This window comes from Ovis aries, chromosome 4 (assembly GCF_016772045.2).
Source record: "Ovis aries strain OAR_USU_Benz2616 breed Rambouillet chromosome 4, ARS-UI_Ramb_v3.0, whole genome shotgun sequence".
In the NCBI taxonomy this organism is placed as follows: Eukaryota; Metazoa; Chordata; class Mammalia; order Artiodactyla; family Bovidae; genus Ovis; species Ovis aries.
The window spans coordinates 26,076,683-26,219,669 of NC_056057.1; the positions used below are offsets into that span (position 1 = coordinate 26,076,683).

Consider the following 142,987-nt stretch of genomic DNA (forward strand, 5'->3'; position numbering starts at 1 on the left):
TAACCTTTCCTGCTATCCAAAAACAGGGACCATGATGATACCACATACTCGAAAAATAATTAAAATCAGGGAACTTGGGTTAAAAATTTACTTGTGGAAGAGGAAGGCCTAAGAAGACCATTTTTCTAGTCAAAGATAAACGTTTATCAGTGTGTGCAGACTGAGGGATTTCAATGAGAGAAGGGGGGCTTGTCATGATTCACAAGTGCAGGAAAAATCTGCCTGTTGAATTCCTACCCACTTAACCCTAAACAGTGATTTACTCACAAGAAGTCTTCCTACAGCAGCATAATACAGGGTGTACAGAAGATGTACGTGTTGGGGCTGGGAGAAAAGTAACTGAGCGTAAGGAAGAGAAAAAGCAGCAAGAAAGAAGAATCTGATCAGTGAAGTGAGGTGAGAATTCTTGTCATTCTGATTTACAATTGTAAATATTAAAATAATTATTACTGTGTTCTCCAGCATTTGCTGTTTCCTAAAATGTTTTAAGTTCTCTAATATTTCTTTACCATTTGCCACCCCCTAAGTAGCAATAAAGTATGAAAAAAGATTTAAATTGGCTCTGTTAGTAGACACAGTTTATTTTACAATCAACACACAGGAACTTTGAAACACGGCACTATCTTCAAATCTCACTCTAGGTCAATTTAAATACTCAGACACTAAAAACTGATGCCAGCACAGCCTATAAATGACAGTTATAAATCAGACAAGTTATATAATCAGACAAATCTTTCATGGACAAGAAGAACCCTGTGAAAAGCTTACAGGAAGGTCACAGCCTTTCAAGTGGAAAACGGCACATGAGTCAGTTTTATAGTAACTGTGGACACAGTATGTTTAGCCTTTGTTTAATCAACAATTTCATCAAACATATTTTTTTAATGCACATGCTGAGATAACTGTGGCTATACCTCAGTTCCTCCTGGGGGATTTGACATTTCTGAAGGTACAAATACTGTAGATAAAATGTCACTGCAGGAACTACATAAAGTTCAGTCTGCTCAGGATAAATTCTATAGAAAACTACGATTGGCTGAACTATGTCAGAGCTCCTTTAAGATGTAGCTTTTCTTCATTTCACTGCATCTTAATAAGTAGCACTTTACCATAAATGCTATTTATATAAAGCATTTTATTTACATATAAGTTATGATTCTAACTACCCATCTCTATGGCTATAAAATTTTTCTTTTCCTGAAAATCTCCTCTCTCCTACAACTGTTCTGCTTGCCTCTTTGTTCCCAAGAACATATATTTCTTTTTTAAAAGGAAATTTATTTTCCTTTGAGAACAACTGCTGGGAAGCAGGCCTCAGAAAGGGAATAAAAATTTCTCCTGCATTTTGAAAAAACGTCTTTCTCTCCAGGAATATCTGTCTTATTATACAACAGAATCAGTATGAAGTCAGGGCGTGGTGGACAGGGTCTTGCTGGAAAGCACATATTCTGTGAAATGTGGAATCCCGCCACAGTGCCAGGCAGGTGTGGAGCCAAGCAGGACGCAATCATGTGAGTTCCCAGCTACCTGCCGGGTGAGGACTGTCTGCACTTGCTCAGACACTCCCTGGCCCTTACTCCTCAGACACCTGCGGACCTACAGCAGCCTCCTGTAAGCCTTCCAGCCCAGCATCACTCTGCAGAGATTCTTTCTCAACTTTCTCAGAATCCTTAGGATTGTCATTCTCTTGGCAGATTCTTGTTTCAGCCTCCTCTGGCCGCTCTTCACCAACACAATTAGAATTGACGTCAAGTTTGCTATCTGATAAAAAAAAAAAAGAAGAAAAAAAAGTCATCTGGCTCTTACCATGTGCCAGACACTCTTCTAAGGGCTTCTGTGTATTAAATCATTTAATCCTCATAACAACCACAAGGGGGAGTTTTCTATTAGCATTGTTCTTTTACAAATGGGGAAACAGAGAAGAGAGGGGGTTTGTTAACCTGCTCATCGTGGCACAGCCAGTGAAAATAAGAGAACTGGCATTTGAACTCAGGCCTCGAAATCAGGATTGCAGACTGGCAAAATCCACATTTGAATACGGCTTTGCCATGAGTTAGCTTGACATGCTTGGTTAGGTAAATGCCTATCCAAGGCTGTCTCCTTATAAAGTGGGGGACAATAAAGCCTACTGCACATTTGTGGAGAATAAAGGAGTAGAATCGTGTGCGGGATGGACTGATGTCTACCAACCAGGAGTTCTCATCCACCGACAACCCTCCCATGTGGCTTCTTGAGTATGTGACCAGCCGTTATATACCACTTTCAACACTCAGGATATAAAGGTTTGGTCCAGCAAACAGAAGAAAGCAAGACAGTCAGAAAGCCTGACTGTTCTATTAATAATCTATTTATACCAGTTTATTTGGTATGAATGCAGGTTTGTACAAATCATCCATTTCCATTAATAGGTTTCTCCACCAGGTGGCAAAGGGACATGGTCCTTTGAGGAATAGAGATGAGCATGCTTAGTGTCAGAATCACCCAGGTAACCTTTTGGCAACCTATCACTTCCCAGAATGTGTGATACATATCCTATATCCTCTGGGGTGGGACGTAAGAGTGTGGGTGGTTCTCTTCTCCAACATGTGAATCATTGCCGAAGCAACTCACTGTTTCTGATGAAAATGAGTCATACACTTTATGAGGAAAGGAGAGGAAAAATAATATGGAACTCACTGCCCTCACACTTGTGGAAAGTTATGCTGTGCAAGTTAACTTGCAATTTATAAATTTATTCCATAATTTTACCTGCAGTTTCATAATTAAGAAATTTAAAGGTTTCCAATCTTAAAATCTTCAGGCAGCCATTAGGGGAAATTTAATTACTTCCTTATTCAAAGACCTTAAAATCCTTTGTGAGCAAAATATAAGTAAACTATTCATTAAGAGTCAGATGGCTCCAGAGCAGTCTCATGAATCACAAAGTAGAAAGGGGAATAAACACCATTCCTCAGAATTTTATGGTTTTCATTTTCTACTGCTATCTAGGCTGACTATAGTCTGTACATTATCCCAGAGACTCAAAAGAAGGATATATTTAAGTGTGACCCTGATGTTGGTTAACCCCAGTCCTCCTTGGTTTCCTGAGAAGACGCAGTTCCTGTGTGTCCTGTGTTAATATAATTGATCCTTCCTCTTCCTACTCACAAGTATTATGGTCCCAGTTTTCATACACTTACTGTTCTCCTCTTCACTCTTTGCCTTGGCAGCCTCCAACTGTTGCTTCTCATAAATGTCCTTAAGATTCTTACAGATTTTCTTATGTGCAAACCAGTGTGTCTTCTGGCAGGTCTGATCACAATATATTACCTGAAGGCAATTGTAGGTTTATTTTCAAGAGGTGTAGTCACATGATTTTTCAATTACAACACTAAATCAAGTACTGTGCTGTAAAAATATTAACTTTTCTAGGCGTCCCTGGTAGCTCAGATGGTAAAGAATCGCCTGCAATGTAGGAAACCCGGGACTGACATCCGGGTTGGGAAGATCCCCTGGAGAAGGAAATGGCAACCCACTCCAGTATTCTTGCCTGGAGAATGCCATGGACAGAGGAGCCTGGTGGGATGTAGTCCATGGGCTCACAAAGCATAGGACATGACTAAGTGACTAACTCCCAGTGTGCTTTATTTTAAAACTATGATGTATGAATGTGTATTGTTTATCTTTGCAATTTTTAGCTTACATTTTTTAACAACAATGAATATAAAACACATGGTCTACTAAAGACTCTAACATATGATTTATTTAAGAGACTTCTGTGTGCCTGAATTGATATGGTACAAGGACAAAGAAAATACAATTGTTGTCCCAGAGGAAGCTAGAGCAGGATGGGATAGCATAGATGGAGGCTAATAATTAACAACATGATTTATATCCTAGAACAGGACGTAACAGCAATGGGAACACAGAGGAAGCAGTGACTCACTCTAAATAGAGGGAGTCAGTAGACAGAGAAACAGGAAAGAAGCACTCAAAGTAGATGGAATATCTTGTACAAAAATGCAGGAATAGGAAAGTGAATGCTGTGTTTAGGAGAGCAATACATTTGTGTAAATAGAGCTTAGATTTTTGTAAAATTATATGCCACGTACTGGGCTAGGCTGTTATACATAGAAGGTATTACAGACTATATTACTGGCCCCAATTCTTCATTCTTTCCTGCACCCATACATTTTCCCATGTGACTTCAAAGTTCTTTTCTCTGAAGGGGAGGAGAATTAACTTTAAATATAGCCATGCAACTTGTTTTGGCCAGAGGAATGAGACAGCATGGCAATTTCAAGGCTGGACCTCAAAAGACCTTGTATGTTTCTACTTGCCTACCATTACCATGAGGACATGTTCACCCTGGCCTGCTGGTCCAAGGAGGATGAGAAATACATGGAACAGATGTGACCCAGCCAACCACAAACATGAGGGAAAAAAAAGACTTGCTTTAAGTAATGAATTTTGGAGTGATTTTATATGTGGCCATACTTAATCACTGTAGATGGTCTCATTTAGTTCTCACAACTCTAGCCCCATTTCACACATAAGGAAACTGAGGCTCAGAGAAGTAAGTAATTAAAGGTAACGAAACTGGAGAAGAAGTTTCTAGCGGAACATGACGGGTTACAGAAGAATGTGCTAAAGAATTTCAACCTTAAAAACAACAGGAAATTAACATGATCTGTAGGGTAAAGTGAACGTCCAGATGCATGCATGTGGGTAGTATCTGTATGTGAGAAGAACCCATTCAGATATGCTCTTTATAAAGATAATTCTGGCAGAAGTTGGTAGCAGTACAGAGCTTAAAGACTGGTGACAGTGAGAAGGGAGTGAGAGCTTTACGAGGAAGAGCTGATGAAGAGAGAGTAGTTGAAGCCAACACTGGAAGATTTAAGACTGCATATTTATGAATTGTTGTAGGTTCTCACATATGCCCCAGTCTCAGTCCCCTGTCAGTAAGTTTTCTCTTGTTTTCTCATAACCATTCATTCATTCACTCTTTTTTGGGTGTGGTCAGCATAGAAGCTGGGCAACATGTGAGCTGGACAGAAGAGGGAATAGAACTACATGTATCCTATAGCTCTTTTTCAAAATTATTTTAAAATATTAGATTCAATACTTCATATCTAATATATTAGAATTTATTAGAAAAAATGCCAACTATTACATTTACAGAATATGAAACCTCAGTTACCAACTTCGATGAAATCTAAACCAGATGTCAATGAACTTAACTTCATTCTTACCGTTTTGCACACTGAGCATCTTTTACTTGCTCCTTTTTCTCCACAGGTAGTGCAAAATTCAACATCCACAAAACCCACCTGACCAGTGATGGCTTGGGTAAGCACAGAGAATGCAGTGGGATCAGAACCCTAGAGGAAGTAAGAAGAGGAGAAAAAAAAAACACTCTGAAATCACCATGGACAGAAGAGACACCTCCAGAAAAAGAGACAAAATGATTAAGGCGAGAGAGAGCCTGCACAGACTTTAGGACACCTTTCTGAGCACCTTTTTCTGCACCAAGTACATGGCAGGTAAGCCATGGATCCAGATGCTCAGAAAGAAAAAATCTGGCTCTATTCTAGAATAAATGTATTTTTCAACTGGGATTATTCAGTAAGCATACAAAGATTTCAGATATAGGACAGTGAACTCAGAGTGGAGTTTCCTTCTGAGAATTAAGACAATATATAATACATATTCTGAGGGACAATTTATAGGATACATCACAAATGTTTATCATAATTCTTAAAAGTTTAATGCAACTTAAGTGTTTTAAAGAACTTGTCTATTTAAAACTATTTACTTGATGTAGATCCACAATTCTAATAGATAAAAATTATCACCATTATCACTGAAATGCTCTAAACTCTTAAGATTAAAGAGCTATACGTGTGGTTGCATTAGGTTATTAAGAAAAACCAAAAATATGAAAATTATACAGTTATTGAAAATCAGAATGGCTTGCTAAAGAGGATTTATGAAATTTCTTAACAGAGGAAATTATAACGGCAAATATTTATCTGCCTGGGGTAATGCTATTAAGACCTATTTAAATATTTATCTGCCTGGGATAATACTATTAAGATCTACTTAGAGCAATTACAGGGTATGGAGCTATCATACCTATTCACAACAGTTCTTATTTCTGAGTCTTTCAAATTTGCTTCTTTATTCTTAACTAAAAATGTGGAAATTTTCATAGTTTACATTTTTATTTTTATTTGCTTTTCCTTTCTAAGAATATTTACTTTACCAGTTATACATAACAAATAACCACCTTGGAACACTGTTTTACAGTGCACTCATTTCAAAACCACTTTACTCCTCCTGAAAACAAATAATTACTAAGTTTCTTTTTAGTTCAAGAGTTAAGAATTCTCTTTTGGAATGAAGATAATATAACAGTGAGAAAAAAGAGCTAAAATAAAACCTCAGATACTAGTTATAAGTTAATAATTTCATCAGGAATGAATGTCTATGGCAGTTGTGCTGAAGAGAGGGTGTGCATCAGAGAGCTTGTTGAAAATTGCCACAACTACACAGATGCCCTTGCAGCAACGAAAACCCAGTGCAGCCAAAAATTAAAAATAAATAAATAAAAATTAAGGGGGAAAAAAAATTATGACTGAGACATGTTCAAAATTTTCCCCAAGATGGGACTTTTGTAGGAGTCACAAAACAATGATATTCTCACAAATATACCAGAAGTAAAACTGAAATATTTTTTGCTAGAAATATGGCTATTAATGTGAACTATTGCCTCAGAAAAAAATTGATGGTACAGCCGAGTAACCATGTGAAATTTTTCTTGTCACAGTTGAGTGATAAGAATTCTTTCTTACTATACAAAACCTTGTCATCTACTTTGTTAAATATGTATCCTATAAAATCAGAGACCTTAGCTAGCCTTCCAGAAGTTAAAATATACACCTTCAAATGATAAAGCAAAGTATCTTTAACAGTGTCATGTTACAATTCTTGAGCAGCATCTCTTCAACAGAGCTATGCCTCACACTTCCTGCTGAACTCTGTGACAGGCAGAAGCCAGAGTTCCACGACAGGCAGAGGTTTGGGCTCAGGCACTAACACTGTCAGGAAATACCACAGGTGATCTTCATGGCAGGTGGCCGTGAGAACCACCATGTCATGGGACAAGGTTAATACTGCTTCAGAGGCTTCTGAACTTGCAGAATACTGGAATCTGTCAGGCAGTCAACAGTGGCTATCTGGGACAACACACAACCACAAGCACTGCAGATCAAGTCTTCAAGACAGCAGAAGTTTTTAAAGACAGAAATGTTTCTAAAATGCATTAAATAAATATCATCTTGATTACTGATGACTCAGATCACTAGGATAAACATCAGTCAAACATCATACTAACTACACTGTTCTATGATATAGGGCTAAGATAGACTGTTGAGTCCTACCCTGACCTGCTTTGACTTTTTAAAAAGTACTCCGACCTGCTATTTTTAGTTTTTCTGTTTTCTCCCTTAAAGGTACAATGTCGGCTACACTTATTAGTGCTGGATATCACTCAGCAGCCACTGTTAATTGCTTCTCTGATAAGATTATGCTTTCCAGCTCTAGACCAATTTTATTTTCTTGCCTGCCTAGGACAGGAACATGAGTTTGGAGGAAGAGCATTAGATGCCTTGCAACGGTGAGGTTATTAGCATATGCATGATAATCCATGGCTAAACAATTCTGGGTGGGAAAATGGGAAAGGATTTGGGTCCCTAGTTCACTGTACCAGACTGGGTCTGCCTACCCCTGGGCACATATTTAATATGTGGATTAAGTAAGCTCTGATCTATTTAATTCATAGTTGGCTGGAGTATGATATGCACAGCCAAAACACATTCATAATTGATAAGCCACCCTCATAATACCCTAACTTTAAACTTCCAAAAACTTAAACACCAAACAGCCAAGCGTACTAAAGAGCAAGCAGAAAGAATCTCTATGTGAAATCATGGCGAACTCTCAGTAATAAATCAATGCATGAACTTCATGAAATCACCTTGTCTTTTTAGGCCTTTCTTCTTTAATGGTTCTGATTGGATGAAACTTTAATATATAAAAGGAGCACCTGGAACTCATTTTTAGTCCTGATTTTTTCAGGCTGAGAATGATACAACAGCCTAGCGAAGGCAGAGAAGAACCGACATTGCCAGAGGGAGGGAGGAAGGCATGGATGGTAACAGTGTCAGGACCAGTTTCTTGCCTAATACACAAAGGCTGATAAGGGATTTCACTGAAATGTGTAAAAGCATAACTGGTATAGATAAGGTGATCTGAAAGCTATCCAAAATAGGGAAGGCAGGGAGTGTCTTTAAAACCACTTAAATAAATACATGACGAAAGTTAAGTAAAGAACAGATAATAAAGTTCAAATTTACTTCCCATAACTGTTAAGTATAAATAGACTTTTTTTAATGTGTGGAAAATTTATAAAATCAGAGGCATTAAGGGAGGATCTAAGAAGCGGGACATACTTTAACACTGTTTAGCAGGATGCACAATGCGCTTTCCCATAACTCATCCTCTCACATCCCCCGGACAGGAAACCATCAAAGTGGACATTCAATTCCTTCTTCCATCTAGTACGGGATTTTACGCTAGTTTTTCACAAGTTACATATGAAAACAAACATGGGTCTGTATTACGTACTGGATGTGACCCCACCACTGAGGTTTCACCGAGTCATTAAAAACGTAAATATCCACTGTAACTATAATGTCTATATTCCGATCTAAGGAAATACTGTGCATTAAACCACGAGCTATATAAATGAAAGAAGAGGTCTGACAGGGAAAATGCATAAACAGAAACAATGTTAGCAGGCAAATTTGTCTCCATGTTTGTTTCTGAAATTTTCCTTAAGATAATTATGCCTTCATTAGGTAACTAAATAATGCTAAGGAGAACATGCCTGTAATTGTATAAAATATGGTAATTAGGTTTTATTGACGGAGTTAACCTAGTTAGGAAGAGCCTTACGATTTCGACAGGAGCAATGCTTCGCACCAGCTGCTGGAGGAGAGTAGCTTCACAATAAGGAAATTTTCTGATACTTTCTCGAATGATCTTTTCTTGATATACTGGAAAGCCATCAGAAGCTCGGCCTTTTAACAAGCTGAAAGGTAGTTTGAAAAGAGTAACTGGAATTGAATTGCCAAGCATTTCCTCCCAGCTGAACACATGAACTTCAGGTAGTTCCTTCCTCGCTCTGTGGGCCTCCCTGGTAGCTCCAAGGGAAACAAATCTGCCTGCAGTACAGGAGACCGGGGTTTGATCCCTGGGTTGGGAAGATGCCCTGGAGGAGGGCAAGGCAGCCTACTCCAGTATTCTTGTCTGGAAAATTCCATGGACAGAGGAGCCTGGCGGGCTACAGCCCATGGGGTTGCAGAGTCAGACATGACTGAGTGATCAACACTTTCACTTTTCTTTGCTGCTTACGATTTTCACTATGTAGTCACCTCATGAGGATTGATTCAATTCAAATTGCTATTCCACCTGCCCATTAGGCCAGGTCTTATCAGGTTTAGGAGCCCAGGGATGTATTTTAAAAGGTGACCGCTGACGTAAAACACACTAGACATTTATCAGATTAGCTGGTTACTTATTACCATGGCAGTTATTTGAACAAAGAATGTAAACTCTGATTAAGTCACACCCTTCCAACTTAGTTCTGTTTTCTTAGTAAAATCATGAGAATCTGACCCCTGGACTTGGGCTACCTTCTAGCAGTAAGTATGATTTTACAAATGCTTTTTAACCTCTCCAAACTTCAGATTTCTCACCCATAATTTAGGATGGCAAAAATGCTGTAAATACTTCAGAATGGAATAGTCAATCCAGGGCCCCTGGTTTCTGGCAGATTAAATGTGATCTCAACAATAACAGCTGTTGCTAAAATGTTTAATTTTTAAAGCCATAATGAGATTTCATATAATAAAACATTATCCATTTGAGTATATTTTATACATGACATGGTAAAAACTGTACCTTTTGATCAGAGTGTCCAATTTGTTTTCTCTGTCCTTTAAGAAGTTAATACATTTCTGAAAGATACAGCTGATGTAATGCATTTTCATAGCCAGTACTTCATTCATGTCTCTTTGCTTCATACATTTCTCACAAATCAAATCCATCACCTTGTAGCATTTATTCAGAGCTGCTTCTTCCGCCAGTAGAGGATTCTCGTTTATAAGCATCACAATCTAGAAGAAACCCCAGTGAGCTTAGAAATTCCATAAGAGATTTTCCCATGCTCAATTTAGGCAGTCAGTTTTGATTACCAAATGAAGTCTTTCTCATGGTCACATATTTGCTATATTAATTCAAATAAAAATACAAATTGCCACTGATCAAGTTGTGAAACTAACAACAGAAAGACACCATGAAATCTCTCGAACTCTGTATTTCAAAGGTATTGTGTGATTTGCCATCCAGTTAAACTAAGTATTAGTTGGCCACTTGGAATCATGGTTTCTATATCTGTTAAAAGCTCTTTTACTCAAGATAAAAGTGTTAGTCACTCAGTTGTGTCCGACTCTTTGCAACCCCATGAACTGTAGCCCATCAGGCTCCTCTGCCCATGGGATTGTCCAGGCAAGTATTAGAGTGGGTAGCCATTCCCTTCTCCAGGGGATCTTCCTGACCAAGGGATTGAACCTGGATCTCCCATACTGCAGGCAGATTCTTTATCGCCTGAGCTAGGGAAGTTTTCTTACTAAAGATAAGCATGGCATATATGTACACCCTTTATATACAGAAACGAATCACAGAGCAATCACTACTTTTAGCTAATATTACTGAGCATTAGGATTTCATGGCTAGGAAAACCACAATTCTCATTCATTCTTGTCAATTATAAGGAAATGAGGCTTTTATAGGCAGAAGTCTAAAAATAAAAGGTGTATTGCTTGCTAACTACATTTCTCTGTGGAAATTTTCCTAATATGCTTCTAATCATTAATATGAATAGATGAAAGAGGAAAGCAAAACTAGATTTTTAAAAGGGGGTAAAGGAGAGTTATCCAATATGATGTATTATGGGTCCTACACTTCCCAAATACACACAGATTAAGCCCAAATTCAGTGTAAGAAGGAGTATTTTCTTCTTTATTGATTGCATAGGACACCTGTACAAATCCGTATAACATAACAGTAATGTAAATATATGGGAAACAGAGGCACAACTGTGTTCTCAGAGCAGAAAGTCATTCAGTATTTGTTAACCTATGTGTCACAGTAAAATACCTATCCCAGGTAACTGAAACGTTAGGAAACAACAGATGGTGGATTTCATGAATCAGATCCTTTTCTTTAGACAAGGAGCAAGGTAACTGTTAACTTAAGGAAAACCCATGCCCAAGCCTCCTACGTGAAAATTTAACATAAACTAAATGTTCTTGTTAAATTAAAATAAGACTTTTACTTATTTCTGACCCTACTGATAACACAGCCCAGTCTTTCACTTCAAATATAGCACTCAGTAATAAACTAGACTGCATGAAATAACTATAATCAGAATCCTTATTGATAAATTTGCTGACAACTTCCTCTACCATTATATAATTCAAAAGTTAATTTATGGCAGAGAAGAAAAGAATCATTAATTATTTATATTTTTCCTATCAACTACCATCACTTGATGCCATTTGCTCAATATTTTGTATACATTATGAATCAAAACATAGGATCTAAACTTGGATGTGAGAATTCCTTAAAAAAAAGCAAACACCCCAAATAGAACCCAGATTAATGATTTTTTTGTTTAAGACTTAGACTTTATTTACTTTATAATATATGTCAGTAAACCTCATGGACTGTGGCCTGCCAGGCTCCTCTGTCCATGGAATTCTCCAGGCAAAAATACTGCAGTGGGTTGCAATTCCCTTCTCCAGAGGATCTCTTGGACCCAGGGATTGAACCCAGCATATTCTTTACCAGCTGAGCCACCAGGGAAGTCCAAACACAATGAAAAATGATATATATCCATGGCTCAACGATGAGCTCATGGAAGCATTTATCATAGCTGCACACAAAAGAAAGAATACTTGAATTAGTTTCCTTCCTTCAGTCTCTGAAGCATTATAAAAGGATATTTATTATAAATGGAAACATTATTATTAATAATTACTGAGGATGAATAAATAAATTCTGGGCTTAAAAATCATGTTAATCATCGAAAAACAGGATCACTTGCACACATCTATCTTCTGATCACTTACAGACCCTGCTAAACTCTATTGTCATTCTTCCTTTTGCCTCTTTTTCTCCATTATAAACGTCTATATCTTGGCCATCAGCACAACTCCCTAAGTCCCTGTTGAAAACACACATCCTTATTGCTATAGCAGCCACTTAACCTCCTCACAAATGTATCTGTGTTAGGTACACTGTGGCAAAAGGTGCACTGTTGGATCAAGTGTTGGACTGTGCTTATTTTTAAAGGTCTTTGATTTGACTGGTGGCTATTAGTTACTTTTTTTTTATAATATGCCCTCTGAAGACCCATGTCAGCTTGAAAAGGGGTAAAGCAATGAAAATGGCCCATAACCAAAGCAACTGGGCAGCTTTTAACTAAAGTGTGGATAAAGAAAGGTTTTCAAGCAAATAGACTATATCTACCAAAGGCAAGGTCTGGTCTGAAAGAAGGTACTATAATCATAGTGTAGTCTCTCATAAAACCAAATGCTCTAAAAAATAAAATGTAGGCTATTTTAGTTTACAATTTGCCTGTATAAATATACCCTTAAACTAACTTATGCAAAATATGTGCCTTTAAAGATAATTGCAGGTACAATAATTCTTGGGATATTTAACCCTGAGAGACTAGGTTCTGTGTAAACAACAGAAATTACTCTACAGACCCAACTGTCACAATAACTGAAATTACTGTAATCTCAAAGGGTGAAAACAGACATAAGACACAGTGAATCAGAAACATACAGAAAACATCTTTAAATCAATCAAACCCAAAATATCCTGTACTGTGTTGGTCCCCAATCTTTTTTGGCACCAGGGACTGGTTTTGTGCAAGACAACTTTTCCACGGGGGAGAAGGAGATTGGGGAGGAGATAGTTTCAGGGTGATTCAAGTGCATTACCCTTATTGTGTACTTTATTTCCATTATTACTACATCAGCTCTACCTCAGATTACCAGGCATTAGATCCCAGATGCTGGGGACCCCTGAGTCATGCTCAGCCTGGAGGGGGAGTGATGAAAGCCTTATAAAACCACATACGTTCTCTGCATTGAGAAATGCTGTATGCCTAGGGAAACTCCTGTTTTCCCACCCCAGCCCACTCCACTCCTAATAGAAAGAGTACCACAGAGACAATGTCATCATTTCCAAGAGTTCTGTCTTTCCTGCGTGTGTTGGGAGGGAAAGAAAGACTAAAACAGAAGGGGCCAAGTATTTTTCTAACGGTTAAATTCTAAGTCCTATAAAATTTCCACTAGAAACACACACACCTATTCCGTGGCAGAATTTCTTTTTTGCCCAGCAAGGATCACAAGTGTTGCATCTAGTGGTTCTTTCAAAATGTCAAGTAAAACATCTGAGTTTTGAAAAATAAAAGCAGAATAGATTGCACTTGTCTGTTGTGTGGGAAAGGATCTGCTACTTTGCCATCTCTCTTGATGGCCCAGAACACTATTAATAACTTGGGGGAAGGGCCACATGAAAGGTATTTTTTTATTTGTGTGTCCCTCAAGCTTCAAAAGACCATATGCCATGGGATGCAGCAATAAAGTAGTAATATTACATATAATTTATATCTCTAAGGGTGTGTTAGTCTTCAAAATAGTTACTTCATGAGAGCTGTCCACTTACTCTAATGACGATCAGTATATTCCAGATTTTTCTTTTGTAACAGACTAAGGAAACCCATTTCAGTACATTATAATAACACCTTGTACTAAGGGGAAGCTTCAGTTTTTGACCCAACATACATGTTGCTCAACAAAGAGTTCTCAGGACTTCCCTGGTGGTCCAGCGGCTAAGGCTGCACTTCCAATGCAGAGGACTCGGGTTCAATCCCTAATCAGGGAACTAGATCCCACATGCTGCAACTAAGACCCAACACAGTCAAATAAATACATAAATATTAAAAAACAAACCAAAGAAACCCCCAAATCGCTCTGAGTTACTGTCAAATTTATACATTATGAATGAAGGCATATGGCAGTCAATGAAGTCTGAAAAAGGTCAGTGCTGTTTCCTGAGATGACTCATGGAAACAATTATATTCATTTGGATTAATTTTTCAAAACATAATCATTTTATAAGCAAAAAGGTCATAAATAAAGTATGAAGAAAATAGCAGTGGGAATAGTTCAGGATAATCCCTGAAGATTCCCAGGTATGCTATGCGAACTTCCAAGTTGGTTTACAAAGTTTGAAAATCTGTGTGATTTGACTATTTACTGGAAGAACTGCACTACTTAAATGCATCAGATACCTACTTGCATGAAAGAAATGTGTTCATGATTACATTTCCAAACACTGCCTGCAAGGATAATTATTGCACTGGATGCTGTTGCTCCCTCACCCAGATCCTCATTACCAGGCCCATACACCAGGTTCCTGCGACTGGGACTTTTGGCTGCTGTGGCTCAGAGCTGCCTCCTTCCTCGGGGAACTCCCTTCATCCAGAGAGAGCCACCTCACTTGGCACCATCTGGGCGGCTGTCCTTTCCCCCTGGGGACAGACTTCAACCATGACATACTGATACAGGAAACCCTGGCTTCCTTGCCTCTCTGGAGCCACTAATAAACAGAGCGCACTGTGAGACGAAGTGGAAGCTAGGTTTTGGCTGAACCCACCTCTCTGCCTTGCTCTTCCTCTTGCTCTGGTCTGTGTCCCTCACTCTCTTGTAGGTTTCAGACAAGAGCACTACTTCACTATATCAAGTGAATGGGAGAGCCTATCCCAAGTTTTACATCAACAAAAAGCAACCCAAGACAATTAGGAGCCATATACTAAGAGCAGTTTAAATTCTAAAGCAATATATAAATGGGCTTCCCTGGTGGCTCAGATGGTAAAGAATTTGCCTGTAATACAGGAGACTGGGGTTCCATCCCTGGTTTGGGAAGATCCCCTGGAGAAGGAAATGGCAACCCACTCCAGTATTCTTGCCTGGAAAGTTCCAATGGACAGAGGAGCCTGGTGGGCTGCAAGTCCACGTGGTCGCAAAGAGTTAGACACAACCAGGCGCGCGCACGCGCGCGTGCACACACACACACACACACACACACAATTTAAATAGAAAGCAAATACGATAAACTACAGTACCTTGACAGGATGAAGATTTGTTGTAGTGATAATTTTGTGCAGTGGGCCTGCCAACTTTGGGGGCAGTTTTGGTTCTTTATCCAGTCCCTGGGGCTTAGTGTAATAATCCAGTTTCTCTCGAGGAAAGAAATTGTTGATTATAGTCACACAATCATGTTGACCTTTTAATAGGAAAATAGAAAATGTATTGTTTTATCATTCAAAATTAGACATTTTCCATTTTTTCATTACATTGTTCTGTTTTCTGAAGTAAACACGCGTCAATGTCCTTAACTTTTCAGAGAGTAGAGGAGGCGGGGAGAGGTAAAATATTTTAGGAAACATCTATAAGCATGCTTTTCGAAGTCAAGAAATAATCCCCTTTTAAAGACACAGAATCTACAATACATAAGAAGATTATGCAGATAACAACAACAATAATAAAAAAGCAGTGTTCTACTTAAAATTGGCCCTAAATATTTAATAAAAGTTGCACATAATTTAAATGTTTCTTCTTCCACTCCTACACAAATGATGTTCGTTCTTCCCTAATCACATCTGGCTTTCTTTACACAAAATTTAAATTTATTCTGTATTAAGTATCTTATTGTCATTATAATTACTACCCATTTTGTTAAGCTAATCTCTCCTCCCCTAGGATTTGAGAAAAGCTTGGCCTTTTTGTGAAATGAATTAGAGAAAAAGCTTTTGCTTCCATAAGCTTGCAATCCACACACTTGGGATCCACACTGTAGCTCCTCATAGATCCCTGTGCCACTTTTGGAAGCCAATCCCCAGAGGTAAACACTGCTCTAGGAAAGCAGAACCTTCCCTGGAGAAGCTGGTGGCCTGCTGCTTCCTCCCCGCTGGCTCCCTCTCCACTACTTCTCTGGAGCAAGAAGTGGCCCCTCTGGACAAGCAGGGCACATCTGCAACTGCAGGCTTTTCCAGGAATCTCTGCAAAACAGACTTCTTCCTCCTTTCTGCCTGATGAGAGCTGAAAGAGTCCTGTGGAGCAGCCCCAGATGCCAGGGCTCTGGGAGAGGGGTCTGCTCTGGGTGGCCTGTGTGGCCCCTGCCCACTTGTGTATGGTCCAGGGAGCATCTGCTCAATCCTGATGACAGTAGGTGACTTGCAGGGGGACCGCACTGTGGGCCAGGTGGATCTTTGAGGCTGGTCAAGTTCTCGGCTTGCCCAAGAGTTCGAGGATAACCCAAGAGTCGTCTGTCAGCAGAGGCTGAAATATTTCCTGGTTTGTTGACCCTGGACCCAGAGGTATAGAGAGATGGCACAGCCCTTCACGGCTCCATGACCCTGTCAGCTTTACCTGACTGCCTAGGAGATGCAGACCCGAGTGGATCCAATCTCGAAAGACTACGCAATGTCTCAAACAGAGGGCCTGTTCCGTGGAACAGGTACTACAACATCCACTACAACCACTCAGAACCAAACCATAAAGACAACCACCGAAGAATACGTAAGCAGATCAATTGCTGTATGTAAACAGACTCTCATGGACCACAGAGAGATCCCATTTTTAGAAGTTAATAGACGAACTGAGAAGGGCAATCCTGGTTACAATGGAGAACTAAAATAGTCATGCAGAAGATGAGGTAGATGAAGTATCTCAAAATAGATTAAAAATTAGGATCTAGAAATCTACAGGATTTCTACACTACAGGAAAGATGAGAGAGCTGAAAAAAACAGAACCAGGGGAAAAAAAGGAAAAGAAAAGAAATGGATGGAGAATTAATAATTAAACAAATGATAAAAACAACACAGTCATGATTTGAAGGCAAATTTTAGTGCTGATCACGTATCATTTTTGGTGTTTGATGCTATTTGTAAATACTGAGACATCACTTTCTTTTTCTTTTTTTAAACCAAAATCTCCATTATATATATATCTTGAGAAGTCAAGCCGTAACAAGAAATACTAAAAATATAAAGTGTTCTGTTTGGAAAGATCATTTCTACCTACATACTTTTCAAGAAGGGAGGAAAACGACAATCAAGCAAATATATTGCAAGCAACATGTAAAGATGACAGGACCAAAACTAACACAGATAACAGTGTGCAGGGATTTACAGCTGCACAGGAAGCAACTACAGATGAAGACAAACTGCACTGCTGTTTTAAGACACCAGGGAAGCTCTAAAACACATCCAGCTTTAATAAAAAGAAAGATGTTCCTGTTAAAAAAAAAAAAAAAGATACTTTAAAAAAGCTTCTCAACATATAAAGAGACCTAGGAAAATTTGAAGTTAAAAGAATCAGCGGGAGAAAAACATAGACTTAGCTTGTAACGACATCTTCTCATCAGTCCCCTAATTAGGATACTCAGAAAAAGCCTTGTTAGCAGTTGGAAATATCTGTGCATAAAAATAATGGCTATATAATAATGACACTATCACAGGACTAAACGTTTCTTAAAATTACACCTTTGTGAAAAGGGAAAAAACATGTCATTTTTTTTCAAGATTTATCTTTCTCATTTTAGATATTACTTAGGTTATTCTGATATTTTAAATAATCCACCAATAATTTCTGTTAGAGTGATATACAGGAGAAGGAAATGGCACCCCACTCTAGTACTCTCGTCTGGAAAATCCCATGGGAGGAGGAGTCTGGTGGGCTGCAGTCCATGGAGTTGCAAAGAGTCAGACACAACTGAGCGACTTCATTTTCACTTTTCACTTTCACGCACTGGAGAAGGAAATAGCAACCCACTCCAGTGTTCTTGCCTGGAGAATCCCAAGGACGGGGGAGCCTGGTGGGCTGCCGTCTATGGGGTCGCACAGAGTCGGACACGACTGAAGCAACTTGGCAGCAGCAGCAGCAGAGTGATTTACATATATATTTAAAGTTTTTCTTTATAAGTTCTTAATGTATATTTAATTTTTTATAACTGAAATTATTAAATATTTAGCTTTATTAGTTTTTAATTTATGAATTGGGAATACATGCAAATAAAACAGTACTATTTATATAGAAAATAAATGCTAGGAGTGGGAGCTGGGTGGCGACCACTTTGGGTTCCATCATTACTGTCAGTGGACTTGAGTCTTCTAGACTAAATGGGCTCACTGAGTCAGTCCTAGGCAGGATTAATGAGAACATAAATACAATCAGACACATCCAGTACCATTTTTTACTTTCAAGGGTAAACTGAAATTGAAACACACTTCTAGCTTAAGAAACGAAAAGCTGACAAAGACAAATCACATTCGCAAAACCAGGATTTAGAAACCTGTGGAGTAATGTCTACATATAAGAGAACAGAGCAGTGATACAAGAATCATGGAACAAGCCAAGACATAACTTGCATTTCAGAGAAAAAGATAGCTTTGGTTATGATGTATTTCAAACCATGTGCAACCTATGTACCATCTGAGAAGGTCCTATAATGAGAACAATGATCAAGGTGGAGCAAGGAGAAAAGAGAGTGTGGAGAAAGAACAACAGCCCTTGGTAGCAGGGACAGTTAATCCCAATGGGCAGAGACAGCATGACAGAGAGATTATACTGTAGATGGTGGGGACTGCTAAAGGAGAAGGAACACACCGTGGATGACATTCTAATGATATATTGGTACTAAAAATTCTAGACTGTCTCAGCCAAGGCCACAGCTCATGGTAGTGGTAGAGGAGGAAAGGAAAGTCCTGATGCCTGACAAACACAGAGAATGTGGAGAAATAAACTGAGTTTTAATGATTTCATCTTGTTGGGGTTGTTGAGCCAGACATCCTGGAATGTGAAGTCAAGTGGGCCTTAGAAAGCATCACTACGAACAAAGCTAGCGGAGGTGATGGAATTCCAGTTGAGCTATTTCAAATCCTCAAAGATGATGCTGCGAAAGTGCTGCACTCAATATGCCAGCAAATTTGGAACACTCAGCAGTGGCCACAGGACTGGAAAAGGTCAGTAGTTTTCATTCCAATCCCAAAGAAAGGCAATGCCAACGAACGTTCAAACTACTGCTAGTAAAGTCATGCTCAAAATTCTCCAAGCCACGCTTCAGCAATACGTGAACCTTGAACTTCCTGATGTTGAAGCTGGTTTTAGAAAAGGCAGAGGAACCAGAGATCAAATTGCCAACATCTGCTGGATCATGGAAAAAGCAAGAGAGTTCCAGAAAAACATCTATTTCTGCTTTACTGACTATGCCAAAGCCTTTGACTATGTGGATCACAAGAAACTGTGGAAAATTCTGAAAGAGATGGGAATACCAGACCACCTGACCTGCCTCTTGAGAAATCTGTATGCAGGTCAGGAAGCAACAGTTAGAAGTGGACATGGAACAACAGACTGGTTCCAAATAGGAAAAGGAGTATGTCAAGGCTGTATATTGTCACCCTGCTTATTTAACTTCTATGCAGAGTACATCATGAGAAACGCTGGGCTGGAAGAAGCACAAGCTGAAATCAAGATTGCAGGGAGAAATATCAATAACCTCAGATATGCAGATGACACCACGCTGATGGCAGAAAGTGAAGAGGAACTAAAAAGCCTCTTGATGAAAGTGAAAGTGGAGAGTGAAAAAGTTGGCTTAAAGCTTAACATTCAGAAAATGAAGATCATGGCATCTGGTCTCATCACTTCATGGGAAATAGATGAGGAAACAGTGTCAGACTTTATTTTCGGGGGCTCCAAAATCACTGCAGATGGTGACTGCAGACATGAAATTAAAAGACGCTTATTCCTTAGAAGAAAAGTTATGACCAACCTAGATAGCATATTCAAAAGCAGAGACATTACTTTGCCGACCAAGGTCCCTCTAGTCAAGGCTATGGTTTTTCCCGTGGTCATGTATGGATGTGAGAGTTGGACTGTGAAGAAGGCCGAGCGCCGAAGAATTCGTGTGTTTGAACTGTGGTGTTGAAGAAGACTCTTGAGAGTCCCTTGGGCTGCAAGGAGATCCAAGCAGTCCATTCTGAAGGAGATCAACCCTGGGATTTCTTTGGAAGGAATGATGCTAAAGCTGAAACGCCAGTACTTTGGCCACCTCATGCGAAGAGTTGACTCATTGGAAAAGACTCTGATGCTGGGAGGGATTGGGGGCAGGAGGAGAAGGGGACGACAGAGGATGAGACAGCTAGATGGCATCACTGACTCGATGGAGGAGAGTCTAAGTGAACTCTGGGAGTTGGTGATGGACAGGCAGGCCTGGCGTGCTGGAATTCATGGGGTTGCAAAGAGTCGGAGACGACTGAGCGACTGAACTGAACTGAACTGAACCATTATCCTGAAGATCAGAATCATTAAGTAACTTCCTATTAGGTGGTACAAACAGAATTCAACCCAGATCATTGACTCCACAGTTCTTATTCTCAAATACTAGGTTTAACTACTTCCTTAGAGGAGTAAACTATTCTCATTCATGCATTTGACTGCAACAGAAAGGCCTTGCCACACTCTCTCAGAGTGGAAATTTGAAAAACCTTGTTCTTGTTCTCCAAAATATCATTAGGTGTTTCATTAAGTTAGACAAAACTGTAAACGTTTGCTTTTTTAAAAGGACACATGACAGTATTTACACTCTGAGAAGCAAAGTGGCATTTTTTTCCACGGGGGAAATTTGGGGTATAACCTAATGTAAAACTGTCCTAAAAACTCACCCACAAAGGCTGCCATCTGAGCTGCTGTTCTTCCTACAGAGTTGACAACATCTGTTTCGGCACCAGCTTCTAGCATTACCCACGTGATGTCTTTACTACCTAGAGTTAAAAAGAAACATTTGTTAAAAATAAGGAATGCCCAATTCAAATACTGCCTTTTAAATAATCCATACTCTTTTTTCTCCCAATTAGTTTCAGATTTCTATCTAGTGGATATTTTCATTTTTCCCAAAATATTTATCAAAACTATAGTAAAAAGTAAAATGCGACAGAACCCACAGAAAAATCAACCTTATTTTCTGGAAAAGAATAGAAAACATTGAAGTAGTACAAAAATGGCACAGAACTGAATATCACTTTTTTTTAAAAACAAGACAAAGTATGTTTTTCCTTGCTTAGTATAAAGTCAAAACAAAATAACAACAAAAACAAAGGCAGAAAAAAGAAAATGAATGAAAGCCCTAACTAATGTCTACTAACTGATCCCCTCCCCTACTCCTAGAGGCCCTGAGATAACTGCTGATGGTTGAGGACCTATCTTTCTGCGCTTTGTCCTGTTTAAACATTCACAGTTATTTCATTTGCATTCTTTGACTATAGGAATCATTACAGATCGTTTGCTATTATAAACTATACTCAGTGAATAGCATTTTCTATTACTTTTTGCAAGGATGAATTATAATTTCCTTAGGAACAGTTCCTGGAAAACATTGTAGGATCAAAGGTTATGTACATTTTAAATGCATTTTACCAGGCAGCCTCCCAGCAAGTTAGGCTCATGTGCACTTCCCAATACAGTGCACAAAAGTTCCCACGCCAATGCTGGGCTTTATCTCTCCTCTTTAACCTCTATCAATACTGTAAGTGGAAAACTATCATTTGTTGTCCTAATCTGATATTCTCTGATTGTTCGTGAGAGCGGGTTTGAGTTTTTTAGTCAGTTGTATTTCTTTTGTTCCTGTTCAATTTTCTAATTGTCTACTGTCGTATTTGTTGTTTTTCCAATTGATTTATAAGAACCCTATATATATAATGATATCACCCTTTAAAATGTTCAAGCTGGATTTAGAAAAGGCAGAGGAACCAGAGATTAAATTGTGAACATCCGCTGATTCATTGAAAAAGCAAGAGAATACCAGAAAAACGTCTACTTCTGCTTTATTCACCATGCCAAAACCTTTGACTGTGTGGATCACAACAAACTGTAGAAAATTCTTAAAGAGATGGAAACACCAGACCACCTGACCTGCCTCCTGAGAAATCTGTATGCAGGTCAAGAGGCCAACAGTTAGAACTGGACATGGAACTACAGACAGTTCCAAATTGGGAGAGGAGTACGTCAAGGCTGTATATTGTCACCCTGCTTATTTAACTTATATGCAAAGTACCTCATGAGAAACGCTGGGCTGGAGGAAGCACAAGCTGGAATCAAGATTGCCAGGAGAAATATCAATAACCTCAGATATCCAGATGATACCACACTTATGGCAGAAAGTGAAGAGGAACTAAAAAGCCTCTTGATGAAAGTGAAAGAGGAGAGTGAAAAAGTTGGCTTAAAGCTCAACATTCAGAAAATGAAGATCATGGCATCTGGTCCTCAGTTCATGGCAAATAAATGGGGAAACAATAGAAACAGTGAGAGACTTTATTTTGGGGGCTCCAAAATCACTGCAGATGGTGATTGAAGCCATGAAATTAAAAGATGCTTGCTCCTTGAAAGAAAAGCTATAACCAACCTAGACAGCATATTAAAAAGCAGAGACATTACTTTGCTAACAAAGGTCAACCTAGTCAAAGCTGTGGGTTTTTCAGTAGTCACGTATGGATGTGAGAGTAGGACCATAAAGAAAGCTGAGTGCCAAATAATTGATGCTTTTGAATTGTGGTGTTGGAGAAGACTCTTGAGAGTCCCTTGGACTGGAAGGAGATCAAACCAGTCCATCCTAAAGGAAATCAGGCCTGAATATTCATTGGAAGGACTGATATTGAAGCTGAAACTCCAATATTTTGGCCACCTGATGCAAAGAACTGACTCACTGGAAAAGACACTGATGCTAGGAAAGATTGAAGGCAGGAGGAGTAGGGGACGACAGAGGATGAAATGATTGGATGGCATCACCAACTCAATGGACATGAATTTGAGTAAGCTCCGGGAGTTGGTGATGGACAGGGAAGCCTGACATGCTGCAGTCCATGGGGTCACAGAGTCGGACATGACTGAGTGACTGAACTGAACTGAACAGCCTTTAAGACATGTAATAACTATTTTCCATATTGTCTAATTTAAATTTTAAATTAAATGTAGGGTATTGTCTACATATGGAAAAATTAAGATTTTATGTAATCAAATTAGGCACTGTTGCCCTTTTTGAAGCCTATATTTTATGTTATGCTTAGAAATGCCTTCCAGTTTTAGGATTATAAAATTACAGATTACTGCTTTCAAAGCATGATAATATAATATTACATATTTTCTTAAAAACTGTAATAAGTGCAGATAATTCCACTTAATTTTAGATACTTCCCAAATTGTCTTCATTCACAAATTATAAGAAACATGAATCAGAGTAAGTTTCTAAACAGATTTCCCTATTTCATAGAGAAATGTCAGTGAAGCAAATTGCTCTATCATAGCAGCTATTGTGTCAACAGAACAACAAAGAAGCTTCAGTGTTATTTCAAAATATAAAACTATAGAACATCAAAGGAACTAACTTGTAAGAATAACAGATCAAGCTTCATGACTCTAAACAAAGCATACCATCAACAGAATCAGGTGATTTAAATAACTAAAGAAACATCACCAAATTAACTACGTAACATAGTTCATACATTGTACCTTTTCAAAACGAATTCCCATCACGTCTTTCCATAAGACATGATCTTAAAATTACTACAACAAAAACACACTTAATGAAAAAATATACATATAAGAAATTTGTACAGGTGACTATTATTAATGTATTAGAATAAATGCTAAAACTTCACCAGAAAGTGCAGCAAACATGAGGGCTGTGTATCCATGTTCATGTTGATGACAATTTACATCAGCTCCATGTCGTAAAAGTAATTTGCACATATCAAGTTTTCCTTTATATGCAGCATGCATTAGAGGAGTCATTCCATTCTTTAACAGAAAGGAAAAAAATATTAATTTTACTTATTTACCTTTCCCCCACCTATGAACAATTTATGCAATTAAGTTAGAACACAAAATAAAATGAATTAATAAAACCATCTTTATAATCTACATTTTTATACTCACTTCCCACTTCGATCTTCTATAAACTGCTGAGGAAAAAAGATAGTTTCACTGGAGCCTATTATACAGAGTGAAGTAAGCCAGAAAGAAAAACCCCAATACAGTATACTAACGCATATATATGGAATTTAGAAAGATCGTAACGATAACCCTATATGCGAGACAGCAAAAGAGACACAGATGTATAGAACAGTCTTTTGGACTCTGTGGGAGAGGGAGAGGGTGGGATGATTTGGGAGAATGTCATTGAAACATGTATATTATCATATGTGAAACCAATCGCCAGTCCAGGTTCAATGCTGGATACAGGATGCTTGGGGCTAGTGCAATGGGATGACCTGGAGGGATGGGATGGGGTGGGAGGTGGGAGGGGGGGTTCAGGATGGGGAACACGTGTATACCCGTGGTGGATTCATGTCAATGTATGGCAAAACCAATACAATATTGTAAAGTAATTAGCCTCCAATTAAAATAAATAAATTTATATTAAAAAAAATTTTTAAAGAAAAAAGATAGTTTCATTACCTCAGCTTTTCAACAGATTAGCAAACAGATTCAGAGAAGAATCGCTCAACCTCACTTAACTAACAAAATGGCCAAGGGCAAGACTGAAACTAAATTTATCAGAGCTCTCATCTCGCCTACACATAGCTCTTGAAGAAACAAATGGAACAAAGAGATACAAATGCACTACAAAAGAAAGAAAAGTAAGGAAAAACCTTAAAATAAATAGAATACATATCAAGGGGAAAGTTGAATATGGAACATCCATAGCATGGAATATTATTATGTACTGACTGAATTCATCTGTATTTACTGAACTGAAGAAATCTTCATGAATTACTATTGCCAATGAGAACAACAAGATGCAGGAAATGTATATTAAAGTGCCCTCATTTTTAAAACAATGATCCTCAAAATCACATTTATATTATTTCAATCAGAAATATGATTTGGTCATATATATGATTATATGAATATGGAGAAATGATCAGTAGTATTTACACTAGGCCACACTGTTTAGTCTCCACACGTTTTGTCCATATCCAATGAGCATCCAACCTTATATGTTAAGTATCTAAAACCACTTGGTGGATAAATAAATGAGCTGTTTCCTGTAAGTAAATTTTCTCGGAACCCAGGAGAGACTCTCTGAGTGCTGGAATTTCAGTTGTTTTGGGTGAAAACCTCTCTAAAATATATAATCTCATTTTTGGCAAATTTTAGAGTACTAACATAATTTGAATTGTTTTTAATGATTCTAGACTATTCTTATGAACATAGTCCTCAATATTATCAGAGGTTATGTTGACATGAGAATTATTGGGAAGTTGTACAAGAGGCAACTTAGTAGGAGTAGTCAAAGTTTCTTGGCAGTAGTAATGGGAAAATAATAAGGGAGTAGTTTTAAACACTTTAGATATGATGACATTAAAAATAATTAAAGTTTCTCTCTCGTAACTCTTAAAGAATTCATCAATATTAGTCTAAGCTATAATTCTATTATCATTTAAAAAAGCATTCATTCAGCAAATACTTACCAAGTGCCTAAGCTATGTCAGGCAAACCTATGCACTGTGGGTAGCAATGAACAAAGCCCAAGCCCCTAAAGTCTAAGTCCTGGGCACTTAAATTTTAGTAGGGGTGACAAGGCAGATGGTGATAAGCGCTATAGGGAGACAACACTGCATAAGCGGGAGAGGGAATGTCAGAAGGTTAGAGGAGGTTATTATTTTTAAAAGGACAGTCAAAGAATATGCCTCTGACAAGGTGGCATTTTGAATAAAGTCCTGGAGGAAGGATGTAAATATTGAATAACTAGAAGAAGAATGGGCTCCCCGAGTGGTTCAGTGGCAAGGAATCCTCCTGCCAGAGCAGGAGATGCAGGTTTGATTCCTGGGTCAGGAAGATTCCCTGGAGAAGGAAATGGCAACACACTCCAGTATTCTTGCTTGGAAATCCCATGGATAAAGGAGCCTGGTGCACTACAGTCCATGGGGTTGCAAAGAGCTGGACACAGCTCAGCAACTAAACAGACAAGAATGCTCCAGTAAAGAGACTGCAAGAGTAAAACTCTTAGGTGTTCTGTGTTCAAGGAATACCTGGGAGGCCAAATCTGTGTGCAGCTCACTCATAGCATGTCCAAGACCTCTTTGTCTTGATTCCAGTGCTCCTCCTAGTGTGTGTTAGTCACTCAGTTGTGTCCAACTCTTTGTGACCCCCATGGAGGGTAGCCCACCAGGTTCTTCTGTCCTTGGAATTCTCCAGACAAAAATACTGGAGTGGGCTGCCACTTCTTTCTCCAGGTTTAAACATATAGAGGATAGTATAGTATAGGAGTGTGTCTAATGTTTTAAACATTAAATAGGATGCCAGTGCTTGTGGAGGGTTTCCAGAAACTTTTTCTTTTATTAAGCTACAGAAGAGCCATCCTACCTTAATCTGTTAAAGAGTTTTTACCCTCAGTAGCTAAATTTTATCAAATACATTATAATATCTATTGAGATGATCTACATATTTCTCTTTTACGTTGTAAAATAGTGATTTACATACGATTTTCTAAACTGAATCATCCTGTCATTCTTGGAGAAACCTTACTTTGTTAAGTCTTATTATTCTTTTGATACACCACTGTATAAAGTTGCTAGTATTTTCTACAGTGTTTCTGAATCCTTATTTACAAAGTGCATTGAGCCCACAGTTTGCTTGGGCTTCTTCCTATTTTGGCATCAGCATTAAGATTATTTTATCAAAATGAGTTGGGCATCTGCCCGTATTTTTATGAATTAATGGTACAATCTGTGTAAAATGAGAATTAAATGGTCCTTGAACATTTTGTAAAACTTACTCAGGTCTGTAGCTTTAAAAGGTAGTTGGCAGTTACATACATTCACACAAATCTTTTTATTTTCCATTTTTATACTTCTATATGAGATGAATATGTTCATTTTAATGTTTCTACAAAAATCACTACTTTCATATAGGTTTCCAAATGAATTAGCTTAAACAAAAAAGTTATGACAATTTTTTTTTCTCACTGCAGTTATGCTCTCACTTACTTCCCTGGTGTTTATACATATAATTTTCTTGCTTCTACTTTCCTAATTGTCTGTTTTGGGGGGAGGGGGGCGGGGGATCCTAAACTGATAACTTTGTTTTATCTTTTCTTTGTTAACAGTTTCATTGCCATAAGATTTACCCATTTAATGTTACAGTTAAATAATGTTTAGTATTTTCAGAATGGTACAACTATCACCACAATCAATTTTAGAACACTTTTGTCATACCTGAAAGAAACACCACGCCCACTGACAGGCGTTCCCATTGGCCCCCACCCAATCCCATCACCCAGCCCCAGTCAACCACGAATTTCTGTATCCTGGACTTGCTCATTTCTGAATTCTCCTATAAATGGAACCATATAAGATTCACAGTCTTGTTTGATTGGGTTCTTCCACTTGGCAGAGTTTTACCTGACATTCACCATGTTGTAGCATGCACCAGGATGTCTTTCCTTTTTATAACCGAGTAATACTCCATTGCATAGATATACCATACTGCGTTTATCCACTTATCAGTTGATGGATGTTTTGAACTGTTTCCATCTTTGGCGCTTTGGCTGTTACGAATAATGCTGCTATAAACATTCATGTTCAAAGTTTTTGTATTGCCATGTTTTATTTTTCTTATATACCTAGGATTGCTGTGTCATATGGTAACTCTTATGTTTAACCATTTGAGGAACTGTCAACCCATTTTAAAGAGCAGCTGCACCATTTTACATTCCCACCAGCCAAGCACGAGGGTTCCAGTTTCTCTACATCCTCACCAATACTTGCTATCATCTCTTTTATTTTCACCATCCTAGTGGGTATAAAGTAGCCTCTCACGGCAGTTTTGATTTGCATTCCCCTGGCAGCTAATTTTGAGCCTTTTTTCATGTGCATATTGGCCATTTGTATGTTTTCTTTGGAGCAATGTCTATTCAGATCCTTTGCCCATTTTTAAATCGGGTGATTTGTAATTTTTATTATTGAGTTGTAGGGGTTCTTAACACATTTCAGTTAAGGGATTCACAAATCCCTTACCAGATAGGATCTGTAAAACCATTCTGTGGGTTTTCTTTTTACTTTTTTGGATGGTGTGGTTTGAAGTACAAAGGTTTTCATTTTTGTTTTTTCTTTTGTTGCTTATGTTTAATGACTTTTTAAATTTTTTATTTCTATTTTATTTTTCTTAATTCATTTCCTATATTTTCTGAGTATACTATTTTTCATCTAATTTCATGAGCTGAAAGCTCAGACCACCACAAAGATTTAAAGTACAATAATAAATGCTACAAAATTTCCTCTGAATATGATTTTGGCCACATGACACCAGTTTTTGATCAACAGTAGCTTTTGATAAATATTGTGCTTTCAGCTGTAAATAGTAGGTAATTTCTACTTCTATTTCTTCCTTTAGCCAAGAATTATTCAGAATTTTAGCAAGCATTCAGGTTATATGTTTTATCATTTGAATCAAATTTTTATTTTCAGTGTTATATTACATTTGATGACCTTGTTCAAAATTAGCTAAAATTTTCCTGTACAAATTAGTATTCATGGGCAAATTTTTATCAGTGTTCCATGTAAAATGGAGACATACTATTTCTGTCTTATACATAGTGCAGAAATTTGCTGCTGCTGCTGCTAAGTGGCTTCAGTTGTGTCCGACTCTGTGGGACCCCATAGACGGCAGCCCACGAGGCTCCACCATCCCTGGGATTCTCCAGGCAAGAACACTGGAGTGGGCTGCCATCTCCTTCTCCAATGCGTGAAAGTGAAAAGTGAAAGTGAAGTTGCTTAGTCATGTCCGACTCTTAGCGACCCCATGGACTGCAGCCCACCAGGCTCCTTTGTCCATGGGATTTTCCAGGCAAGAGTACTGGAGTGGGGTGCCATTGCCTTCTCCTGTTAGGTTATCCAATTTTCCAACCCTTGAATACTTCTACTTAACCAGAAGATGCTTTTGTGGTCTTACAAATTTCTCCTTTGATTTCCATCTTTTTCATTATGAACCTCAAAGCTTAAAGGCTTATTAGTGAAGGCTTAAGGCTGTCATGTTCTTGGAGGATTCTTAATGATCTATAGCAAAGAGTCTTCATCTTTTTTTTGTTTGTTGCTTTAGCTTTATTTTCTCTGATATTAATTTTGCTATCCATGTGTGGGTAAAGGGTTAACAAAACACTTCCTTTTCTGCATGAGAAACAGAAATTCAGTTAACTGTCTATAGTACTAGAACTGCCCTGCATAATTGTGTAGCTACTAGCCACACATGGCTAATGGCTGCTGTTCTGGACAGCTTGGAAGAGAAATTACCATCATCTCAGAAAGTTATTTTGGATAGCAACTGTTCTATAATGTAGAGTTTAGGTTCAATTAACCTTCCCTAGAAGGAGACTTGCTGGATCGAAGGTATGCATGTTTAAAAACGAGAAATATTCTAAAATTTTTTCCAGAATGTGATGTCAATTTATACCTAATCCATTAGCATATATAAATCCAATGTTTCCCATACTTCATAAGAAATGATGTAGTTTGGTTTAATTGTCACTTATTTGATTACCAGTAAAATTAAACATTAATTATATGCTATTTGTCTTTTGCAACCTGTCTTGCTGATATTTGCTTTAAAGCTTAATATAACTTGAGGACAAATGCTAGAAAACAACTCTTATTATTAGATTTTATACATTATCTATTCTCATAGGAAGTAAAACATCTTATTAAACATTTAAAATTTTACCTCATCCAAGCAGTTGACACGAACATTCTTGCTGCCTAACAATGTTACAGCTTCTTGGATAGTACCTTAAAAAAAGAAAGAAAGAAAATGCAAAGTTTATTTATCTTTAGAAAAGAATCTAACACCAAGGAAACAAACTTTAAAGGATTATCTGTGAAACATCAGGTTAGGTTGTTAAGAAATAAAACATCGATCGCACAGTATTTCTTCCACAAAGTAATTATTCCCAAGAACAGATTCACAGAGACTAAAATAGTTCCATCTTGCTTTTACTTCCACTGGCCTCAGAGTATATTAAATTGGCCGCATTTTCCTTTTGGCAGTAATACAAAAACCACAAGGCCTAAGATTTTAATACTGAAACAAATCTTAAAGGGCATCTAATCCAACCCACCATCTAAAGCTTAAACTGCAGTCAATGTAATAACTGGGGTTCAAAATACAGTCAGTATTTATATACCTTGTCACCACTAGGCCCTGTGAATTGATGGCATGCTTGTAATAGAATTCTTGGTTTGGAAATGCTGAGGTAAACGTATCTTTAAAGCCTGGTACTATATAAAAGTGCCGTTATGGCCAGGATTCAGACTTTCATACTGAAAGTCATCTGATATAAAACTAAAGGTCAGTTTCTGCAAATGTGTAAATAAGCTGTAATTGGGCCACAACTGTCAGGTTTTCCAGCCGTCTGTAAGACATACTGACAGAAGCAAGCAGTCTCAGGAGAAAATGTTGCTATTACCATCATTAGTAGAAGCCAACCACATGTTCTGCCAAAAAATGTCTAGTGTGAAGGGGAACAGGATAATGAAATTGCACGTTCTCAGGGAGAAAGGATGAGCTAAGCCTCTCTTCTGAAAGGACATAGAAGAACTGAAGCATTCTCAATGAGGAATTATTTCTTCTTTTTAAATTTAGAATTATAGTTCAAGTGCTAAACTCTGCACTTCTTCCAGAGTTAAAGCTGGAAAGCAGACTCGAGTTTAGCCTGCTTCTTTCTACCTGATCTGCATCTTAGGCACATAATCTGAGTGCCCCTCACCAACAGAGGGGGGATACAGAAATGTCTCCTAGACTGAGGCTGCAACAGCTCGGCTGGGGAAATGTCAAGTGAGTGATCTGCAAGGCCCTGGACTATGACAGCTGTTCTGTCAATAGTTCGTTTGTCTGATCCTGCAGTCCATCTGAGGGGCAGTTGGTATCACTGGTTGAATGGCTACAGCTACAGAGAGAGAGGGGAAAGGCTTCAATCATGCAAGCACATTCTATACAGAAGCTTATCCGTACCCATGGGTTTTCACCAGAGACTCAAACATCTTTGGAAAGGAATTCAAACAAACTCCAGCATCCCAATTTCACTTGAAGAAGATGCTCCAGTTTAACCCCATTATCCACTGACGAATAACTGAAGTTACTTTTCATCCAACCAAGAGATGCTTATGCAATAAAGGGAGAATACTATAGGGACTGTGAGCATGCCAAAGCCTGCTATATGTTAGGGGGAAGATGGGAATTACAATCACAAACACTTGGCTCATGTTAGGGAACAGGCCGATAATTCTATAAAAGTTGAGCCCAAGGGCTAACAACACATTTTGAATCTGTCCAGTCACAGGGCAATTAAAAAAAAAAAAAAAAAAAAGATGAGGCATTCACTCACATGCCACAGAATACCGGTTAGTCTTTTGAAATGCAGGGACCATGGTTAGAAAATTTTTCTAAAACAGTTTGGGAATCCAGAAAATGAAAACAGATTTTAGAAAACACATGAGCACAATACCCCTAAGAAGAGAAACTTCCAATGATTTCTGAAAGGTCAGGGCGAGGTCAGGATGAAGGGTCAGGGCAAGGCCAGGAAGAAAGGTCAGGGCGAGGTCAGGCACGCCTGGGCATGTCGGGACATGCCCCAGCAGAGGGCGCTGCAGACACACCCCGGAGGCGGGCCGGCAACCAAGCCGACCAATCAGGAGCTGACACGAAGCCCTCGCCGTCCAATCAGGAGCTGACATGGAGCCCTTGGACACCAATCACCGCTGAGCCCGCGTTTTCTTCCTTATATGGGAGCCCCGCCCGGACTATAAAACCCCTTCCCCACCCCTCACACTTCGCAGACTCCATTTACCCCACAGACTCAATTTACCCCGCAAACTCCATTTACCCCGCAGACTCCTTTTACCCCGCTGACTCCCTTTGCTTCGCAGACCCCCCTCGCTCCCTTGCTTCCCCGCCCCCAGGAGTTCTGCCCGAGAGCGACCGCCCAATAAAAGGCCCTGATAAACGGTCCACAGGGGTGGCTCCTTCTTCCTGCGGCATTTCTTACAATTTCTAATTTGGTGTTCCTAATTTAATGATATTAGTGGGAAACTGTACAAGTCTACAACGGCATGGAAATGGGAAACGCATGGTTAACACAGAAGGATTTTTTTTTTTTTTGGCCATTCCTCACTGTGCATATAGGAGACTCTCAAACAATATTTTGCAATTAATTTTAAAAGATTAATTGCTTTCCTTGGGAAAAAGAAATGTGTTAAATCTCAGTTAACAAACTCTTAAGATGAAAAAATGTGGTAGTAAAAGGGGGATAGGAAATGAGACATTTCACTGGAGACAACAATGAACAGACCTATAATGATGAAAATAATATTTAATGATTTGGTTCCCTTGTTGAGACTTTCTCCAAATTACTCCAGAGAAGAAAACACAACCTAACCTGCTCCATTAGGGTGGGATTGATAACTTACCTGGATGGACCAGCCCTTTAGCAGAAAAGAGATGATGGTAAGCGTGAGAGTCTCACTGTTACTGCCCTCTCTTACACCACACCAGAGACCTTTTAGCATCACTCTAAAAATGAACAAGTCCTATAAAACCCTCAGTGTTCTCATCGATGAAGCAGAAATAATAACATCCATCCCATACAGCTCTTAGGACTAAGGGCTTGTCTTGGTGTAGGGCAGAGTAAAACTTCAGTGCACACTAGGTGCTCCCGTTATATGTATTCAGAGCAGCATAATAAAATTTATTGTGACACTCCTAATTTCTAGTTTGGGACTACTGGTCTCACTGAGCACGAGAAGTAGCCAAAACAAACAAAGGGAGAAACAAACATGACATTTCTGTTCCCAGCAATCCATCAGACACTCACAGGATCTGGGTACGTGTGAGTTTTAGGCTTCCCTGGTGGCTCAGCTGGTAAACAAGCCACCTGCAATGTGGGAGACCTGGGTTAGATCCCTGGGTTGGGAAGATCCCCTGGAGAAGGGAAAGGTTACCCACTCCAGTATTCTGGCCTGGAAGAGTCAGACATGACTGAACGACTTTCACTTCACTTCCCAAAAGGAATGTCTTTTTGTGAGGAATCTATACCAAAGTTAAGTATTTAAAAAACCTATTTGGCTTGTTAGTTGCTCTAACATTTATGTGCAAGTAACACCATGTATAAAATAAAGTGTTGGATTTTAAAATAATACATGGATACAGATTTAATCATAGATACATAGTTATAAATGTATTTTTAAATAGACTTTTAATTACAATATGCATTTTGAAATACTGACTCTGTTTAAGTATAAAGTTTCTAAATTCTTCTACTGGTATCTATTTTTAGACTTTGTAACCAAATATCCTTAAGTTAGGATTATGAATCACTGCATTAAAAAAAAGAATCTAAAAGAGCTGTTTTGTAAATGAACACAAGGAAGCCCACAGAGGTTGTAAAACCTGCCCAGTCATATAGTTAACGGTTTCTATGCATTTGAATTTAAATGTTTTTGAACTCTATGCTATAATTGATTATTAGGAGACCTGAATCTTTTTCAAATTGCCAACATACGTTGGATCATCAAAGAAGCAAGAGAGTTCCAGAAAAACATCTACTTCTGTGTTATTGATTATGCCAAAGCCTTTGACTGTGTAGATCACAACAAACCATGGAAAATTCTTAAAGAGATGGGAATACCAGACTACCTCACCTGCCTCCCAAGAAATCTGCATACAGGGCAAAAGGCAACACCTAGAACTGGACAAAGAACAGACTGGTTCCAAATAGGGAAAGGAGTATGTCAAGGCTGTAAATTGTCACTCTGCTTATTTAACTTATATGCAGAGTACATCATGTGAAATGCTGGGCTGGATGAAGCACAAACTGGAATCAAGATTGCCAGGAGAAATATCAATAACCTCAGGTACACAGATGACATCACCCTTATGGCAGAAAGCGAAGAATAAATAAAGAGCCTCTTGATGAAATTGAAATAGGAGAGTGAAAAAGTTGACTTAAAACTCAACATTCAGAAAATTAAGATTGTGGCATCTGGTCCCATCACTTCATGGCAAGTAGATGGGGAAACAATGGAAATGATGAAAGATTTTATTTGGGGGGGGGGGGGCTCCAAAATCACTGCAGATGGTAACTGCAGCCATGAAATTAAAAAATGCTTGCTCCTTAAAAGAAAAGCTATGATCAACCTATACAGCATACTAAAAAGCGGAGACATTACTTTGTCAACAAAGGTCCGTCTAGTCAAAGTTATGGTTTTTCCAGTAGTCATGTATGGATGTAAGAGCTGGAGTATAAAGAAAGCTGAGCACTGAAGAATTGATGCTTCTGAACTGTGGTGTTGAGGAAGACTCTTGAGAGTCCCTTGGACTGCAAGGAAATCAAACCAGTCCATACTAAAGGAGATCAGTCCTGGATGTTCACTGGAAGGACTCATGCTGAAGCTGAAACTCCAATACTTTGGCCACCTGATGCAAAGAACAGACTCACTAGAAAGGACCCTGATGCTGGGAAAGATTGAAGGCAGTAGGAGAAGGGGACAACAGAGGATGAGATGGTTGGATGGCATCACCAATGCAATGGACATGAATTTGAGCAAGCTCTGGGAGTTGGTGATGGACAGGGAAGCCTGGCATGCTGCAGTCCACGGGGTCACAAAGAGCCAGACACAACTGAGCGACTGAACTGAACTGAACCTTTCTATATACCAGAGGCACTAGAAATAACCGTATTAACTCCACAGGACCTTAGAGCAGGATCTTTTAACAGTCCCAAATTGGAAACAACTGAAATGTCCCTAAGTGTGACCAGATAAGCACATAATGACATATCCATACACGGGGAATAAAAGAAGAAAATCAAAACCAAACTGTTGGTACAGTACAGATGAACCTCAAAATCATGATGCTGAGTGAAAAAAGTCATGCAAAAAAAAAGGGGGGGATTATTTACTTATTTTATAATTCCACTTTTATAAAATTCTAGAATAAATAAATTTAACCAATAGTGACAGATACCTATCAGTGGTTGCCTAGAGACAGGATTGGAGGCAGTGGCAGATTACAAAAGGTATGTAGAATCTTTTGGGGTAACGCAACTGGTCATTGTGTGGATTGCAGTGAAGCCTTCGTGGATGTATACTTATGTCAAAACTCTCTTTTAAAAAATGCGCATTTTAAATACGCATGGTTTATCATACTTAAATTATACTCCAGTAAGACCGGTAGAATAAACCTTATTGTTCAAGCCTGTTTCATAGCTCCTTTAACACAAATAATGGAAAAAGAGAAAAGGAAAAGAAAGTACATTACTTTCTTGTGAAATCAGCAACACTGACTCCAGGGATTTCAAGTACTAAACAAGATAAGTAATGAAAGACCTTCTGGTTTATATTCTTAAAGGAGGTTTCATTTATTTTGAAACAGTGCTTCCTTAGTGTTTAGTGAAAAAGATATCAGAACTTGGAAGAATGGCTCAATCTACAAGTAATATAAGCCACTAAACTGTGCTTCAGTGATTTCATTTCTCTTCTGAAATGTTGTGAAATGGACGCTGTCAGTGACTATAATTTAAATGGATATGTGAGAAACAGCTTCTCAGTTTCACCTGGAGCTTCTTCTTGGCATTCCAACAGACAAACAGCCTGTAGAGTAGCTAGCATATGAATTCACTCAAAAGGAGAAACTGCTCTTAAAATGCCCAGTGCCACATGTGGTATTCTCTGGGCTATCAGTCCCCCTTACAATCTGCTTAACTTCTGGAGGGCAGTGATTAGCAGGATGGAGACATTCAAAACTTTGCTGAGCTTATCTGCTGAGCTTATTTCAGACCGGCCAAGGTGACAGGTCACGCTTGGCTAGAAATTTATTGTTAATTTCACAGACTAGTACTGACTAATCAGTGCTTCTCAAAGTCGAGAAATGTACAAAAAGGGGGGAAAATATCAGAACTGTATCACTCCTTTAAAAAAAAAAATGCTTCTTATGATACAAATATAAGCTCTGTTTATGACCTTTGTTCGACGATAAGCCAACAATTATTTTACAAATTGTTGTTGCTAAGTCATGTCCAACTCTTTGGGACCCCATGGACTGTAACCCACCAGGCTCCTCAGTCCATGGGATTTCCCAGGCAAGAATACTGGAGTGGGTTGCTTCTGCCTTCTCCAGGGGATCTTCCCAACCCAGGTATTAAATCCACTGTCTTCTGCTTGGCAGGCAGATTCTTCAACCCTGAGCCACTTGCACACAAAACTACAAAATCACTTACAGTTAAAATTAATTTAACTTGACAGATGATAATATTTTAATGCAATTACCTTTCAAAGTGAGTAAGATATGGTATGGACTGCTATGGTGTTGATTTCATTTTTTCATTTTTTTCTTTAGTTTGTTTTCAAGTCCAGCATGTTTCTACAACTGTGGGCCTGAAGGCTTCTCTGTCCATGGAGTTTTCCAGGCAAGAATACTGGGTTAGAGGGCCATCCCCTTCTCCAAAGAAGTTCCCAACCCAGGGATCGAACCCTGGTCTCCTGCATTGCAGGCAGATTCTTTACCTTTTGAGCTACGGAGAAGTCTGTATTCCTACCTTATGAAGATTAAATGCAGGGATACATGTAAAGTGCTAAGAATTATGCCAGACCCATGATAATAGTAAAGGTTGGCTACAGTTTTCTCATTACTTTTAAGAATACGGTGATGTCCAACTGAACTTCACTTGACAAGAATGTATCACATACTAAGTCCATCTCTCTTCTTTTCTCATCAGCTTGCACCAAATAAATAGCTGAAAGAGGGTCTATGTAATTTGTTGAACAATGTGAGCCCAGTTAAAAAAAAGTCACAGGGTTAACCAGGCTAAATTCCCATCAATTGTTTCATTTAATCTTTACAAATAAAAACCAGTAGACACCCAATAATTTATCCAAGCTTTCCCCTTCCCTGCCTTCCCTCCAACACACACACACACACACACACACACACCCCATCAACGCCTTTCAGAGACCCACTTTACAAAACTGCTCTCTTGTTTACACTTTTGAGAGAAGGTGATAGCCCTGGACTGCTTAAAAACAGCATTTGCATCCCTGGTGGATTGTAAGTTGATCCTTTCTCTCCTTTTTTGCCCAGCACTGTACCTGGCACAGAGCTGAGACTCACATGGTTGGGGAGCCTAATCCCAGAGTCACCAAAAAGCACGGAGAAATTAACCAGAGATAGGCAGAACAGAAAGGCTGCATGCCAAATAGGTCGGCGAGAACCATGCTGAACAAACACACTGCACTAACTCCAAGTCCCACAAACTCTGGGCAAAGAACACTTATCATGACAAACACAGCTGTGACTGACTTAAAATTGTTGAGGTCACATCAGGTGGGCTCAGGTCATCAGCACCTGTTGAGTTCCAACCCGATTTTTCTCTCTTTTCCGAGCAGACTTTCCTTGTCAGTATAGAGTTTGCCTTCCTCTCTCTATGTAGGTCCAGATTTGAGCCATGTTACTTAGAAAGAAAGACTGTAACTTGGGAAGCTTTTTATGTTATTATGACCAGCCTCTCTGCCGATCCCGATCGAGGGCAAGCTCATTTTGAGCTTAAAACAGCCACGTGAACAACGCCCGCAGTTCCCACGCATCCCCATCCCCGCGTGGCGACAGTACAGAAGCAACGTATTCATGCTGTTGGCACCTGCCAGGTAACGGGACTTAGCAGTAAACTCTTCTGGGATATCCGCTGGGAGACTGAGGGGACACATGGCTTCTGGCTCGTCCCCGGGGCCTGCGTCTCCCTCCCTAGTACCAGGAGCGGTGGAAGGGGACTCGCGTAGGGAGAACGGAAGAGAATGCGCGCAGAGAGCGATTACAAGATCCCAGCCCTGCCAAAGAGCGCCAGGCGGTGTGGACGCCTCCTCAACCCCTTCGCGCTTTCGCGCGAGTTTCTGCGGCGGTCGGGGGCTTCTGGAAGGATGCCAGGGAGGCCCTGCAGGCAGAAGCCTCAATGCGGCAAGTTACAGATGTCGTTTTGTGCCCTTATAAAGAACCCTGCTTCTTAGGAGCTCTCTCCACCTCCCCCCCCAAAGGGGGCGGAGACAGCCAATGGATCCAGATCATTCGGCCTCCGGAAGTCGAAATGGCGCTGTAGACACCGGTGTAAGAGCCTGAAACTTTCCGGCCACTATCGCCCAGGTGGGCTGTGGTCAATTCACCTGAGGAGTTTTGAAGAATGCACATTCTGAGGCCCCACCCCCGGGTGGTTCTTTATTATCCGATGTGGAGCCCGGAAAGGTGCCACCTTCTAAAAGCTGATTCAGAGGACGAAAGTCTGCAACCTCCGCTCTCGTCCCAGCTGCGCTTCTCCCTCCCCACCTCTCCGCCCCCGCAACTCGTCCCAGACCAAAGGGAGGAGCGCTGTTTCCCGGTGGTAGGGTGTCAACCTCGTAAAACCGCAACCTGGGGTCAGCCGGGTCTGGGGCGCCGCCCGGGCTCCGCCACGCCCCTCCCTCCGCTCCCCAGCCAGGCAGGCAAAGCCCCCGTCGCAGCCCAGCACCCACACCTTTTCCGATGACTTCCAGCAGCTCCTTTTCCTCCTGGGTCAGCTCGCCTTTCTTTATGTGAACCATTGCTTCCGCCAGCTTGACGGCTATTCTGTGTCTTCGGGAGTACTAAAAAGAAACGACGTTTCTGTATTAGGAAAGCCAGCCGCAACGTTAGGCAACTTGCGACTAGGACACTAAGTAGCCAACCGCGGAAGCATTCGAATTCTCTCCTCCTTCCAGGAGCTGGCGAGCAGCGGGCGAGCTCGGGCGAGCCGGGCGGGCGGTCTCCGCAGGCCCAGCGGTCGTCCCCGCCCCCCGCGCCTCGTTGGCCCGGCAGGGAGGAGGAGCTGCAGGAGGCAGCGGCGAGGCTGTCCCATTGGAAGGGCCTGGGGAGGAAAAACCAAATGGAGAAAATCACTGGGGGGTAATTAAATGCTTCTTGCACGTTTCCCCCAAGCCACTCTTTCCGGTTCAGATATTTAAGGACACACAATAATTAAATTCTCTATCTGAAACTTCTGTGTTCAAAAATTTCTTCTTTGGGCATGCATCTCCCTAGTTCTCGCTATACACCCCCCCCTTTATTTCCCTGGAAGTGGAGCGGCCCGGGCCGGGGGCGGGCTGGGAGGCGGGGCGGCGTGGGAGGCGGGGCTGCGCCGAGCTCCGTGTGGATGTCAATGTGTCTGTCCTTCACTCCTCCATTGTCTGCCACCACCGCTGCCGCTTCTGCCACCGCCGCTGCCGGGATCGCCGCAGCCCCCAGCCTCGCGCGTCGCCGCTACCTCCTCGGACAGGTGAGAAGCAAACCAGGTAGGGCAGGGGAGAGCCGGGAAGCCTTAGACCACCGGAGCCAAAGCCCGACTGGGAGCTTCCCCTCCGGCCGAAGGTGGCCGGGAGGAAGCATGTGCCTGCTCGGGCTGCTTCCTGCCTCTCGGTGGGGAAGCCTCCCCTCCACCCCATTACCATCGCTTATACAGCGTATCGGTGCCCTAGAGTAAAGACCCACCACTCGCCACGTCTGGCCGCCCCGAGAGACCAAGAGCGGGCAGGGGCTGGCCACGCGGTGGGAAGTGGCGGGTGCCCAGCGTCTCGTGCGTGGCACCGCCAGATGCAACTCCGGAGGAAGCCAAGGTTGAGGCTCTCAACTACGGGTGGGGAGGAAAGGAGCTCCCCATTACAAGCGAGGTGAAAGCATGTGAGAATGTCTCTTCTGGCAACCTACCCCTCGCCCCCACTTGTCATCTCCTCCGGCCTCTCTGGAAGCTGTAGAAGAAAACCGGATCCGATCGCGCTGTGTGCCTGTAAAAGGTGTTTGGAAGCAATTTACACGTGCACTAATACTTGATTTAGGGGAGACAGTCAGGGGGAGGGGGGAGGAAGGGCCTCTTCACTCTGCTAGAGTTGCCAGTCTCTTTGTAACTCAGATCTTGAGATTTATGGAAATAGGGAGGGGAGGGGGAAGGGGCGGAGATTAAATTGGTGTTGCTGTCTATATATAGCATTAGATTAGCCTCTTAATCCAACCTTCATTCAACTGTAATATGTAACCTCAAGGTTTCACTATGGGAAGCTAGGGGATAAATACAAGTGTGCACCCTCCTGTGGCTCAGCCATAAGACTTGCTTGCTAATATGAAGTCAGTCATTCCTCCCGGGTGCTTATCCATAACATATTTACAGCATTGGTGAAAGCTGTTTAGAAATTAGTGTTTATGGTTTCTCTACAGTCTAGTATTAGTGTTTCTCCCAAGACCCTTCTGCTTCCAAGAGAATAATTTGAATGATTACGTAGATTTTTTTTGTTGTTGTTAAGCATCCCTCCTCACCACTCTTCCTCCCCTCTTGTGCCATATATGAAGTAAAATGTATTTTCCTCTGGCCTTACACCTTCATTTCTTGGAAGCATTCACTAACACTTCTGAAATCCTGGAAGATGTTCACCCTTATTTCCTGTCTTTAACAAAAAAAAAATTTTTTCCCCCCCTGAATCCCAGATGTTTTTTTTCTAAGGCTTCATCTCTGCAGGCTGGGGCAAATCTGAGCCAGAACATCTCACATGAAAATGGTCTGAAATTATTCAACTCAATGTATAACAAAGAAACTTTTGTTTAGGGATGCTTTAATAATGATGTGACTGTTCAAACAAGTAGTAAGGCTTTTGAGTGACCCATCTTTTGTAACACTTAGAATGCTGCTATTGCCACAGTTACAGCTGATTAAAAACACAGTCTCATGAAGGAGCAACCCACAAACCTAAGAAAATGCTTACAGAGTAACCTTTCCTTACCATGTGATTTAACATCCTATAAATCTGAAACTCCAGTACTTTGGCCACCTCATGTGTAGAGTTGACTCACTGGAAAAGACTTTGATGCTGGGAGGGGTTGGGGGCAGGAGGAGAAGGGGACGACAGAGGATGAGATGTCTGGATGGCATCACCGACTCAATGGACATGAGTTTGAGTGAACTCTGGGAGTTAGTGACGGACAGGGAGGCCTGGCGTGCTGCGATTCATGGGGTCGCAAAGAGTCGGACACGACTGAGTGACTGAACTGAACTGAAGGGATGTTACAGAATTGGGTGCTTCATTGCCAGAATTTCCATGTCTTCTGCCAAATTGGGGCCATGGTTACTTGAAGGTCACACCTGTTTGGCTCACTGAGGTTGTCAGTTTCTAAAGGATAGCAACTTATTACCTGTTTTCCTGATGCCTTGTTGATACTTAGTCCTCTGTGACTGCATTCATTCAGTAAATCTAGGCAGCTAGAAATAAAGCAGCTAATATCTGCCTTGAAATGCATGTAAGTAACATGTTAATTTTAAATTTCTAGATAATGTAATGGGTAGTATTTATCATATGGGTTACATTCATTGTTTTGTACAGTGTTAATATTGAATGTAGGAATCGGATCGGCTAATGAACATAACTTAGACTTGATCAAGGAACTTTTTTTGTATTAAGAATGTGTTCACATCAAAGAAGTTTTGTTGGTAATAAAATAGCTACTGCTTACTGGGTACTTAGTCAGCACCAGATAGTCCACCAGAAGCTTTGTATAGGATTAGTTTAATCATTGTTGTAATGACCCCAAAATAAGCCAATATTACCCCTGTTTCTGAAAATAAGAGGACAGAAACAAAAAGAAGTTAATTTGCCCACAGCCCTACAGTTAGGAAGTATCACAGCCCAAACTGGAACCTAGATCTGTCTCCAAAACCTTTTCTCTTTGCGTTTTTCTCTATCTACGTGGCTGGAAGTAAGGGGGAAAGTATATATTCTTTAGCTAATAGGTAACATGTTCATGTGGTTCAGTGAGACAAAGATACAAAAAACTCTCCAGCCTCTTCCCAGTTTTTCTCCATGTCCTACAACCCATAGTGTCTATTTTTCTCATACCTTTACTGAGAAATTGTATGTGTTTATAACTTGCAGGTGTATTTCCACTTTTTTTAAAACAAGTGAAAAATGTGCTAACACACTGTTGCACACTGTGTAATGGAATTTATATAATGCTTTGGTTTCTTTCCTCTTCTGTGAAAAAAAAAAAAAAATTCTGAAATGTCTGAAATTCTTATATGTGTCCCTGTCAGCCCTTTGCCTCCTCCTAATACCTTGGACCTCTCAGCCGATTGCAATGGATTCCTAAGTAGCTTGCTTCCCATCTGGCTCATTCAAGGCCACCAATAAACAGTCAGCACTCATCCTCTACTGAAGGATGAGACATACTTTGTAAAGACAGAACTGATTCACTTAAAAACCTGTCGGTGGCTCTCCACTGGCCGCAGAATAGAGGCTCTGGTCTCGGCTGGAGAACTACTTCCAGTTCCCCTCCGCGAGCCGCAGACAAGAGGTCCACGTCTGGTCTGGGAGGCTCTGACTTCTGGTCCCAGCCAGCATTTCCAGTCAGCCAGCCCTTCCCACATAACTCTGCTCTAAGCTCACCTCACTGCTGATTCCCTAACGTGCCAGTAACTTCTACCCCTTTGTTCCTGCTCTTCTCTCTTCTTGGAATGACCTCCCTTTCCTCTTCACTGAGTGTTTCTCTCCTTCCCAGATCTGATCAGGTGTCAACTTTCAAGAAACTTTCTTCTGCCCTATCCAGGAGGGGAATACAGGCCCTAGTAAACATGTTTATTCCTGTCCATCAGCAAGGGCGATAAGGACAGTCTTTCCTCGTGAGTTGCTGGTACAATTGCTGACATCCTCTGATTTTCTCCTATCTCCTTATTAGCCCTGATCCCTCCCCGCACCCCTAAGTTAACATCTTTGCTTCCTCATCTGGAGCTCCATGAAAATAACCTAAAGCCAGCACCTTTTTCGTGACTTTCTAGTTCAGTGTTTGTTAATCTGTTTGATCCATTCTCCTTCTATACTGTAAATTAACCAGGATTAGTTTACCTTTGCTTCTCAAGACCGTGACCCAGTGTCTTGCACCTAGTGTGTGCTCAGTGCATACTGAGTTGAATTCAGCTTGATCTCTAAGTTATTTTAGGTAGATTTATTTCCCTACTTGACTAATCCTTCCTGGCAATGTGAGGTGATGTGGCACTAAGCACACACAGTCGTAACCAAGGGCAGAAGGTCTTTAAATGTTTTCAGTCTCAAGCTGCTTGACATTCTGATGAATGCTATCAACCAAGAAAAAAAAAATTGTTCATATGTATGTGCTACAAATTTTGCAAACCATGCCTGGATTCTCTTTGAAACCTTTGACCTCCAACTCTGTGCTTTAAGAGAATGCTGTTTGTTTTTTTATTGCAGGGGAATAGCTCATTTTTGAGTGTTGTAACTTTGGTGGGTAATGTTTTCATTGACATTTGACTCTTGTCTTAGGTACACTTCTTGACTGAGTTGGATATTTGATGATATTAAGGAATTTCATTTTCCTTTAGGTCTGAAACTAATATTATGGTTATATTTTAAAATATCCCTTATCTTTTAGACATGGGTACTGAATTATTTAAGGCGGGAATGGTAGGATATCTAACACTGGCTTTAATCTAATTTTGTGACAGTGATGGGAAGGGACTGAGTAAGAATATTAATGAGACAAAACTCACCAATGCTGTTAACTGTTTAAAGTGGGCAGTGAGTACACTGACTTCGTTATTCTCTCTGCTTTTGATATGTTTGAGATTTTTCCGTAATGAAGTTTTAAAAAGGAAGGTTTGGGACTCCCCGGTGGTCCAGTGGTTAAGACTCTGTGCTCCCAATGCAGGGGACCCAGGTTTAATCCCTGGTCAGGGAACTACAGCCCATATGCCACAATTAAGGCATCCTGCGTGTAGCAAGTAAAATCCTGTGCAGCCAAATAAATTTAAAAAAATAAAGAAATAAAAAGGAAGGTTTGGAAGTATTACAGCTTCTTAAGAAATTGTTGTTTCAGTTTTTTTTAAAAAAAGAAAGCAATATGGATACAAACATTCTTTCTCTGTCCTTGGAGTTTAGCTTATGCAGTTATCCATTTAATGTTAAAACAGTTACACCTAAACGTGCAAAAGGTTGTCTTGTGAACAATGCATTTCCGTAAACTGTTCATGTCACATTTTAACTTCTCCCCCGAATGAAGAAGGGGTAGGTGGCATTCTCAGTGCTGTGCCACAGGCTTATGAATATCCTGGTGTCAGTTAATCTTCATCCTTTTTGAACTCTGACAGAGTAATTTGCAGACAAGTCTGAACAAGGGGTGCATATATATTTAGTTTAACTGAGAAAATCAAGATATGAATGAAGTAGAGAGACCGATTTTCTTCTCTGTCTCATAAACCACGTCAGAAGACATTTCCAAAGAAGGAGTACTTTGGTAATGTTGTGAGCAGCATCAGTGTAGTTAGAACAAATCTCTCAGTGTAGGAAATGAGGACCGCACTCAGGTGTGCCTGCCATGCCCTTCCTCAGGGTTTGCTTAACTAAATGCTCATTTTGACACCTGCTTTCTGAATTCTTAAAACTTTATAACTTGTGTGTCCTGATGTTTACATTTCTTGTATGATGTTGTGGACTTATGAAACGTTAATATTTCCAGAGGCCAATATGAAATATTTTGGTATCATTTATAATCGTCCAGATTTTTTTTTTTTTTTTTGGAAGGGTTTTTAAAGCATATTTAATTAAGCTTCAAAGCCAAGCCTTCACAATATCTAAGGCAATGCAGCCAATCCAGTCTCATTGCCAGGTAATGTTGAAGCGCACACACGCGGGTGCTTCCGACTTCAACTCATATGTATTTATATTCGCTAGGTCACTGTGGAATTTAAAACTCTAGGCTGCTGCCTCTTTATCTCTGAGTATAGTAGAGCAATTGCAATAATTAAAAATAGAAAGCTGTTTCTGCATCAGAAGGGAAAGGTAGTATTCGCCTTCCCAATAAATACATTTAAGGTAGAAAAGCAGTGTTTTTATGTCTCATTATTTGATTGTCTTTTGCTGGGTTGTTAGAACAACCCAGCAGATGAAGCTGCCCTTAAAACTACATTCATCAGCCTCTGAGTAAAATCTCTTCCTGGTCTGTTGATTGTGGAGTCTATACTCCACAGTCCCATTAAGTAGCCTCTTCTGACCTGGTGGGAAATGATTATGGATGAGCCCTGGGAGACAGCCAAGCACGGCCACAGCCCTGAGAATCAGAGTGGCAAAGCCACGGCTCTGTGATGAGGTGGCTTTTCCAAGGCAACCTCTCTTGCTTTCACTTTCTTCATATATAAAACAGGGATGGTAACCAAACTTACATCGTGACTTTGAGGATTCTTGAGGATGCCCTGTGAACTATAAAGTGTTATATAAAAACTAATTGATATTTTTAGGGCCAATTCTCCCTGTTTTTACAGTTGAGAAGTAGATGAACAACATAGTTGTAGGCCTAGGTAAGAAGTCATTTTAAAGTAAAATTGTATAGAAATTAGTATTCATATAAGCCCTTCTTCCTACATTTTGGAAGAGATTTGTTTTTCAAGAGAGACTTTCATAAAAGATGTAATTCTAATAACTCTATGTCAGGATTAACATTATATATATATATATATAAAATCCTGAGATAGAGTTATTAGAATTACATCTCTTGGTGTGTATCTGTTTTCAGCAAATCCCAAATGATAGATGTGGTCTTTGTCCTCAAGAGGCTTCCAGTGTCCTCTAGGAGACCTGCCAGTCTCTGAAACAATGACTAGAGTCCATTGCCTGTTCAAGTGGCTGTCTGGCTCCTTCCAGTCTTTCAACTTTAATTTGAATAATGTGGTTATTCCCCTATCCACCCAGAGGTTTCCTGCTCCCAGAGTGCCCTTCTCCACCCATTTCTGCCTCACATTTTACTCAAATCCTTCTCAGCTCCTCCTTCAAACAGCCTTCTCCAATGCCTAATCTGAGCAACACAGTCCACATGTGTAGGTTCCAGAATGGGTGGCGCTCAATGGGAGGCTCAGAGAAAATGAGATTGTGAGCAGAGTGTGGAAGGATTGGTGAATTTGGGCAGGTGAGCCAGAAAATGGAAAACATTCCAGGGAGGACAACCCCTAAGAAAACAACTCCATAATATACTGTAACATAAATATTTATAAAATAAATATTGCCTGTAATTTTCTGGCTGACCATCTTGGAACTAGAAATTTTTACGTCATAGAAGAGGTAGATTGTATTTTAAAGCACACTAGGTTTGTTCTTGCTCTCAAGGAGTTTATGACATCACATGTTTTCGACTAAACTGAAAACTATAAAGCAGTATCTTTAGAATTGTTGGTAACAGGAAAGTTGAAATGGACATGAAAAGAAGCAATGGAAGAGAAAATCATATACTTATTAGGATATTGTGTCCTTGAATACAAACTGATTCAAAATTATCCAAAATAGCTAAAATATCAATAGCCAAAACAGCTAGACAATCAAATGAGTAGGAAATTGTTTATGAAATTTATTTTACAAATGAAATATAATCCATGGAACCTCTTTTTATCTATACAGTGCCTTTAAAGAATTTTCTTCTCTGATTTTTTTTTTTGCCCATTGGATTGTTCCGTTTTTTTTTCTACTTTTATTGACGAATGGAATAATGACTGAAACAGTTAGACCTGAGAGATGCAACTTGGATTTAATAATCAGATTAATGTGAATCACTTTAATGCGGGATTGTGATTGTCATTAGGAGTTTCCACAACATTTTTTCCTTTATATCTACGGGGGAAAAAAGTTTGTGATAATTTAAAATAATTTCTAAATTTTTTAAAATATAAAATCTACCACTATCAGCAGTGTATACAAGAGTATTTTTCATTCTTAGCTCACTCTGATGTATGTGCTGGGGCCATGGGTCTCTTCGGCTAGTATCTTTTGGGCAGTTAAATGCCAACTAGAATGAACTGACCTGTTCTAAATTTGGCATGTGATGAGTGAAGAGTGCCAAAAAATGTTCTGATAGTCATATTTGTAAACTATTTTGAAAATAAAAGGTTTAGATAACTCACTGAATGACCCATTCTTCTTTGACAAACACCAAAAGAGAGTGCTTTCGTTGTTCTTGCCTGATTTTTTAACTGCAGGTATAGTCTTTGGTATTTTTTGTTTTGTTATCTTTAATTATCTTAATTACAGAAATGATATATTAATAGGAAAACAATAATAACAGATTTGTGAGCGATGTAGAATTATGTTTCCTCTTCTCATAATCCAACTTATTTTTATGTTAGATGAGGACTTTCAGAAAATAATTGTTAGATGCACTGTTATTTTGAGGACTTCTAAGTAAATCTGAAGACAACCACTGGGCAGAGAAGGGAAACAGTAATGAATATTAACTCTTAGCACTGTGGAGACTTTATCATAAGCCACTGTGAGGTGTGCGATTTTATAATATTCTACTGTCGTCCTTTTTCTCATATTCACACAAAAGACTTGAATGGTTTTCAAACCAACGTCTATGGCTTCCTGGATTTGTGACCATTTCTAAGAAAAAAAAGAACAGGACATACGTTCTTCTCAGTATACAAGGTAATAGAAAGGGGTTATTGTAAATAGGAAGGAGAAGCCCGTGTCGCTGGTACAGAGGAAGCTGCTGGCTAGAGGAAAGGATGCCACTTCTCGGCTTGGAGGAGTGTGAAGATGGTGTTTACATGAGGGTTGAGCCTCTGCAGGAAACAAGTTGGGCACTGGCTCCCATAGTACCAGAAACCAGGGAGCCATAAATTTCCTACTGTTTACATGTCCATAAGAGTCAGGATTTCTGTTAAATCCTCTTGCTAAAGATGAATGTGTTTTTCCTTACCAGAACTCCACAGAGAACTATTTGGCATTTTGGAGGTAACATATGCTAATTTAGTTTATCCAAGTGCTGAACTAGACATTAAAATTAATATTTATGCTTCACTCTCTCTAACTCTAAACCCATAAAATCCATGAGGCACATAATGAAAAAGCTGCCGTCAAGGATCATGTAAATTGTTACCCGACAAACTTTGGTTGGTTCTTTGGAGGAAGTGCACTGTGAGGAGACAGTTGATGGGTTCTGGCCCTGGCTGTTCTGTGTTTGATTTTTCCTCTTTGATCTCTGCTGTTATCACCAAGGTTAGAATGGAATGCATGGCCTCAGACAAGTGGCATGACATCTCAGAGTCTTATCAGAGTCTATAGCTTATCAGAGTGGGTCTAGGTTTAGTTCTTCAGGTTTCAAAGTGTTCCAAGCTTCATGGATAGCCATTATAAGTTAAAAAGTAAAAAACAACAACAATAACACACATCGAATTGTTAAAGCATTAATAAACACAATTTGCAACTCAAATTCATCACGAAGGACTTTAACATGCTGGAGACCATTCCTTCTTAACTCACACTGCCAGCTAATTTTGTGCAGTGCTTGGCTCAGAACCCCACCTGCTAGAAAGTGAGCACCAGGCATCTCATCTATGCATCTTGTCTGGTCCCCACTGCATCCCTATTGCCAGTACCAGGTAGGGCTTCCCGGGTGCCACTAGTGGTTAAGAATCTGCCAGTGCAGGAGACATCAGAGACTCGGGTTTGACCCCTGGATCTGGAAGATCCTCTGGAGGAGGGCATGGCAATCCACTCCAGTATTTTTGCCTGGAGAATCCCATGGACAGAGGAGCCTAGCAGGGCCCAGTCTACAGGGTTACAAACAGTTGGACAAGACTGAAGTGACTTAGCACAGCACAGTGTATATTTAATAAGTGAATGCAAAGGAGTTATTCTCTATATGTTTAGGCTTTTTTAGAAAGTATACATGAGAGTTTGTAATTGTGCTCTGGCCTTCTTTCCCCCTTTTAATTTGAGTTTGTATAATTCACTCCTTTAAAATTGTACCTGGGAATGCAGTCTCATATCAGTGTGCTGTGTCCCATAAGTCCCAGGCTAAGGTTGGATATTTATATCCAGTTTATGCTCTCCTCATTGTGAAATAGGCATGTGTAACTTTTTGTGTGTGTGCAACTCTTCGAATAAAGCTTCATCTGCTAAACAGGCTTGGGCAGGTTCCCTCCTGGGAGAATGGGGGCAGGAGTGGCCTGGGAGAATTCACAAGTGAGAAGATATTTGGACTTCTGCCCACCACCACGTTTGAACTTCCTGAAGGTCCATTCCCATGTTTTTTAAGCCACTGCTCCAAAGCAACATTCTCCCACTAGTTACCAGTCTAGTATTTTTGTTTCATTTTTCAGAAAATTCTGTTTTCTTCTGCTCCTTGATTAACACGCTAATAGAGGAACAGATTTCAATCCCCCTTGCCATAATAACTTACCATCTAATCTTCTGTTTGTGCTGATAGTCATAAACATTCCCATCACTTTTGTGTTTGATACAAAATTAGCCTAAATCAACTGGTTTGCGCTCTAGTATTTGACACCACTCCCTGCTGATTTTTTAAACTTAATTTTTTTAGGTTCACATCAAAGTTAAGGGTACAGAGATTTCATATATACCCTCTGCCCATATACATAGTCTCCTCATTATCATCAGTCCTCACCAGAGCTACTCAGTGATACATTTGTTTTGTCTAAAACTGACATTACTGTTTGGCAAACAAATCTCTCAAGGAAATATCTGCCTGATTGCGGCTCTGATATGTGCAGACCTGTGTGTACAATTTTCAGTTCTTGAGAGCAAAGCCCATCTTTGGCTTTGCTCGCTGTTTTTCCTCTCCAGTGTGGGGTCTTCCAACCTTGACACTGGAAATTTTGGACCAGATAACCTTTTGCTGTAGGGGGCTCTCCTACAACATGGTTCAGCAGCAGCCCTGGCCTCAACCTACTAGATTCCAGTAGCACCCCAGTCTTCCCAGCATGACAAATAAAAATGTCTGCAGACACTGCCAAATGTCCCTTGGGGAAGGAAATTAACCCTGGAGTGAAGCCACTGCTCTAGCACAGTGCTTGACACAGAGTAAGCGCCCCTCAAATGCTTGATAAATTAATAAACATGTTTAAACCACAGCTAGACATTTAATCATTGGATATTTCTCTGTTTCATGCCACCACTTCCTCTAAATTCTCCGAATTTACAGCTTGAAGTATTCTAGTAGGTATGCAGCTCTTATCACCATCCTCTTGTCTTGTAGATAAAAATTCTAAGGGTCTCATCTAGCACAAAGGTTGTAGGACATTTTGTTATTAAAACACCCTGAGATGTTATGTTTGAGGGATGACTTTTCTAAAAGCTAAAATATATAGTGTTTGTAGTTGAAGGTGTGTTTGTGTTTTTCAGAGTGTTGAGACATAAGAATAACATCAGCAAGATCAGGCCATCTGGGAAGCTGAGAGGGGCTGGTCAGTTGCTGGGGGAAGGGAAGGGCCCAGGAGAGATTGCCTCTGGGGAAAGTGGAAGCTTCCAGAGAAGGAGGTGTGCTTGCCCCAGGGACTTTGTATAGGGTTCATTAAATAGATAGCATGAATGGATAAGCAGAGTGAAACTATTTAGGAGTTATTTATACTTCTTGGGAGTTTTTGAAAATAATTTCATTGAGATGAAATAAGGGACATTATGTAATCATCTTATTTCAATGAAGAGGTTGTACAGTGATAGTTAAAATGTAATTTCTGAAATATTTTTATTAAAAGGGAAGCAAAAATCCAGTATTCAAAAACAAGATAAAGTTTAAGACATGAAATAGATTTGGAAATGTTATAATAAAAATTTAATCATGATGCTTTTCTGTCTTCTTAAGGAAGATTTAGATGAACATAATTAACTCAGTGTTTATTTTTTTCACAGCACAATTCCTTAGGCTTTTGATCCCTCTTATAAAGTCATTGCTTAGCAGCACAATTTAAGTTCCAATCGTTAGTGTTCCTCACTGGAAACTATTGTTTCAGTTTATTGTTTTGTACTTTTTAAGATAAATATTTTTGTCCTTTGATATCATTAATTATAAAAGTGAAGTGGATATGAATATAACAATAATATTTATATTAAAGAAATATTTGCCTGTATTTTAAAACATTCTTCTTTTATAGATAGGCTACTTATTTTAAATTTTAATGTTATTTCAATTATTATAAATACTGAAACTTATGTAGAGTTAAATTCTTGAAACTTGCTCCTAAACACAGAGTATTTCCCTAGAATATTGCAGTGAAGTGGCTCAGTAATATTTTGAGTTTTGTGTCCTGGTGTTGTTGCATCTGTACAACATACTTTATTCTTTGGGTATAATTTTGTATGGCAACAGTATCATACCCAAAGAATAAAGTGTGCCTGGGAAATCCCATGGACAGACAAGCCTGGTGGGCCACAGCCCACAGAGTCACAAAGAGTCAGACACAACTTAGCAACTAAACAACAGCAAAAATCATTGTTAGTATCAGAATCAATCAGAGGTCTTTTTGTTGCCATTGTCTTAAGTAATATTGATTGTACCCAGAGAGTTTCACCTTGGAGTTTGGTACTTTTTCTTTTCTTTCCTGCTATAGACATGTAGTTTTGAAATTTGGGCAAAATGCTCTGCAGTTACTTTATTTGAAAAATGCTAAGTAAGAAATTGCTTTTCTTTGAGTATATTTTCATCTTCTTATCAAGTCTTATCAAGTTTGTGTGTTGAGCCATGGGGAATGCTTTGGAACGGGATTGCCCGTCATGATAGCCACTAGGCATGTTGGCTGTTTCAGTTTTCACTAATAACAATTATATAAAATTAAGCATTTTCTTCCTCATTCACACTAGCCACACTCCAAGGATGCTACAGGTGTCTAGTGGCGACCATATTAGACAGTGCAGATACAGAACATTCTCACTGTCACAGACAGTAGTGTTAGGCACTGCCTTTCCAGGATGGCTTCCTGGTGGCTCAGGGGTTAAAGCGTCTGCCTGCAATGCGGGAGGCCCAGGTTCAATCCCTGCGTCAGGAAGATCTCCTGGAGAAGGAAATGGTAACCCACTCCAGTATTGCCTGGAGAATCCCATAGACGAAGGAGCCTGGTAGGCTACAGTCCATGGGGTCACAAAGAGTCAGACAGGACTGAGCAACTTCACTTCACTTTCTAGGATGGGTATTGGCAGACTAAAGTCTGGAGGCCCATTTTGAGCCACTATTTGTTTTGTAAATAAAGTTTTACTGGAATGCAACCAGGACCACCTCTTTGCATTTTGCCTGTGGCTACTTTCAGGCCGGCTGTAACAGCGAATCGTAAGAATAGAGACCTTGTAGCTCGCAGAGCCTAAAATACTTCCTTTCTGTCCCTTTATGGAAAAAGATTGTGACCCCCACTTTAGAGTATCCATATTCATAATGTCGAGATTGTTTGAATAGCAGTTATTTTATGTGTAGTATATATTAGCGGTATTCAATGCCTTACATAAAGTAGGTTATCATACTTCAGAGATGAGCCAGACCAGGACAGGCAAGATCTCTAAATTACTAGTTGAGAACAGGCTTCCCCTAGGAGGGACAGCTGGAAGATATGTCTGTCTCTGACTGATCAGACACTTTCCAAAATGGAGAGAATTAAAGAAGAGTATAAGGGAAGGCAACTCACGAGGTGTCAGTCTACTCAATGTGGGCAGGGCAAGTGGCAGAATTAGCCTACAGCAGCCATGAGGCCCCTCAGTGCTGCTGACCCCTCGTCACACTGCAGCCCAGAGTCTGGTTGGAAGTGAGAGATGGAATGTGAAAAGGGTGTGAGGTCAGTTAGCCATTTAGGCTCAAATAGAAATTGATTTTAAATTGTTATTTCATTAATAGAGGACCTGGTCTCTAATGTTTGATTGAGTGGATCATTTTAGTATTTTTATGACCTCATCTTCTAACATTTCCAACTTTACATAAAAAGTTTTAAAAAATAAGTACTGTTTTAAACCATGGAGCTTTTCCATTTTGGTGGGACATGAGCTTATTTTTCTCTGCGAATGTTTGAGTTACAGTGTTCTGAATGGAAGCCAAATTATCATGCTGTTAGTTAGTGGATATCAAGTTATAAATTGTAATGCAATCTAATAACTGTGACCTTTTTTGGTTGGCCTAAGAGAACTGCCGTCGTTGCCCTTCTGCTGTGACTTGCCCAGGTTTAAGCTGGTGCAGTTTCTTAGTCTACACGCCCTTGCTCTTCTTCGGCCAGGATTCAGTGAATGCCTTATAAAGGCTGACCCTCTCTGGAGCAGATTATAATGTAGCACCAGAGCTAAATTTAGAGAACAGCCAAGCCTCTGCTCCAAATAGTAACAGCTAAGTGATAGAGACTTTTGGTGAACAGAATATCTTCACTTAGTCATTCAATACCCCTAGGTGAATCTCTATGTGTGTGTGTTTGTTTATTTTAATTTTTGATGTTGTATATGTCAAAAATCTTTGCATACTTTTTTTAAACATTTATGTGTTCTTACCTTATTTTCCACATAGAATATGTTCAGGTTGTATAAAACAAGCCCACATAACTGAACTTTGAAGATACAAACTTTCCTGTTTAAAACTAAAGGAGGTATTATAAATGGAGCTAAAGAATTTTTAAAATACAGTAATTCACTCCTAGGTAGGTTTTGTTCGGTGGTAATTCTCCATTAGCAGGAAAACAGAAATAAGATATTAAGGTAATTAGAGAATTCTATGTATTTATACTGTAGACTCTAATAGAAGGGGCACACACTTTAAAAATAATTTTAAATTCTGAAATAAAAACATCTTTGGCAAAGGGTAATGCCTTCCGTACATGTTCAGCTCCTGGAGAAGTTTCAGGCTCTATTTTTGGTTGTGTATCTCAGTACAAGACCCAAACCCTTTAACAGGTATTTTTTTCTTTGCTAACACAAGAAAATATTTTGTATAATATTTGTTGTGTTTGGGGAGGTATGGAAACATTAAGGAAACTACATGCACACTTAGCTATATTCATTACTTGTGCCCCAGTGGATCTAGAGTGAATCTGTTGAAAATGCCAACAGGGAAAATCCTGAATGAAAGAACTTTTCTGTAAATATACATAATGCATTAGAAACTCTGTTTCCAGTGCCTCTCAAGTGAAATGAGATTTCACTGATTAAGGTTATTGCATTTGTAACTATTTCATATGCAGCTGCTGCCCCATACGCGTACATCTGTGGATCCCTTCGCTACTCTTGACCTAGGGGAGCCCCGCTGTTTCACCTGCCTCATTGTACTGGAAATGTTTGTATTTTATCTCCTGCTGGACTCTGTGCTCCTTGAGGGCTTGGAATCTAGCTTAGTCACCTTTATATCTAAAAGCAGAATGTAGTAAGTTCACTTTATAAGACTGATAAAAATTCTCTCTCTTTAACCATGAAAGAAATTACTTTTGGGCTTTGTTACTTTATTTTTAATGAATTTCACTTATGAAATGGCGATTCAAGTTTTTCCAAGATAAATAGATTGCTTTCTATGTGAAAATAGGTGTTTCTCTTCTTTCACTGGATGGGTGGGAAGAAAGTTTTGGTACATAAATTGAATAATTTTCCCACATTCTTGAGAATGTTTTGTAATTACAATTTTAAAAAACTTTGAAAGAGAAATAATTTGCTTCACATTATCTTGAATTGTTTGGTCTTCATAACTTAGGCAATCTAGATACATTTTCAGATTGTAATATTTATGTCAGCAAGGTTATTCTCAGTTTGTAGAAGCTCTTTTTAGAGCCGGTTTTTCACTTTTTTAAAAGATAATTTATAATACTTTAAATTATTAACTCCAGTAGAAGAATTAAAAAGCCCAAATATGCATCCTCTGAAGTAAACAAACAAATGAAAAACTGTTTCTTGTCTCATTCTTAAATGTTCCTTGCCTGGAAAAGCAAATATTACACGTACCCCCTTTTAACCAAAAAATTATGCTTTGTACTCTTATTCAATTTGCTTTTTTCCCTTCACAATTTACCTTGAACATCTTTCTCAGTATGACAGCTTACTGACAATTATTTATTCAATACTTGATCTCAGTGTTGTTTTAGGTCCTAAAGATACAGTTTTGAGTAAAACCTGTGAAGTCCCTGCCCACAGGGAGGTTACACTGTCATCAGGGCAATAGACCGTGGCAAACAAATCCTAAAGAATGCCAGGGGCTGCTATAAGCAATGAAGAGAAATAAAGCTAGAGAAAGACACGGAGCCTTGTTAGTCAGGATGGTCTGGGAATTTCTCTGAAAAGGAGGTGTTTGTGTGCAGAGAGTAAAGCCACATGAATGCCTTGGGAAAGAGTCTTCCCAGAAGAAAAATGACCTTCCCTGGCCCAGTGGGAAAAGCAGAGAGCTGGGTGACTAGAGGAGTGACTGATGGGAAAAGATAGGTATAGGAAACTTAATCAGAGAGGTAGCCAGGGCCATATGTAGTACATTTGGATCTAATTTATTTTGTAATGCTTCATAGTTCCATTCAATGGCTTATTATAACTTATTGAACCAGATACTGGTTTATGGGTATTTGACTTTTTCATTTATTTATGCATCCAACAATGTTGCAACTAAATCCTTTTAGATACACATGAGTATATTTACATACCATGAGTATATTTACATACTTGGTGGGTATAACTAGAATAAATTCCTTGTAAAGGAATTGCTGGACCATAGGTTTTGTACATGTAAATATTTATATTCACCAAATGCGTTCCAAACGTATTGCATGGACTTTATCCCTTCTGCCAAAGTTTATGTCCATGATTATTTTCCCTGTGTCTTTTGTCAACACTAGAGGCAATGGCACCCCACTCCAGTACTCTTGGCTGGAAAATCCCATGGACAGAGGAGCCTGGTGGGCTGCAGTCCATGGGGTCGCGAAGAGTCGAACACAACTGAGCAACTTCAGTTTCACTTTTCACTTTCATGCACTGGAGAAGGAAATGGCAACCCACTCCAGTGTTCTTGCCTGGAGAATCCCAGGGACAGGGGAGCCTGGTGGGCTGCCGTCTATGGGGTCACACAGAGTCGGACACAGCTGAAGCAACTTAGCAGCAGCAGATATTATAAAACTTTAAAAGTTTTGCTAGTTCAGTAGTTACAGTTATCTCATTTTGAAAAGTGTATTTAGATAAGTCAAACATACTTACTGGAAACATATGGACTGTTTATTTGAAGCACATAATCTTTATTTTTTTGTTTTTAGAAATTTTATGAATAAGCATCAGAAGCCAGTGCTAACAGGCCAGCGGTTCAAAACTCGGAAAAGGGGTAAGTTGTGTTGTGTTTGTGTGTGTATGGCTGAGGCAAGGAGGGCAGGGAGGGGGCAGGGTGGGGGGGGGGATGTTGTTTAAAGTGCTAATCAATATATAAGTTTGGAGAATGTCAAATTTAATAATACAAAACCAGTTATTTTACTAGCAAAAGCCAGTTTATTCAAAAATAGTTCAAAGAAATTGCAATTTTGGATATTTGAACTATGGGGCAAATCAGAACAAGGATGAGGAACTTGCTGTTGCAGAGAAAAGAGGGAAGCTGAGAGGGGCTGTAATAACCCAAGAGTCACATTAGGAAGCTGGAAGTCCAAAGTATGGAGGCTTCTCATAGGTTGCACTGGTACACTCTCTGATTGGCTGGGCTGTGGTTAGGTGGAGAAAAGTTTTGTTCTTCCTTCTGGATAGTAAAGTAGGCCATAGCTTTCTGTTGGAGACTAGAGATGAAGGCATTAAGTCTCTTCCTGTTTGGAATAATTGATGGTGAATGAGAGGGTGTAAGAGCTCCCCCTACAGGCATGTCTGGACTCCAGTTGTAGCTGAAGTGAAGGGAAGTGAAAGTCACTCTGTCACGTCCGACTCCTTGCAACCCCATGGACTGTACAGTCCATGGAATTCTCTAGGCCAGAATACTGGAGTAGCTAGCCGTTTCCTTCTCCAAGGGGATCTTTACCAGCTGAGCTACCAATGAAGCCCACTTTTAGGTGAGGTTTCTTAATTCCACAAAGAAAATTAGTATTATCTTTGTTTCCACCTAACCTCATTAATTCCTGTCTTTTGAGCTCTGACTGTAAAATCTAAAGTTCGGCATTCAAGCTTCAGAACTGCCAGTTATTTAGGTGTTTGATTTTTGAACAAGTCATTTAACTTGTCTGAGCTTTGTGTCTTTAGCTACAAAATGAGGGTAATTATGTCTGTTCAGGTTCCCTTAGTCTCATGTGAGGCTATGAAGGCAATTGATAAATTTTACTATTTTTGACATTTGCACTTGGTTTTTGCTTTCTTTATGTTTTTAAGAAAATGTTCATATGCAAAGATAGTAAAGCTACGAGAAGAGTAAATTAGGAAAAGAGATATAATAGAGCTGTAACCGTTTCAGAATTTTAGAAAGTCGAATGAATTTACCTAAATATCTTTAAAACTTTAAAATTCATGATATTTTCAAGTGTCTTTTATTGTGGGAAAAGTAGTGATAAAGCCAGTTTGATGGTGGCTGTTAAAACATCTGTATGTGTGACTCCTTTTGTGTTCATCTTACCATTTCTCTGCACAAAGAATTTTTAAGTATTCTAAATATTTAACCAGTTTTGCATAATTATACAGAAATCCTCTTGGATTTAAGAATAGTTGAGCTAAAACTTGATCGGAAAACTTTTTAAAATATGAAACATGGTATGACTAACACTGAGGAGAGTGACTGTAAAATATTTAAGGAAGTATCATGTGTAAAGATAAAGGATGATTGAATATCTTTGTGAAGTCCTCATTGCTGATTATGAAACAGAAGCTATGTAATGGTCTTCTAGCACTAAACTGTTGAATTGTTAACCTGTGTCAGAGGCCTTTGGCATTCCCCACCAGTGTCTGTAGCTGAGGTTCTCTTGTAGTGGTGTCTGTGTAAGAAGCAGCCCAGTGTGGTCATGTAGAAAGAAAAGATTTCTCAATACAATGGGTCAATTGAATAAGAAGACATTATAAGAATATACACTCAGTAGCAGTAAGTCTAAATTTAACTGTAAATGCTGCCTGCAAAAAAACTTCACATTCTCTCTAAAAAATGAAAAAAAAGTTTTAAAAACCAAAAAAGTAGTTATTTTGTACAGTATTTCTGTCTTATATGCTTTTATTTTTATGTTTTTATTTTTTGCATTCTTGACTCATCCCCATAAATGATGAACAAGTATAGCCTGAACCACCCCCTATGTTTAGTCCTTTTAGAAACTGTGTCCCCGCTTACACAATGAGGATTGAAGTCTGGAAGCAGATAGCCATGCAAGGTGCCGAAACCAGCATGCATTCTTTGTCTCATTGTGTAAAGCAGTCTTGGGAAAAAAATAAATAAATGACGTCGATGATTTCCAAAGGACTTAATCAGAAATCTAGTCACAGTTAAGGTATTCTTGCTCCTGGTAATGTGATAATATTTAACGTATGCCCCACTGTGAGGTGAAGAAAGGTTTGCCACCACCTGCCTGCTGAGGGAACGTGTTAATCTCAGACCTGGATCTTCAGCTCAGGCAGCTTTCTTAACGTGACGCTGATTCACGGTAGCTGAGCTCCAACGCCAGGAGAGGGCCTTAGGATGGATTGCACAAGAGCAAGCATGAGTCAACGAGTAAACTGGCTCTTACAGTCAGTCAGTTCTGAAACGGAAAGGTTGCCTCTCATACTGAACTGGTTTGCCTCTGATTCATTTGACGGGCAAGATTGTGCCTGCGTCTCATTGCTTCAGGAGTACACACAGAGAGCCACCCAGAAATATGTTATCCATAATTTGCCAGTTGATCTAGATTTATATAACTCAGGTCTGTTGAGGATTTAAAGCTGCATTTGAGCCATTTTGTGCAAACTGCTGACTGGGGGCAAAAATGGATCAGCCTCATTTTCTGCTTTTCATAACAGTAAACTGCCTCCTGACAATTCATCGTGTTTTGGCTTTTCTTTTGCTATTATGATGGGGCTGACTTCAGATAAATGGTTGGCAATTTCATAGAGCTGAGAAAAGAAATCTGCAGAGGATATTTCAAGGTCATTTTAATAGGCTGTCTTCTGAAGCTCTGTCTTCAGTTTGTAACTATTCCCTAGCACAGCTAATGCTCTTCCCTGCCAAGTTAGTCTAAAAATGTTTTGTTCTTTTTTTTCTCTTAACATCAAAATGAAATATTATGGTGTGTGCATGCTAAGTTGCTTCAGTCGTGTCTGACTCTTTGTGACCCCATGGGCTGTAGCCCACCAGGCTCCTCTGTCCTTGGGGATTCTCTAGGCAAGAATACTAGAGTGGGTTGCTATTCCCTCTTCCAGGGGATCTTCCCAAACAATCAAACGCGTGTCTCATGTCTCCTGCATAGGCAAATGGGTTCTGTAACATTAGCACAACCTGGAAAGCCCAAACATTATAGTAGGGCACATCATATAGCACTAATCCTTTATGAAATATGCACATCTTACTTATAATATTTTCTCCAAAGAAATTGTGTTTTCTACTGCGACTTATGGGAATCTGAGAAGGATGAACACTTCTCGCCTGAGCCATTGTTATGCTTAGGTGAAATGAGCGAGATGAAATGTTTAATAATTCAAGTGGTCCCCCTCTAAATTTTGTAGAAAAATACAATTAAAATTAGTGAAAATCGGAGTGAGAAAAAATGACCAAACATCAGGCATCCAGAGTGGCTACATACTCAGGTTTCTCTCTGAGGCTTTAGATCTGAGTTGGCAGTTTTAAATAACTTAAGATTTGTAATAAATGGTGTTAGGAACTAATGAAGTAAATCATTTAAGGTAATATATATTGGAAGTCAATCTGTGTGTATGGTTAGAAAATCCATCATATTTACTGTTGGTTGTTTAAGGTGAAAAAGAACCTTTGGGTAAAAGTATTGTCTTGTTTCCCCAAACTTCCATTAACGTTCTTGCCATTTTCCTGTACAGGAATTTTATATTCCTGCAGATGAACACTTAGCACATGGGAGTTCTGTTCTTCATCCTGCAAGATAATTATTAATCCTCCCAGGCCGTTATGACTTTTTAATATTCCGAAGCTATACGTGAGCATTTTGACCTACTGCGTTATTACTCACTGTTGAAATAGCTCTGGCTGTAATATACTGCCTTCCTCTCTATTAGCAAGTCTTTTGAAAAAGTGTAACTGGAGGGTGAAAGCCTTTTCACAAGCGAAAGTTTTTAAGTTGTCTGTTGGATTCAAAACAAAGCTGTCTGTATTTGTAGCTTGGTCTGGATTGTACTTTATTGACCAACTTATATTATCCAATGCTTCGAATTTATAATTTTCAAACCATCAAAAAGTCTGTTCTGCCGCCTGAATCAACATCCTAGTATATTGGGGTGCCATTATGTGGGTGGCCTCAGTTGATTTTGGGAGCTGGTCACAAGTTTTAATAAGCTTAATAGTCCTCCCTATTGGCTTAGATGGTGAAGTGTCAGCCTGCAATGCAGGAGACCCAAGAAGGAAATGGCAACCCACTCTAGTATTCTTGCCTGGAGAATTCCATAGACAGAAGAGCCCGGCTGGCTACAGTCCATGGGGCCACAAAGAGTTGGACAGAACTGAGTGACTAATACTTAGTGAGCAACCTGTGGTCTTTTTTTTTACTTCTCACGTTTTTTTATTAAGGGAAACAGAACTTTTTCCCAAGATGGGAGGAGAATTACCCTTTAGCTGGATGCCCAGCAGGGGGATGATGCTTGCCAATGAGTTCCTCTTTCTGGTCACAGTTGCCTGCTCCTCCCACACCCCATGATCTGTTCTTGTAGGGTGCCCATTCTCTCCCTCCCCCGCTTCACAACAAGACCCTAATTATGTTTTCCCCCACAGTCAACATTTGCATGTTCTTGTCTGCATAATGTTTTGCTTATGGAATCAAAGGGACTTTTATCTCTTGTTCATGACAAATAGTGTTCAAGTTAATTTACATCTGTCTTCGTGGAATCTTACGCTGCGTGACTGTGACTGGTACTGGGAATGCCATTCTTCTCTGCTTCTGAGGTTGTGGTATTAACCTCTTACAACACATCCTTTCTGTTACACCGTAGGTAGGCAGTCTGTAAAAACCAGATAGCTGCTGTCTGATTTAAAATGTAGTTTTTAATTGTATCTAAGTCATGCACGTACATGGTTTGAATAGTCCACACATACATGGCTTAAATAGTCAAACCACTCTGCAAAACATGTTGTAACAGCAGCAAGTCTGTTTTCCAGCAGTCTTCTTTCTAACCTTTAACTGCTTCTTTTAGCATTTGCATTCCTATGACCACATAACACTTCTACTTGGCTGTTTCTTGATGTTTCTGTTGGAGAGGTATATTATGGATGCACTTCCTGCTGTGGGAGATGAAGATTTGTCTCTTTCACGCCCCCCACCCACCTGCAAAATCCTCTTCTTGGTCTGTGTTCTTTCATTTTATCAGTTTTAGCTAGACTCCTGATTAGGGGTTATATCATTGTGACCTGGTACATGGTCTTCAGAGCTAAACTATTATTTATTTTTCTGAACACCATTTTCACTTTGGATTAAATGAGTTTATAGTAATTGATTTTTTTTTCTTAGCTTTCTGTACCTTAAAACTAGACAGCACTACACTTTGCTTTGTTATGTAAATCTCTTCATATAAACACTTTTGGAATTCTAACAGTGACATTTTATTGAAGCGATTCTAACTATGTATCATTTCATACTGTATGATTGCATTGGAAAACACTCTTCCATTCAGTTTGTTCTTTAGGCCCCTTGTCCAGTTGTTAACAGTACAGCTTGAAATGACCCTTTTCCTACTATCCCGAAAAGTACTGTTGTCTGTCTCTTAGATTTTTTTCTCTTTTTCCCAGGATCTCATAACTTAATAAGATCATGAAATCATGAGTTACTCTCCTGTTTTGGTGGAGTGTCTGTTTCAATTGCTTTTTTAAAAGAGTGAATGAGAAACATAATTTTTGAGGCCTTGAATGTTTTAATATGTGTTTAATCTGCTCTTACGTAGCAGTGGGGACAATAAAGGACAGAAATGGTATGGACCTAAAAGAAGCAGCAAATATCAAGAAAAGGTGGCAAGAATACACAGAAGAACTATACAAAAAAGATTTTAATGATCCAGATAACCAGAATGGTGTGATCTCTCACCTAGAGCCAGACATCCTGGAGTGTGAAGTCAAATGGGCCTTAGGAAGCATCATTAGGAACAAAGCTAGTGGAGATGATAGAATTTCAGCTGAGCTATTTCAAATCCTCAAAGATGATGCTGTGAAAGTGCTGTACTCAATATGCCAGCAAATTTGGAAAACTCAGCAGTGGCCACAGGACTGGAAAAGGTCAGTTTTCATTCCAATCCCAAAGAAAGGCAATGACAAAGAATGTTCAAACTACCACACAATTGTACTCATCTCACATGCTAGCAAAGTAATGCTCAAAATTTTCCAAGCGAGCCTTCAACAGTACTTGAACTGAGAACTTCCAGATGTTCAACTGGATTTAGAAAAGGCAGAGGAACCAGAGATCAAATTGCCAGTATCTGCTGGATCATAGAAAAAGTAAGAGAATTCCAGAAAAACATCTACTTCTGCTTTATTGACTATGTCAAAGCCTTTGACTGTGTAGATCACAACAAACTGTGGAATATTCTTCAAGAGATGGGAATATTGGACCACCTGACTTTCCTCCTGAGAAATCTGTATGCAGATCAAGAAGCAACAGGTAGAACTGGACATGGAACAACAGATTGGTTCCAAATTGGGAAAGGAGTACGTTAAGGCTGTATATTGTCATCCTGCTTATTTAACTTATATGCAGAGTACATCATGCAAAATGCCGGCCTGGATGAAGCACAAGCTGGGATCAAGATTGGTGGGAGAATAACCGCAGATATGCAGGTAATACCACTCTAATGGCAGAAAGCAAGAGAAGCTAAAAGAGCCTCTTGATGAAAGTGAAAGAAGAAAGTGAAAAATCTGGCTTAAAGTCAACGTTCAAAAACGAAGATCATGGCATCTGTTCCCATCACTTCATGGCAAATAGATGGGAAAATAATGGAAATTGTGACAGACTTTGTTTTCTTAGGCTCCAAAATCACTGCAGATGGTGACTGCAGCCATGAAATTAAAAGACCCTTGCTTCTTGGAAGAAAAGTTATGACCAACCTAGACAGCATATTAAAAAGCAGAGACATTACTTTGCCAACAAAGGTCCGTCTAGTCAAAGCTATGGTTTTTTCAATAGTCATGTATGGATGTGAGAGTTGGACTATAAAGAAAGCTGAGTGCTGAAGAATGGATGCTTTTGAACTATGGTGTTGAAGAAGAGTCTTGAACTTCTTGAGTCTTGAACTGCAAGGAGATCAAAGTAGTCAATCCTAAAGGAAATCAGTCCTGAATATTCATTGGAAGGACTGATGCTGAAGCTGAAGCTCCAGTACTTTGGCCACCTGATGCGAAGAACTGACTCATTGGAAAAGCCCCTGATGCTGGGAAAGACTGAAGGCAGGAAGAGAAGGGGCTGACAGAGGATGAGATAGTTGGATGGCGTCACCAACTCTATGGGCATGAGTTTGAGCAAACTCCAGGAGTTGGTGATGGATAGGGAAGCCCAGCATGCTGCGATCCATGGGGTCGCAAAGAGTCAGACTTGCCTAAGCAACTGAACTCCACTTAACTATGTTTAATTAATAGTGTGACCAAACACTGGAATTCTGGGTTGAAAATTGTTTTTCCTTGGAATTTTGAAGGACTGTCTTCTGGCTTCTGGTACTTCTGTTGGGCAATTCAGGGTTGTTCTGTTTCTTGATACCTTGTATGTGATTTGGTTTTTTGCCCTTGAAACTTCAGCAAGTTGCTTTGTTCTGAAGTTTCACAGTAATGAAGGCTCCTTGTGGATCCGCTGTCAGTCCTTGTGCTGTGTCCACAGATAATCTTTCACTGGGAAACTCACGTCTCCTTTAAAACTGAAATTTCTTGCAAGTTTTAAATCCCCCCCTTTTCAAGAAAAGTATCTTTTTATTCACTTGTTTGGACATTTGGCTAGTCTGCTCTTCTTATCTTTATGCTTCTATTATGTACGTCTTTGACTTTCCTGTGAGTTTCTAAGAGATACTCTCAGCTTTCTCTTTTAACTCTTCAATTGAGTTCTTAAGTTTTTCTACCATATTTTTCATTTCCAAGTACTCTTTTTTTATTCATGAAATGTTTCTTTTTTCCACAGCATTCTCTTCTCCTCCTCTTTCTTCCTTTAAAAAAAAAATTGCAATATCTACTCTAAAGACATTTATGATAGAATATTTAGGGGGAATGTCATCCTTTGCCCCTTTTCCCCATATGCCGACTCAGTCTTTATAAGGGGGAAAAGGTGAAATTCTTTGAACTGAATGTTAGATCCTTTGTCTTATCTAGTCATTTTTTTTAACTCCTCATCTGACATCTAGTTTGTTACCTTCACTTTTTTTCAAGTGATCCTTACTTTGTTCAAGATTTTACTCCAAAGTGACCATCCACAAAGAAGTCTGTCTAGAGTGTGCTGAGGAGAGAAAGTTACATAGTATCTGTATCCTTAAATCCTCTGAAATACTTCAGGGCATCTACAAAATTGAAACTGTTTTCGTAATAAGATACCAAGATAATATTTTCCCCTTTAACACATTCTCTCAAGAGTTTAACAGTCATTTCAGGATGTGTGATATTGCAACAAATTGCACGCAGTACATTGAGAATTTGTCTATCTGCTATTACTCCAGACTTTAAAAGAAATGCAAAAGTGTAAAAACAGTGCCTATCTTCTCACTAATATCTTTCATGTAATAAATAGTTTTAATTTTATTTCTATAAAATAAGTTTCCATGGGTCCATAAACACAAGAGTTCTTTGGAATCTTTAGTATTTTTGAAGGTTGCCAAGGGGTCATGCAACCAGGAAGGTTGACAATGTCTTCTCTGAAGCTGGATTTATAAACATATAGCTCAGATGTTTATTAAATATTTAAATATTCTGGAATAACTTATCTTGTTAAAAAATATATATATCCTTCCAGGAAGTAACAGGTGTGGGTGAGGATGTGGTTAAAGGAGAACCTTTGAACACCCTTGGTGGGAGTGTAAATTTGTGCAGCCACTATAAAAAACAGTATGGAGGTTCCTTTAAAAAATTAAAAGTAGAACTACATATGACCCAGCAGCTCCACTTCTGGGTATTTATCTGAAGAAAATGAAAACACTAACTCAAAAAGATACATTCACCCCAGTGTTCACTGAGGCATTATTTATAATAGCTAAGGTAGAGCGACAACCTAAGTTTTTATTACTCAGCAGTAAACAGAAGGAAACCCTGTTGTTTGTGACAACATGGATGGATGTGGAGGGAATTATGTTAAGTGAAATAAGAAAGACAAATTCTATATGATCTCTATATGTGAAATCTTAACAATAAAAACAACAAAAAAGCTCATAGATAACAGATTGATGGTTGCAGGAGAGGGTATGAAGAGGTGGGCCAGTGGGTGGAGGTGGTATTCAAAAGGAAGAAACCCCCAACTGTAGAGTAAGCAGTGAGAATGTAATGTACAGCCTGACAGCTACAGTTAATAATACTGTATTGCATACTGGAAATAAGATCTTGGAAGTTCTCATTACAAGCCAGAATATATGACTGTATATGGTGATGACTAACTAGACTTAATGGTGATCATTTGGCAATATGTACAGATATCAAATCATTAAACTAATATCACATATCAATTATATCTCAATTAAAATTTTTCTTAAAGTACCACCCCTCTTTATTTCCTCCCTCCTAGCCTTTATTTTGTTTGCTTTTATATTCTCCCTTATTCTTAGGTGAGTCTCCCTGAGTCATTTTCTTTTTCTATCCTGGATAGGAAAAATTTTTTTAAACTTTTGATTGTTATACTTTATTTTTTATTAGAGAGTTAGAGTTAATAGTTAGATTGGCCTACTAATAGTTACATGGGCCTACCCTATGAGTGATACAAATGATTGATCATCAACTTTTTAATGTATTAAAGTGTGGCCCCATTTAGTGGAAATCAGTTGCTTAAATGAATATTTAAACAAGGGCTTTAACATGAAAAATTAGTAGACAATCTTAATTGTCTTTCAACTTTTGAATAATCGTGCTATCAAATAAAAACCAGTGAGCAAAGGAAATGTATGGTTGCATTTGGCAATATGATGTATAAGTAAAAGAGCCATTGTATTATCTATTATTTTAGATGAAAAAGAGAAATTCGAACCCACAGTCTTCAGGGATACACTTGTCCAGGGGCTTAATGAAGCTGGTGATGACCTTGAAGCTGTAGCCAAGTTTTTGGACTCCACAGGCTCAAGATTAGATTATCGTCGCTATGCAGACACACTCTTCGATATCCTGGTGGCTGGCAGTATGCTCGGTAAGCCATATACTAGAGCATCTTGTAGTATTACATACTTTCAATTGTATTGAAATATTTTCTTCTGAGACAGAATCTTTATAAGCTTTACATGCATGATAGTTGATTTTTAAAAAATACAAATGGGAGTCTGTAGAACTTTTACCTAGATTATGATTTGGAATGGTGTTGATGTGGCTGTGAAATGTTTGTGGGTTAAGAGAAGCATAGAACTGAGAACTTTTGTTGACAGACAACACGGTTGGCCACTTGGCTGTAGCTAAAAGCCAATTTTCCTATGTGTTCCTGATCCTTGAATGTTTCTGGAGTGGATTTAGGAGGGGTAATTTCTGCGTTATAGTTCAGGAATCATCTAGATCAGTGGTCCTCAACCCCCAGTCCGTGGGAAAGTTGTCTTTCATGAACCCAGTCCCTGGTGCCAGAGAGGCTGGAGACCACTTGTCTAGATCATTCCAGTACATTTAAGGGGCTTACCTAGTGGCTCAGACAATAAAGAATCTGCCTGCAACTTAAATCCCAATTGCCATAGCACCTTTCTTTCTAGTCCCATCCACGCCTTTTTTTGGTACAATAAGCAGTGAGATTTAACTTTGTCAACAAATTTAAAAAGAAGTCCCAGTGTTTCATTCAATATCATTTCATCAATCAATAATAAAATGCCTAAGAAATATAGTTTATATTTAGTTTTTTTAAAAAATCCTCTCAATAGTGAGTGTGTAACTAAAAGGATTAGAGATAAAAGTTCAGAAATTATTAAAAATAGGTAAAAAGCAAAATAAAAACTGTATCTTTCAGAGCCGGGGCATCAGGGGAAAAGGTTTCAGAATACTATTTAAGTGTCCTGGTGTGTTGATCTAAATGCTAAATAGGTATCACAACCACTCATTTTTCCTCTCTAGTTGTTCTCAGAACTTGGTTTTCATAACTAGTTCCTATGGTAATTGTAAATCACCAGAAGTGGTCAGATCCCCAGGTCAGTGATTTTTCAACTACCTGGAGGACATATGCAAGTGTATGCAAGTGTTGTGGTTGTCACAGAGACCTGGGAGTGGAGGCCGGGTATGCCACCTACTCTGCTACGCAAGGAACATTCTGTACAATCAGAAATTGCCCTGCGCAGCATGGTGCGAGTGCCTTTCATTGAGAAATGTTGCTTAGGCCAACCTACTTTAAGACAGGGTGTATACATACCTAGTCGCTCAGTTGTGTGCGACTCTTAGCGACCCCATGGGCTGTAGCCTGCCAGCCTCCTCTGTCCATGGGGATTCTCCAGGCGAGAATCCTGGAGTGGGTTGCCATGCCCTCCTCCGGGGGATCTTCCCAACCCAGGGACTGAACCCAGGTCTTCTGCCTTGCAGGTGAATTCTTTACCATGTGACCCACCAGGGAAGCCCTTTCTAGGTAGAGCCACCCTTTAATTCTTCACTCTGCGCTCTTATATCTATCTGTGCTGATACATGGCCCCATTCACTTCCAGACTCCCTTTTGATTTGAACTGCTGGCTTTCACTCTGTGCCAGGTTTATTTTTATTGCTACTGTTTATGAAAATCTCATTATCATTATAGGTAATTCAAGTCCACGTATAAAAGCACTTTGTAGTGTGCTCGAATCCCAATACTCAGAAATTGCTGTTGTTGTTTAGTCACTAAGTCATGTCCTACTTTTTGCGACCCCGTGGACTACAGCACACCAGGCTTCCTGTCCTTTATTATCTCCCCGAGTTTGCTCAAACTCATGTCCATTGATTCAGTGATGCCATCCAACCATCTCAACCTCTGTCGTACCCTTCTCCTTCTGCCTTCAGTCTTTGCCAACATCAGGGTCTTTTCAAATGAGTCAGTTCTTCACATCAGGTGTCCAAAGTTTTGAAGCTTAAGCTTCAGAATCAGTCCTTCCAGTGAATATTCAGGATTAATTTCCTTTAGGATTGACTGATTTGATCTCCTTGCAGTCCAAGGGATTCTCAAGAGCCTTCTCTAGCCCCACAGTTTGAAAGCATCAGTTCTTCAGCACTCAGCCTCCTTTGTGTTCCAGTTCTCACATCCATACCATGACTACTGGAAAAACCATGGTTTTGACTAGATGGACCTTTTTTGGCAAAGTGACACCTCTGGTTTTTAATATGCTGTCTAGGTTTGTCATTAAAAAGCAGAGGCATCACTTTGCTGACAAAGGTTTGTCATAGCTTTCCTTCCAAGGAGCAAGTGTCTTTTAATTTCATGGCTACAGTCACCATTAGCAATGATTTTAGAGCCCAAGAAAATAAAATCTGCTAGTTTTTCCCCATCTGCTTACCATGAAATGATGAAGTGATGCCATGATCTTAGTTTTTTGAATGCTGAGTTTCAAGCCAGCTTTTTCACTCTCCTCTTTCACTTTCATCAAGAGGCTCTTTAGTTCCTTCACTTTCTGCCATTAGAGTGGTGTCATCTGCATATCTGAGGTTGTTCATATTTTTCCCATTAATCTTGATTCCAGTTTATGCTTCATCCAGTCCAGCATTTTGCATGACGTACTCTGCATGTAGCTTAAATAAGCAGGGTGACAATGTACAGCCTTGATGTACACCTTTCCCAATTTGGAACCAGTCTGCAGTTCCATGTCCAGTTCTAACTGTTGCTTCTTGGCCTATATACAGGTTTCTCAGGAGACAGGTAAGGCGGTCTGATATTCGTATCTCTTTCTAAGAATTTTCCACATTTTGTTGTGATCCACACTGTCAAAGGCTTTAGCAGAGTCAATAAAGCAGAAAGTAGATATTTTAAAACAAGTATAATCACTGCAGATGGTGATTGCAGCCATGAAATTAAAAGAGGCTTACTCCTTGGAAAGAAAGTTATGACCAACCTAGATAGCATATTAAAAAGCAGAGACATTACTTTGTCAACAAAGGTCCATCTAGTCAAGGCTATGGTTTTTCCAGTGGTCATGTATGGATATGAGAGTTGGAGACTGTAAAGAAGGCTGAGCACTGAAGAATTGATGCTTTTGAACTGTGGTGTTGGAGGAGATTCTTGAGAGTCCCTTGGACTGCAAGGAGATCCAACCAGTCCATTTTAAAGGAGATCAGTCCTGGGTGTTCATTGGAAGGACTAATGTTGAAGCTGAAACTCCAATACTTTGGCCACCTGACGCGAAGATTTGACTCATTTGAAAAGACCCTGATGCTGGGAAAGATTGAGGGCAGGAGGAGAAGGGGACGACAGAGGGTGAGATGGTTGGATGGCATCACCAACTCAATGGACATGAGTTTGGGTGGACTTCAGGAGTTGGCAATGAACAGAGAGGCCTGACATGCTGTGGTTCATGGGGTCGCGGAGTCGGACACGACGGAGCAACTGAACTGAACTGAAGTGTGCTCAAATGCCGATACCCAGAGATAACTATTGTTAATATGTGGTTAATTCTTTTCTACAGATTTCTTTACCTAAATGCATAAACTTTTGAGGATGGGTGATATTACACAAACACAGTAACTCTCTCTGCTGTTTTGTATTTACTTTGCAGTATGTTGTTGTCTTTCTTGCTATAATAAGTGTTGCCTCAAACGATTCTGAAAAGAATGAAAACCATAATTAAGAGTGAGATTGAACCTTTCCTGTTGTGATTATTGGCTTTTTCAATTTCCTTACCTGTTTTATTGATACACCGGTAAATCGTATGCAAGGATAATCTTCGGTCAGTTTTGGTTCTTGTCAAAGTCACGAATGACTTCACCTGTCTATCTGGGGCACCCTTTTCAGCTCTTAGTACCTTGCTGGCAGCTCTGCTGACCCTTTGATCGTCCTTGAAGTATTTCCCTTTCTTTCCTTTCGTAGACCAAATTTGGACTCCCTGCTCCTTCTCTTAGTGCCCCTTGTCATGTGACTCATAGGTTTCCATATTTGCTGCCTCACATATGGTCAAAGTTATATGCTTTGCATTGATTGTCTCAAGACTTCATTTACCATCTCCATAATGATGATCAGCAAATTTATCCCTGCAGCCTGTACCAGGATCACAAAGTCTGCAGCATCTTGCCTCTCTCTGACTCGCAGAACCTAGAGCTCAGGGGAGATTCCTTCACCACCACCTTCCTTTTACAAACACACACATTGAACACTCTTTGTCAGTCTTTCCCCCTTTCCACTGTTAGGCTTTTTTCCTAATAAACCCCGTATGTTTGAGAAAAAGAATTCATGTCTTCACGCCACATGCATACATCCAAAAGAGCGTAGGACATAATGTTTGGTACAGTGTATGAGCACAGTTAGTGTATCCGCACATATCTACCGAGGCCAGACCTATGATGTAATGAAAAAAGTTAGCCAGGTGCATTCTTTTTATATAAACATTTTGTTTGCTAATTTAGTATGTAAGAATTTTCTTCACATCCACAAAAATATTTACCTTCCGCTGCTATTCTTGAGACAATAGTTACCTTGGCTTTTCAGGTGTATGCTTTGAAGAGTAGATACAAGAAACACTTTACTTTTGTTCTATTTCTACCTTGAGAAAAACAGAAAATTTCACAAGATTTTTAGAAATGGCAATTAATGTTTGGTCCCACTATTGGGGGGAAAAAGCGAGGTATAGCAATATTATTAATGTATAACAAATATTTTGTTTTGTAAGAGAATGCAGTTTTTAAATTTTACCTCTTAAAAGACTGTAGTTTCCAAATCAGACTTTTCAGTTATATAACTTCTATCAGATAGGAATCATTAGTCCAGAGGTTTTAGAAGATTATACTCTTAATAAAATTTTGTTCCCCTCCCCCCAAAACAAATTTGTTCCAGGTGGTTGTATTCATTATAAAGGGCTAATTGAATTGTGCATAAATTAATTGCATGAGAACAGACTCCTGAAGGAGCTGACATTTCTAAAAACGAATTTACTTACAAAACTGTAAGAAACAGTTGGCTATTTGTAGCTCATATCATCCAAAGGTATGAAATATGACTCAAATCAAAACACTAAAATATGGCCTGTTCAAATACCTACTCAACAAATATTTGAGTGTATAGTAGTTATTAACCTAATTTGACTTGCTCAAATTTCCACCCTAATTCTGATGAAGTAAAATCAGGAAACGAAACTACCTAGTGTTCTGACTCTGGCCTTCTAATCAACCAATGTTTGTAATGGCCACCGTTGAAACTTATAGGAGAAGCCTTTGAGCATGTGTGCATGAGTGTCTGACTTTTTGCAGCCCCATGGACTGTAGCTTGCCAGGCTCCTCTGTCCATGGAATTTCCCAAGCAGGAATACTGGAGTGGGTTGCAATTTCCTTTTCCAGGGGATCTTCTCAACCCAGGGATTGAACTTGCATCTCCTGCAGGTGGGTTCTTTACCTTTGTGCCACCTGGGAAGCCTTTGAATAGGAAAGTTGAGTGGTAGAAAAAAGGCATCCTTTTGTTCTAATCCATTTATTTGTCCATTTCCTCCATGATACTTAGGGCTTCCCTGGTGGCTCAGATGGTAAAGCGTCCGCCTGCAATGCGGGAGACCTGGGTTCGATTCCTGGGTCGGGAAGATCCCCTGGAGAAGGAAATGGCAATCCACTCCAGCACTCTTGCCTGGAAAATCCCATGGACGGAGGAGCCTGATAGACTACAGTCCATGGGGTCACAAAGAGTCGGACACGACTGAGCGACTTCACTTTTCCATGATGCTGTATAGTGTATGGGGGCAAAGATGAACAACAATAAAATACACTCTTTCCTAGCCAGTGGAACTGCTGGGTGATCAAATATAAATGATAAGGGGTCAGAGTGTATACTGATCAACACTGTGTGGATAACTGGGTTAGTGAGGAGGAAACATTCTTGATACCTACTGAAGTGGAAACCATCAAGATCTGCTATAAAAGCCAGGTCTGGATAGTACTAGTGTTGGTGAACTGGAGCCCAGCAAAATATTAGTAGCAAACCTGGAAAGTGAACCATGTTCTGATGTGGGAAACATCAGGAACTACATTGAGAATAATCAAATTAAATTCACTGAATAAATATTATTGTTTAGCTATCATAGTTAAGGATACGCTTTGGCAAGAACCAGACTTATAGGGTCCAGCGAAGTCAAGTACGTAGATCAACAGTCTCATAGCCTATGGTAGGAATACACATTCGAATAACCATTTTGCATTATCATAGAAGTATAAACAAGGGCAGTCCAGTGGTCAAGACTCTGCTTCCAACGCAGGGGGCATGGGTTCAGTCTCTGGTTAGAAAACTAAGATCCTACATGCTGCACCGCACAGCAAAAACACAAATCAAACCGTATAAACATCTTTCATAAGTAAATTAGTTTTTGGAAAAGTTAACTCCTTCAAGAGTCTATTTTGATGCAGTTAATTTATTCATAAGATTTAATTAGCCCTTTGTAATAAACACAACCACTTGAACAAAATTTTATTAAGGTGATAATCTTCTAAAAAACTGTGTATCTACACACGTACATCATTCTATGAAAGTTTATGTGATTCCTACTTTTACAGTTTTCCTGGATGTACAAGAATTGATCTCTTGTACACATGCTCATCTGATTTCAGTGCTGTCCTAATGGTTGTTAACTATTCTCTTATTAGCCCCTGGAGGAACACGCATAGATGATGGTGATAAGACCAAGATGACCAACCACTGTGTGTTTTCAGCAAATGAAGATCATGAAACCATCCGAAACTATGCTCAGGTAGAGCCTGTCACTGAGAGATTGTTGTGCTGAAAGGGAAACCTTTAAATAAGATTTTTAATAGAAATGTTCAGTAGCTCTTAAGCATATGGGGAGATACTTAACTGCACTCATAATAAGACAGTGATCATTAAACTTCAGGAAGATGGAGTGTTTTTACCTTTCATCCATAAGAGACATGAGAAATCGCAATTTCTGTTGGAATATAAGTTGGTTCCAGCTTTAGGGAGAGTGGTTTAGCACTATCCTTCAAAACTAAAACATCAAAGGATGAAAATCCATAGTCTGAAAATCCGTAAGTTGATCCGCAGGCTACTAATTAAGTAGAGCTTGGTAATTCATATTAATAAACTATTAGGTAGCTGTTCAGAAGAAAGAAGCAAGGAGATACTTGTAATACATAAAGCCTATAAAGGATTTATGCTGCTGCTGCTGCTGCTAAGCCGCTTCAGTCATGTCCAACTCTGTGCAACCCCATAGACAGAAGCCCACCAGGCTCCCCCGTCCCTGGGATTCTCCAGGCAAGAACATTGGAGTGGGTTGCCATTTCCTTCTCCAATGCATGAGAGTGAAAAGTGAAAGTGAAGTCACTTAGTCGTGTCCGACTTCATGACCTCATGGACTGCAGCCTACCGGGCTCCTCCATCCATGGGATTTTCCAGGCAAGAGTACTGGAGTGGGTTGCCATTGCCTTCTCCAATAAAGGATTTATATACAGATTAAATAAAGAACTGTAAGCCAAGAAAAAAAGGACAGGCAGCCTATTAGGAAAAGAATGATTCAAGTGCATCACATTTATTTTGCACGTTATTTCTATTACTTTTACATTAGCTCTACCTCAGATCAGGCATTAGAGCCCAGAGGTTAGAGTTACTTTAGGGGTAGGGCCTCAATGTATGAATTTAGGAGGAACACAGATGTTCGGTCCATAACAAACATCATTCCTCTTTAAAAAACAGTCCAGGATTCCACTGACACACTTGGAAATCCTGCTTGAGAATTCTAACTGGATTGTGGGGGCCAATAGTCTTTTTTGCTTATCTGCTGAAATCATGTTTGTATTCACCTGGAGTATAATCTCCCCTAAACACTGATCTCCTCCCATCATGTATCTCAGTGATTATATCTGTAATCCCCTTTGTTTCAGTTATTAATATTTTCCATCTCTGTGTCACACAGTTTTAAAATTATATTTATTCATTTTATTTTCATCAAAGTCATTTTTGTTTTCTCACCTATTATATTCTCAAATGGATTTGTTTTTTTTTTCCTACGTGCATTTTGATCCTGTTTTATCCCCCAGGTCATAATAACTCTTTTGAAATGTTTGTGGTTCTCATATCACAGTAGGAGAATGTTTAACTACATGTGTTTCTTAGTGTAGACCTGCGTAGTTGAGGTGAGTTTGTGTTTTAAAATTGTTTACATAATATTGACTGGTTTCTTTTATGTTTAGGTCTTCAACAAACTCATCAGGAGATATAAGTATTTGGAAAAAGCATTTGAGGATGAAATGAAAAAGGTAAGAATTCAGATGTAATATACTCTGTTTGCTAAAATATGATACGAAGAGGGATGAAAATTTTGCTTTTATAGGGGTAGTCCAGAGAACCACAGACCTCTTTAAGCTATTAATAAATGCTTGTTGAGTGAAGAAATGAGTATGATAGATCATTAGCTAATAGCTGTAGAAAGAAATACATGATTAGCCTAGAATTTTTCCTTCATGTTTAATGTGAGCCAGCATGCTTTGTTCAAAGGAATATTTTTGAAGAATATATGATTAGTTAAAGCTTACAAAAGAGCATAGCACAGGAGCTATTAATCACTAAAATTCTTTAATTTTAGAAGATGCCATTTAGCAAAGGAAATAGAAGCATACCTTGTGAAATAGTATCTGGGTGTAAATCTCATTGGTTTTTCTCATCTATAAAATAGCTGCAATAAAAGTATGGACTTCATGTATGGTTGTTGTAGGGATAATTCTATGAGCTGTAAGGTACTTAGCACAGTAATTGACCTCTAATAAACAGCCAAATAAGCAATAGCACCTTATTAAAGAAGCCCTCCTTTCAGAAATTGCAGTATGTTCCTTTCTGATTTGTAGCTCCCCTTTTATTTATATATGGCAGTTTTGCCATCATTTCTGATTTTAGATATCTGCCCAAATTATAAACCAAGGGAATAAACAGAACATCAACTTTGTTACTTTGCAACGTCTACTTTGCTGCTTACCCACTCTTGCTTCCCTTTGTTCAAAATGGTTCCATATAAAGCAAACACTTCAGCAGCAAAATCTTTTTTTTTTAATCTAAATTCTTCATGGCTCAACTTTCATACAAAAAATCCTTCAGCATGAAAACATACAACTATATATGCATACAGATGTTCATCACAGTATTGAGACGTAAGCTAAATTTTCATGGTGGGAGACAGGCTCATTAAATCATGGTCTCTCTCTACAGTGGGATACTATGCAGTCAAAGCATGAGGCATAACCACATGAATTGATGAGAGGAAATGTCTATGATAAATTGTTAAGTAGAAGAACAACCATTTGGCAGAAGTTTAACCTTAGCAAATTACTTAATTTCTTTGTGCCTCAGATTTCTTTGTTGAAAGCGAGGATCAAGACTTTCGTAAATAGTCATATACACATAAACTGTTCAGAAAACTGTCTGTTCCACTCAGCAATTTTGAGCTGTTATCAATGTATAGTTCAATAAAAGCATGTGTATATATGTAGTTATTTATAAAATGTAAGGAGTGTGTCATTAAAATAGAGGGATGCTGCTGCTGCTAAGTCGCATCAGTCATGTCCAACTCTGTGCGACCCCATAGACTTCAGCCTACCAGGCTCCACCGTCCCTGGGATTCTCCAGGCAAGAACACTGGAGTGGGTTGCCATTTCCTTGTCCAATGCATGAAAGTGAAAAGTGAAAGTGAAGTCGCTCAGTCGTGTCTGACTCTTTGCGACCCCATGGACTGTAGCCTACCAGGCCCCTCCGACCGTGGGATTTCCCAGGCAAGAGTACTGGAGTGGGATGCCATTGCCTTCTCCAAAAATAGAGGGATAGATATTACCAAAAAATGATATTAAAGCATTCAAATAAACATCTTTCCTCTTTCCTAATAATATCCTTCATGTTTTTCTTATCGTAGTTCATTTGAACCTTGAAAACTTTCTACTTGATTCATTTGATGAATATGCTTTCAAGAATTATTTATTTTTCAGAGTATCCATTTTTTAAAGAAAATTCTGCTGCAATACATGTAGCGTCTGATTTTAATACTTATTTGTATAATTGAGCAATATGGATGTTAATTTTAAGAAAAGAAAACTTTTGCACCATTTTGCTAAATATAAATGAATTTTTGGTGAATATGAGTATATTAATGTTCTAAAATAGTGTTAATATTTTTATCTTGGCTCTTTTTCATTATTTACTTGAATCTTTCTTATTTTGACAATGAGAAAAAAGCCAGATTGATATAAAGTATCTAGTTTTGTCAGTTTTTTTCTTACCTCATTCCTGCTGCGCCCTGGAGCTTTAACCATTGATACCAATTTCCTTGACTCCCTCTTTTCTTGTGAGCTTAGAAAGTGAGCTTAGAAAGTCTTGTTAAATCATTGAGACTTTAAAAGGCTTAAATGGGGAGTGAAATGGGCTAGTTTGATTCCAGTTCTGCCACTTACTCATCATATAAATATTTGGAGAGTCACATAACCTCTCTGTAATATAATAATTCTGTAACTGTTGGGGATGGTACATTAATACAGCCCTATTCACTGCACAGAGCTAACAGAATTTCATTGACCATAAAGTGCTTAATAAGTCTGTATTTATGCCAGTGATTTTTTTTTTTTCCCATCGGTGCAGGGTAATGAATAAGTCTGGAGAGCCCCAGTCGTGATTTTCGGCCCTGGGGAATCTCAGTTACATGCCTAAAGTCTGTTGAAACAAAGAAAAGTAGCCATGAAATACAAATAGAGTTAAAGCACTAGGTGGAGGAGGGTTAGGAAAAAGGAGGGCAGGGATACTCCTAGAACTCACGGTGGCAAGTGGGGTTTAGCCCCTTTGCTTTGCGTTCCCTTCCAAGTTTTCTGGGGCTGCTGCTTTGTCACTTCCTCTACTGCTGGGATATGATGTTGGCAGCCTTGCAACCCAGAAGGACCCAGACAGCACTGTCACCCTCTCATTACAATTGTTCTTTCCAACCCGCAGCAGTGGCCTTTTCTCCACCTGTAACTTTTCTTTATGTTACACCCTCCGTTACCTCATCACCGGGGTTGGTGGTAAAACTCGATGATCTAGGAAATACCTAGTTTGAATTGCACCATTTTTAAAAGAGGCATCAAGAACCTTGAAAACCCTTTTTCACCCAGTCTTGTTTTAAAAAAGTATGCTGTGGGCTCAAAAAAGTATATGCTGGCTGTCACAGCTTATTGACTTCTGTTTTGTTATTATTGTTTATTTTTTGTTATAACCCAAAGAAAATGGGTAGGTGTATGATGGGATGGGGGTGTAGTGAGGGGGCGCAGGACTAAGGGAGCATGCAAAGAAATGAAACACCCATGAAAGGCAACAGTGCTTTCAGAAGATACTTGGTGATGTTTACCCTTTGTCATATACAGTCAAATTTATTTATGTGACCTGTTCACACTATTCTCCAAATGTCTTTTCCTTCCCATGAATGTTCAGTTCAGTTCAGTTGCTCAGTCATGTCCAACTCTTTGCGACCCCATGAATCACAGCACGCCAGGCCTCCCTGTCCATCACCAACTCCCAGAGTTCATTCAGACTCACATTCATCGAGTCGGTGATGCCATCCAGCCATCTCATCCTCTGTCGTCCCCTTCTCCTCCTGCCCCCAATCCCTCCCAGCATCAGAGTCTTTTCCAAAGAGTCAACTCTTCGCATGAGGTGGCCAAAGTACTGGAGTTTCAGCTTTAGCAACATTCCTTCCAAAGAACACCCAGGACTGATCTCTTTTAGAATGGATGGGTTGGATCTCCTTGCAGTCCAAGGGACTCTTAAGAGTCTTCTCCAACACCACAGTTCAAAAGCATCAATTCTTCGGTGCTCAGCTTTCTTCATAGTCCAACTCTCATATCCATACATGACCACAGGAAAACCATAGCCTTGACTAGACGGACCTTTGCTGGCAAAGTAATGTCCCTGCTTTTGAATATGCTGTCTAGGTTGGTCATAACTTTTCTTCAAAGGAGTAAGCATCTTTTAATTTCATGTTATCTGTAGCTAAATTGTAAGTAAATTTGGGAGAAAGGAACAGGGCCTGATAAAGTCCCTTTCTATCGCACCCAATTTATCATGGAACATAGGTGTGTGTCTCCAGTGAGTAAGTGTGCCACCCATGAGCCATCAGTTGTGAACCATCTAGCCGTGCATGTGCGTCGTTTATTATTTTCCTACTTTAGTCCTTTGCTTTATAGACATGGTTTCTTTTGTTTGACCCGCAGCTTCTCCTCTTCCTTAAAGCCTTTTCCGAAACAGAGCAGACAAAGTTGGCAATGCTGTCAGGGATCCTGCTGGGCAGCGGCACCCTGCCTGCCACCATCCTCACCAGTCTCTTCACTGACAGCTTAGTCAAAGAAGGTACGTATGTTCATTTCTTACCTGTCAGCTGGGAAAGAAAGCCAAAGAAAAATACCAGTATCTCTTGGTGTTCTCTGCTGCCCATCCGTGCTCCACGTAAGAGGCTGTGTGTGTGTGTGTTCAAACAATATAAGGATTGTATGTGTTTCTTGTAGGAATTTAGGAGAAAAATATGCACACCTATAGAAAGACAATTAAAGAAAATAATAAACCAGAATTTTTGCCTTAAGTCTCAGTCAAAGACCCTGAAATTGATCAGTTCTACACTGTTTCTCTCAACATAGATGCTTACTGACATATTTTGCTGGGACAGTGCTTCATTGTGCAGGACTCTTTATGCTTTGTGGGACATTTAGCCTTTTTTGCCCTCAGAAACAGAATTCCAGCCTAAAACACTTGCTTCCATTTAGTAGAACAGCCAAAAATGGGCCTTCACTTTCCTAAATGCCCCCCAAACTATTACTTCACTGGTTTGGGCCATTCTTCTGGACTGTTCCCCCTCAAGATCTTGTGCTCAGATGTTCGTTCTGATCACATTTTTAAAAAGTATTCATTATGTCTGTTTTAGAAGTCCAGACGGCTGCCTAAGAGTTTTGCTTTAATTTTAAGGCATTAAGAGTTTGATGGGCATACATACAATTACTTGGTTATAGAATAATACAGAAGTGGGCTTTTTTTTTCTTGTAGGAGGATAATGATATTCAAGTTTTAAATGCAGTTAAACAAAAGAGTTATTTTTTTCTTAAAGACAAATTAAAAGAGCTTTTGTGAAAACATCTGTTTCTTCTTAGAATTGGGTTTTACTCCTACAGATGTGAAGTCCCAGCCTCATTCATGCCTGCAGTGAAATGAGTTATAATTTTTTATAACTGAGAAAAGAATAGTAAATCAAGAGTCGAATCACATTATTTAGAGATTCTCTATAGTTTTAGATTCTCTAATTGTTATTAATATATTGTTAAAATATTATAGCACTTTAAAGTGTTTTCCTGAAGAGAATTCATGATCCTTCATGTTTTATTTATGGTACTAGCCGTTTTATACTAGGAGAAAAAGATAAAATGTAAACAGTAAATGTTAATTACGTCAGATTTATCCCTAGCATTCATAACAGAAAATAATTCTTTCTGGTTATATTAAAACCTTAAATGGGGTATGTAATTTCTTTTGAAATGTATTAGAAATTAAATTATTAGAAAGATAAATGGACAGACGTGATAGAGCAAATACAGCAAAATATTAACTGCTGCAGAATCAAGATGGTGAGTACATGAGTATTTACTTTTCAGTTTGTTCAGTTCTTCTGTAAGAAGGTCTTGAAATTTTTTATGGTAAAATGTTAGGAGGGGTAGGAAAGAACAGCTCTGCAACAGAAGTGACATGGTGCCCCTGTCACATGGTTCTTCCTTACACTCTACCATCTTTAGAAACTAAAGCCTTAAACTCCTTCTTCCCAAATAGGAAAGGGTTATGAAATTATACCTTCTCCCCAACTTCCCACCCAACAAATGGCTCAGGGGAGTCATCCACTCAGCAGAATCTCAAGTACAAAGTTTCTCCAGTCCTTCCACTAGGGGCCACTTTTAATGCACAGTGACAGGTTTGAGCCTGATTTTTTTTTTAGACTCCTAGTTTCAGGCATGCTTTGCTTCTCTTACTTACAATGAGGGTTACAAGATCCTTTTAAAATGTTTTAATTACATACGTTTATATAAAATTTTATATTGACTATGAAGTAATGATAATATTAAAAATCCAGGTCAACAAGTTGACAACATAAAATTCTCTAGCTCATGTTTATTGTCTTAGTTTGAGGCTGGAGGGGCTTAGTTTCTCTGCTATTCAAAAGAAAAACATTGGGTAAAGCTGGTGTCTGTATTAGTTGAGCTTGTTTACCTGCAAGTAACTGGAAGACAGAACATAAATTTCTGTCAGGGCATTTATTTTTTTTTTTTTTTAACATTTTTTTAATTGAAACATTTGATTTACAATGTTGTTAGTTTCAGGTGTATAGCAAAGTGATTCAGATATATATTCTTTTTCAGATGCTTTTCCCTTATAGGTTATTACAAAATACTGAGTATAGTTCCCTGTGCCATACAGTAGGTCCTTGTTGGTTATCTATTTTATAGATAGTAGTGTGCATGTGTTAATCCGATAATTCCTAATTTATTCCCTCCCCCATTTAAGGGCATTTATTTCTTATGTAACAATATATGTAAAAGTCAAACAGACTTCAGAGTGAAAGCAATATCATTCAGGACTCGAATTTTTCCCCCATTATTAATCATTGCAGAAGTAGGGTGGTGCCAGGGCTTAGACTAATTAGAAGTCACCTGGCCTCAGTAAGATGGGAATTCTCTTTGGAAAGGGGACTAGAGACTGTTTAAACCATCACCAATAGTGAAGCCTTCAACTCAGAAAAATCAGTTTAATGTATCAACTACTCCTTAAATTTTCATTAAATAAATGCAACATTAATTTAGACATTTTGGGTTTACAGAAAAGCTGTCTATTAGTTATCTGATCACTTATATTTAGAAATAAATCTTGTTATAAATGAGTATGTAATTGAGTGGATTCCTGATTAACATAGCAATTTTTAAAATCTCTTTAAAAATACCCAGAAAAGATTTCAGCTGAAAACAGAACTGACATTTTTATAGCTTAACTCATGAATATTTTAAAATGCTTTTTACAAAAAGTAAAACTGTAAAGTAAATGATGCATGTTCATCTATAACTTTATTTATTTATACCTGTCACTATTGATGTTCTTTCACTGGCATCATTTATCAACAGATTAGTTGACATGTTGGCATTTCAGTCGTATGGCTCATGATTTATTTGTTATACCTCAGGATAACTGTTATAAACATGAAATATTGGTGAACCACAGAGTGAAATAGAGGCAAAACACTATAACATCCTTGGCTTTGAATATGGTTTTGACCACGATAAAAATAAACTTACAGTTAAAACAGGTTGGGATTCGGGAGTCCAAGTTTGAAAAGTACTGTAACTTCTTTTTTTACTTCTCATGAAAATATTCTCTTTTGAGTAATGAATAGCCTAGAGAGCTTTCCATTTTTTCTTTGTACCAAATCAAGTCTCTAAGTTATTTAGTCATTTCAGGGCACCTAATGGGGAATGTTGCCTTACGCATTATCACAAGCAGTTTTTCTTATAAAAGGTTTACTCTCTCTCTTTTATTTTTAACAGGCATTGCGGCCTCATTTGCTGTCAAGCTTTTTAAAGCATGGATGGCAGAAAAAGATGCCAACTCTGTTACCTCCTCTTTGAGAAAAGCCAACTTAGATAAAAGGCTGCTTGTAAGTGTTGTTTGGGCAAAGGGTTATATGTTTCATGCATCTGCCGTGGCTCTCTCAGTGTGTGCAATGTAATACGCAAATGCCCGAGTCTGTGTTGAATTGGAACATGGTTCCTTTTATTTCTGTATTATTGTAAGGTAGAAACTAATTCCAGTTTAATCTTCGTTGCATAAATAAATGGAATGATAAAATTAAAGAGTCACAAGGAATGTGGAGACTTTCAAATTTGGAAGTTTGTTGACATAGTGAAAAAAATTTATCAGAATTACCTCTGATGCAGCTAATAACTGTAGAAATTTAAAGTTTTAATATGAAATTTGAGGTCACATTGATGTCACCTAATTAGACATTTATGGGTATCTTGAGTCATAGTTGAATAACACTGATCTCAAATACAGGTTAGTTTATTAACAAAATAAAAGTTTAAACAAGATTCCTTATTTATACCAAGATTCCTTAGAAATGCTTAGATACCTATGAAAGTGAACAAGTTAATTGTAGTTAATTTGAAACTTCCATCATCATGATTGCTTGATTATATTTTTACATCTATATCTTTGTATTTTTCAAAGAAAATCAGGAAAAATATTTGCTCTCATAATTTCAATCTGCCCCTATAATTTCTTTGTGCTAGAAGCCACAGCTGTGATAGAGATAGCTCCAAGTGAAACTGCCTTTACAATTTTAGGACAAAGTCTAAAGTTAAAAGACATGCTTGCCGTGTTCTCTTTACCTAGTTTCTTCTCTGTTTTCTCTTCCAGTGTGTCCTACTGTGCAAGGGTATTGATCCATGGGATAAGTCTAAATCTGGCTCATTGTAAACTCTTGGATTTTCAGTGACTTAAAATCCCTTTATCTTTTGCAGTTTACCTTAAAATAGCTCTCTTGGAAGTCTTTAGAATTTGATAAAGAAGAAAAATTTAACTCTAGATTCTTGTTGATTTTTGCCACTGACAATACTTTTCATTTTAGTGTGTATTTATTAAATGTCTGCTTTGTGCCAGGCTCCAGTCTAGAAGTTGTAGAGTCAGTAGAGACAGGATAGAAAAGTTTCCTGCCTTTGTGGCACCTACTCTGTAGCAACGTAGGGTGTCTGGAAGTCACTGAAGACAAGTGAATAGATTGTTGATGTCGGTGGAGGTTCATATGAAAGAGTGTATTCTCGTCCCTGAGTCTGTGGAGTAGCTGTATCTTACTTAGCTCAGCAAGGCCCACTGAGATCTACATGCCCTTTCTTTCTGGGACCCATGGTGAAGGAACAGCTCCGACCAGAGCCATTCTGTCCTCATGTCAGAAGACAGGAATGTAGGACCCCAAAGTGAGCCCGTCTGGTGGTGTAGACGCTCATCTTTTTTGGTCAGAAGTAGTCAGTGAGAAGCCTGCCAGTGGGGTAGGAAGATTTAATCCACTCATGAGCTACTTCTCCACCTGTGAAGACAGATACAACAAGGAGGAACTTCACTGAACACTTTTTTAAAGGATAGCTGGGTGAATTATTAGGAAAAAAGATATAGTTGATTACTACTTAACACAGAAGACTCAGTTATTCCTCTTTTTTAAACTTTTATTTTGTATTGAGATATAGCTAATTAACACTGTTGTGATGGTTTAGGGTGAACAGCAAAAGAGCTAAGCCACACATATACATGTATCCATTCTCTCCCAAACTTCCCTCCCATTCAAGCTGCCACATAACACTGAGCAGCGTTCCATGTGCAATACAAATAGGTCCTTGTTGGTTATCCATTTTATTTTTTTGAATAGCAATTTATTTTTTATTCATTCATCCTTACAATTTTATGCTTATTATCAGGTGTTTTACAAGGCACTGTATGTGAGTGTGGGTTGAGGGTAAGAGTGAACCTTTCTTTCCCATATTAAACTTTTGAGAATGCTATACTCTTCTAACTTGAAGTAGGGTTCCTTAAAGACACCAGTAATCACAGCTTGGTTAACTTGATTAGGTTACTTCATTTAAAAAAATGTTTAATGTATTTCCTTTTTGAAAAACATATCATTTAAGTGTTTTTACTAGGTTTCTTTGTCTAGTGTATTTTGAGCATGAAAAGCTTAGGTAGCAGTTTCTACCAGAAACTCCATGAGGACAGGGTGGCTATGTCTTAGACCATGCCTACATGCTGTTTGCTGACTTACAAATGAATGAGGAACTAGAGTGTCAGTTCCACCATCTAGGAGGAAATTTTTGTTTCACTAAGCTGTTTAACAAAGTTCCCTCTGGATTAGCACATTTGGGGGAAAAATCGCATATTCTCAGAATTTAGCAATTACCTACTTCTGTAATACAGAAGCAAGAAAAATATATAGCAACTCCTAGAAGAGAGGAGATGGGAGACATCATTCTCCCATCACTGGAAAAGGGAACAGTGATCAAGATATTGAGCTGAAGCTATTGAAGAAAGTCAAACAAGCAACCTTTGTCTTTCTGGGGCTTATAGTTTATTGCAGGGGAACAGGCAATAAACTGAATAATTAATTTAAGTGTGTAGTATAATAAAAAGTAAAAAGTGCTCTGAGAGGAAAACCAGGTAGGCAAACAGTGACGTATCCCTGTGTGGTGTGGCAAGGCCTCTCATAAGGTAACGTGTGTGAGGAAGCTAACTATCTAGATATATCCAGGAAGAGTATTTCAGGCAAAGCCTTTGAGGCATGGCATGTTGGGAACAGCAAAAGAGAGAATTTAGTAGGAGCAGAAATGTAGAGATCAGCTCAGAATAGTAATTTTCAAGATATTACGTGTCATTCATAAGGACTATGGTTATAGTTCATAAAAGTAAATTTAAAAATCACTTTGATGATGTATTACTCTGAACGTAACTTGCAATCAGACTTTGCAGTCACATTCTTCCTAAATTGAACACAGAATGCTGGCGCAAATAATTATTGACTTTGGAGTCATGCAGCCATGTCCTTAAATTTCTAGCTGCCTAATTAGTTGTTTAACCTTGTTGAGGTTCAGTTTATTTTTCTGTAAAACTTCTGTTGTATACAGTTATTAGCAAAATACTTCATATCTAAATTCATAGAAGAAACTAAAAATTAAATTAGTTCCTTGTCCCCAACAAATTTAGAAGACCTCTTGACAAATATCAATGACAGAAATTCAGTCAGGTTTGAAATGTTTGTTTAACGTGAACGTGTGTTTTAATGCTGCTCCCACCAACTCTGTTCTGATGTTTTGAAACTCATGACTCAACTCAACTCAGGTTATGGGATGATGGCACACAGAATATTGAAATTTGAATCATGACAGAAGCCATCTGGCTACGTCCCTATCAGTTCAGTTCAATTCATTTGCTCAGTCGTGTCCAACTCTTTGCCAACGGCATGAATCGCAGCACGCCAGGCCTCCCTGTCCATCACCAACTCCCAGAGTTCACTCAAACTCATGTCCATCGAGTCGGTGATGCCATCCAGCCATCTCATCCTCTGTCATCTCCTTCTCCTCCTGCCCCTGCTCCCTCCCAGCATCAGGATCTTTTCCAATGAGTCAACTCTTCACATGAGGTGGCCAAAGTACTGGAGCTTCAGCTTTAGCATCATTCCTTCCAAAGAACACCCAGGACTGATCTCCTTTAGAATGAACTGGTTGGATCTCCTTTCAGTCCAAGGGACTCTCAAGAGTCTTCTCCAACACCACACTTCAAAAGCATCAATTCTTCGGCACTCAGCTTTCTTCACAGACCAATTCTCACATCCATACATGACTACTGGAAAACCATAGCCTTGACTAAACAGACCTTTGTTGGCAAAGTAATGTCTCTGCTTTTGAATATGCTATCTAGGTTGGTCATAACTTTTCTTCCAAGGAGTAAGCCTCTTTTAATTTCATGGCTGCAGTCACCATCTGCAGTGATTTTGGATCCCCAAAAAATAAAGTCTGACACTATTTCCACTGTTTCCCCATCTATTTCCCATGAAGTGATGGGACCAGATGCCATGATCTTCGTTTTCTGAATGTTGAGCTTTAAGCCAACTTTTTCGCTCTCCTCTTTCACTTTCATCAAGAGGGTTTTTAGTTCCTCTTCACTTTCTGCCATAAGGGTGGTGTCATCTGCATATCTGAGGTTATTGATATTTCTCCCGGTGATCTTGATTCCAGCTTATGCTTCTTCCAGTCCAATGTTTCTCATGATGTACTCTGCATAGAAGTTAAATAAGCAGGGTGACAATATACAGCCTTGACATACTCCTTTTCCTATTTGGAACCAGTCTGTTGTTCCATGTCCACTTCTAACTGTTGCTTCCTGACCTGCATACAGGTTTCTCAAGAGGCAGGTCAGGTGGTCTGGTATTCCCTTCTCTTTCAGAATTTTCCACAGTTTATTGTGATCCACACAGTCAAAGGCTTTGGCATAGTCAATAAAGCAGAAATAGATGTTTTTCTGGAACTCTCTTGCTTTTTCAATGATCCAGCGGATGTTGACAATTTGATCTCTGGTTCCTCTGCTTTTTCTAAAACCAGCTTGAACATCTGGAATTTCATGGTTCGCATGCTGCTGAAGCCTAGCTTGGAGAATTTTGAGCATGACTTTACTAGCGTGTGAGATGAGTGCAATTGTGTGGTAGTTTGAGCATTCTTTGGCATTGCCTTTCTTTGGGATTGGAATGAAAACTGACCTTTTCCAGTCCTGTGTCCACTGCTGAGTTTTCCAAATTTGCTGGCATATTGAGTGCAGCACTTTCACAGCATCATCTTTGAGGATTTGAAATAGCTCAACTGGAATTCCATTACCTCCACTAGCTTTGTTCATAGTGATGCTTTCTAAGGCCCACTTGACTTCACATTCCAGGATATCTGGCTCTAGGTGAGTGATCACACCATTGTGATTATCTTCTCTGTGCATCGTGAAGATCTTTTTTATACAGTTCTTCTGTGTATTCTTGCCACCTCTTCTTAATATCTTCTGCTTCTGTTAGGTCCATACCATTTCTGTCCTTGATCGAGCCCATCTTTGCATGAAATGTTCCCTTGGTATCTCTAATTTTCTTGAAGAAATCTCTAGTCTTTCCCATTCTGTTGTTTTCCTCTATTTCTTTGCATTGATCACTGCAGAAGGCTTTCTTATGTCTTCTTGCTATTCTTTGGAACTCTGCATTCAGATGCTTATATCTTTCCTTTTTTCCTTTGCTTTTCTCTTCTCTTCTTTTCACAGCTGTTTGTAAGGCCTCCCCAGACAGCCATTTTGCTTTTTTTGCATTTCTTTGGCAAATTCGTTACAGATCTTTCTTCAGAGATTTTTACTGAAGCCCATGTAGCCATTGGCCAATATGTATATCCAAATCTAGCCATCATAAAAGTTTGGATCTATTTTGTAGACTCTTCAACAGTCTGAAAAATGTGAGAGCTTTGAAAACTGCCTTGCTTTCTTAGTTGAGTGCTGGGAGTCACACAGGATTAGAACATGACTAAGTGTTCCTAAGCCCCTGCCAAGCTGTATAAGGTGAAATGGAAATGAAGTAAAAATGTAAGAGCAGCTATGGTGTACTGCGTGTTTTAAAAATTTCCAAAAGAATTATGTAATGAATTGAAGAGTTGGTAAGACAGGTTTAGATTAGATCTCACCATGAACTTAATTTAGAGCCACCATCATTAAGAGATACAGCAAAAATTCCCTGCAGCTCTGAGCTATTTTAGACTAATAGCAGCGTTTTCTCAGAATGTGAATCGAGGTCTATGAGATGATAACAGTCAATATTGTTTTTTTTTTAATAGTATCTCAAACCATTTCAGCATTACTAAAACTGGTTTTTGTCTATTAACTCATAGTTAAGGAAACAGTATGATTGATAATTTCCGTGTTTCTTATCTGTTTAAAATAATCCCAGCCTTACTCATTTATCACCCTATTTATACTTAGTTTAGCAAACTTGGCTCTGTTTTTGCATATGCTATACTTCAATTAAAGTAAAAGAAAAAGTAAATAGTGGTTCCAAATGAGCGAAACTACTTTTTTTATTCTTTGTCAAATTGCCTAATTTTGAAAGGTGTCTTAGCAAGTGCTCAAGAAATATACCTCGAGATGTATTCTTTTCAAAAATCAACCCTTACTCTTTTCTTCGTGAGATAGTCCAAGTGCTACTTTAATATGAAAATGTTCTTTATGCTTGCAGAATGTGCATGGCTTGTTGTGTGACAGTCTCTTGTCTCTTCTCTCCCAGGAACTCTTCCCAGCTAACAGACAGAGCGTGGATCATTTTGCTAGGTTCTTCACGGACGCAGGTCTGAAGGAGCTCTCCGACTTCCTCCGAGTCCAGCAGTCCCTGGGCACCAGGAAGGAGCTGCAGAAGGAACTCCAGGAGCGCCTTTCTCAGGAGTGCCCGATCAGGGAGGTGAGGCCCATGGGCTCGCCTCCCTGCCAAGCCACTGGCGGGGGCGCATCCCAGATTGTGCGGCGCAGACTTCACCCCCCTTAAAGGAGACTGCCCTTCACTCAGCTATGAACTTGAGGTCCTTTTTATACCATATAGACGAGCTCAATATCAAAAACATCCTCCAGGATGTTCCAGAAAATAATGGCTATTTCCATACAAATGACTTATTTACCAGCTTGCTATGGTTGTCAAAATATTTCATCTGCCTAATAGATTCACTGTCCGCTGCTATCCACTAGCGTTATACCTCAGTTTAAGGTGATTTTTTCCCATTTTACTGCAAATTATATAATATGGTTAAGTATTAGCTTAATGTATGCAGATTTCAATTTTAAGACAGAAAGGGGGTGGTTTTACATTCATGTCATGGATAAAGACCATTTGGACCAGTGACTTGCTGGCTTCCACTCACAATAGCTGGGTAGCTGCATAATGTAAATACTATATTTTTGTATAGGTATGGTTCTTGTGGCTATGACTATCTTTTTTTTTTTTTTTTAAGTCATGCCTGAAGAAAACTTTCCATTTGAACTTTAAAAAAACTTTTATGGGATAATTCAAAAGTTGCATTAAAAGTCCTTTCCTTTTGCCACTTAACTCTCAAGTCCCAAATCCTCACCACCCTGCTTGCCTAGAGCCTTGCAAGGTACCATGTATGATTTAAAATTTGAGATTTCAAGATGGATTCTGGCCAGCAGGTGGAGGTGTTGGTCCTAAGTCTCATAGCATTAAGGTCAGCAATATATTCAGTAACCTTTACCCAAGCACAAATCTTGAACATGATTTTCCATGGTGAAAAAAAGCAAACTATAACGAACACTGTGATACTTCCAGGGATAGAGAGGTCACATTTCTTTGCAGCTTTTCCCTGTCAGCTGGAGGTCTGGGACTCCTCCGTTCCTTCTTTTCTTGAAAGCTGCTTTCCCCGCTGCAATCCAGGCTGTCAGGAAAGAAAACAGTATACTTTCATTTTAAAAAGGAAGGGAGAAAAGTAGGTGTACTGCTCACAAAAGTGCAAGTGAAGTCTCTCAGTCGTGTCCGACTCTTTGCGACCCCATGGACTGTAGCCTGTCAGTCTCCTCTGTCCATGAGATTTTCCAGGCAAGAGTGCTGGAATGGATTGCCATTTCCTTCTCCAGGGGACCTTCCGACCCAGGAATCGAACCCGGGTCTCCCGCATTGCAGGCAGACGCTTTACCGTCTGAGCCACCAGGGAAGCTCACAAAGTGGTACATTAAGATGCATTATTGGAAAAGGCAATGGCACCCCACTCCAGTACTCTTGCTTGGAAAATCCCATGGACGGAGGAGCCTGGTAGGCTGCAGTCCATGGGGTCACTAAGAGTCAGACACGACTGAGCGACTTCCCTTTCACTTTTCCCTTTCATGCATTGGAGAAGGAAATGGCAACCCACTCCAGTGTTCTTGCCTGGAGAATCCCAGGGATGGTGGAGCCTGATGGGCTGCCGTCTCTGGGGTCACACAGAGTCAGACACGACGCAGCAGCTGCAGCAAGATGCATTATGGTTTTTAATTACTTTTTAAGCCCTCCAGGTGGCGGTAGTGGTAAAGAATCCATCTGTCAAGGCAGGAGACTTAAGAGAAGCAAGTTCAATCCGTGGGTCAGGAAGATCCCGTGGAAAAGGAAATGGCAACTCACTGCAGTATTCTTGCCTGTAGAATCCCCATGGACAGAGAAGCCTGGTGGGCTACAGTCCATGGGTTCGCAAAGAGTTGGACAGGACTGAGCGACTTAGCATACATGCGTGTACTGAAGTCCTCAACTCTACTTGGGATTTTATTTCAAAAGGGGAAAGATTTTTGCAAATAAGTTTAATATAAAATACACTGTTAGGCAGAATTTATTCCATATGATCAGGTTTTTAGGATACATTTGCGCATTTAAAAGTAATTCTGAAGGAAAATAGCCTGCTGAGTGTTGCTACATTGATATATACCATCTAAAAGAAGTCTTTGCACTTTACAATTTATTTACATGAGGCATGAGGATATTCGAAAGTTATAATTAAAGAATAAATTGTAGTGAGTGCCTCATACTAACCCAAGACACTTTTCATCAAGAGGTTTTAAGTTGAGGATTGGAAGTAGACATTCACAGCTCTGTTGCTGTCTTCAAACCCCAGAAAGTCAGACTGGCTTAAATAATCCTTGCCCTGCTGAACTCAACAGGGGTCCTGCCTGTAAAAGACTAACTCTGAGAAACCAAGATTCGCTGTTATTTTCTATTACCCTGCAGCTCCTGGCCAGAGCTAAGCCTATTAATTTGGGAACTAAAAATAAATCCGCTCTGAGAACAAATCATTGTGTTCTCCTCTGCCTTGGAACTTGAGAGCATATGCCAGGAAGGGTGGGACTAGCAGCGTGTTTGTCTGCCCCAAACCTTTCACTAAGCACAGAGAAGGGGGGATCTCCCCACCTGCCTGTTCTTCTTTTGACTCCTATCTTCGTGAAATGTAGGTGGTTCTCTATGTTAAAGAAGAAATGAAAAGGAATGATCTTCCAGAAACAGCAGTGATCGGACTTCTGTGGACCTGTATAATGAACGCTGTGGAATGGAACAAGAAGGAGGAACTCGTGGCGGAGCAGGCCCTCAAACACCTGAAGGTACAGGGTTCCAGCCAGGCTGTCTTGGCTGCAGGCCAGCTGCAGCTTTAACAGTGTGACAGATGGGTTCTAATCATAGTGTCCCAGGTCCAGTCCAAACATATATTTCCTAATGTTTTCCCTTTCAAATATGCCACCACCTAACATGTTTGAGATGTAAGAGCTTGTGAAATAACTGAGGGTAAGTTCTTATTAAAAACATCAGAAAATCCACGGAATAGTCATATATTCAGTATTAAAGAGAAATATAGTCTGTTAGTTTTCCTTCTACCTGACAAAAATTCCTAAGGAGTCAGCTACAAGTTGACGTTAGAATTTGAAAAGTGAGTGGTAGAAGTAATCAACTGATTGTATAAATTGTATATTTTTGTAGGGGGATACATATGTGTTTGCTTTCATCATCCTCTCCCTGTAAAACTATTAAGAAACATAGAAGACTTAGAACCTGCCTTCAGAGTTTTCAGTTGAATTGGGAAGCGGACACCTACATAGTATAAACTCGGTAGGATGTAAATTGGATAACTCTTCAATATTTAGGAGAACAGAGCAGTGAGTAGCCTATGCAGGGAAGGATCGGAGGAGGAGTTTGTGCTGAGCTCAGTAACTCTTAGACAATATAATAGCCAAACATCAACAACTAGGGGCTTCCCTGATGGCTCAGATGGTAAAGAATCTGCCTGCAGTGTGGGAGACCTGGGTTTGATCCCTGGTTTGGGAATATCCTCTGGAGAAGAGAGTGGCAACCCACTTCAGTATTCTTGCCTGGAGAATTCTATGGACAGAGGAGCCTGGCGGGCTACAATCAGTAGGATCACAAAGAGTCAGACAGGACTGAGAGAGACACACCCACATCAAGAACTGGAAGCCAAGGTCATTTAAGACAGAAGGAGCAATATGAACAAAACAAAACCATAAAGATGTTTTGTGAGGGGATCTGGGAAGAGACCTCTGCTCTTCCAGCGGCAGAGACAGGAGTGGAGGAATCACAGCAGGCCTGGGAACCTTCAGAACTTAGGATCTCTGCCTCATTTTCACAATATCCATTAGACGAACACATAGCATAGCAGTTGTCTCTTGACAGAGCCAGGAGTTCCTATTTGGTCTCTCTTAGCAGGTGCAATGAGAGAAATCTGATATGGTGCAGGGGTAGAAAATTCATTTTGGTTGGACATAATATTATAATAAGATAATCCTCAAAGTGGAAGTTTTCTAAGCACATCTCCAGGTGACTGCTTGTGCTTCAAGTGGCATCAGCCCTATACCTCCCACAAAAGTGAACGGTCTTCCTCCCCGCTCCTCTTCCAGCAATATGCTCCACTCCTGGCTGTGTTCAGCTCCCAAGGCCAGTCAGAGCTGATCCTCCTGCAGAAGGTTCAGGAATACTGCTACGACAACATCCATTTCATGAAAGCCTTTCAGAAGATTGTGGTTCTCTTTTACAAAGGTATGGATCTGTGTCGTTCTGCCACTATGCTTCCGTGTTTTGTTGAAGCTCTTTTTGGGCCAGAGTAAGGGGTGATGCAGAGGGGGACATGGGTTTCTGCTCATCTCTGAGTTTTAGTGAGGCAGCCATATTATGTAGAGAGAGGGGGTATTCATACAAAACCCATAAATGCCTGTGGCCCCAGGTCCCAGTCTGATTAGGCCCCTGTGCACTTCTCACTGATGGAAATGGCTAGAAGACTGGTGATGAACTTATAATTTCAGAAGATGGGGAGAGAGGATGGTGAAAAAGACTGTAATTACTAAAAAGAAGGTCTGTGTTTGAATTGTAAGGATCACCAGAAGCATGTTCAGGCCTTTCAGATACCATCAAGCTGGCTCTAAATTAGCTTTAAACTTTGTGTTTTAGTTATTTGGCTCACCCAGTCTCCTATTTGCCCAGGAAATGACTATTTTTAGATTTTCACATTGACTGTCTGTTCATTATGTTTATAAGGTTTAGGTTGCCATGACAACTGGTACTGCCAGTTTATTAAAAAATGAATGCTCTAGGGTTTTAACTGATCTCAATCTCTATACCTATAGTATATTTTTAAAAAATGATCCTAGACTATTCTTTGGTCTAGCTTTGTAGTTAGTTTTATGAGGAGAGGGGAAGGAGCATTTAAACAATGATACATTTTGAACATGATGAATTGTTTATTAGAAATTACTGCTATCTTAAATGGCATAACAGAAGAAAACTAAAGTATAAATTAATGGGCTTCCCTGGTGGCTCAGACAGTAAAGAATCCACCTGCAGTGCAGGAAACCCGGGTTCAATCCCTGGGTCTGGTAGATCCCATGGAGAAGGGAATGGCAACCTACTCCAGTTTTCTTGCCTGGAAAATTCCAGGGGTAGAGGAGCCTGGCAGGCTACAGTCCATGGCATCACAAAGAGTCAGACACAGCTGAGCGACTAACAGACACGCACACAACAAACACATAAATGAGTACCAGTCAAATGTTTCTTTTCTTTTTGATGCGTTCTTAAATTTGTCTATTTTGAATGACAGTTTGGAATGTAAAAGTTTTACGTTATCGGTTGCTAGCTATTTGGAAAAAAATGCGTGATAGCATTTCACAGAGCTTTAATTGGCTATCCAGATTCTTCAAATGCATTCTTCTTGCCCATAAGTGTGTGGGTGATATTTTTGCTTTCTCAGCACTAAGGTATTTGGCACAGTTTTTTGTGTCAGTGGGAGACTGTGATGACTGCAGAGTCCCATTTGAAGTTCCATAAAAGGTGTTTTTGGTTTTGGTTTGTTTTTTTTTTTTGGCCAGGTCTGTATTAGACTCACTTGGATATGGTTGTGAGATAGCAACATCCTAAAACTAGGGCTTACATGATACCCCAGGTCATGAGACAGCACTGTCTTAATGCTAGGTAACCCATCAGAACCAGACCTGCAGGTCCTATGGCAAACATACCTGTGGTACCCGGTGGCCAAGACAAACTACTTTTTGATCAGTAAAGGCATTTAGATGGCATATTAACTATTAACATCCTACTCTTCAGATTTCTCTTTTTAACCATTAATGAATGTCAGCATCCTCCCCCATTATACTTTTTATAACAACTACTAACAGCTAGCAAAACTGGCGGCTTTGAGTTATTTCCTGTTCTTCAGCCCCAAACTCTAAGGAACAGTGGCCTGGAATTGTATCCAAGAAATGGGCACCAAGAAGTACAAAGAAGAGGCATTAGCTGTTCCTTACACCATAGGTTACCTATTAAATAGATTGTTTCAGGTAGTAAAGTCTGTGGTGAGTATGAGCAGGCCCAAGGGAACACAGGAACATAAGCGTCAGCATCAGTTTTATTCTGGCCTAGCTGTTTTTGGAAATGAAACCAGGAAACTTGCAAATAGAAACCTAAACTATATTTTACTGAAAAGTTAAAACTGAATATCATTTTCTAAGTAACTTTGCAATTTTCCACAAAATTATACATATAGGCTGTTCTTCTGAATAAAATAATTGCATTTTTTTCTCTTGAGAACATGGAATCCCTGAAGAATGTTTGTTCTTTATGACTGTTAAGAGAGTTACTGTGTTTACCTTCCTTTTCATAGTAGTTTTTACCTTGGCCTTATTTCATTCAGCAAACGCTTGTGCACCAGTAGACATATATTTCGTTTGTCTTTATATGGATTTGGATGTTCTTGTCCTGTATTTCATATGTCTAGGAAGACTTGAGGACTATGTTTGTTAAAGCACTCCTTTTCCAGTGCCTGTGTGTGTGAATCACCTGGGGAGCTTGTTAAAACATTCTCCAAAGATTCTGATTCAGTGAGTCCAGCCTTAGTGAAGTGAAATCACTCAGTCATGTCCGACTCTTTGCTACCCCGTGGACTGTAGCCCGCCAGGCTCCTCTGTCCATGGGATTCTCCAGGCAAGAATACTGGAGTGGGTTGCCATTTCCTTCTCCAGGGGATCTTCCCAACCCAGGGATCGAACCCGGGTCTCCTGCATTGCAGGCAGATGCTTTATCCTCTGAGCCTTGGGCCCTCAGATTTCCCTTTTAACAAATTTCCAGGTGATGCTGTGACTGTTGGTCTCAGATCACTGATTGACCTAAAGGATATTTATTGAATGCCTAAAGGATATTTACTGATTGACCTAAAGGATATTTATTGATATTTATTTAGTGACAAATCCCATGAACTGTAGTAACATGGTTAAGATTATGCTTAACCATTAATTCCATATACACATACACATTTTACAAATATTAAATAGTGTTTTGTCTGCTTCTTTTATCTAGTGATGGGAAGCCCTTTACATTTTGCTTTAAAGCCAGTTTTCAAAAATGTAATGGAAATCATTTCTCCTTTCCCATTTTAGAAGTCGCTCAGTAAGTGTCCGACTCTTCTTGACCCCATGGACTGCAGCCTACCAGGCTCCTCTGTCCGTGGGATTTTCCAGGCAAGAGTACTGGAGTGGGTTGCCACTGCCTTCTCTGAGTATCTCTATTACATACACTCATCTTCCTGTATTGCTAAAATTGAGGATAACAGAAACTGTGGGATATGACTCCCTGTGTCCCCTCTGAAAACCTAATTGCTTAAAAGAGTGCCATTATTAAAATTTTCATTTTTATATATTTTATAGAAAAAAAATAGAGGAGTGAAGGTGAATAAACTTTGAGTAATGCTTTGCAGCAATGAAAGGAGACAGTGGTGATTGGTCACTTCCTGAAGATTCACATTTTGTACTAGAATCTAGATTTTTATATTTCTAAGGCAGTAAGGAAAATAGTAAGTCCATCACTACTTTTCTAATGTTGCATTATTCACCTTCTAAAATAAACTTCTTTCTTCCTAAAGCTAGGTAGTGTATTCTCAGCATGTAGTTTTGGAAAAATACAAAACTACCTCCTCAAGTACTATTAGTACCTCTATTATGGCTTTTATTGTTCACAGATATTTCTTAGGTGAAATTCTATTCCTCACACACATTTTTCTAAAAGAAGTTTCTTATTCTAAAAGATGTTTGACCTTCTCACATATAGTCCCAGCTTTCTTAGGGTAAATTATGTTTGACTCATGTCCCTATACGCCACTGCTCATAAAAAGCACTGAATTTTATGTTTCAGGTGACATCGTTTTCAACTTAAATATTTAAATAAGTGACATCACCTAACACTTTGCAGTTGTCATAACACTCTTAGGATATTGTCTCTTTGACCCTCATGAAAACCCAAATTTTGAATTAAAATTCTACACATTGAGACATATTTAGTTTTTCTCATCAGGTTATTTATTATACATGTACTGAGTGCAAACTAGCTGCCAAGTCTTATGTTAAATGCTGGAAATGAGATGAACAAAACAGTCCCTGACTGCCTGGATTTCAGAGTATAGAAGAAAATCCACAATTATAATCACAATGTGTGTGTGTATTCATTCACTCAGTCATGTCTGATTCTTTGCGACGCCATGGACTGTAGCCTGGCAGGCTCCACTGTCTATGGTATTTTCTAGGCAAGAATACTGCAGTGGCTCTCTCCTATAATCACCATATCAGTGGCTAAAATAAGGCTGGTACCAATAAATGATGATGAGAAGTGGAAGGAAGACAGCGGAGGGGCCCCTAACTCCGAGCTGGAGCTAACTTGGTGAAGGAAAGAGGAAGGCTTTCAAGGGACCAGAGTATTTTCCCCAGAGGTGATGAAGAAGTTGGCCACATAGAAGGGAGAGAAACACTGTAATATGAGAGGCCTTGGTGCAATTGTGGCATGTCTCCTTTCTTACTGTACTTTTACTGATCGTCTGTATTCCTAGTAGGTAGTTGGGGGAGATCCCAACACTTTGTCGTCTCCATCTCCTGGTTATAATGAACTCTTCTCCCTACTTTTCCTTAGTGGAAAACACAAGTTCTCTCTCTCCTACATTTGTCAAGGAGCTCCTTCCATTTGTGATTCGATTTTTTCCTACACAAAAGTTAACTTTCTTTTTGATATTCACACTTTGCCTCAAAGTTGCCCTGTGTCATTGTTTCTGTCCCTTCTTTATTATTTATTTCCCTAGAGATTTGGTCTTGCAGGAGAATTTATTATTAAATTCTTCCATGAGCTCAGCTCTGTACAAAGATGGTCTGATTTTTCAGTAGATGATCTATCTGGTAAGTTTTCCCGGTCATGTACAGTCCTTTTCACAAGCACAGTCACCAACAAGGATTCTAGTACTTGCATGGTCTCTTTTGGCCTCTGTGGGGCAATCAAACGCAGGAGTGAGCTCTCAACCTTCATAAGGAAGACACGAGACAGTGTCACTAAGCTACACTCTGTCGCCTTTGCAACCTGTAGATTGTATCATGACATGATTCATTATGGTGAGAAGAAAAAATAGAATTTCCCTTTACATGTTTAGTTCTATGTTTATTTTATAACATTAATAGTAGTAGTTGTTCAGTTCAGTTGCTCAGTCGTGTCTGACTCTTTGCAACCCCATGAGTCGCAGCACGCCAGGCCTCCTTGTCCATCACCAACTCCCGGAGTTCACTCAGACTCACGTCCATCGAGTCAGTGATGCCATCCAGCCATCTCGTCCTCTGTCGTCCCCTTCTCCTCCTGCCCCCAATATCTCCCAGCATCAGAGTCTTTTCCAGTGAGTTAACTCTTCACATTAGGTGGCCAAAGTATTGGAGTTTCAGCTTTAGCATCATTCCTTCCAATGAACACCCAAGACTGGTCTCCTTTAGAATGGACTGGTTGGATCTCCTTGCAGTCCAAGGGACTCTCAAGAGTCTTCTCCAACACCACAGTTCAAAAGCATCAATTCTTCAGCACTCAGCTTTCTTCATAGTCCAACTCTCACATCCATACATGACCACTGGAAAACCATAGCCTTGACTAGACAGACCTTTGTTGGCAAAGTAGTATCTCTGCTTTTCAATATGCTATCTAGGTTGGTCATAACTTTCCTTCCAAGGAGTAAGCCTCTTTTAATTTCATGGCTGCAGTCACCATCTGCAGTGATTTTGGAGCCCCCAAAAATAAAGTCTGACACTGTTTCCACTATTTCCCATGAAGTGATGGGACCAGATGCTATGATCTTCGTTTTCTTAATGTTGAGCTTTAGGCCAACTTTTTCACTCTCCACTTTCACTTTCATCAAGAGGCTTTTTCGATCCTCTTCACTTTCTGCCATAAGGGTGGTATCATCTGCATATCTGAGGTTATTGATATTTCTCCTGGCAATCTTATTCCAGCTTGTGCTTCTTCCAGCCCAGCGTTTCTCATGATATACTCTGCATAGAAGTTAAATAAGCAGGGTGACAATATACAGCCTTGACGTACTCCTTTCTCTATTTGGAACCAGTCTGTTGTTCCATGTCCACTTCTAACTGTTGCTTCCTGACCTGCATATAGGTTTCTCAAGAGGAAGGTCAGGTGGTCTGGTATTCCCATCTCTTTCAGAATTCTCCATAGTTTATTATGATCCACACAGTTAAAGGCTTTGGCACAGTCAATAAAGTAGAAATAGATGTTTTTCTGGAACTCTCTTGCTTTTTCCATGATCCAGCAGATGTTGGCAATTTGATCTCTGGTTCCTCTGCCTTTTCTAAAACCAGCTTGAACATCTGGAAGTTCACGGTTCATGTACTATTGAAGCCTGGCTTGAAGAATTTTGAGCATGACTTTACTAGCGTGTGAGATGAGTGTAATTGTGTGGTAGTTTGAGCATTCTTTGGCATTGCCTTTCTTTGGGATTGAAATGAAAACTGACCTTTTCCAGTCCTGTGGCCACTGCTGAGTGTTCCAAATTTGCTGGCATATTGAGTGCAGCACTTTCACAGCATCATCTTTGAGGATTTGAAATAGCTCAACTGGAATTCTATCACGTCCACTAGCTTTGTTCGTAGTGATGCTTTCTAAGGCCCACTTGACTTCACAACCCAGGATGTCTGGCTCTAGGTGAGTGAACACAACATCGTGATTATCTGGGTCATGAAGCTCTTTTCTGTACAGTTCTTCTGTGTATTCTTGCCACTTCTTAATATCTCCTGCTTCTGTTAGGTCTAACTCAATGAAACTAAGTCATGCCGTGTGGGGTCACCCAAGACAGACAGGTCATGGTGGAGAGGTCTGACAGAATGTGGTCCACTGGAGAAGGGAATGGCACACCACTTCAGTGTTCTTGCCTTGAGAACCCCATGAAGAGTAGTTGTTAGTACATGCATATAGTTTGTAAACCAAAAAATATACATATGTTGGGAACGTATGTGCTCAAAATTGTCTTACTAATAGGAGAACATGATGAAACAGTTTGGAAGTTACTAGTAGAAATCACAGGCATCTTAAAGATGTCATAAAAACAAATCCTATAAAAGGGACTTTTAAAATTCATGTTTGAGATAATCAGTGTTCCTGGAAATTTTCTGCAAAGTGTTCTTACCCAGTAACAAATCACTTCCTCGAGCTGTAAACCATCTTCTTCTCATGGCTATGAAAACTAGACTTTGATGGCCAGAGGTAGGAAAGTTCTTTTATCATTGTGAGTGGAGAGTGCAGAGCTGGAAACATGAGAAACTCAAAAACTAGAAGCTAAGAGTAGTTACTTAGGACTCCTGATTATAATTTCTAAGTCTAGTCCTTAAAAATGAATAAACCCAGATTTCTATCTTCCTTTGCAAAACGTAGTGTATTTAATGATCAAAATAAAAAATAAAACACACTTTTCTATTTTCTAAAACCAATCATGTGCATTTTTAGTCAATTTAATCTCTTCAGTTGAATCTGAGAGCCAGTTATTAATTTTAAAAAACAAGGCTTTTGTTATGAAGAGATCAGTGATATTATGAATAAAAGCAATATCAAAACATTTCTCTTGTTTTTATAAGTTAAAGGTATATTTTAACTACAAAAACATCGTTAGAATGATTTATCAGCATTTGCAGTGGATTGGGCAGGCATTGGCGATAATAATAAATCCTTTTTATATGGTTTCTGTTTCATGTCACACTCCAAAACCCCGAAAGACAACCCATTAGAACATTGGCAAAGTATGTAGGCTATTGTTTCCACATTCCCCTTTCTATTAACATTAACTATTCTAAGTTAATGATAACTTGAGGGTATCAAGGTGTATTTGTGGAATTTAGAGTTTTAGGTAGTAGATAGTTAATAGATAACACTTTTTCTTAAAAACCTGTAGGAAATCTATCTAACACGTCTTTCTCCCTGAATGGTGTACAAGGAAACTCATGTGATTTAGATATTGTGGGAAAATAAATTTAGGACAGCGATAGAGTGATGTAGAACTTTGGATTCTGTGTATATTGGTCCCATGGTATACCCAGGAAGCTCATCTTTATATTTAATCATTAATATTACCATTATTGCATTCTATCTATAATATTTTTTTTTGTTTGCCCTTTTGTTCTCCTAAAGTAAATCCCCTTAAAAGACCAGTCATTTGAGGTCGCTGCTTAATCAAGATGTGTTTGAAACTGGCAGGACAAAGGGTATTCTGAAATGCTAGAATTGCTGATTCATTGGCAAAATAACCCAGTTTCCTCCCAGCAAATTAACACTGTAAGATTTCCAAGTCCCGGTCCCACCATCATCACTAAAGTACTGACGATCCTATCTACTGGGCTTCCCCAGTGGCTCAGAAATAAAGATCCCACCTGCCAATGCAGGAGACAAGGGTCCCATCCTTGAGTCAGGAAGGTCCCCTGGAGAAGGGAATGGCAACCCACTACAGAATTCTTGCCTGGGAAATCCCATGAACAGAAAAGCCTACAGTCTGTGGGGTCACAAAGGAGTTCGACACCACTGAGCAACTAAGCAACATCACTACCCAAACTACTAACGTATGCTGGACACAGGACACTGTGCTGTGTGGAAACAAGCTTAGTTCTTGTCTTCTGATAAGTTTCAATATGAGTTTCTTTTATAACAGAATTTTAATATTTGAAGTGATTGCTTTCTGTTAAGCTGTAAGACATGAACTTGCTTTAAAACATGATATGTATGTAATAACTTTGAAATGTTTGATTTGAAATTGCAGCTGATGTGCTGAGTGAAGAAGCGATATTGAAGTGGTACAAAGAAGCACATGTTGCCAAAGGCAAAAGTGTTTTCCTTGACCAGATGAAGAAATTTGTGGAGTGGTTACAAAACGCAGAAGAAGGTATGATTGTATTTAACAACCTTGGTGGCCATTTAGCAGCTCCTTTCTCACTGTAATTCAAAATAGCTCCTCCCTCCACAGATTTTTTTTTTTTTTTTTTTTTTGGCTTTGTAAAACTGAAGTTCTAAACCTTCATTTCTGAATCAAGGCAATGAAAATATCTGCATGATAAACAAAACAAAATCTCTTAAATTATCCCTAGTGGAGGACTAAGAGGAAGAAATAATCAGATGTGAAAGGAAAAAAATAATTACATTTATGGGATTAGATCAATTTTTTTATAGCACCTTTACTGGTTGATGTGCTTAAAGTGGGAATACAAGTTGGAAGAGCAATAATGATGAGACTTAATCCAACTAGGCATGAGAAGTTGATGATCCAGAAACATACAAGTAGTTATAGTCACCAGTAATATTTCTGAGTATGTTGCCTTTTTAGAAAGTCAATTTCATTTAAAAATCCAAAAGTTTGCTTCTGCCCTTTCTGACTCTCTTAGTCAATGGACACCCAGGCAATAATGTGTTTTTTTAGGGGACAGGGAGATAAGAATAGAAACTATTTCCTGACCTCGTTTAACAGTCTCAGAAGAAAAGGACCTGACTTGTCTCTCTCTTCTCTCGTAGAGTCTGAATCTGAAGGTGAAGAGAATTAGGTGGCTCAAGAAGCACAATACCTAGGTCACCACACAACACTTTTATTGGGAATGCTGAGCCATTTGAGAAGAGAAACTTGGCTTCCGTTTTCACAAAGGAAAAAAAAAATAGGATAGACTTCCCTTTTGCCGAGGGGAAATGGTTTTCTGTTTTGTTTTGTTTTTAAATGGAGCCCTGAGGCATCAGCGATTATACTTGGGACTCTACCTCTCACTCACTATTCGCTAACTTAAAGCCATTCAACAGGGAGTCCAGTAGGTATCTGAGGCGAAATACTCCACAGACTCCTCTTTTTTAAGCTGTATTTTTCAGGAACTGTGTGGTGAACGCCCCACTGGTGTCTGTTACAGGGCCACGTTGGTAGTTGTGTATCTGCTCGTGTATGTGATTTGACAAACCAGTTTTTTAAAATAAATGGCTTTTTAAAAATCTGGGCTTATATTTTCAGCGCTTTTATTTCTTTACTGTCCTGACTTCTTGTACAGATGACGTTTCAATGTCAGGCTTGCTTTCCCATCCAAAATGCTGAATGGTTCTTGTTGATCAAAGCACTTCTACTCCTTGTACCGTTGGCGAATATATTTCACTTACCTTTGTAGTGTCGTAGAAATCCACCCAAAAGTGTAGGCACACTAGCACCAATACCATAAATTGGTAATAATAATATCATCTGGAGAGTCTATGGGGTCGCACAGAGTCGGACACAACTGAAGTGACTTAGCAGCAGCAGCACCAATACCATAAATTGATGATAATAATAATATTATCTGTGTGTGAGGATGTCATTTTCATTATGCAGGAAATAATAAGGACAAGAATGACTGTACTCAAGAATGAGTAGAAGTCATAGGATAAAGAGCTTTACAGCCCCTTGAAGTGACTAGCATACCCCAGGGGGCGCTTATATATTCTTTCCTAAAATTGTTCTCCTGGAAAATTCTCCTCTTTGCTTCTGGTTTTTCCTTTCAATCTGCATCTTATTTCTTCCAGTCCATTAGTTCATGGCAAGCCTCCATCTGCCCCTCCTTCTGCCTATCTAAAAATAAGAATTATGAAGTTAAATGGTATTCACATCATAGAGTGCATATTCAATGTATTTATTTGAAATGAAAAAAATGAATAATTTTTATTGAAAGCAAACTTGGCAAACTAATTTGACAAGTACTGACTGCCAATTAGTATACATGGCAGGCACACTCTGTAAGTTAAATCTTCATCTCTGATGTTTTGACAGATATAGTTAAAGATTAAAATATTGAAAATTACATTCAACTTGTAATAACAATTTTGTATGTCAACTTTTATGTATTTTAGATTTAAGTTTAAATCAGCATGTTCCCTGTCATTTTGGGGATCTTGAGTAAGATGTGTGAAGAAGATATTTGACTTTGCCCCACTATTTCCAAAGTATCCACACTCAGACCTACTGTCCTAGGTCTTAGTGACTAAGATGGAACTAAAAGTCCCATTACTGAGTTGCACACTTATGCCCTTTTGCCCCTATTTTCTGCTGTCAAATTATAATGAAATGTATGTTTGTACAGTTCAATTAGAAGGTTGCTCAAGAAGGTTCAGGAGCACTTCTACTGAGCAAACATCTGGAAAGTCAGTTTTCTAACGTATAAACTACTTAATGTTTTCTAGCACATAATATTTTTTCCAAACAGAGCTTAAGATAGTGATTTTCAGGTACGTAATCGTGGGTGAGGGCCTCCCCGGGTGGCTCAGCAGTCAAGAAGCTGACTGCAATGCTGGCGGCGCCAAAGATGGTTCAGTCCCTGGGTCAGGAAGATCCCCTGGAGAAGGAAATGGCAACCCACTTCAATATTCTTGCCTGGAAAATCCCGTGGACAGAGGAACATGATGGGCTATAGTCCATGGGTTCGAAAAGAGTCAGACACGACTGAGGTGACTTAGCAGGCATGTGCAGTCATGGGGGAGAAGAAGGATGCCTATCAGCAAAAACTCAAGGAAGCCTCAAACCAAAGCCCTTTCTTTCTCAGAAAGACAAGTATCTCTTTTACTTTTTTTAAAGAAAACTTGTCCTAATTATAAAACTAATTGCATTAGTTATCTATTGCTACACAGCAGATTATCCCCACATTTAGCAAGTTTAAACAACAGACATTTATCCTATCAGTTTCTGTGATTTGGATCCATGAGCAGCTTGGCAGGGTGGCCTCCAGCTTGGCCTCTCCTGAGGTTGCAGTCAAGTTGTTGGTGGGGCAAGCTCAGGCCACTCAAGATGGCTGCTCTCTTGCTCTGTCTACATCAGCAGTCCCCAGCCACTTTGAAACCAGTTTCCTGGAAGATAATTTTTCCACGTATGGGGGGCAGGGGCAGGACTTCAGAATGATTCAAGTGCGTTACATTTATTGATCTCACTGAGCAGGAAGCAGAGCTCAGGCAGTAACGTGAGCAATAGCAAATGGCTGTAAAGACGAAGCTTCTGTTGCTTGCTGGCCTCTCACCTCCTACTGTGTGGCCAGGTCCAGGTTGGGGAAAAGAAAAGTGAAAGTGTTAGTGGCTCAGTCGTGTCCCACTCTTGGCAACCCCATGGACTGTAGCCTGCCAGGCTCCTCTGTGCATGGGATTCTCCAGGCAAGAATACTGGAGTGGGTTGCCATGCCCTCCTCCAGGAGATCTTCCCAACCCATGGATCTAAACCTGCGTCCCTGATTCTTTATGTCTGAGCCACCACCAGGGAACCCCTGCTCAATAAGTCCCAGCCTCCCCTACACCCTCATCAAATGACAGACCTTCTGTCTTAGTCATAGAGTCTAATCTGGAAATGCCGCCTTGCTCCAGGCCCCAGGTGCTGATTGTTCTAATCGTTAGATCAGACCCCTCTACTCAGACAGTTTAAAAGGAGCGGCCTTTCTGCTGGTTCTCCTGGTGACTGAAGTGCACACCTGATGTCAATTCCCTTGTAACTGGTAACCTCCCTTTGCCCCTGGTACCAAAGACTGCCACGTCTTGCCCTGGGGTCTTTGCTGCTGTCTACTGACATGGTGGGGTGTTGCTCCAGGATCCTGCTTCAGACAAATAAGCTCCCCCATCCATTAAAACATTAATGCCCCTGTTGCTGCCTTGGAGCTCTTTCTTCAGTCTTGAGGCTGGGTGAGTGTGGGGCCTGTGGGCGCGGCCCCAAAGCAAGGATTGGTGGAGGACCTCAGTTCCTCGGTGACGTTTGGCTACAGACGCATGTCCCTTACCACAGGCCCTCTGCTTAGGCTGCCTGAGAGTCTTCATGGCATAACCCCTGGCTTTTCCCAGAATGAGTGGTGTGAGAAAGGCAGCCCTGGAAGGGCTATCTTTGATAACTAAGTATTTGAAGTGACCTACCATACTGTCGGGTTCTACTGGTGGCACAGACCAACTCGGGTACAGTGCCGAAGGGGACGACATGAGGTGTGACTTCCAGACAGTGGGGAGACTCGAGGGCTCTCTTGGAGGCTGGTGACCACAGTAGTATCAATCTCTATTAATTAGTCTATTATTATTAGCCTCTATTAATACATACTAAAATCGTTTCTAGTTAGATGAAAACTGTATGTTATGTTAAACAGTTTTTAATCTGAATAGATTAAAACTAATGTTAACGACAGCACTTAAAGACAACGTAGGAAATATCTTTTTTTAATATTTTTTCATTTGGCTTCACTGGGGCCTGCGGGATCTTTTCTTGTGGCGAGCAGGTCCCAGAGCACAGGCTCAGTAATTGCAGTGCAGTGAGGGGCAAGTTGCCCCATAGCTTGTTGGGAACTTAGTTTTTATATTTTTTAAATGTTTTTATATTTTTTACAAATATGGCTTTGCTTAATTCTTTAACAAATTAAGTCTATTCTGTACCATTTTTATCCTGCTCTTTATTAAGTAGTGTTTGATACCATTTTGCCACCTCAATAACTATCCTTGAAGTACATGATTTTAAAATATATATAATTATCCTTGGTATGGATGGAGCATAATATAATACTCTTTATATTCAGTGTAAGTTCAATTACTACTCTTTATGTTCAAAATATCTTTAAATGTTTTTCTTTTAAAAATAACCATTTAAAATATTCTGACATAAGGTTTTGTTCATCTATGTTTATTCAGAAAAAAAATGAAAATGGAATTTGGGTCAAGGGATTTGAATAATTTTAACACAAGGAGTCTTACTTTTGAATTTGTGTTTTTAAAAAATCTTTATTTGCCCGCACCAGGTCTTATTGTAGCACACAGAATCTTTAGCTGCAGCACGTGGGATCTAGTTCTCTCACCAGGGATTGAACCTGGGCCCCCTGCATTGGCGGTACGGAGAATATCTTATTAAGCCAAAAAAAAGCAGCTGTCTGGAAATACACCAGGTCCAACATGGCTATAGGCAATTATTTCTTTACACTAAGTTCTTCTGAAAAATTACTAACTTCAAGGTTCCTCAGGATAGATGCCTTGACACCTCCATGGGATTAAAATATTTCTTCCAGGAAAAACAACTTTTTAGAGCTAATCTTTGCATCCTTAAAACACCTTGTTTTATGTGTGTGTTTCAAGTGTGTATTTACCTATAAGAAAGGAAAATGCAGACTGTTGTCTGAATAGAAGCTAAGCACACCTGTGTGAGCAGGGCTCCAGTGAAGACCATAACTGTGAGCACAGTCCTAGAGGACACGCCCTCCCAGCCTCCACCGCTCCCTCCTCTAGGTAGATCGTCATCCTGAGTTCTGACAGCATAGGTTCATTTCCCCTGAGTTTGAGGTGACCACATATAGGATCAGTTCACTTAGACCTTCTTTTGTTTAACTTTGCCTAGTTTCATTGTCAGTTTCTATGTTGAGTTCTTTTCTGGTATGTGATAAAGTGGACCCTGTCAGTCTACAGACAGGAGTACCCAGCTCTTTCAGCAAAAACAAGAAACGTGAGGACACTTTTTTTACTGAGCAAAATGTTGCCCTATTTTCTTTTAGCACAGAAAAGAATTCCTAGGAGCATTTCCGCTCATCAGAGATCGTTTTGGAAATTGCATGTATTTCCTTGCAGTAGTCATTACAAAAAAAAAAAAATTATGCCTGCCTTCTCTGAAGGACTAGTTACATTTTATATGGGCAGGATAGATGTTTTAATGACATCATAGATTCCTGTGACCAGGAATTGGGTGTTCTTGCTTGCACCCATATTTTGGCTTTTCCTTCCGTGTAAATAGAGGAGTAGAGAAATGAATTTGGAATTGGTTGGTTTGAGCTTGGAGGCACCATTCTTCTGTCATTAATTAGTTGATTAACTTAAATAGTAAGTCACTTGTTCAGTTGCTACGTCATGTCCAACTCTTTGTGACCCCATGAACTGCAACATGCCAGGCTTCCCTGTCCTTCACTATCTCCCTGAGTTTGCTCAGCTCTTGGTATTTACTTTGCTCAACTGTAAAATAAAGGCTTGTACGAGATCAATCCTTAAACTGGGCCCTCACAGTTCACAACATCCAAAGTGAAAAGTAAGACTGTTTTCATCAGATGCTCAGATTCTTAGGTCTGTGACCTGAGAAAGGTAAAATATAATTAGGCTAGATTGTGGGTTCTTAAATCTTAGCATGCATCAGGGGCACCCAAATGACTGAAAATCGATTGCTGATCTCACCTCCCTGCTCCACTGAGTTTCTGACTTAGTAGGTGTGGGCAAGGTCTGAGGACAACTTCTCAGTGATACTTGAGACACCCAACATCAGTCCCCTGGTGTCAGGACCACACTGACAGCCACAGAGCCAGATGGTTACCAAGGTGCACTCCTGTGCAGCCATCTGAAGTCCGCTAGATCTTCAGTAAAGGAGGTGGGTTGTACTTTGCTCACCTCTGTATTGCCATTTAGCATAGCTTAGCAGGAAGTTGGTGTTTGAAAAATGTTTGAATGAATAAATGTGCATTAAGAATTCCTTTTTAAAGGGTTGATCATAAATTCATCCTAATGTGTTCCTATATCTTTGAAAAGTTCAGCTTTGGGACCATAGTCTGACTGCTACTTAGTAAGAATTTGAATTAATGAGCTAGACAGAAATCCATGACTATTGATTGTGGCATTCTGTTGAAGCAGAGCCAGTAAAACGTGGGGCCATAATTTACAAAATGATCTGATCCTATCCTTTATTTTTTTTTTTTTCCAAAAATAGCAAAAATACTTTCTCATGAGGATTGTCTAACCAGGCTCTATCTGCACCAGTACATTGTGGATATTGACCAACTGTGAACCCCTCAGCCTGCTGTCTCTGACCTAGAACATGTCTAAGAGAGGGAAGCTCTAACTGGACTAGATTACTGGTTTTCAAACTTTATCTGAAAACCATCTGGATCACATGGCAGAGAGAGAGTTAGTCGCTCAAAATCTCATGGAAGGCTTGTTAATTGTGGGTTGTAAACAGCTCCAGAGTCTGACGCAGTACACCTGGGGTAAGACCTGAGGATTTGCATTTTCTGGCAAGTCCCCAGGTCGTGCTATTCCTGCTGAACCTGTGACCATATGTTGAGAACCACTGGGCTAGCTAATCTGTAAACCCTTAGGAATAGGCATGTTGAAGCAACCCAGCCTCACAGAATAGGACTTTAATTTAGACTAATTCAAAAACTACTGAATTTGTATCATTTCTTCCCTAGCTCTCTCAAGCTCCTATCTTCCCTGAATACTTAAGTATTTTTAAGAAGTATGAGAAAGTTTGAAAAATCTAAATTCAGACAGTCTTGACTTCTTGCAATACAAAAACACCTTTGAGGAAATCCTGGAACCTTTCTTAGCATTCTCTTTCCTCTTGAACAGGAAAGCCCAGTGGTTTTCTGAGTGTAGACTTCAGACCACCAGCAGCAGTATCACCTGGGAGGGAGGCAGAAACGGAAAATTTCAGGATCCACTCCAGAAACTCTAGAGGTCAACCCTGCGATCTATTTTAACCAGCCCTTTTGGTGACTCTGACCCACCGTTCGGTTTAAAAAGCCACTGGCCTAACTTAAAATCAGGCACCAGATTATCCTGAAACATATCCATGAAAGACATGAGGTAGGAGAACAATTAGAATGTCAGGTTTTGGCACAGGTAAGGGGTTAGTGAGACAATAGAGTTCACTATTTTTGAAGACTGGATCAGAGACTGGAAAATATCTTTGGGGGCAAGATGACCCATTATGCTTCAGATCATTTTGGTTTTTGGTTTTTGTTTTTTTCTTCTTTCCTGACTTAAGAAAATAGAGGATGTCAATGCCCTGTAACTACATAACTCAGACCAAGCCATGAAAGTGGCTGCTATCCCGTATGAACTCATTTCCCAGGTGCATGGGAACAAACACCTTCTGAAAAGTTATAGTTCTTCTAGAAACTAGTTTTCCCTCAATTTCTTATCTTCTTATTGAGCAATGAAATGAAAATGTATTTTCAGATTTTTTTTTCTTCTTCATAGTAGCTCCCATCAATAAGCATAGAAATAGGTTTAGTAGTAAAGAGCAGCAGCTTTTCTAAATACAATAGAACTGGAAGATGAGTATTCTCGAAATAGTCTTCTGGGTAATAGGAATATAGGGGCAACGGAAGAGGGAAAGATGAATGTTATATGTACATGCATATAGGAGTCTAGATAGGATTATATTTAGGCTAACTGGCTGGTAAACAAAGATTTTAAAATTCTAATATTAATGCTGAGGATAAAACAGCAAATGAAATATCTGATTATTTATCTTTTTTTCACCAAATCTTGAAGCTTTTCCATGGACTTTAGAAAAGGTGTTTACTTTGCCCAATACAGGCTCTAGTCTTCTGTTCACATCAAAGCATGTTTCACATCATAGTGATTACTAAATGACTTCTAAAATATTATGAGCTGTGACAACGGCCCGTGAACTATTTACAAATGCATTTATTTTCCAGATATTTGGGTTTTTCTAATATGGTTTGCTACTTTCTAGTTTAATTCACTGTGATCAGAGAACTTGTACACTATGATTTCACAGCTTTAAGTTGATTGAAACTTGTTATACAGTCCAGTGTTTGGTCTGTCTTCATGAAAGTGCCATGTATTCTTGACAATAGTGTGTGATCTACAGGTCTGATGATGGTGTTCAGAGATTATGTTCTTTAATGATTTCTTTGCCCAGGGGCTGCATCAATTTCTGAGAAAGGGGTATTAAGATCAACTCTGGTAATAAACCGTCCCTTTCTCTTTAATGTGACTTACTTTGCTTCATATATCTGGAAGCTCTGTTATCCGTTGTGTGCACATTTATGGTTAATGTGCCTTTCTCATGAAATGGCCGATTTTTCATTATGAAATGTCCCTCTTTACCTCTAGTAATAATCTTTGTCTTGAAATCTGCTTTATCTGATGGTACAGCCACTCCACCCTCTTAAGGCATACTATTAATATTTGTATGGCATATCTTTTTTCATTCATGTCCTCTCAATCTGTACATTTATATTTAAAGTATGACTCTTGTTCACAACATAACTGAGTCTTGCTTTTTAAAAAATCCATCTCGATAATCTGCCCTTTAAATGGAGTGCTTGGTTCATTGTTAATATAGTTGAATTTAAGTCTATGATTTTAGAATTTATTCCTATTTGTCCCTTCTGTTTTTAGCCCTCTTTCTACATTTTCCTGCCTAGTTTTAGAATTAATTGAATATTTTTTAGAATTCCACTTTATCTATTCCTTTCTAGCTGTACCTTTTTATATTTTAGTGACAGCTCTAGGGACTAAAATGGACAATCTTAAATTTTCACTTTACTTAGAGGTAATAGTGTTTTATTTTGCATAAAATATAAATACCTCATAACTGTATAGACCTATCTACCCTCCCCTCCATCCTTTGTGTAATTGTTGTCATATATAATCCATCTATAACATTATACCTATCAGTCAGTTCAGTCACTCAGTCGCATCCGACTCTTTGCGACCCCATGAATCGCAGCACGCCAGGCCTCCCTGTCCATCACCAACTCCCGGAGTTCACTCAGACTCGCGTCCATTGAGTCAGTGATGCCATCCAGCCATCTCATCCTTGGTTGTCCCCTTCTTCTCCTGCCCCCAATCCCTCCCAGCATCAAAGTCTTTTCCAATGAGTCAACTCTTCACATGAGGTGGCCAAAGTACTGGAGTTTCAGCTTTAGCATCATTCCTTCCAAAGAAATCCCAGGGTTGATCTCCTTCAGAATGGACTGCTTGGATCTCCTTGTAGTCCAAGGGGCTCTCAAGAGTCTTCTCCAACACCACAGTTCAAACGCATCAGTTCTTCGGCGCTCAGCCTTCTTCACAGTCCAACTCTCACATCCATACATTACTACTGGAAAAACCATAGCCTTGACTAGATGGACCTTAGTCGGCCAAGTAATGTCTCTGCTTTTGAATATGCTATCTAGGTTGGTCATAACTTTTCTTCCAAGGAGTAAGCCTCTTTTAATTTCATGGCTGCAATCACCATCTGCAGTGATTCTGGAGCCCCAAAAAATAAAGTCTGACACTGTTTCCACTGTTTCTCCATCTATTTCCCATGGAGTGATGGGACCAGATGCTGTGATCTTTGTTTTCTGAACGTTGAGCTTTAAGCCAACTTTTTCACTCTCCTCTTTCACTTTCAGCAAGAAGCTTTTGAGTTCCTCTTCACTTTCTGCCATAAGGGTGGTGTCATCTGCATATCTGAGGTTATTGATATTTCTCCTGGTGATCTTGATTCCAGCTTGTGCTTCTTCCAGTCCAGCGTTTCTCATGATGTACTCTGCATAAAAGTTAAGCAGGGTGACAATATACAGCCTTGACATACTCCTTTTCCTATTTGGAACCAGTCTGTTGTTCCATGTCCACTTCTAACTGTTGCTTCCTGACCTGCATACAGATTTCTCAAGAGGCAGGTCAGGTGGTCTGGTATTCCCATCTTTTTCAGAATTTTCCACAGTTTATTGTGATCCACACAGTCAAAGGCTTTGGCATAGTCAATAAAGCAGAAATAGATGTTTTTCTGGAACTCTCTTGCTTTTTCCATGATCCAGCGGATGTTGGCAATTTGATCTCTGGTTCCTCTGCCTTTTCTAAAACCAGCTTGAACATCTGGAAGTTCACGGTTCACGTATTGCTTGCTGAAGCCTAGCTTGGAGAATTTTGAGCATGACTTTACTAGCGTGTGAGATGAGTGCAATTGTGTGGTAGTTTGAGCATTCTTTGGCATTGCCTTTCTTTGGGATTGGAATGAAAACTGACCTTTTCCAGTCCTGTGGCCACTGCTGAGTTTTCCAAATTTGCTGGCATATTGAGTGCAGAACTTTCACAGCATCATCTTTGAGGATTTGAAATAGCTCAACTGGAATTCCATCACCTCCACTAGCTTTGTTCATAGTGATGCTTTCTAAGGCCCACTTGACTTCACATTCCAAGATGTCTGGTTCTAGATGAGTGATCACACCATCGTGATTATCCGGGTCGTGAAGATCCTTTTGGTACAGGACACCCTAAAAGAATGATTGTCGTAGAAAAATGTGACACTTGTTAAAGCCACAGATCACAATTTTTTACATGCTCAATCAAATTCATAAAAGCCACTGATACCTTGCTCTGCCGCCCTGTGGATTAAAATAATCATATAAGTCAAACATTAATTCCTAAAGTCGTTTTAGTTATATGAAATCCAAAGGCTTGTTTTTTCTGCTTGTATACAAAAAAATGTTGTTTTTCATGTACAATGACTAACAAAGTTTCAAGCAAGTAAATAAACTCCCTGGAGGTCCATTTTTGTGTATTATTTTGAATATAGGGAAAATATTCTTGTTGTTTAAAATCATGCTGAAAATAAAGAACGATTCTAATAATGAAAGATTTGCTAGGAACTAAATGAGTAAAATAGATACTGCTAAAGATTGAACCACAAAATATGTTAGAAATGTGTGCATTCAGGGAAATTACATAGAACTCACAAAAGAATGTGCTGCTTCTGGGGAAAAAAATAGCAGGCAGCTGGCAAGAGCTTGCCAAAGAGTGGTATCAAGGTAGCTCAGGCAGATGATTATAGCCAGACAGCCCATTCTCATGTAGAGTGGATGTGCTGTTGTCAACACCAGAGTCCCCTGTTAGCATCTCATTTTCATCCTGGGGGCCCTTCTTCCTTCCTTTGGACATATTTTTGTATTTTCACAATGGAAAAATGAAGAGTAAAGGGAACTCGGGGTATAAAGAGTGGAGGAATTAAAAGGAAGAATTGAGGCTAACTTAACGAAGTGCTTGTTTTGGTGACCCACTTACTATTTGTCCTTCTCTGGTAGGGACTGGCCTTAGAACAGGGTACTGTTTCAGAAAGAGCAATCGACTATTTTCTAAGAAATATAGAGTAGTTTAGATAACTCCCTGTACCTTTCAGCTTTTAGTAACTCAGCTTATAATCTTGATTTGTCCAATGCAATAGCCAACTGAAGGATATGGCCTCTTAGTGACTGTTTGGGGAGACAGTTACTCTCTCTGCTATCCACAGATGCTGTACATATTAGTGTCTGTTTGGGGTAAATTGGGTTTTCTTTTCTTTACTTTACAAACACTGAAAAAGAACTTATAAAGTAAAACATATAGCACTAAAGATTCAATTTTTGAAACTGGATTGGAATTGTTTGGAAGTGGTGCTGGCGTTCAGAAATGCAGAATTCAGAGTGACCTAAATGTGGCTTCGTACCCGCCTTTTCTAAAAAGTTGATCATCTCTTACAGGCTGTCTTTCAGCAGGACTTTAGCAGAAAATGCTAGAAGACGTGGATGGACACACACACATATAGAGCAGCTCTGAAGTTATTATCTTGGAAGGTAAATGAGGGAGTAGATGAAAAGCAAACACAGAACCCAGGCCAGGAGAATGAAAGGAGACAGCGTGATATTCTTAATTCTGCACGGAAGCAAAGCACACCACAGGTAGTCTGGGCTCTGAACCAAATAGGAGAAGTGATAATCAGAGAAAGCCTCACAGATCAATATTTAATTAAAGAGCATAAGGGTCTTGCAGTTAGGAAACATTTTTCATATCAATTTGGTGTGATAGTTCCAGCCTTACCTCAGAACAGAATAGGTTCAAGATGAGTTTATTCTACTCAAATTTATAGAAACTCAAATTGGCTTAAGCCGTGATGAAGGAGAGCTAACACTTACTAATTAGAGTCACTAACTGGGCTTAACTATGGATGTTCCCTTGGATCTTCCTCTAGGTTGTCTATCTTACTTAAAATTGATTTTTTAGTGTTTCTGTTATGGTGAATAGCCTTCTAATCTACATCTTAGGTAGCCACACACAAGAGAAACTGAGTTCTTTTTTATAAGGCAGCTAAGGCAACACCACTCACCTAGGGTTTCAGTCACCTTTAGGGCAGCAACCAGAGGTATAGGCTTGAGCAGTGCTGGCTTCCAAACCACACCTAAAAGCAACACCAGAGGTAACAGGTGTAGATGCCACAAAAGAGATGAGTGAAAGGTGCTCACAGACCATTGTTGGATTAATTTCCTATTGGCAAACAAATCACCACACATGCACTAGCTTAAAACCACACAAATTTATTATCTTACTGTCTAGTGGTCAGAAGTCTAGAATGGATCAGCAGAGATGTATTCTTGTGCAGGCTTTAGGGAGGAATCTTTTTTCCAGTTTCTAGACATGCCTGCATACCTTGGCTTGTGGTTCCTTCCTCCCCCTTCAAAGGCAGTGGCATATTCTCTGGGCTATGCATGTCTAGTCTCCCTCTTATAGGACTCTTGTGGGTGTGTTACATCCAGATAATCAAGGTTCATCTCTCCATATCAAAAACCTTAATTCAGTTACATCTGCAGAGCTCTTTTGCCGTGGAAGTAACATTCACAAGTTCTGGAGATGAGGCTGTGGATATCTTGCCGAGGTAAGTGTGTGGGATAATCATTCAATCTACAACAACTGTTAAAATGTCAATCAAAATTTCAGAGCATTTGCTTACAATGCTCATTCACAATGAACTAAGAGAAAAAAATTATTAGCCCTGGATACTTTAATTCAGCCTTGATTAAGTCAAAGGAGAAAGTCCCTATTCAACACGACTGAACAACTTTTACTTCTCTTCACTTCACTTCACTTCAGTGAAACAGATGGAAAAATAGAAAGGTGCTGACACAACTGATGCATGAATTTACATCACTAGGTTAGTCATCGTCATATGTTGAGAAAGAAAGATAGAGGACAATATTTACCCTTTACCAACCATAAAAAGTAAGTTAAATCATGTTGATGTATGGCAAAACCAATCCAATATTGTAAGGTAATTAGCCTCCAATTAAAATAAATAAATTTAAATTTTTTAAAAAAAGTAAGTTAAATCTACATTTAGTCTGCTCCTCATCATGCAAAAGTGAGTATCTTCATCTGTTTACTAAATGGGAAAGACATTTTCCCCTAGTGTTTCGATTTTCTAACTTGTTTTTATATTTATATTTTATTTTTGTTTTATTAGAGATCCCCTAAGCATTGTTGACCTTAGAACTGTTTTGTTTTATGGAAAGCAGTGTTTCTAAAAGTATTTGTTTTGGAGAACAGTGTTCACTTAAAGTTTTGGACAGTGTTTGTTTCAGGAGGTTGAATTTATTCACCAGGCTCCTGATAACCAATATGACTTCACTGATCTGCTGGAAGCAACTCAGCCAATTAAAAAAAAGAAAAGAAAGAAAGATTAAGAAAAATTTGATCATTTAAATTAAAAGAGTATCTTATGGTCTCATTTGTGAAATTTAATTTTGCAAGTAAATACTTTGATTTTAAAAACAGTTCATTTTCATTTAAAACTATAGGTATTTTTTAATTACAATGTAACATTCTTTATTCCTCATAACATAGTAGTTTTATGAGTCTTCTGATTCTTCTAGTAACTTTCAATAGTGTGCAATTGAATCTTAAACATAGGCCTCCAGTTTTCCCAGCATCTCTGTTCTTTTTTTAAATACATTTGAAATTTTTCTTAATTAAAAGTAAAACAACCTGAATTGTTCTTGCAACGATTCTAAAATATATATTTGAAATTATATTTTAAGATCTGATGGCACTTCACTTCTTTTGTTACCAAAGAAATGTTGGTAATATTGAAAGTTCTCTGATAATGCAAATGGATTTCGAATCCATACAAACTTGTGAAATATCAAGCTTTTCAAAATAATATTAAAGCTTTTATTTACAACATGTAGTATAGTAGTATCACACTTTAGCTAAATCAAATAGTATGCATTATCAGCCATAAATGGAAGGAAGACCCCAAACCTAGGGTATCTCAAAGGTGTTAGAGGTTCTTAAGTTTTGATAATCTCAGAAGTATAAATGCTTCAAAAGAAAAAAACATTGAAATTTTAAATTATTTATATTTATCACATCATACGGTTTTGAGAAACTTTGAATAATAAATTTTTGTTGTGATAAAAAGCCCATAATATAAATTTACCACTTTCTTCATGTACAGTTAAGTAGTGTTAAGTGTATTCATAGTTGTGCAGCCAGTTGCCCGAACTTTTTCATCTCGGGACACTGAAACTCTGTGCCCATTAAACAAGTACCCATTTTCTCTTTCCTACAGCCCCTGGCAACCACCCTCCCATTTTCTATTTTGATGAATTTGACTACTCTAGATAACTCATGTTAATGAAATAATTCAGTATTTGTCTTGTTGTGACTGGTTTATTTTACTTAGCATCATGTCCTCAAGGTTCATCCATTCTGTAGCATGTGTCAGAATTTCTTTCCTTCTTAAGGCTGAATAATGTTCTATTATATGTCTATACCATGTTTTGTTTACTAGTTCATCCATTGATGGACATTTGAGTTGCTTCCTCCTCTTGGCTTTGTCAATAATGCTATGAACATGAATGTATCAATATCTTTTCAAGACCCTGCTTTCGATTCTTTAGATATATATCCAGAATCGAAATTGCTGGATCATATAGTCATTCTATTTTTAATCTTTTGAGAAACTGCCATACTGTTGTCTATAGTAGCTGTACCATTTTGCATTCCCACCAACGGGCACAAGGGTTTTAATTTCTCCACATCCTTGCCAACACTTGCTAATTTTTGGTTTACTTATAGTAGCCATCCTAATGAATATGAGGTGATATAATATTGTGTTTTTGATTTTTCATCTTCCTAATGATTAGTGATGTTCAGCATCTTTTCATATGCTTATTGACCAAAGGATACAGTTTTAATTTAATTTTTTGTTTTAGTGTCTGCCATCTCCAGATGGACTAAGACAGAACCAAAAAATTAATTTTTCAAATATTTTAAAACTAAATAAGTACAGATAGTCTTCCAGATCACGCTGATTTTATAAGTTTGTGACATCTATACTAGTGAAGATATTAAAACTTAAAACTGAACTGAGACTTTTGGGATCCTGCGTATGTAAAAACAGAGAAGGTTTTGCTGTTTAGCTATACCTGGTTAGAGTCTCACTATGCCTCCGGGCATCCCTTGAAATTACTTGACTTGCTTCCATCTGGGATATAACTCTTGCAGTTCCTCCCTGGGCAGCTTGTCCATGCTGGGCACTGTCACCCTTGGTAGCTGTTTACTGCAGTAGATATTGAGGTATCAGAGTGGGGTGATGAGTACTTACATCACTCATTATTTGGGGAACCATGGAAATGCCCTTCAACTCCTCTTGTTTCAGAAGTGTCTAAGGCAGCTGGTTAGGGCTGGAGGTCCCCAGATTGGGGAGTGTAATGCCCACAGATCCTGCTTGGTCACCAAGGAAGTGCAGGCATACTTTTGTATTAGGTAACCAAGTCTTCTTTCTTTCAGCATGATTATTACTTAGCTCTTAAAGTGATGTCTCAATCTAATTGTCCTCCTGCGAGCTGGTACAACTTTCTGAGCTTCAAATTTCTCTGGACTTTTGAGTATTCAAAATATTTCCAGCATCTTCTTGGCTTTTGATCTCATCAGAGACCGCGTTAGCCGGCAGCTTTCTGTAAAGGCCAACAGATAACAAAGTCAAATAAGGAAGGTCATAATCATATTTTAAATGTTATCATATATATGCTATTTCAAACATATTTTAAATGAGCCCAAATCTGTGGAATGTTACTTGCTATTCCTTCTAAATCGTTTGATACCCTGAGTGGTACATAAATAATTGAATACTGACTTTTAATTAAGGCTCTAAAGAGAAAGTTGCTTTACGTAAAATTAAATGGTTTTTAATAGCTAATTGAGAAAACACTTTTAAACACTCAAAGTACCATACCAGGAAACTCAGCAAATCGCTAAATTTGATTTGGTAAAGTGTTCTCAGATGAAACATAGGATTCACTTTCCTTCTGTAAACAAATGCTCCTTTTTAATTCACAAAGCTCAGAATTTTATTTCAGTATGGCCAATACGTCAAACATTGACCAGGTAATGTTTTAAATAATATTTTATATTAATGTGAAAAATCAATATATCCTATGTCTACTAAGGAGCTCAGTAATATGCTTCATATCTTTGTGCTTTATAGATAGTAAGGATAACTAAGCATTACATACTGAATCGTGCCCCTGTCCATTCATATGTTGGTGTTCTAACCCCCAGTACCTTAGAATGTGACCTTATCTGAAAATAGGATCATTGCAGATGTAATCAGTTAGAATGAGGTCATTTTGGAGTAGGATGGATTCCTAATCCAATATGACCAGTGTCCTTATTGGAAGGGCAATATTGCACACAGAGACACACACACACACAGACGTCAAGGCATGCCAAAGGTTACCAGCAAACCACTAGAGGCTGAGACAGCGGCATGAAACAGATTCCCCTTCATGACTCAGCAAAAACCAACTCTATCAACATGTTTGTTTCAGACTTCCAGCCTCCATAACTGTGAGACAATGCATTTCAATTGTTTAAGCAACCCTGCTTGTGGTATCTTGTTATGGCAACCCTAGCCAAATGTTATGGACTGAACTCTCGCATCCCTCAAAATGCATGTGATGAAGTCTTTGGAAGTAGGGCCTTTGGGAGGTTATTAGCTTTACATAAAATCCTGAAGATGGGGCCCCAAGATGAAATGATCATCCTTATGAAAGAGGCCTCAGCGAGCTTGTACTCTCTTGTTCTATTTATCTGCTCTATGAGGACACAGCAAGAAGGTAGCCATCAGCAAAATGGGAAGAAATTCCTTTACCAGAACCTAGGATGCTGGCTCCCTGATCTTGGATTCCCAAGCTCAGATCTGTGAAGAAGAAGTGTCTTATGTTTAAGCCACCCAGTCTATTGCATTTTGTTATAGTAGCCTGAGCTGACTAAGATACCAACTAACATACTGGGTAACCCACATGGAACTCCAAGTTGAATATGAAGTACTATTAGCCCTACTGAGTGTCTGAAATCAAGGAGACATAAAAATTTCTTCTAAAAGATTGAAGATAATTATAAATGTCAAATTTTTGAGCATCCTAAAATTGGTCAGATATTAATTTTAGAAATAGTGAATAAAACAAATACATTTAAATAGGAGTGCAAACTGTGTTCTAATGTGCTTCAGTATTAGGAATGTTGCCAGTCAGAGCTAATTCAGATATTTGCCAAATTAAAACACATAATAATCAAATAAGTACATCAGTTCAGTTCAGTCATTCAGTCGTGTCTGACTCTTTGCAACCCCAGGCTTCCCTGTCTATCACCAACTCCTGGAGCTTGCTCAAACTCAGGTCCATCAAGTTGGTGATACCATCCAACCTCTATCATCCCCTTCTCCTACTGCCTTAAATCTTTCTCAGCATCAGTGTCTTTTCCAGTGAATCAGTTCTTTGTATCAGGTGGCCAAAGTATTGGAGCTTCAGCTTTAGCATCAGTCCTTCCAATGAATATTCAGGACTGATTTCCTTTAGGATGGACTGGTTGGATCTCCTTGCAGTCCAAGGGACTCTCAAGAGTCTTCTCCAACACCACAGTTCAAAAGCGTCAATTCTTCAGCACTCAGCTTTCTTCACAGTCCAACTCTCACATCCACACATGACTACTGGAAAGACCATAGCTTTGACTAGACGGACTTGTGTCAGCAAAGTAATGTTTCTGCTTTTTAATATGCTGTCTAGGTTGGTCATAGCTTTTCTTCCAGGGAGCAGGCATCTTTTAATTTCATGGCTGCAGTCACCATCTGCAGTGATTTTGGAGCCCCCCAAAATAAAGTCTGTCACTGTTTCCACTGTTTCCCCATTTATTTGCCATGAAATGATGGGACCGGATGCCATGATCTTAGATTTTTGAATGTTGAGTTTTAAGTCAGCTTTTTCACTCTCCTCTTTCACTTTCATCAAGAGGCTAAGTTCCTCTTCACTTTCTGCCGTAAGGGTGCGATCATCTATGTATCTGAGATTGTTGATATTTCTCCCAGAAATCTTGATTCCAGTTTGTGCTTTATCCAGCCTGGAATTTTGCATGATGTACTATGCATATAAGTTAAATAAACAAAGTGACAATATACAGCCTTGATGTACTCCTTTCCCAATTTGGAACCAATCCATTGCTCCATGTCCAGTTCTAACTATTGCTTCTTGACCCGCATACAGATTTCTCAAGAGGTAGGTAAAGTGATCTGGCATTCCCATCTCTTGAAGAATTTTCCACAGTTTGTTGTGATCCACATAGTCAAAGGCTTTGGCATAGTCAATAAAGCAGAAGTAGATGTTTTTCTGGAACTCTCTTGCTTTTTCGATGATCCAGCAGATGTTGGCAATTTGATCTTTGGTTCCTCTGCCTTTTCTAAGTTTAGCTTGAACATCTGGAAGTACTCGGTTCATGTTCTGTTGAAGCCTCACTTGGAGAATTTTGAGCATTACTTTGCTAGCATGTGAGATGAGTGCAATCGTGCAGTAATCTGAACATTCTTTAACACTGCCTTTCTTTGGGATTGGAATGAAAACTGACCTTTTCCAGTCCTGTGTCCACTGCTGAGTTTTCCAAATTTGCTGGTATGTTAAGTGCAGCACTTTCACAGCATCATCTTTTAGGATTTGAAATAGCTCAGCTGGAATTCCATCACCTCCACTAGCTTTGTTTGTAATGATGCTTCCTAAGGCCCACTTGACTTCACATTCCAGGATGTGTGGCTCTAGGTGAGTGATCACACCATCGTGGTTATCTGAGTCATGAAGATCTTTTTTGTATAGTTCTTCTGTGTATTCTTGCCACTTCTTCTATGTGACTAGGTGAATACAATTGTCATTTCAGTCATTATACTTAATTCCCGAAAGCCAAATAATTAATTTTCTTTTTAGCTTCAAGACAACCCTGTAGGGTAAAGCAATTGTTAATCTGACTAGACAGCTGATGAACCAGATAAGCAAAGCTAAGTTACTCATCCAAATTTTTACAGATAACAAGTCATGTGTGACTTCTGGGTGTGGGTATTTAAATGCTATACCACCCTTAAAGAAAATGCATAAATTTCAAAATACAAATTTTAATAAATTTATTTTACAAGTCTATCATTTTTATAAAAAACTTAAAAATGGAAATTACTCTTAGAATTTCTATATCTGAAAGGCTGGCTCTTTATGTGATTGCATTAAACTGACCCTTGAACAACACGGATTTAAACTGCATTGACCCATTTATACCTTGATTCTTTTCAATAAATACAGTCAGTACTCATGTTTTCATTTTACAGCTGAATGTGGGGAAAAAACTTGTGTTGGATTAGAGATCACAATCAGTTCAGTTCAGTTCAGGTCAGTCACTCAGTTGTGTCCGACTCTTTGCGACCCCATGAATCGCAGCATACCAGGCCTCACTGTCCATCACCAACTCCCGGAGTTCAGTCAAACTCACATCCATTGAGTCGGTGATGCCACCCAGCCATCTCATCCTCTGTCGTCCCCTTTTACTCCTGCCCCCAATCCCTCCCAGCATCAGAGTCTTTTCCAATGAGTCAACTCTTCGCATGACGTGGCCAAAGTACTGGAGTTTCAGCTTTAGCATCATTCCTTCCAAAGAACACCCAGGACTGATCTCCTTTAGAATGGACTGGTTGGATCTCCTTGCAGTCCAAGGGACTCTCAAGAGTCTTCTCCAACACCACAGTTCAAAAGCATCAATTCTTCAGCACTCAGCTTTCTTCACAGTCCAACTCTCGAATCCATACATGACCATAGGAAAAACCATAGCCTTGACTAGATGGACCTTTGCTGGCAAAGTAGTATCTCTGCTTTTCAACATACTATCTAGGTTGGTCATAACTTTTCTTCCAAGGAGTAAGCGTCTTTTAATTTCATGGCTGCAGTCACCATCTGCAGTGATTTTGGATCACAATATGTGGGATCAAAAAGACTAGATTTTTATTTCTGATTTTATTCAAACTGTTTTAGCTTCCTGTCCTTGGGTGAATCATTCATCAATTTCTTTGTTTTGAAGACAAAAATAACACTTGGAGTTTTGACTTCACAGAGGGTTGGCACCTGTAACCCCTGCATTGTTCAAGAATCAAATCTATATTTAAATATATTTTCTCAGTGAGTTTTTTTTTAAAGTAGACAACTAAAGAAAAAATTTCTAACTCATTGGTGGGATGCTTGTTTCTTTTGGATTCTTAAACAGGCTCTTATTTAGGATCTCATCCTTTTCCATCTCATATTTTGAGAATTATATAGAATGGAATAAAATGTGTTCTGCAAGTTTAAGTTGTTATTTATTATGACTGATACACTAGAATATTTGTGCCATCTTAATATAGAGGTCTCTAATCTTATGTCCTGTTTAAGATCTGTTGTCTTTCCTTACCAAATGCTTTAAAACAAACTTTTCTGTCCCTACTTATCAAAAATTTTGACCATTATTTTTCTACAAATGTTTCCTATCCTCCCTTATTAATATTACTGTTATCCCTAATATAAGAGTTTATTAATATCTCACAAGGTTGCTGGCACAGTTGAATGAGATAAAATGTATTTTGTAATACAGGTCCTCTCATACGCAAATTACCTAGCTTCTCCCAAAATTTTAGTCACAATTAGATGAGATAATCCATAAATAACATGTTTAACACATTGTCAACACTTAGTGAGCCCTCACTACCTATCAATTGTTAATAATAATGTTAACAATGAGATGAGATTCTTTTAATAATGAATACAGAGATTTATGTTGTAATGAGCTATGATCACGTATATACTGATAGTTCATTAAATGATAAAAGACTGGTAATAAATCTTCTGCTTATGCTCAATGAATTAAAAAACAGAACAATAAATAATTTCTTTTTCTTTATACTTTTACCCATTCATCAGTAGAGACACCCCCAGGAGGTTAAGACAAGAGACCCTGCATGCTACTGGGGACACTGGAGGAACAGTGGTGCCTGCACTGGTGTTACGCAGGCTGCCTATCGGTGTTTTAGGACCTGAGTCCCATTCTCTAGGATCCCCTGGCACCAAAAAAAGGTTTCCAAACTGTGATGACTCTGTTGGTTGACTGTCCTAAGATTGCTTCCTGTGCAGTATTTGCTGAGTGGAGGTGCTGAATAACTTGAAAAATGCAGCTCCTCATGCAGTTAAATGAGTTCGTGGTATTAGATGCCTGAAAGGATGAGGGTTATGGGTACCTCTGCTGGGTAATCCCTTTGGAAGTCCCCAGAAATTTCCTTGGTCAGATCTAGAGCCGGGTTAACTGTATCAGTGCTGAGCAGCTGGAGGAAATTCTGACTGTACTGTCTTCACAGTTCTAGCTACTATGGTCTCACTCTATGTTTTTTGATTGATTACTATTAAAAAAAAAAGTAGATTGCTTTTTGACTGGTAATTGGAGGATTGGATAAACTGCCAATCGAAGAGTAGATTCCAGATTGAAAGCAGAAGAGGACAACAGAGAATGAGATGGTTGGATGGCATCTCCAATTCAATGGACATGAACCTGGGCAAACTCCAGGAGATGGTGAGGGACAGGGAGGCCTGCTGTGCTGCAGCCCATGGGGTCACAAAGGATCAGACATGAGTTGACAACTGAACAATGACAACATATATTCTGGGGCCAAAACAAGACTAGCAGAAACATTTTTTATTTCTGTGAGTGGCCTCTGAAACAGAAAAGAGTCAACCATATGAACTAGACAGAAATTTTAAATAGTGTAGTAACTTTAGAAACGTCCATGTGGTGGAAGGTAAAGACAGTTCTGGACTGCAGAGCTCCTCCAGAAGAGAGATTTATTGAAAATGTTGAACAGGTTCTGGAATCACCGAGGTGTATCAGTGACCGGAAATTTCCGGTTCAGCTGGTGTCAGTGCTGTCATTCTAAGCTGTCGTGTGTCCCTATCTGCTCATGTCCCATGATCTACATCATATCCTGCGTGCCAGATCTCTGCTTTAGAATAGCAGCAGGACAGCAATCCAACAGGATCCGCTGGGCAAGCAAATGTGTGCTTTTATCAAGGAAGACAATCTATCAAACAGAGACTGAGCAAAAAGGCACAGATTACTAGAAAACTTCAGTGTTAAGCCTGTCCAGCTAAGATTCTATCTATACTTTCTTCTTACCTTGATTTCCTCATAGTCACCTTCTTCCTGTGAGAGCCAAGCTGGGAATCACGGGTGCTCATCAGTTGTCTAGAGTTAAGAGAATCCCATGGATATTGATAACATGGGGAGAGGAAGCCCCTATTTTAACCATGTGTTCAACAAATATTTAGCATTTGAGATCTATGAGATCTACATTGTGATACATGGTGGGCATTTAACATTAACAAGACAGACCTGATCCATGACTTTGTAAAACTCACATTCACAACTACACAAGTATTTAATTGCAATTGTTGGAAATGCTTTGAGGGAACAATATAGGATGTTAGAGCATTTAGGAAAGGAACCTAATTTAGAATGAGATAACGTTTAGCTTGAGAACTAAAAGGTACATGAAATGTAGGCTGAAAATGGCATGGAAGTGGCATAAAGATCTGAGGTGGGGATGAACAGTGATCCTGCATGAAGGCCTTTCAGAAGACCGGAGATTTGATGTGGCCTAAAAATGAAGAAGAAAGATCAGTGAAGACATAGAAGTAGGGTTAGTGGGGGAGGGGAGGGGGGAATGACTTTGTAGAAGTGGTCTGGACCTAGTGCGTCAAATTAAACAAATAGGACTTTATCCTTAGAGCAAAAGAAAGATCCTCCTCCTTCAAGCTGTATTATTGAGATGTAATTGAGACATAACACTGTGTAAACTTAAGGTTTACAAAGTCTTAATTTGATACATTTATATATGGCAGAATGATTACAACTACCTCCTTAGCTAATAACTTCATCCTGTCACATCAGTTCAGTTCAGTCGCTCAGGTGTGTCCTACTCTTTGTGACCCCATGGACTGCAGCACAGCAGGCTTCCCTGTCCATCACCAACTCCCAGAGCTTGCTCAAACTCATGTCCATCGAGTTGATGATGCCATCCAACCATCTCATCCTCTGTCGTCCCCTTCTCCTTATGTCTTCAGTCTTTCCCAACATCAGGGTCTTTTCCAGTGAGTCAGTTCTTCGCATCAGGTGGCCAAAATATTGGGGTTTCAGCTTCAGCATCAGTCCTTCTAATGAATATTCAGGACTGATTTCCTTTAGGATTGACTGGTTGGATCTCCTTGCAGTCCAAGGGACTCTTAAGAGTCTTCTTCAACACCACAGTTCAAAAGCATCAATTCTTCACTGCTCAGCTTTCTTTATGGTCCAACTCTCACATCCATATATGACAATGGAAAAAAACATAGCTTTGACTAGACAGACCTTTGCCAGAAAAGTAATGTCTCTGCTTTTTCATATGCTGTCTAGGTTGGTCCTAGCCTTTCTTCCAAAGAGCAAGTGTCTTTTAATGTCATGGCTGCAGTCACCATCTGCAGTGATTTTGGAGCCCAAGAAAATAAAGTCTGTCACTTTTCCCCTTGTTTCCCCATCTATTTGCCCTTTTCCTGTCACATGGTTGCCCTTTTTTGGTGGTAACAACATTTAAGATCTACTCTCATAGCAACTTTCATGTATACAATACAGTATTATTAGCTATAATCACCACACTGTATATTGATGCCCAGAACTTGCTAAGCTTAATGACATTTGTGTCCATTAGTTAATATCTCTCCATTTTCCCCACACAGACTCTGGTAACCACTGTTCTAAGATCTTGAAAGCATTCAGCAAGAGTGTGTCATAAACAAATTTCTGTGGAGCATGAATTCTATGAGAACAAGAGTGGGAGACAGAAAGCTGGTTCAGAGACCACCCTAGTAATTCAAGTGCAAAATGAGTGTGTGAGTGTGTGTGTGTGTATTGGTGGAGGGCAGAGATTGGGGCACTGCCTAGTGGAGAGATAGACAAGTGGACAGATTTCCTAAAAGTGAAGTCAGCAGAATTTGATGACTGAATGTGAGAAATGTATGAGGTATCCGAAGGTGTCAAGAAGATTTTCACATGCGTTAGTGGTGATAGAAGGTACGTGGGAGGAGAGGGTGAATATGGAAGAAGAGTGGAGTTGGGTTTGGGGAGATCGATGTAAAAATCAAGAGTTGTTTGAAGTAAAACAACACCTGAAGTGTTTCAAGTGCACAAGTTAGATGAGAACAGTGGTTGTGTGGATATTAATAGTATTCAATACAACAGAAGATTAGCAGGTCCCCTGGTGCAGGGGTCCCCAACCTCTTGGATCTAATGCCTGATGATCTGAGGTGGAGCTAATGTAGTAATGCTAGAAATAAAGTGCTCAATAAATCTTACGTGCTTGAATCATCCTGAAACCATCCCCTCTCTCCAGTCCATGGAAAAATTGTCTTTCATGCAACTGGTCCCTGGTGTCAAAAAGGTTGGGGACTGCTACCCTAGGGCAGAGGTGCTCAACTGTGGATTTTTATTAAAACCACCTGGACGGGTGTGTGTGTGTGTGAAGAGTATGTGTGTTTACTATGAGATGTTTAGGACACATTCTGAAGCCATTGCATCAAACTATGTGAGGTCAAGAAATCCATATTTTTAAAAACTTCTTCAGATGATTTCAAGGAGCAACTAAGACTATGAATTCCTGGCTATGAGGAGGAAACAGCTAAAATTAAATTGTTGCCTTTTGCCCTATGTCCAAATATTTGCTTGTTCTTGTGAATCTTCATGCTGACATTGCTATTGAACCAAACTTGGGTCCACTTGCCCTCTGTGTAGCAAAGCCTGCTTACTGGTGAAGAAAGTTCAGGATTTATCTGTAATGTGCCAAGAAGTATGAGCAGCTCATCTTCCAAAGATCTGAACTTCCTGATGACTTTCAGGGAAGGATTTTGTTTTATTTATAAGACTTTCTGATGTGGACTGTTTGGGGGACTTATTGAACTTGTGGCAGCATCGCTTCCGTTTTACGTTTCAGTTTTTTTGGCTCTGAGGCATGTGGGATCTTAGTCCCCCAACCAGGGATGGAACCTGCATTCCCACATTGGAAAGCGAAGTCATAACCACTGAACCACCCAGGAAGTGGGTGGAAGGATTTTAATGGCAGTGTTTGGAGTGAGGACTATAAGGAAGTATGACTTTCTTCTGATTGGTTTGGCGGTGGGTAACAGGGTGATGTTTCAAGAATCTTAAGTAGCCGTCTGGTCCCAACCAGTCTGGGGTCTATAAGCTTCTGCTCAACACTTACTCACCATTCTTCACTTGGATTGGGCTGGGGGTAGGGGCATCTTAGTTCTTGCAGAACTCAAGGATGTGTATCAGGTTGTCATGCATGTCCTTTGAGGAGGAACTCAGGATGTCTATAGCTAAATTATTATCATTATTTTTCTTGTTTATCTGCTTTTCCTTTGTTTCTGCATTCCCTCACTTCCCTGATTAGTAACTGCTTGAGTTTGCTCTTTGGAACTCAGGGAAGGCCTAGGAAACTAAAGCCTTTTTCTAAAAACAAGAAATGGGGGACATGGAGGGACTTTTTGTACCCACATGGGCCCTGCTTGGTTTCAACCCCCCTTTTTCTTTCTCCTGGAGAAGGGAAAGGCTATCCACTCCAGTACTCTGGCCTGGAGAATTCCATGGACTGTATAGTCCAAGGGGTCACAAAGAGTCGGACACGACTGAGTGACTTTCACTTTCACTTTCTTTGTTACTCCTCAATCCTGAGGGGAACAAGGGCAGGACCAGAAAGGGAATAAAGTTTTAGACAGAGAGGTTCATCATACACCTGGCAGAGGAACTTGATTTCAGGGGGACTCGGTTTCAGGGAGAATGCATTCCAGTATCACTTAGCTGATAATGGGCTTGCCTTCCTCACAGACCCTTTTGTCTCTGTGACCCTGTACCCCATCTCACTCTTCCTTACTGCCTAGATGAAATCTGGGTTCCAACAAGAATAGAATTTTACAATGGAAAAAAAAAATCAAAAAAGGAAGACACCATCAAAAAACAACTTGAAAGATTAGGGATCTTCTGAATAATAGTCAGAGGTTCCTAACCATTACCGAATGAATGACCCTGGATGATATTACCAAACTAAAGTGATCCTATGGCAAAGAAGAATGCTGTTGCAATACTGTGCAACATCTCTTTTCAAATGCAGACATATCTGATGCCAGAGTATCTTTTACTCGTTCTAAGGAAAAGATGGATGGCCTCAGACCTTAGCAGGGCTTCCCCTCATCACCCTGGGAATTTAGTCCCTGTCAGGGCAACCAAAAGCATCATTTGCCACCTGGGGAGTTGCTGTGGCCTGGCCTTTCAGAGGCTTCCTCTAGAAGTTAGTCTAAATAGCAAGTGCTGGAAAGTCTTTAATCTGTGAGTTAGCATTTCAAAGATCAAAGATAATAGAACTCTGAAGTCTCTGCACCAAAGCGCTGGCTGTCACCAGGCTAAGAGCTCAGAGCTCCTATTCTCTCTTTCCTTCCTGTCCCCCAGTTCTCTCTTTTCTCTCTGTCTGTTCCCCCTCTCTCTTTCCTTCCTGTCTCTCTCTCTTCTCTCTCTCAGTCCTCTCTTTCTCATCTCTTTCTCTCTGTCCCCCACCCCCGCTTTCTTCCCTAGCCCTTTTTTAGGAGTATGCTGTTTGTTTCCTTTCCCTTGGTGCTTATTATATAATTGTCTATTTTTCTCTCTTGTCTGTGCTCCTCCAGCTGTCCTTTCTCGTGTACATCTCATGAAGCAAATAATTTTGAGCTTCCACTTTGTATTAGGCTCTGTGCTAAATTCTGGATATTTAATAGAAAAATAAAACAAACATGATCCTTCCCCTCGTATGTATTTATGACGCTTGCATTTTCCCTTTCCTTCAGTTTGTCTCTTTTCTCTTTCTACTTCTTTGACCTCTGACCTCCATTAATTTGCTATAATGTAGAATCAAAGAAAGAAATAATTGCAACTTATATACACACACACACACATATATAGCTAATCTCTCTCTTCCCATTGCCTTACATTTTGATGTTTTTTCCTACTTCAAAAAGCAAGGTAAAACAATAACGGAAGCTAATTAAGCAGGGGCTGGAATATTATCCATTATCGAAACACATTAATAATTTTCGGTAAAATGTATTAAAATTTATTTACAGTAAATGGAGTAAATGAAGTTTATACAGAGTCTCATGGCATTTTAGCTCAAATTTTGCTACTAAAAGAATCTCAGCCCCAGACTGATCAAAAATAAAAACAACAACAACCAGCTTTATTTTCAGAACTTTTTTAAAAATTAATTTTTATTGGAGTATAGTTGCTTTGCAATATTATGTTAGTTTCTTGCTATACAACAAAGTGAAACAATTATACAAATACATATATCTGGGGTTTCCCCACTGGCTCGGTGGGCTCAGAATCTGCCTCCAATGCAGGAGACACAGGAGACTCAGGATTGATACCTGGGTTGGGAAGATCCCTACAGAAGGAAATGGCAGTCCCCTACAGTACTTTTGCCTGGGAAATTCCATAGACGAAGGAACCTGGCAGGCTACACTCCAATGGGTAGAAAAGAGTTGGACATGACTAAGCACTTGCATGAACAAACAACGCATATATCCACTCTGCTTTTCAGATTTCCTTCCCATTTAGGTCACCACAGAGTGCTGAGTAGAGTTCCCTATGGTATATAGTAGGTCCTCATCAGTTATTTATTTCCTACATAATAGTGTATGTGTATCAGTCTCAGTTTCCCAATTCACCCCATCTTCTTCTCCCCAACTTGGTAACCATGTTTGTTCTCTATATCTGTGACTCTATTTCTGCTTTGAAAATAAGTTCCTCTCTACCATTTTTCTAGATTCTGTATATAAATGATATTACACAATATTTGGTTTTCTTTTTCTGACTTCACTCTGTCAGACTCTAGGTCCATCCATGTCTCTGCAAATGGCCCTACTTCATTCCTTTTTCATGGCTGGCTAATATTCTGATGTGTATATGTGCCACAGCTTCTTTATCCATTGCTCTGTCAATGGACACCTAGGTTGCTTCCATGTTCTGGCTATTGTAGCTAGTGCTGCAGTGAACACCAGGGTGTCTGCACCCTTCCTTTAAAATTTTTATTTTTGATTGTGTTGGGTCTTCATTGCTGCATGGGCTTTCCTCTAGTTGCAGCATGCAGGTTTGTCACTGAGGAGCACAGGCTCTGGGGTGCTTGGGCTTCAGTAGCTGCAGCAGCCGGGCTCAGAGTTGAGGCTCCCAGGCTCTAGAGCACAGGGTCAATAGCTGTGGCTCATGGACCTAGTTGCTCTGCGACATGCAGGATCTTCCCAGATCAGGGATTGAACCTGCGTCTCCCACATTGGCAGGCAGATTCTATATCTCTAAGCCACCAGGGATTCCCTGTGTGCATCCTTTTGAATATGCTCTTCTCCAGATATTTGAATAGGAGTGGGATTGCTGGGTCATATGATTACTCTATTTTTAGTGTTTTAAGGAACATGCATTCTAGTCTCCACAGCGGCTGTACCGGTTTACATTCCTTCCAACATTGTTGGAGGGGTCCCTTTTCTCCAGACCTTCTCCACCATTTATTTTTTGTATATTTTTTGATGATGGCCATTCTGACTGGTTTGAGACGATACCTCATTGTAGTTTTCTTTTCCTTTTTTTAATTTATGTTTAATTGGAAGATAATTACTTTATAGTGTTGTGTTGGTTTCTGCCATACAACAACACAAATCAGTCATAAGGACATACATATCCCTTACCTCTTGAACCTCCCCCCCACACCTACCTCTACGTTATTGGAGTTTTGATTTGCATTTCCCTAATAAATAGTGATGTTGAGCACAGAGCTTCTTTATTTTAGAATAAAGACAAAGGGTTTTGGACCTAGCTAGCATGTGCCTGGCACATAGTAGGCACTCTCAGATATATTTGCTGAATGAATTTTCACTTATTTTATTGTCTTTGACACCTAGAATGAAATCAAAACATGTGCATCATGTAAGGACAAGTAAAAATGAGAAATGAGAGGCTTGATTCCCTGTAGAAAATGAGAGATTTTCTTCTTTTTTTTCTTTGACATTTACTTTAGGAAAGCTATAATTGGAAGTGCTTTGAATTCTTTCGAGAACTGGATCGGCATTTGGTTAGCTTTGTAACCTGAGAATGTTTCTCTCAATAAACTGGGAGCGGTCTCTTTGAACATGAACATAAAGGAAGAGAGCACCCCTCTCTGCCAGTTTCTGGGGGACAGTGGCAGACTTATTTAGGTGGGTGCTTGGTTCTGAGTTGCAAAACTACCTCCTATCATTAAAAAAATAAGAATGTAGCTTTTCTTCTTGGTAAAGCCAACAAGCCAATGATAGTGTAGCTGGCCACATAATTACCAGGTAAAGTTAGAATAAACTACACGTGACAAACGGTGCTGGCAAGTCCTCTTACTTGAGGACTTGTTACTATTTTTTTTGAACATGTAAAGGATGACTTCTATCTGCTAGGCTATGTAAAAAGTTAAGATTCCTCTCTGTTCTTGCAGCCTCTTAGAACGAATTTAATGCTTGTGGAATAATAATAATAATAACAAGTGTTTCTTTTTCTACTGTCTTTCCAGAGAGATTTTTGGATTGGGAGAAGATTTTATTTTTAATTCTGTTTCCCCAACAATTTGCACCGTGATGTAGTAGCCACATTTTCAAAGATCATGTTCAGCTCATTTCAGCTCCTTCTTCCTGAAATTTTTGTTTGCTAGTGATAAATTTCGCTTAATGTTCAATTAACCTTTTGTACCAAACATAGGCAGTTGGTAGGTGTCATTTGTAAAAGTAACACGTGGATTTCTTAAATATTGCTGCATAAGACAGAGACTGCTGGGTGGAGATGGGGTGATGCTACTTCAGGAATTTGAAAAAGAAAAGCTAAGAAGGAAATATTCTGAAGGCAGTTGCAAAACCTGAAAAGAGAAAAGGGTGTCTGAGCAGATCAAGTTTGAGGGATTATTCAGTGGCTGTGATGGCTAATTTAATGAGTCAGCTTGTCTAGGCTAAGGGATGCCCAGAGAGCTGGTAAAACTCCGTCTCCTGGCCTGCGAGGGTGTAAAGAAGCTCACCCTGACCACTACAGGCGGATGTCATCCAGTCGCCTGAGGCCTGTGGGAAGCAAAAACGCAGAGGAAAGTCGAGTTCGCTCGCTCTGCTTAAGCTCGGACATCCTTCTCCTGCCCTTGGACAACAGTGTTCCTGGTTCTCTACCCTTCAGATTCAGACTTGGACTTAACGCCACGGGTCCCCCCTCTGATTTTCGGGCCTTTGGACCCAGACTTGCATCACTGGTTCCCCTGACTCTCAGGCTGTCAGACTTGAATTATTCTCTTGGTTCTCCTGCTTATAGGCAGCAAACTGTGGGACTTCTCACCTCCATAAATGTGTTAAGTCGGTTCCTATAAATAAATTCCCTGTGCCTCTCTCACTCTTTGTCCTACTGGTTCTGTTTCTCTGGAGAGCCCTGACCAACACAACGGGACTCATTTCTGTGTTCCTGCCGAGTTATCAGTTTTAACTCATTTAGGATCACAGACTCATGTGATCGCATCTAAAGTTGGTTTTATCCAGACTGTTGAATGAAGTTTCATTGGTCACTGCATAGAATATAATTGAAATTATTGTTAACAGTATAGCTGTGCAGATGTTTTGGGAATTTAGATATTTAATCTGTTAAAATATCTTTGGCTGCACATAAGAAAATATCTGACTCAATGACCTTATGAAGACACACATTGGCTCCTCTGCAAGTTTAGGGGAAGGATGAGGCTTTGTGATTGGCTAAGCCCAGTCAGTGACTCTTGCTTCATTTCTCTTTTATTCTACTGGCTATGCCTTCTCTGTGTTGTCATCATTCTCATACTGGTTCCCTTATCATGCATGTGCCATGCTTTATAACTCCCTACTCTGAAATGCTACTTTTGTCCCAATATTTCAGGCAAGACTCCTGAGATTCTCGTTAGTTAAACCCCTTAGTTCATATGTCTACACCTGAAGCAAAGCCTGTGGTCAAGGAAGGCTAGCAAGCCATCTAAGAACCAGGCTTGCAGACAGAATGAGAATCTGCAATCCGGGAATCTGTTCCTCTGCACTGTACGTTTTTTGGGAAATTGAGTGTATAATTTAAGCAAGGAAGAAGGTAACTGGAGTAAATGGATACTGGCTAGGAATCAATCCACAATGTGTAGAATAGACCAAGTCATTTCTGTTACATAAAATTTTCACTTCAGTTGCTCAGTCGTACTGGACTCTTTGCAACCTCATGGACTTCCAGGCTTCCCTGTCCTTCACCATCTCCCGGAGCTTCCTCAGACTCATGTCCATTGAATTGGTGAGGCCACCCAACCATCTCACCCACTGTCATCCCCTTCTCCTCCTGCCTTCAATCTTTTCCAGCGTCAGGGTCCTTTCCAATGAATAGGCTCTTTGCATTAGGGGTCAAAGTGTTGGAGCTTCAGTTTCAGCATCAGTCCTTCCAGTGAATATTCTGACTTGATTTCCTTAGCTTCCATCATCCCAAATCCAGTGACAATGCAGAGCAGAAGGCTCTGCCATCTCTGATAAAACAACATAAACAAGGAATAAACTTCAGCTGTGTTCATCCATGAGATTTCAGGGTTAACATGACCACATCATAACCTAGCTTATCCTGACTGAATCATTATGTCACATTATTGGATCATATCTGGTGTTATTTGAGCACTATTAAAGGTGCCCCTAGTGAAAGCTCTGGTTTTTCCAGTGGTCATGTATGGATATGACAGTTGGACCATAAAGAAAGCTGAATGCCAAAGAATTGATGCTCTTGAGCTGTGGTGTTGGAGAAGACTCTTGAAAGTCCCTTGGACTTTAAGGACATCAAGCTAGTCAATCCTAAAGGAAATCAATCCTGAATATTCATTGGAAGGACTGATGCTGAAACTGAAGTTCCAATACTTTGGCCACCTGATGTGAAGAGTCGACTCACTAGAAAAGACCCTGATGCTGGGAAAGATGGAAGACAGGAGGAGAAGGGGATGATAGAGGATGAGATGGTTGGATGGCATCACCGGCTTAATGGACATAAGTTGAGCAAACTCTAGGAGATGGTGAAGGACAGGGAAGCCTGGCATACTGCAGTCCATGGGGTTGCAAAGAGTCCAACACAACTGAGCAACTGAACAAAAACAAGTTTAAGTGCTTTTAATTCATATTTATAGGTGAAGGTGACTCTTTGTGACCCATGGACTATATAGCCCACCAGGATCCTCTGTCCAGGGAATTTTTCAGGCAAGAGTACTGGAGTGGGATAGTATTTATATTGATGAGGGTTGGCTCCTGGCTTACTGAAACATCTTCTCTTTATGGTCCAATCTTACTCTCTTTTAGAGCTATCAGTTCAGTTCAGTTCAGTCACTCAGTCGTGTCCGACTCTTTGCAACCCCATGAATTGCAGCACACTAGGCCTCCCTGTCCATCACCAGCTCCCGGAGTTCACTCAAACTCACGTCCATCGAGTTGGTGATGCCATCCAGCCATCTCATCCTCTGTTGTCCCCTTTCCCTCCTGCCCCCAATCCCTCTCAGCATCAGAGTCTTTTCCAATGAGTCAACTCTTCACATGAGGTGGCCAAAGTATTGGAGTTTCAGCTTTAACATCATTTTAGAGCTATAAATTAATGTATAAAACATGCCTTTCCTTACCCAACTCTGCCACTTGACCTAGAGGTTAACAATATAAGTGCACATTACTTTATGCGTGAAAGTGTTAAGCTTTTAAGTATGAGTCTTATGGTCAAGAATTCAAGTAACTCCTATGAAACAGTCTTCTTAAAAGCAGTTTCCTAAGAGAGTACAAACAAATTACATTGAAAACACTTCCTTGTTGCCACTAATTTGAGAGCATATAATAATGTTTCAGGCTTCCTTGGTGCCTCAGTGGTAAAGAATACGCCTGCCAATTCAGGAGACATTGGTTTGATCCCTGGCTCAGGAAGATCTCCTGGAAAAAGAAATGGCAATCTGCTCCAGTATTCTTGCCTTGAAAATCCCATGGACAGAGGAGCCTGGTGGGCTCCAGTCAATGAGGTCACAAAAGAGTCAGACAGGACTTAGTGACTGAACAATAACAACAACAATAATGTTTTACATTCGGGTACCATTTTAATGTTTCCAGATTTTTTTCATATGTTTTATCTCTTTTCCTCCTCACTCTGATTAAACGGGGTATTGGAAAAGTTGTATCATCGTGGACTGTTGCCCACCAGGCTCCTCTGTCCATGGGATTCTCCAGGCAAGAATACTGGAGTGGGTGGCCATTGCCTTCTCCAGGGGATCTTCCTGACCCAGGGATCAAACCCAGGTCTCCCACATTGACCTCTGAGCCACCAGGGAAGCCCTGATGAGTAAACTCTAGGATCAGACTTATGCAAGGCCTAATCCATGGCTAAACAAGATTTATAGACTGCCAAGTAAGTGGTATTTATATCATGCCACGTGTCAAAACCACTTCTCCAAATAAATAGTCATATTTCTTATGATTTTCTGAAATAAATGAGGCAATAATCAGTCTTACTTTTGTAAGACTGTGTGTTTTCATAGCATAAACTAATTTATTGCACATTGCCTCAAGATAATTGGTTAAAACTGGACATTTACTTGATGCTTGCCAAGAAACACAGAAATGATTTAAAACTCTCTTGTGTGCTATTTGCTGAGTTCTTCTAACAAACTTCTAATCTCAAACTATGTATCTCTGGAAAATAGCATCAATCAGTTAGTTCAATCACTCAGTCATGTCTGACTCTTTGCCACCCCATGGACTGCAGCATGCCAGGCTTCCCTGTCCATCACCAGCTCCCGGAGCCTGCTCAAACTCATGTCCATCGAGTCGGTGATGCCATCTAATCATCTCATCCTCTGTCGTCCCCTTCTCCTCTTGCCTTCAATCTTTCCCAGCATCAGGGTCTTTTACAGTGAGTCAGTTCTTCATGTCAGGTGGCCAAAGTATTGGAGTTTCAGAGTTTCAGCGTCAGCATCAGTCCTTCCAATAAATATTCAGGACTGATTTCCTTTCGGATGAACTGGTTGGATCTCCTTGTGGTCCGAGGGACTCTCAAGAGCCATCTCCAGCTAGGAGAAGGAAAACAGCATGCACATATTATAAAATATATCCATTCAAATAAAATATGTCCATTAATAAAATATTTATTAATATGTCCATGCTATTTTCCTTCTCCTATATATTATAAAAAATATTTATTTTCCAACTTAAAATCTAAGTTTACAATGAATATAGGTTAGAATCTGGCAGGGCAGGGAGCATGGTGTGTTAGATATTGTGCCAGGGGTCCCCAAGTCCACCCTGTCTCAAGGGTCACTATCAGTACTATGAAAAGCTGTTAAATGTGTGGTTACAGGTTATTACAGTGAAAGGTCACAGATGAAAATTAGCAAAGGGGAAAAGCTGCATGGGGAGAGGTCCGGGAATAATCAGGCGCAAGCGCTGGGCTCCCTCCCAGTGGACAGTCCCCTCCCTGTCCCTCACGCAGGGACACTTTAATTCTCCCAGCAGTGCTATGCGATGACACATGCAAAATGTTTCAGACCACGGAAGCTTACTTTGGTTTTTACTGGGGTGAGTCAGGTGGTGGTCCAATACTTTGGCCACCTGATTCATTTGAAAAGACCCTGCTGCTGGGAAAGATTGAAGGTGGGAGGAGAAGGGGACTACAGAGAGTAGATCATTAGCTGGCATCACCGACTCGATGGACATAAGTTTGAATGAGCTCCGGGAGTTGGTGATGGACAGGGAGGCCTGGCGTGCTGCAGCTCATGGGGTCGCAAAGAGTGAGACATGACTGGGAGACTGAACTGAACTGAACTGAGTCAGGTAGACACTGGCTTCCCCGGTGGCTCAGCAGTAACGAATCTGTCTGCTAATGCAGGAAATGCATGAGATGCGGGTTTGATCCCTGGGTTGGGAAGGTCTCCTGGAGGAGGGCATGAACCCACTCCAGGATTCTTGCCTGGGAAATCCCATGGACAGAGGAGCTTGGTGGGCTACAGTCTATGGGGTTGCAGAGTCAAACACGATGGCCATGACTGAGCAAGCATGCACACACACATGCATGCAGACAGGGCTCTAACCCTGTGTGATGGACTCCAGTCCACTGCACCCCGGCCAGAGCAGAACAGGCATTCACCACAAAGGCAGCATGGCCTAAGGCCTCAGGCATGCAAAGCACTTATCAGGTTGAATATTCCATGGCTTAGCTCATCTTCTGAAAACTGGTTAAGGGTAGCCGTGAAGACTGGCTTTTCTTGACAATGTGCAAGGTTTAAGTAACTCAGGACTGCTCTAAAAAGGGAATGCTTTTGACTCCCTTGTGATATCTAAGCCCCAACTCTGTGATCTTTAAAATGGGGTGAATAACATAGGAAACCATAATGATTTAAGTAAAGTATAAAAAAAAAAAGTGAAGAAGTCTTATAGTTTATAATTTTTTCAGGGGCTCATGGAAAGTCGGGGCTAGGAGTCTTGTAATCAATGTTTGATAGTGTCAGCGTATTTGTTTAGTCATTCTGAGAACAGTCATTGAATGCCTAGAATTTCCCAGGCGCTAGGAGAGAACAAAATGTTGAACCATACTAACATGCTTCTTGCTCTCACAGAAGTTTTGCATGTATCAGTCGCTCAGTCATGTCCAACTTTTTGCAGCCTCATGAACTGTAGCCCACAAGGCTCCTCTGCTGCTGCTGCGTCACTTCAGTTGTGTTCGACTCTGTGCGACCCCATAGATGGCAGCCCACCAGGCTCCCCCGTCCCTGGGATTCTCCAGGCAAGAACACTGGAGTGGGTAGCCATTCCTTTCTCCAGGGGATCTTTCCAACCCAGGGATCAAACCTGGGTCTCCTGCATTGTAGGCAGATTCATTACCACCTGAGCTAGCAGGGGAGTCCTCACGGAAGTTATTAGTGTATTAAGAATGTGTAGAGAGATAAGTAAAAAGACTTGGGCAAAAGGAGTGATAAAAATGGTGATGGGAATGGTAAAGAGAAGATGTGATGGGAGTAGCTTATGGGTAATGTTACCCGGTTAGTGGTTCTCAGCAGTTATTCAAGCAGTTTGACTTATTCTGGCCCAGGGACTGTGAGCAGAAGGTGTCTGGACCCCTTATGACTGACAGTTTTAAAAGCAGGTGTTTACCCTGCTTTTAAATAGCACAAATAGCTGTAAAAAGAAGAGAAACGAAAAGCAAAGGGGAAAAGGAAAGATATTCCCATCTGAATGCAGAGTTCCAAAGAATAGCAAGGAGAGATCAAAACAGCCTTCCTCAGAGATCAATGCAAAGAAATAGAGGAAAACAACAGAATAGGAAAGACTAGAGATCTCTTCAAGAAAATTAGAGATACCAAGGGAACATTTCATGCAAAGATGGGCTTGATAAAGGACAGAAATGGTATGGACCTAACAGAAGCAGAAGATATTAAGAAGAGGTGGCAAGAATACACAGAAGAACTGTACAAAAAAGATCTGCATGACCCAGATAATCACGATGGTGTGATCACTCATCTAGAGCCAGACATCCTAGAATGTGAAGTCAAGTGGGCCTTAGAAAGCATCACTATGAACAAAGCTAATGGAGGTGATAGAATTCCAGTTGAGCTATTTCAAATCCTCAAAGCTGATGCTGTGAAAGTGCTGCACTCAATATGCCAGCAAATTTGGAAAACTCAGCAGTGGCCACAGGACTGGAAAAGGTCTGTTTTCATTCCAATCCCAAAGAAAGGCAATGCCAAAGAATGCTCAAACTACCACACAATTGCACTTATCTCACACGCTAGTAAAGTAATGCTCAAAATTCTCCAAGCCATGCTTCAGCAATATGTGAACCGTGAACTCCCTGATGTTCAAGCTGGTTTTAGAAAAGGCAGAGGAACCAAAGATCAAATTTCCAACATCCGCTGGATCATGGAAAAAGCAAGAGAGGTCCAGAAAAACATCTCTTTCTGCTTTATTGACTATGCCAAAGCCTTTGACTATGTGGATCACAATAACCTGTGGAAAATTCTGAAAAAGATGGGAATACAGACCACCTGACCTGCCTCTTGAGAAATCTGTATGCAGGTCAGGAAGCAACAGTTAGAACTGGACATGGAACAACGGACTGGTTCCAAACAGGAAAAGGAGTATGTCAAGGCTGTATATTGTCACCCTGCTTATTTAACTTCTATGCAGAATATATCATGAGAAATGCTGGGCTGGAAGAAGCACAAGCTGGAATCAAGATTGCCGGGAGAAATATCAATAACCTCAGATATGCAGACGATACCACCCTTATGGCAGAAAGTGAAGAGGAATTAAAAAGCCTCTTGATGAAAGTGAAGGAGGAGAGTGAAAAACTTGGCTTAAAGCTCACTATTCAGAAAAGTAAAATCATGCCATCTAGTCCCACCACTTCATGGGAAATAGATGGGAAACAGTGGAAACAGTGTCAGACTTCATTTTTTTGGGCTCCAGAATCACTGCAGATGGTGACTGCAGCCATGAAATTAAAAGACGCTTACTCCTTGGAAGGAAAATTATGACCAACCTAGACAGCATATTCAAAAGCAGAGACATTACTTTGCCGACTAAGGTCCGTCTAGTCAAGGCTATGGTTTTTCCAGTAGTCATGTATGGATGTGAGAGTTGGACTGTGACAAAAGCTGAGCACTGAAGAATTGATGCTGTTGAAGTGTGGTGTTGGAGAAGACTCTTGAGAGTCCCTTAGACTGCCATAAGATTCCACGTGTCCATCCTAAGAGACCAGTCCTGGGTGTTCATTGGAAGGACTGATGTTGAAGCTGAAACTCCGATACTTTGGCCACCTCATGTGAAGAGTTAACTCACTGGAAAAGACCCTAATGCTGGGAAGGACTAGGGGCAGGAGGAGAAGGGGACGACAGAGGATGAGATGGCTGGATAGCATCACCAACTCAATGGACATGGGTTTGGGTAGACTCCATGAGTTGGTGATGAACAGGGAGGCCTGGCGTGCTGCAATTCATGGGGTCACAAAGAGTCGGACACGACTGAGCGACTGAACTGAACTAAACTGAACTGTACGCTGCAGGTGGTCACCCTGATGTGATTTGATAGAAGCTGCTTGTGTTACTGGGTCACTGCATGAAAGGCAGCTGTTTTGACTTTCAATTTTGCATATACAAGACATACACTTTCGCTAGAATTATGAAATTTCAGGATCAAATTTTCATCTACCATATCTAACAGTACCTAACCCTAGGAATTAGGAAGTCCCAGAGTGAAAAGAATACCAGGAAATAAAAATAGTTCAGTGTGATTGGATTAAAGAATCTTAGAAAGGCCAATGAGAGGAATTAGGAAGAAAGGTAGAGGTATAGTCCAGTCTTTGAAAAGCCTTGTAAACCTTATTAAGGAATCTGAAAAATGGTAAAGAGCCAGTGAATCAGGCTTCCATGGCGGCTCAGTGGTAAAGAATTGGCCTACAATGCAGGAGATAGCAGGTTAGATCCCTGAGTTGGGAAGATCTCCTGGAGAAGGAAACGGCAACCTGGGAAATCCCATGGACAGAGGAGCCTGGTGTGCTACAGTCCAGGGCATTGCAAATGAATTGGACGTGAATGAGTGACTAAACCACCACCACCAAAGAGCCACTGAGGATTTTAAGCTAGAATTACAAGCAGGTCAAATTTATGTTTCAGAGTGACGACTCTTGTTGCCGCATAGGCCGTAGATTGAAGCAGGCCAAAGTCTGAGCAAAGGAGGCACGTGACAGATACTGTAACAGCAGAGGAAAGTGGCCCTCAGGTGATGAGGAGCTGGAGGTAAAGGGCAGGGAGGGCAAAGTAAGGTTATCAGTAAGGTTAAAGTAAGCCTTTCAAAGGCTTTTGGAGGGGTTCTAGCAATGTACTCAAGTAGTCCAATGTTTCTGTAAAATACATAAATGTTTAACCCTGATCAGCTGACTCTCTCTATTCTAACTTTTCCTCTGTCATATTCTCCCTCATGTCAGGTGGCTTTGTGGAGGCCATCCACATAACTGAATTCAGTTAGGGACATATTTAGTTTGGGTTTAGTGTGATACAGTTATGTACCCTGCAGTCACTTCCCTATATAGCTATTTCATATTTATTGCATATATGGTTTAGCTGGTCATGGGACTAGGAATGACTTCCAGGAAAACTCACTGCCACTGTGCTAATCTGCCATACCAGAAGTGAAAAGGGTTATGAATTTATCCTGCGGAACCCAGCGCAAGAGGAATGTTGGGGAGAAATGTTGTGATTTATAGAGACTGAAAGAAGTCTGTGAAAAATCCTTTCAAGCATTGGTATGTAAAATTGTAAATGGAAGATTCTGTCTCAATCATATCTCATCAAAATGGAAGTTTTCTCATATCAATAGAATTGCATAAAACTTGTAAAATATTTCACTATATATGGCTATCAGTGCAAAATTTTTTGAGTTGTTGATTCAAGAGCATTTAAGATTATGAAATGCCTTGAAATGAAGAGCATATATACGTAAGAAATTTGTTAGGGAGTGGCTGCTAATGTTAAAGCTACCCTCAAAGCCTGCTCGTATTCATGGCCTGTATAGTCTCCTCCCTTAAGTCTGCGTTGGCTGTATTTCTTGGTTTTGACCAACGTGGTAAAAGTGATGTAGGTGAGTTCTGAGGCTAAGTCCTAAGAAATCTTGCAGCTTCTGCCTGGATCTCTTAAAACGTACTCTAGGAATATAATACATTGCATAAAAAGTCCAATTACCGTGAGATTGCCATGCTGTGAGGAAGCTCAAGCTAGTCATGTAAGAGGCCTGTATCCCCCACATATTTCAGCCATGCCAACTGAGGCCCCAGGATTTGGTGAGGTGCCATCTTTCATATCCAGTCAATTCAAGCCTCCATCTGCTTGCAACAGAATGAGAAGCCTCGAGTGAGAAAGGCCAAACTGAGTTCAGAGAACCTACAGAACCATGAAAGAGAACAATAAGTTACTGTTTTAAGTCTCTATTTTGGGGGAGGCAGCTTGTTAGACAGCAAGAGACCACTGAAATAGAACCACTGTGGTATAATAAAGACCACCCCACAAAATCTTTCCTAGACTCATATCAAGAGATTGGGTCCGTTTCCTCTCCCCTTGAATCTGGCCTGGCAAGTTACTGCTCTGCCCAGTGTATAAGAAGTGTTACTGTGCCAGCTCTGAGGCCTGTCTTTAAGAGGATTGTAAGCTTCCACTCCATCTCTTAGAGCACAAAGTCATCATGTAGTAAATGCACACAGAGGCTACACGAATAGGCGGTCCTCTGACTACACGGGGAGAGAGCATCTCATCTGCACGTGAAAAGAGACTGTCCAGACCAGCCTGCTTGCTCCCTAAATATCACTAAATAATCCTGTGAACATTACGTAGAGCGGGAGAATTAGCCAACCAAGTCCTGCTCAACTTCTTGACCTAGGAAATTATGAGATATACTAAACTGATTATTTTTTAAGCTACTAAATGTAGGGGGTAATGTAATGTGTTGTGCAGAAATAGATAATGAGTATCAGATATTCTTCAAACTTAAATAGTATTATCACTAATGAATTGTGATTATAAGTTGTAGAGTAGAAAAAGTTAATCTAAATTACTGATAATAAACATTAAAATTTCAGTTAACTGTGTTAGAGAAAGACTGAATAACTTTTCT

At 39.6% G+C, this 142,987-nt stretch overlaps 2 protein-coding genes and 2 non-coding genes across 7 annotated transcripts; 3 read left to right on the plus strand and 1 right to left on the minus strand.

Annotated features, from left to right (window-relative positions):
• Positions 1–556: 556 nt before the first annotated feature.
• ANKMY2 (ankyrin repeat and MYND domain containing 2) lies at positions 557–39,065 on the minus strand. The gene is made up of 10 exons (XM_004007769.5): positions 38,786–39,065; positions 29,959–30,023; positions 23,898–24,036; positions 20,910–21,008; positions 15,311–15,471; positions 10,009–10,223; positions 9,001–9,136; positions 5,235–5,363; positions 3,180–3,309; positions 557–1,761 (listed from the first exon to the last, which is right to left on the minus strand). Exons 1-10 carry the CDS (start codon positions 38,850–38,852, stop codon positions 1,574–1,576), a joined length of 1,329 nt encoding a protein of 442 aa, XP_004007818.2. The 5' UTR covers positions 38,853–39,065; the 3' UTR covers positions 557–1,573.
• Positions 39,066–39,460: 395 nt separating this feature from the next.
• BZW2 (basic leucine zipper and W2 domains 2) lies at positions 39,461–102,337 on the plus strand. Of its 4 annotated transcripts, none has more exons than XM_015095211.3 (12): positions 39,461–39,578; positions 56,300–56,364; positions 66,314–66,490; positions 73,060–73,163; positions 74,620–74,685; positions 78,646–78,781; positions 82,003–82,112; positions 88,293–88,463; positions 90,983–91,129; positions 92,435–92,573; positions 101,131–101,253; positions 101,877–102,337. In XM_015095211.3, exons 2-12 carry the CDS (start codon positions 56,307–56,309, stop codon positions 101,903–101,905), a joined length of 1,260 nt encoding a protein of 419 aa, XP_014950697.1. In that variant the 5' UTR covers positions 39,461–39,578; positions 56,300–56,306; the 3' UTR covers positions 101,906–102,337. The 4 variants fall into 4 exon arrangements, with proteins under 4 accessions (XP_014950697.1, XP_004007819.1, XP_060270515.1 ...); XM_004007770.5 differs by having other exon boundaries at positions 39,461–39,562; XM_060414532.1 differs by having other exon boundaries at positions 101,131–102,337.
• TRNAG-CCC (transfer RNA glycine (anticodon CCC)) lies at positions 43,944–44,016 on the plus strand. Its single transcript has one exon. It is a non-coding gene; the product is annotated as a tRNA-Gly (tRNA).
• On the plus strand, positions 52,034–52,106 carry TRNAC-GCA (transfer RNA cysteine (anticodon GCA)). The gene has a single exon. It is a non-coding gene; the product is annotated as a tRNA-Cys (tRNA).
• Positions 102,338–142,987: the final 40,650 nt, after the last annotated feature.

Bases quoted from the DNA above. Each gene is read 5' to 3' on its own strand.
- ANKMY2 (XM_004007769.5), bottom strand. From the start codon at position 38,852: ATGGTTCACATAAAGAAAGGCGAGCTGACCCAGGAGGAAAAGGAGCTG. The intron at 21,009-23,897 runs GTGAAGTTTTAG...TTTTAACTCTAG, and splicing joins CATGTTTGCTGCACTTTCTG to GTAGTAAAGACATCACGTGG. The intron at 1,762-3,179 runs GTAAGTGTATGA...TTTTTTTATCAG, and splicing joins AAAGAGTGAAGAGGAGAACA to ATAGCAAACTTGACGTCAAT.
- BZW2 (XM_060414532.1), top strand. From the start codon at position 56,307: ATGAATAAGCATCAGAAGCCAGTGCTAACAGGCCAGCGGTTCAAAACT. The intron at 88,464-90,982 runs GTGAGGCCCATG...CGTGAAATGTAG, and splicing joins AGGAGTGCCCGATCAGGGAG to GTGGTTCTCTATGTTAAAGA. The intron at 92,574-101,130 runs GTATGGATCTGT...TTGAAATTGCAG, and splicing joins TGTGGTTCTCTTTTACAAAG to CTGATGTGCTGAGTGAAGAA.